Here is a 144,179-nt window from a genome sequence, read left to right as displayed (position 1 = left end):
TCTCATTGGGAAGAGTGGTTCCAGTAGCTTCAGTGGCCACAGTGGCTCCAGCAGCTCCAGCAGTTCCATTTCCGGTTCCAGTGGCTCCAGTGGCAGCTCTGGTGGTGGCCCCAGTGGTTCTGGTGTCTCCAGTGGTGGCTCCAGCGGATCCAGTGTCGCCCAGGGTGGTTCTTCAGGATCTTCGTTATTTAAGCCAGGAACAGGGTATTCCCAGATCAGCTACTCCTCAGAATCCAGCTCCTCCCAGTTGGGAAGCAGCTCCTCCCAATCAGGAAGCAGCAGCAGCTCCTCCCAGTCGGGACGCGGCAGTTCCCAGCCAGGGTCTGGCTCAGCTCTACCAATCAGTGGTGATTCTTCCCGCTTACTAATAAGCTCTTCCCAGTCTGGAGAAGGCTCAAGCTCATCTGTTTCCCAAACTTCCTGGATATCCAGCAGCGGTGGCCAAAGAGTCAACTCTAACTTACGCCCTTGTAGTTCAGATGTCTCCGACTCTCCCTGCAGTGGGGGGCCCATCGTCTCACACTCAGGCTCCTACATCTCCAGCTCCCACTCCGTGTCAGGGGGTCAAAGGCCAGTGGTGGTGGTGGTGGAGCAGCATGGCTCTGGTGGCCCTGGATTGGCTCAAGGTTCCCCCTGTAGCAGTGGTGGCCTTCCAGGCAAGCCCTGCCCCCCTATCACCTCTGTAGACAAATCCTATGGCAGCTATGAGGTGGTGGGTGGCTCCTCTGACAGTTATCTGGTCCCAGGCATGACGTACAGTGGGGGCAAAATCTACCCTGTGGGCTACTTCACCAAAGATAATCCTGTCAAAGGCTCTCCAGGGGTCCCCTCCTTTGCAGCTGGGCCCCCCATCTCTGAGGGCAAATACTTCTCCAGCAATCCCATCATCTCCAGCCACAGCTCTTCTAGTTCCAACATCTACCCATCAGGAGCTTCCTCGGCTATTGTGTTCCAGCCAGTGGGCTCTGGTGGGGTTCAGCCTTGTGGTGTTGGCTCTAAGGGGCCCTGCTCCCTCTCCAGTTCTGGAGTCCACAGCAGTTCTAGCGTTTCCAGCAGTTCATCCTTCCATCCCTGTGGCAGTGTTTCACAGGGGCCCTGCTCCCCACCAGGCACTGGCTCCTTTAGTGGCAGCTCCAGCTCCCAATCCAGTGGAAAAATCATCCTTCAGCCCTGCGGCAGCAAGTCCAGCTCTTCTGGTCACCCTTGCATTTCTGTCTCCTCCTCAACATTGAGTGGGGGTCCCGATGGTTCTCCCCAACCTGATCCTTCAGCTGGTGCCAAGCCCTGTGGCTCCGGCAGCTCTGGAAAGATCCCCTGCCGATCCATCCGGGACATCCTGGCCCAAGTGAAGCCTTTGGGACCCCAGCTAGCTGACCCTGAAGTTTTCTTACCCCAAGGAGAGGTACTTGACAGTCCATAAGTCGTCCTTTGCATATGTGCATGTGTGGGCATACACGTATATACATAAACACCATCTCTCAGTTGGGAGAAGTCCAGGGGCCCAGGCATTGGGTTAGCTCAGTTTCCCTCCTCCTTCCCAAAGAGCTGTTCTATTTCCTCCATTGCTCCAATATGATAGAGGCCCCTTATCACCTCTTTTTTCTTCATCTTCCCAAATTGTAGACTCCAAATCCATTTCCTCATTCTCTCCTACTGTTTAGATTCCCCTTGTACTATAGTGCCCTCCCTGCCAGATAACCACTCCCTAAAATTTCCTCTGTCATTTCTTTCAGATAATACAATCCATTAGCTAATCCTACCATTCAGATTTTTGCCTGGGAAACCCCTGAAATGTCTCAGAGTAACTCTGGTTCCTGAATAAGTCATGCCCACTCTCCTTATTTGCCAAATAAAGCATAGTAAGTACAAACTGTTACCTGAAAGCAATGAGCACTTTTCACTGACCTCCCTTTGCCATCTGGTCAACCAACATGCCATGTCATGGGGTTCTCACACTCCCAATTCCACTGTCACCCTCCGCTATAGAGCTCATCACACCTTCTGTGAGTTCCCAATGCTCCTTGACTCTCTAGATCTCCGTCTTAGACCCCCTTCCTGCCTGTAATTTCCCTCAATGCTCAGATGCTTTCCTGTGTGAGGGAGACACGAGGACATGCTCGGAGACTGAAGTAGGCGTCCTGCTCTCTCTGGACCCTGGACAGATGGCTCAATAAACTGTGTGAACTAGATGCAGACTTTTGCCTTTTTGGAGTCCTTTAGGCCCTCATAGGGCCTGAGGAATGCACTCCTATGCTTCTAGAGATCCCCGTGTCCCCTATTTTCACTCATAAGTTAGACCAGTATTTCTCTTATACTTTATAGCTCCTCCCACAAAGGAGGAAAACAATAAAATTTGTTGAACTGAAAGCAGAGGGTGGTCTCCAAAGTCCTTCCTCCCTTTTCTTTCCTCTCTCACTGCTCCAGGAAATCCATTCTCTTTCCACTCCCCATTCACCCTGGGGTCTTCCCCTCTCCCTATATGGGGCCCTAATTATTCTCCATCCCCCCTCCATGTAGACTCCTTCTGTCCACCATTATTTTGCCTCACTTACTAGATGTCATCCTCTCTGGGAGTCTGAGCATTGGTTTCGGGGTTTCTAGGGGCACTTGGGACCTTGGGAAGGCTGGAATACAACAACAAGACCAGATTCCTGGTGACTGAGTGTGAGCCCAGGTGGGCGTTATTCTGGGAGCTGGAGGTGGAGAGAGTAAAAGACAGAGAGGAGGGGAGCATGACAGGGAGCACAGCCAAGCATGATGACTCACTAGCCTACATAAAAATGCCCCAGCCCATGGTAGAACAGAGTCAAGTGTCCTCTCCACCTCCACACTCTTGCTGCCTCTGCTGCAGTTCTAGAGTAAGACCTATGGGAGGTGAGAAGGCAGAGAACTATAGTGGAAAATGGGAGTGGCCTCTTTGGGAGAAAAGAGAGAAAGCAGAGGGTGGTGAGGGCCAGACAACTGTGTTTTGGAGACTGGGGCAGCAGGTGAGGGTTGGGGTGGGGGGAAGAGGGAGGAGGCTGAGGCCAAGGAAGTTCTTATAACCCAAGGAGGGGAGAGTAGGCTATGCTTGTCCCTTTAGGAAGGGCCTCACCACAAAGCACAAGCCACCTCTTGGAACCTCTGACTACAAAGGAATTTTTCCCAACCCTAGGATCTAATTCATTCCCTCCTATTGGATAGTGTTAGCTGGTCCCAAATTTAGGACTATTATTGAAATTCCAAGTCCCAATCAGCAGAAATGTGTTGCGTTGATTAGAAATGACCTGGGGCAGCTGAGCCACCTGCAGGGTTGGCTGAAGACAGAGAAGTGCTGCAGAATAGTCCTGTTTCTTTCATCACTGGTGAGTCACACTTGGCCTGGCATCTAGCCCTGGACTGCAGCCAATGAAATGCATCAAGGCCCTTAGAGGCTCCATGCACCACAATTGAAGGATGGGTACAGACTCTGATGTGAGGATTCCTCTAGTCTCTGGTGTGATCAAGGTCAAGAGCTTTTGCAAATCTGCTGGATGTCACTCAAAAAGGACACTGCCCCCCACTGGCCAGTTCTGAGGAGGAGCTCCCATTCATCAGGGGCGGGGGATGAGGATGGAAAAGGAAAATCTAACAGCTTATTTTAGACTTCATGTAACCAGGGAAGTCTAGTCTAGGTGCTCCTGGAAGCAACAGAGAAAATGAAGGCATTTAAACACTTCTAATTGTAAAATTTTCAACATATTTAAGAGTAGACAAAAGAATTAATGAAACCCTATGCTTGTCCCACCCAACTTCAGTTATCAATTCATGGCCATTTGACAACATTTAAACATCCTCCTGTACTGTTAGTTGGGAATATCTACTCCCTTTCAGTATTTCTTATATTCTGTGGACCCATTTGACCATCTGTGGTAGGCAGAATGGTGTCCTTCCCAGCACCACCAAAGATACCCACATCATCTCCAGAACCTGTGAGTATATATGTTAGGTTACATAGTGAAGAGAAATTAAGGTTGCAGACATAATTAAGGTTTTTAGCTGACCTTAGAGAGATTATCCTGGATTATTTGGGTGGGTCAATGTGTAATCATAAGCGTCCTTAAATGTGGAAGGGGGAAGAAGAAAAGGTCAGAGTGATGCAATGTAAGAAGATCCTGTTGTTTTTGGCTTTGAACATGGAGGAAGGGGACCATAATCCAAGGAATGCAGGTGGCCTCTAGAAGCTGGAAAATGCAAAGAAATGGATTCTCCCCTAGAACCTCTAGAAAGGAACACAGCCCTGGTGACTCCTTGATTTTAACCCAGTGTGAACTATGTCAGCCTTCTGATTTTCAAAATTGTAAGATAATAAATTTGTATTGTTGTAAAGCTGTTAAGTTTGTGGTTGTTACAGCAGTGGTAGGAAATTAATATACCATCATCTCTCTTTTTTAAAAATTTATTTATTTTATATTATTTTATTTTGTTATTTTTTATGTTTATTTATTTTTTGAGAGATAGAGCCCAAGCAAGCAGGGGAGGGGCAGAGAGAGAGGAAGACACAGAGTCTGAAGCAAGCTCCAGGCTCTGAGCTGTCAGCATGGAGCTCGATGTGGGGCTCAAACCCATGATCTGTGAGATCATGACCTGAGCCAAAGTTGGACACTTAACCGACTGAGACACCCAGGTGCCCCCATTCATTTTATTTTTGAGAGAGATCACAGGCAGCAGAGGGGCAGAGAGAGAGAGGGACAGAGGATCTGAAGTGGGCTGGGTGCTGACAGCAGAGAGCCCAATGTGGGGCTCAAACTCACGAATGGTGAGATCGTGACCTGAGTCAAAGTTGGACCCTCAAAAGCTTAACCGACTGAGCCATTCAGGTGTTCCCAATACACCATCATCTCTTAAGGATGGAAACCAGATCTATTTCCTTAGATACAAGGTGTCATCTAGGAGTAGCCTCTCTGATGGGGGGCATTTCTGCACTGCACAACTCCTGTTGGTTGGGGTCAAGGTAAAGGAGCTATAGGGATGCATGAGAAAGGGGTGCTGGAAGAGAATGAGCTGGATCCCAAAGAGAAAGTGAAGAGAATCAAGTGTTTCTATTACTGAGAAGGCAATGAAGATACTGCGACCCCAATGGCAAAGATCCTCCTATGCTTGGTGTAGGGAGCCAGGGCAGGGTAGGACTGGCAATCAGTGATAAGCTGTGAACCAGGACACTTGGGTCAGGAAGAGGTGGGGAACTTGAGGAAAGGATCTGGGAGTGGAAACACCCAGCTTCCCTGGGACATTCAAGTGGCACCTGTTGCCACAGACTGCATTAGGAATGAGAGTGGAATGTAAAGACTTATTATTTGCACAACCACTGGCTCAGCTTGTTTCTGCCCCACTGAGAGCATAAAGGGCTGGTTGTCTTGGTGCAGAGGGAAATATTAGAGCTGAACAAGATGCAGGGCTGCATGGTGGGGAGCAGGGCTCTTCTGGGCCTCCTTCTTCTGATCTGTCTTCATTTCCCAGGTATGGAGGCTGTGCCCAACCCTTGCACCAGAGAAGACTGGGGACCCCAGCAGAGCTGGAATTGAGGGAAGGGGTAAAGGCAGGAGGGTCCCTTGGGTCCCTGGGGAAAATGAAGGGGCTTGGAGCAAAGAGAACCAGGGAATTATGGAAGGCATTGGAACCAAACATCCAGTCCATTGGCTGTCTCCTCTTCCCTTTTCCTCAGGCTTCTTTGCCCGAAGCATTGGTGCAGTGGAGAAGAAAGTTCTCCAAGACTTGGGAACCAGCTTACCTCTGCTTGAGCAACCTTCCTTGACCAGCCACTCCAACTCTGAACTTCCTCAGCCAAAGCCAGACCCTGGGCTAAATGATTTAACAAGTGTTCCTCTGAAGCCCAATGCTTCTCCATCAGATGGCTCCCAATCTGCAAGAGGTTCTGGGGTTCAGAGGTGGCCCCCAACTGAGGAGCTGCCCTCCATGGATCCCTGGCCCTCTGAGGATCGTTGGCAGATGAGGGCTGCTGCCACTGAGGATTACGTGGGGGAAGTGCTGCCTGAAAAACTGTCTTTCCTTCCTGGTGCTGTTGCCCTCCCTCTGGGCAGAAGTCTTTTGCCTGCAGGGTCCTCTGCACGCTCCACAGGCCCAGTACCTGAGGCTCTACACCTCCACCAGGACTCTGAGTCTAGATGGCCACTCCATTCTTTTTTTTTTTTTTTTTTTATGAAATTTATTGACAAATTGGTTTCCATACAACACCCAGTGCTCATCCCAAAAGGTGCCCTCCTCAATACCCATCACCCACCCTCCCCTCCCTCCCACCCCCCATCAACCCTCAGTTTGTTCTCAGTTTTTAACAGTCTCTTATGCTTTGGCTCTCTCCCACTCTAACCTCTTTTTTTTTTTTTTTCCTTCCCCTCCCCCATGGGTTCCTGTTAAGTTTCTCAGGATCCACATAAGAGTGAAACCATATGGTATCTGTCTTTCTCTGTATGGCTTATTTCACTTAGCACTCCATTCTAATGTGCTGGGAGCCCAGAGAGAAATCCTTGCCCAACGCCCACCTTCTCTTATTAACAGGATTCAACAGCCACTGCTGCCTGGGCATCCCTGGGGAACCCTAAATCCAGGTGTGTCCTGGGGAGGTGGAGGTCCTGGAACTGGATGGGGAACAAGGCCCATGCCACACCTTGTAGGAATCTGGGGTATCAATAGTCAATACCCAAGTACTAGCTGGGGGAATCTTAACCGGTATCCAGGTACTAGCTGGGGAAATCTTAACTGGTATCCAGGAGGCAGCTGGGGGAATATTCATCTACGCCCAGTTATTAATAATCAGTTTCCTCCCAGAGTTCTCCATCCTACTGGATTTTCTTGGAACATCCCAGCTGGCTTCCCCAGGCCTCAAAACCCTGGGTCACAGTGGGGTTAAGAGAAAATCCTAAGTTGGAAATCAGAGAATGGAGTCCTGCTCCCTCCCCTTGCAGTATGAGCTAAATCAAGATTCAACCAGTGTGTTTTCTAGCACCATCTCAACTTTTCACTGCCTCCCCTGTTCCCCAAATGCTGATCTCCAATAAAACACAAGCAATTACTAAATTTGCTCATTCACTGTGTCTTTGTTTCTGGATGCAAAGTAAAGTGAGTTTTGTCCATTCCCACTTTCTAGCCATGCCCATGTCTCTCTAGGATCTGCAGACACTCTCTTGCTGTCCCCTATTCTTTGCAAAAGATCAAAGTCTGGATGTTTGAGGGTGGAGCTTCATGGTCTCACCCTGGTGAGGTGAGAGAGCTGGTTCCAGAATTGTCCTGAAATCTGAAGAGGGGAGAAGGGGCAGCAGGACTAATTGAGATGGCACCTGTGACAGGAGGGAAGGGTGAGGTCCAAGAAGTTAGTACTACAGCCAAGTGGGAAATGAATACCCTTTGATTCAGAGAATAGGAGTCAGAGAAATTCATTTTTTGTCTCTGCTTATCTATTCTTCCCCAGAAACACAAGCTTCTTGGAAACAGAGGATGCATTGATGTCTTCCCTTACATGCATCACTTGGCACATTGTGCCCTAGAGAACCAAGACTTTGAACATTTGCTGAATTAAAAGTACACCTCAATAAAGGAAGAAAGTAAAGGGAGAAGGGAAAGGGAAAGAAAAACCTTGGAGTCAACAATCCTACCTGCAGCTGTGTTTGCAGCTTTTATTCCCAGTTGATGACACAGTCTCTTCTGGTCACACAGTTTTCTCTCTGCCTGCCCATTGGTTTCCCTGGAGCTCAGCACCCTGTACAGGAGTTGGAGTGAGGCAGGGAGGGGCAAGAAGTGCAGATGGAGGTTAGCAGGAGCTGGCTAGGTGTGATGGGGTTTCCAGAAGGGCACACTCCTGGTGGCCATGCCATGTCTTTCCCTGTGCCATGCATGTACTTCACCAGAGTGATCCAGGCAGATAGTGTGGGGATCACCCCAGGTCCCAGAATTGGTTAGGCTGTGGGTAGGAAGTAGGAGAAGAACAAACACCAGAATTGGAGAGATGGGGAGATGTGTGCCTGACTGTGAGATGGGTGTTCTTAGAGAGAGTTCTCGGATCCCAGTGTCTGCCACAATACTCCATCTTGTTCCAAGAACTCCTTCTCAGGGCACCTTCCATTACCAACCATACTCCCTTTTGTATCACTTAAACCTTGCTCCCCCAATTCTTTCCCACCTTGGACTCTTGGTTTCTTCCTGTTCTGGGGCAGGTGGTTCTGTTTTCAGCATCTCTCCCTCTCTCCCACAAGGCCAAGCTCATTCTCTCAGGCTTGGGGTCTCAGTTCTCTCTGTCCTTCTTTCTGGTTAATGATCTGCACTTTTAAATTCCAAGTCAGAGGGGTGGCTGGCTGTCTCAATTGGTGGAGGATGCAACTCTTGATTTTGGGGTTGTGAGTTCAAGCTCCACATTGGATGTAAAGATTACTTTAAAAAACCAAATTCCAAGTCAGCACCCCCCTCTTCTGTTCCCCATACTTCCTAGAGTGTAGGCACCATGTGTCTATTTTGTTCACTTCTACACCCGTAGCACCACAGAGTCTGGACCAAGGGCCGATCAGTGTATTCCTCCCCACCCCGACTGCCCATTTTGTCTCTTCTTATACCTTATCCTGAGCTACAGAGCTGCACACCAAGTCTAATCTGTCCTCCTGTCTGGCCTTCCCAGAGCCTCACTGACATTTCCTTACAAACCCCACATAGCACTTCTCAGCTCATAAAATGCTCTGTACACTCCATCATTTAACCCTCATTACTCTCTGTGAGGAAGGTATCACAAGATGAAGAAACTGAGGCCCAGAGAGCGTAAGCAATTTGTACACGTTTACATAGCTAACAAATGACGTAGTCAGTGACTCAAACCAAATTTTTAACATGATCTGTCCAGGGAGTGTTCAAGTACAATATGCAATTAACAAAAACCCATGTAACTTTTATTGAGTACTTACTATGTGTCAGACCCTGGATAGGGTGCTCTCACACACACCCTTCCAGCTAATCTGCACAGTTCCATCAGGTAAACACTGCTGGGCCCACTGTACAAGTGGAGAGAGAGGGAAGAGAACCAAGGCTTGCACAGAGGTAACACTGAGCCAAGGGAGTGGTACTTGCTGCTGTTGGAGGGTCCTGGGTAGCTGTGGCCAGCCCTGCCAGAGTGGTCTTTGCCTTAAGGTCAGTTGTTGCTTAAAAAACAAAAACTAAAAACTAAACAGGGATAGGTCAGTAATTGCTGACATGATAAAGGTCCCAAGGTTTTCAGTGGGAGTTGCTGCTAGTGCACTGATTTTTCCGTGTTTATTAGTAGTTCATTGTTGGAAGTGGCAGCTGGAGCAGCAGGAGTCATTTCTCTTCTAGGAGGGAAGGTGCCGAGGTATGAAGAGCACTCATCTAGAAGTCAGAAGACCGAGATTTCCTTCTGTGTGTTCACCCAGCCTTCTCTGCCATGTCAATGTGAGGTAGTCACTTACCTCTGTGGACCTTAGTTCTCTCATCTGTAAAGGGCAATGAAAGCAGATATCCTGTCTGTCTCATAGAGTTGTCATGGAGTTTAATTAAGATCATGACAAAGTGCATTGGAGACTGAAAACTCCAAGCACAGCAAGGGATTGATTATAACACAGTACTTGGTCCCACTGAGGCAGTCCCAGTGGGACCATGCAGAAGGATAGTTCTGACCCCACTGTAGGAGGCTTGTCTGGTGAAGTGGCCATAGCTGACTTTGCAGTTGATTGTTGAGGCTGGTGTGATGGTTCCCAATGGGAGTTACACTTAAGAGAATTTTCCAAGATCCAGGAAGGAGAGTTGGCTTCTCATTTAAGCACCTCATTCCCCAGAGAAACTGTGTTCAGTCAGATGTCCTTTTTTTTTTAAGATTTTATTTTTAAATTACCTCTACACCTCAACATTGGGCTCAACCTCACAACTCCTAGATCAAGAGTCTCATGCCCTACTGACTGAGCCAGCCAAGAGCCCCCAGATGTTCCTTGCTTACACACATACTCTTGGCTAATAGTAATAGCTCCTTTATCATATATTTATCACATACAAAATGTGTTACAGGGTTATTTCCATTCCAACAATTCTAGGATGTAGATAAATAAGTAAATAAAAAAATAAAATTTTGTTGTTTCTGTCTTATAGGTGAAGAACCTGAGGCTCACAGGTCACACGGCCAGTAAGAGGTGGATCTTGGTTATGGTGCCATTTAGAAACTGCAAACATGGGTGGGCAGACTGCACAGACCAGGTCAAAGCAAAGCTCTCCAGCCCACACAGCTTCATGGCCACCTTCAGTTCTTTCTCCAACAAATCCACTCTCACCCATCTTTTCATGTCACCTGAAGGCCAGCAATCAGGGTTGGGTTTTCTTTCTCTAAGACCAAATGCTTACCTCTTGTGTTCCTCTTATTGGAAAGACATCCCCTATTGTCTTCTTCCTGTCTCTTCCTAGGTCAACATTTTCTTTTTGCTCTCAGAAAACTGGTGAACATACCCTGGAGACACCTTTACTAACCCATACTGCTGCGTGTGAGAGTAAGCACACAAGCCCTCAGGAATATTGATCACACATCAGGGTTTCCACATAAAGAGCAGCCTGGTCATGGATGCCTCTACAGTCCAGGGAAGTAGGAGCAGAGTACGCACTTCAGGTCTCAGAGAAGTGGTTGTGACCAGCGTAGGAATGGCCACTTTCATGCTTTCAGCAGCAATGGCTCTTCTACAGGTTGTTTAGGCCCCGTGTAGACAGAGATCAAGGGGGTGGATACGGTTTAACCCAATCTGGTAGTTAAGCTGGTGCTATAGGTGTTATTTGTTCTAAAGGAGCAGACTAGACTGGTATGAAAAGATTTCTGATCCCAGATGGTGCCCACCTTGGCAAGCTCTACTGTGGAAATGTGGGAGAAACAAATTGTGAAATAGTTTTAAGGCCATTTAGTCCTTCTTGCCTCAGCATGGCGGTCATAACCGATGGAGTGGAAGCTGTCCCTCCATCTCCTTTTCTGTGCTCAAACTGCCCCTGGCTACCCAGGGCCATCCATCAGTATTCCTCTCTGGCTGGGTCTGACTGTCCATCCCATGTGAGGCACTTTCTCTGTTGCCTTAACCCATCAAAACCCACTGCTCCTATACCTGTTCCTTTGGGGGCTTTCTGTTCACTGTGACACTGTAATATGCTGAATTCAGAAGAATTAACCATGTTAGTGATCAACAGGGGCAAAGGTGATGAATCTAGAAAAACAGTCTATGTTAGTGGACCCTTAGCTGTGTGTCTCCCAGCCTGCAAACTCAGGACCCCTCTCCTCCTGCCATTGTCTAAAGGACTTCAAGGCACTTTAATGTAAAATTTGTTACCCTTGTGAATTTATTAAACAATTAACGGCATTAAATAACATTGCTCAGTTTATGTACTACTTACACAACTCCTACATAAAAACTTACTCATTTAATAAACCAAATTTATGCAAACATTAATACTGGTTCACATTTACACTAACTCATGCATTTAATGAAAATTTCAAGTCTGATATGTAAGATGCTCTTAAATGTCTTAAACCCCCAATGAAACAAACAAATGCAAAAGTTATAAAGTTGATAACACTGATAACTTCACTTCCACTAAAAATCAGAAAGCTAGGGGTGCCTGAGTGTCTCAATTGGTTGAACATCTGACTCAGGTCATGATCTCATGGTCTATGGCTTCAAGCCCCACATTGGGATCTGCACTGAAAGTGAGGGACCTGCTTGGGATCCTCTCTCTCCCTCTCTCTCTGCCCCTCCCCCACTTGCACTCTGTCTCTCTCTGTGTCTTAAAAATAAATAAACTTAAAAATTTTTAAAAATCAGAAAGCTAGCTCTATGGACTTAAACTCATTTCTTCATTTTTCTTCTTCTTTTTAAAGTTTATTTATTTATTTAGAGAGATAGCACAAGCAAGGGAGGGGCAGATAGAGAGAATCCCAAGCAGACTCCATGCTATCATTGCAGAGCCCAATGTGGGACTTGATCCCAGGAACCATGAGATCATGACCTGAGCCAAAATCAAGAGTCAGATGCTTAACTGACTGAGCCACCCAGCGTGCCTTCATTCTTCTTCTTCTCTTTCCTCTTCCATTCTTGGACTACCTTTCTAGGATGTCAGTATTTTTTTTATTTTTATGCCATTCTGAGGTTCCAATAATCTTGGGATCTGCATTTTGACCACCTGAGTTTTGGCCAGAACTGAGGCTGGTTGGTTACATGGCTTACAATTCAAATCTGGGCTGCTAGTAACCAGTATGAACTGCTATTCTTTCTGCTCACTCTCCTTCCCCTTTTGAAGAACTCTATGACTACATTGCAAAGCCTTTGCAGCATCTCACATTCCCCTCAGCTGTGTATGAAGCTTCCAAGTTTTTCATATTCTTGTCAGCACTTGTTATTACATTTTGTTATCGCTGGGCTTATGGATGTGAAATTGTATCTCACTGGAGAACAAACCTTTTAAAGTGAATCGATTTTAGAAATTTGCAACCTATTTTCTTGCCTTAATATAACATAGTTAAATCCCTCTTGGGGCACATAGGTGGCTTAGTCGGTTGAGTGTCGGACTCTTGGTTTTGGCTCAGGTAGTGATCTCACAGTTCATGGGATCAAGACCCAAGTGGGGCTCTTCACTGACAGTGGGGAGCCTGCTTGGAATTCTCTCTCTTCCTCTCTGTCTGCCCTTCCCTGCACATGCATGCTCTCTCTCCCTCTCAAAATAAATAGGTAAACATTAAAAAAATCCCTTTTGACCAGTTTTCTCTCATTATGATATACTCACTAGATCTATTAGCATTATTAAATCTTATGTATTTCTTACTTATACTTTATTGTAATTAGTAAGGCAATCTAGAATCTTCTAGGAGGTGAGGAGTTGGGTTGACTTTATTAGCTCTCTTTTAGCTCTCTTTTTTAGTGATGTTTTGGTTAATTTATTGTCTTGGTATCTACTGTTGAAACCACCATCTCTTTCATTGTTGCCTCTGACCTCACCCTTTGTCAGACATTCTCATTTCTGTTAAAGTTCCTATTTACTGTGGGGCTTCTTGGCTTCCTCAGAATTCTTTTCTACTTACATAGATGAAAGTGCATCTCTCTCTGCTTCATAAAGAGAACAGAGACATAATTGATAGAAGAAACAAAATGAACAATTCCCTTTTTATTAATATCAATTTTAAGAACACCATTCTACTCTATTACAAGCTTTCTTTTGTGCACTTTATATTAACTTTTATCTTTTGGATATTGTAATGATCTCATGGCATTCTACAGCATCAATTTACTTCAATAAACCCTAATTATCATGTTTCCCCTCATTCTCTTCTCATGTTTAACTGTCTTCAGGTGAACAATGGGAGCTCCTTTAAGTTGTCTCCTTTGTCTTTTTATTTTATTTATTGATTTAACCTTTAAAGAATTTCAAGTATAATTAACGTTGTGTTATATTAGTTTCAGGTGTACAATATACTGATTCAACACCTGGTGTTCATCACAAGTGCACTCCTTAATCCCTATCACCTGTTTCACCCAACCACACCACCCCCACCCCACCCCTGTAGCCATTAGGTTGTTCTCTACAGCTAAGAGTCTGCAGGCACCCTACTGGTTCAGTCAGTTAAGCATCCAACTCTTAATTTAGACTCCAGTCATGAATCACGGTATGTGGATTTGAGCCCTGCATCAGGTTCTGCACTGACAGTGCAGATCCTGCCTGAGATTCTCTCTCTGCCCCTCCCTGACTCATGCATGCATGTTCTCTCTCTCAAGATAAAGAAAGAAATGTAAGAGGGGAAAAAGCCTGTCTCTTGGTTTGTCTCTTTTTTCCCCTTTATTCATTTGTTTCTTAGACTCCACACAAATGAAACTATATGGTATTTGTCTCTCTTTGACTTATTTTATTTAGCATTATACCTTTTAGATCCATCCACCTTATTGCAAATGGCAAGACTTTATTATTTTTTTTATAGCTGAGTAATATACCATTCCCTGTGTGTGTGTGTGTGTGTACCACATCTTCTTTATCCATTCATCTACTGCTGGACACTTAAGTTGCTTCCATATCTTGGCTGTTGTAAATAATTCTGTAGTAAACATAGGGGCACACGTATCTTATTGAGTTAGAGGTTTTGTTTCCTTTGAGTTATTGCCTATGATTTCTTCTAAGGATTTTACTGTTCCATTTTGAATTTATTTTTGTGTATGGTACAAGAAAGTGGTCTAGTTTCTTTCTTTTGCATATTGCTGTCCAGTTTTCCTAACACTGTCTATTGAAGAGTTCCATCCCTTCACTTTCCTTTGTCCTTTTTAGCACGTTCTTTGCTATGCTTGAGGCATTCTTGATTCCTGGTAACAACAGAACTTTCAAGTACTGTCCTGATTCTTCTCTTCCCTGAGACATGGACCAGGTATCAACCAAGCCTTGCATTCAAAGGTGTCCTAGTTTCTTTCAGGAAAGAACAGTCTTTGAAATCAAAGGCAAGGTGTTGGATGTCCATATGAGAGTCGATTAAAAATGCTACCTTCTTGGGGTGCCTGGGTGGCTAAGCGGGTTGAGCGTCTGACTCTTGATTTCTCCTCAGATCATGATCCCAGGCTCGTGGGCTAAAGCCCCTTGTTGGGCTCTGTGGTAGGCATGGAGCCTGCTTAAGATTCTTTCCTTCTCTCTCTGCCCCTTCCCTGCATGCACTCTTTCTCTGACTCTTCTCCCCGCCCCCAAAATACTAAGGTATGGGGCACCTTGATGGTTCAGTCAGTTAAGCATCTGACTCTTGATTTCAGCTCAGGTCATGATTTCATGGTTTGTGAGATCAAGACCCACATCAGGCTCCTCACTGACAGCATGGAGCCTGCTTGGGATTCTCTCCCTCTCTCTTCCCTTCCCTACCCCAAAATAAATAAAAAAAAAAACATTAAAAAATGCTATGTCCTCTGTTGGCCACTTTTAAGATACACAGTTTACATTGAGTTTGCTAACTTAACATGATATGTCAATTGTTTTCTACTTTTATCTGATCTGTGTGTCATTAAACCATGAAGATTTTGACATCACCAAGAGACTAAAGGAGGAGAACATACTCTGGACCAGGCACCAGGCACTTCACTTCATGTGAAGTGAAGGCACATGTGGAGGCTAATGTAGGTGTGGGGAAGGTTGGAGGATGTGAATTAGGCACACTCAGGTAAACTAAGGTTAGTATTGGGAACCAGTTCACTGCAGAGATTTTGAAGTGATCATATTGGGACAGGGTGAAGTGCTCAGTGATATTTCCACTCGGTAGGGCCTGTTTGAGCTGTACTCATTTGGGATGAGACCATATTAAACCCTGTTATGGGTTGAAATATGTCCCAGATATGTGGAAGTCCTAACTGCCAGTACCTAAGAATATGATCTTATTTGGAAAGAGGGTCTTTATAGAAGTAATCAAGGTAAAATGAGGTAATTAGGATGGGTCTTAATCCAATAGGACTGGTGCCTTTATAAAAAGGGGAAAGGGCACGTGGCTGGTTCAGTCAGTAGAGCACGTGACTCTGGGTTTGGGGTTGCGAGTTGGGCCCCTACATTGGGTGTGGAGATTACTTAAATCTTTTTGGGGTGTGCCTGGGTGGCTCAGTCGGTTAAGCATCTGACTTCAACTCAGGTCATGATCTCACAGTTGGTGAGTTTGAGCCCTGTGTTAGGCTCTGTGCTGAGAGCTCAGAGCCTGGAGCCTGCTTCAGATTCTGTGTTTCCCTCTCTCTCTGCCCCTCCCCAACTTGCACTCTGTCTCTCAAAAATAAATAATAATAATAAAATGTCATCTATAAAATATTTTTTAAGGTGGGGGAGGGGCGACTGGGTAGCTCAGTTGGTTAAGCGTCCGATTCTTTGTTTCAACTCAGGTCATGATCTCACAGTCATGATCTCATAGTCATGAAATTGAGTGCCATGTTGGGTTCTGCTCTGAGCATTGAGCCTGCTTAAGATTCTCTCTCTCTCTCTCTCTCTCTCTCTCTCTCTCTCTCTCCCTCTGCCCCTCCCCTACTCTCTCTTTCTCAAAAAAATGAAAAATAGAAATAAAGATGGGGGGAATTTGGACACAGACACACACAGATGGAAGACAATGTGAAGACACAAGGATAATGTCATCTAGAAACCAATGAACGCCTAAGGCCACCAGAAGCCAGGAGACAGGCATGGAACAGATTCTCCTTCACAGCCCTCAGAAGGAACCAAACCTTGCTGATACTTTGAGTTCAGCCTTCTAACTCCAGAATGCAGAGACAACAAATTTCTGTTGTTTCAGCCACCCAGTTTGTAGTACTTTGTTATGGCAGCCTGAGAAAGTTAATTACAAACACTTTAACATACACCTCTCTGGCCTTCTCTCCAGGATCATCACCGAAGTTGTCATGAGTCACCTGCAACTAAGTGTAACTGGCTTTAAGATACGTTTTTGAGAGCAGGAGAGAGTTACATTATTCACTCATTTCACTGTTTGTTTTTTACTTTTAAAAAATATTTATTTATTTTGAAGGAGAGAGAGAGAGAGAGAGAAAACAGGGGAGGAGCAGAGAGAGAGAGGGAGACACAGAATCCAAAGCAGGCTCCAGGTTCCGAGCTGTCAGCACAGAGCCTGACATGGGGCTTGAACTCACAAGCTGTGAGATCATGACCTGAGCTGAAGTTGGACACTTAACCGACTGAGCCACCCAGGAGCCCCTCATTTCACTGTTAATATTGGGCACTTACTATGTGCAGGTACTGTGACTGCAGTAGGGAACACGATTCACATGGTCCTTACCTCCTGGAAGTTACAGGCTAATGGAGGAGAAGAAAATGATCTCATAGTTAAAGAATACTGAATCTAAAATATTCTTCAGAATATTTTATTTAGAATAGATGCGCCATTGTGTGTGTGTGTGTGTGTGTGTATGTATGTGTGTGTAAAAGGGTTTGGGTAATGGCAGCTGTGGTGAGACACCTTCCCAGTAGAAGGAACATCGAAATCAAACCCTGTGGGTGGACCCTGGAGCATCTGCACAACTTAAGGAAGCCTGAGGGCCACAGAGGGAGGCTAAGAGGAGGGGAGGGGCAGAAGCAGATCCTGTGGGGAGCCTTGTAGCACCTCTTAAAGATTTTGGGTTTTATCTGTATCTGAAGAACCACAGGAATTCACAGCCTGAAGTGGGGGGGGAGAATAATGGGATCATATTTGCCTTTTAAAATGATTTCTCTGGATGGAGAAGGAATTGAAGGGGAATGGCAATAGATGAGCTAATAAGGGATAGATTTTGACCATCTGGGGACTTTCAATAATATGAGAAATGAGTGCAGGAAAGGGCTGTTTAGAGCACTGACAGCAAGATAAGATGCTCTGTATTTGCCAGGGGCTGATGCCAGCAGGGCAAGTCACCCTGACAGGAAATGACTCCTCCACATGGCTGAATGGTGCTGTGCATGCTTCGCGTACAAGGAGGTGCTTCTGTTTAATTATTAAATTTGTTTCCTGTTTCTGTCCCTCTTTCTCACATGGCCTCTTGGCCTCCTGCCTGGGTTGTTACAGCAACTCCTAATTGGCCTTAAAGCCATAAGCTTCACCTTCTCCATCCCATCCTAAATTCAGCTCAAGCTGGGGGTGGGGGGGAGTCATAGTTACTGTTTAACAGACTTTCACATTTACAAGATGAAAAGAGTTATGGGGATGGATGGTGGTGAGGGCTGCCCAACAGTGTGAATGGATTTACTATTACTGAACTGTACACTTAATAATGGTCAAGAGGGTAAATTTTATGTTATGTGTATTTTAATACACATACACAAATTTGGTTTCTGTCAGACCACTCCCCTGCTCAATTATCAGCTGTTGTAGAGCCTGGAACTTGCACTGAAGGTCATTCCTGTGTGGCCAACTGCCCCTCTGGATTTTGGCTTCCTCTTCTCCTCAGCCTCATCCATGGGTCCTGCTCTGTGCTGTCTGAGACATCACCAGTGGAACTCAGAGAGGGTCTGCAGAAGCAATGAATTCATATACTCATGCACCAAACCCCTGCCCAGCCCATCTACGGGTCCCCAGCCCTCAAGCCCTTGGCCACTCTAAGGCCTTGCTCCCGCTTCACATCCACCTCTTCCTTCTCTGCCTGCTAAATGGTCCTTTCAAGCATAGGAGAGTCCAGTTCCAAAAGATTTTAACAAAACCTGGGGAATCCTGGGAGGTTACAGTGGGGGAATAGGAGGGGAAAGACTCAATGTACTGATTATATCTTTGATGTTAAATGAAAATATAACTTTAAATAGCTTTGTTAAAAATTTAAGAGTAACCACACATTGCACTAGAACTTAAAGGTCCATGTTTAAACCAATGGATGATCTGAAATGACAACACAGAAAGCAATCCTTTTAGTGAAAATCAGGAAAGAAAAAAAACATAAAAAGAAATAATATAGATACACAGCTCGGTCTCCTTTTTTGGTCTCTGAGCTAAGGTTGTTGATATGACTCAATCAAATAATTGCATGTTTAGTGCTGAGCATTGAGTCCAGTACAATAAGAACTCAACAAATTGCTGTTACATTATTACAATTCACTCTAATTCCAAACAACCTCCCAAGATAGGCATTATCAATATTAGAAATGAGGAAAATATGGCCCAGAGAGGTTTAGTAGTTTGCCTAAAGTCACACAGCTAGTAAAGGGCTTCCTAGGAAGTTAGCTGGAAGTTCATCACCCAATGAGTGAAAGTTGTGGCAAATGTGCACACCATGAATGAGAGGAACCATCTAGGTTGGGTGACGCTAAGGAAATTTGGGAATAATCAAGTCCAATCAAAGGGTAACCCGGGAAAGTATGCCTGGATGGATACCATGACTCAGGAAGAGAAAACGGAATCCATGGTTCTGGGCCCCATCTGAAGAAAGAATGTAGCTGCAGAAGAGGGTGGCCTCTATGGGATCTAGGAAAGGAAAGTTCTGAATATGTGGACCTCTTCCCAGCATGTTTGTACTCTTCATTTTATCTGATTTTTCTAACTTTTCATTTTCCCTAGTAATTCTTTTGTAAGATTTTTATTTTTTTTAAATTTTTTAAAATGCAAAGACAAGTGTCTTTTTTTAATGTTTATTTAGAGAGAGAGAGAACAAGCAGGGAAGGAGCAGAGAGAGAGAGAGAGAGAGAGAATCTCAAGCAGGCTCCATGCCCAACATGGAGCAGAACGTGGGGCTCAGTGTCACCACCATGAGATTCACAACATGAGCCAATGCCAACAGTCAGATGCTTAACTGATTGAGACACCCAGGTACCCCATAACACATGGGGCTCAGACTTACAATCCCAAGATCAAAAGTCACATGCTCTTACTGGCTGAGCCAGCCAAGCACCCCCTTAGTTGTATTTTTAAAATTTTATTTATTTTTTTTTTAATTTTTTTTCAATGTTTATTTATTTTTGGGACAGAGAGAGACAGAGCATGAATGGGGGAGGGGCAGAGAGAGAGGGAGACACAGAATCGGAAACAGGCTCCAGGCTCTGAGCCATCAGCCCAGAGCCCGACGCGGGGCTCGAACTCACGGACCGTGAGATCGTGACCTGGCTGAAGTCGGACGCTTAACCGACTGCGCCACCCAGGCGCCCCTATTTATTTTTAATAAAAAAAATATATATACATACTTTTTTAAGGAATAGAATTTAGTAATTCATCACTTACATATAACACCCAGTGCTCATCCCAACCAGTGTCCCCCTTAATGTCCCTCACCCTCTTAGCCCTTCTTTCCCCCAACCTAACACCCTGGCAGCCACCCTCAGTTTGTTCTCTGTATTTAAGGGTCTCTTATGATCCCTTTCTATTTTTATATTATTTTTGCTTCCCTTCCCTTATGTTAACCTGTTTTGTATCTTAAATTCCACACAGGAGTGAAATCATATATTTGTCTTTCTCCAACTGACTTACTTCACTTAACTGTCATTTTTGTTTAATCTATTTTCTTTTTATTATTATTTTTTATTTTGTTATATATTTTATTTACTTTTATTTTTTAATATAGTTTATTGTCAAATCGGTTTCCGTTTTTTAAATTTTATTTTTTAAAATTTACTTCCAAATTAGTTAGTGTATAGTGCAACAATGATTTCAATGATTCCTTAATACCCCTCACCCATTTAGCCCATCCCCCCTCCTTACCCCCTCCAGTGACCCTCTGTTTGTTCTCCATATTTATGAGGTCTTATGCTTTTCTCCCTCCCTGTTTTTATATTATTTTTGTTTCCCTTCCCTTATGTTCATCTGTTTTGTCTTTTAATGTTTATTTATTTTTGAGACAGAGAGAGACAGAACATGAACAGGGGAGGGGCAGAGAGAGAGGGAGACACAGAATCCGAAACAGGCTCCAGGCTCCGAGCTGTCAGCACAGAGCCCGACGCGGGGCTGGAACTCATGGACCGTGAGATCATGACCTGAGCCGAAGTCGGACGCTTAACCGACCAAGCCACCCAGGCACCCCTGTTTTGTCTTTTAAAGTCCTCATATGAGTGAAGTCATATGATATTTGTCTTTCTCTGACTGACTAATTTCACTGAGCATAATACCCTCCAGTTCCATCCATATAGTTGCAAATGGCAAGATTTCATTCTTTTGGATTGCCAAGTAATACGCCATTGTGTGTGTGTGTGTGTGTGTGTGTACACCACTTCCTTTTTATTTTATTTTATTTTTTAATTTTTAAAAATTTACATCCAAATTAGTTAGCATATAGTGCAACAATGATTTCAGGAGTAGATTCCTTAGTGCCCTTACCCATTTAGCCCATCCCCCCTCCCACAACCCCTCCAGTAACCCTCAGTTTGTTCTCCATATTTATGAGTCTCTTCTGTTTTGTCCCCCTCCCTGTTTTATATTATTTTTGTTTCCCTTCCCTTATGTTCATCTGTTTTGTCTCTTAAAGTCCTCATTTGAGTGAAGTCATACAATTTTTGTCTTTCTCTGCCTAATTTCACTTAGCATACTACCCTCCAGTTCCATCCACGTAGTTGCAAATGCAAGATTTCATTCTTTTTGATTGCCAAGTAATACTCCATTGTGTGTATATATATATATACATATATATATATATATATACATATATATATGTATATATATACCATATTTTCTTTATCCATTCATCCATTGATGGACATTTGGGCTCTTTCCATACTTTGGCTATTGTTGATAGCACTACTATAAACATTGGGGTGCATGTGTCCCTTCGAAACAGCACACCTTGGATAAATACCTAGTAGTACAATTACTGGAGTGTAGGGTAGTTCTATTTTTAATATTTTGAGGAACCTCCATACTGTTTTCCAGAGTGGCTGCACCAGCTTGCATTCCCACCAACAATGCAAAAAAGATCCTCTTTCTCCTCATCCTTGCCAACATCTGTTGTTGCCTGAGTTGTTAATGTTAGTCATTCTGACTGGTGTAAGGTGGTATCTCATGGTGGTTTTGATTTGTATTTCCTTGATGATGAGTGATGTTGAGCATGTTTTCATGTGTCAGTTGGCCATCTGGATGTCTTCTTTGGAGAAGTGTCTATTCATGTCTTTTGCCCATTTCTTCCCTGGATTATTTGTTTTTTGGGTGTTGAGTTGGATAAGTTCTTTATAGATTTTGGATACCAACCCTTTATCTGATATGTCGTTTGCAAATATCTTCCCCTATTCTTTCAGTTGCCTTTTAGTTTTGCTGATTGTTTCCTTCACTGTGCAGAAGCTTTTTATTTTGATGAGGTCCCAGTAGTTCATTTTTGCTTTTGTTTCCCTTGCCTCTGGAGACGTGTTGAGTAAGAAGTTGCTGCGGCCAAGATCAAAGAGGATTTGCCCACTTTCTCCTTGAGGATTTTCATGGCTTCCTGTCTTACATTGAGGTCTTTCATCCATTTGAGTTTTGTGTGTGTGTGTGTAGGGTGTAAGAAAGTGGTCCATGTTCATTCTTCTGCATGTCGCTGCCCAGTTTTCCCAGCACAACTTGCTGAAGAGACTGTCTTTATTCCATTGGATATTCTTGCCTGCTTTGTCAAAGATTAGTTGGCCATATGTTTGTGAGTCCATTTCTAGGTTTTCTCTTCTGTTCCATTGATCTGAGTGTCAGTTTTTGTGCCAGTACCATGCTGTTTTGATGATTACAGCTTTGTAATATAGCTTGAGCTCCAGGATTGTGATGCCTCCAGCTTTGGTTTTCTTTTTCAAAATTGCTTTGGCTATTCAGGGCCTTTTCTGGTTCCATACAAATTTTAAGATTGTTCTAGCTCTGCGAAAAATGCTGGTTTTATTTTGATAGGGATTGCATTGATTATGTAGGTTTCTTTGGATAGTATCGACACTTTAACAATATTTGTTCTTCCTATCAAGGAGCATGGAATCTTTCCCATTTTTTGTGTCTTCTTCAATTTCTTTCATAAGCTTTCCATAGTTTTCAGCGCATAGATTTTTTCACCTCTTTGGTTAGATTTATTCCTAGGTATTTTATGGTTTGTGGTGCAACTGTAAATGGGATCAATTCCTTGATTTCTCTTTCTGATGCTTCATTGTTGGTGTATAGGAATGCAATCGATTTCTGTGCATTGATTTTATATCCTGCAACTTTGCTGAATTCATGAATCAGTTCTAGCAGTTTTTGGTGGAATCTTTTGGGTTTTCCATATACAGTATCATGTCATCTGAGAAGAGTCAAAGTTTGACTTCCTCCCGGCCAATTTGGATGCCTTTTATTTCTTTGTGTTGTCTGATTGTAGAGGCTAAGACTTCCAATACTATGTTGAATAACAGTGGTGAGAGTGGACATCCCTGTCTTGTTCATGACCTTAAGGGGAAAGCTCTCAGTTTTCCCCCATTGAGAATGATATTAGCATTGGGTCATTCATATATGGCTTTTATGATCTCGAGTTATGCTCCTCCTATTCCTACTTTCTTGAGGGTTTTTATCAAGAAAGGATGCTGTATTTTGTCAAATGCTTTCTCTGCATCTATTGAGAAGATCATATGGTTCTTGTCCTTTCTTTTATTGATGTGATGAATCACGTTAATTGTTTTGTGGATATTGAACCAGCCCTGCATCCCAGATATAAATCCCTCTTGGTGTGGTGAATAATTTTTTTAATGTATTGTTGGAGCTGGCTGGCTAATATCTTGTTGAGGATTTTTGTATCCATGTTCATCAGGGAAATTAGTCTATAGTTCTCCTTTTTAGTGGGGTCTCTGTCTGGTTTTGGAATCAAGGTAATGTTGGCTTCATAGAGTGAGTTTGGAAGTTTTCCTTCCATTTCTATTTTTTGGATCAGCTTCAAGAGAATAGGTGTTAACTCTCCCTTAAATGTTTGGTAGAATTCCCCTGGAAAGCCATCTGGCCCTGGACTCTTGTTTTTTGGCAGATTTTTGGTTACTGACTCTACTTCCTTACTGGCTATGAGCCTGTTAAAATTTTCTATTTCTTCCTGTTTCAGTTTTGGTAGTGTATATGTGTCTAGGAATTTGTCCATTTCTTCCATATTGCCCATTGTATTGGCATATAATTGCTCATGATATTCTCTTAATATTGTTTTTATTTCTGCTGTGTTGGTTGTGATCTCTCCTGTTTCATTCTTGATTTTATTTATTTGGTTCCTTTCCTTTTTCTTTTTGATCAGACTGGCTAGTGGTTTATCAATTTTGCTAATTCTTTCAAAAAACCAGCTTCTGTTTTCATTGATCTGTTCTACTGTTTGTTTGTTTTTGGTTTTTGGTTTTGATAGCATTAATTTCTGCTCTAATCTATTATTTCCTGTCTTCTGCTGGTTTGGGGCATTATTTGCTGTTCTTTTTCCAGCTCCATAAGGCATAAGGTTAGGTTGTGTATCTGGGATCTTTCTTCCTCTTATGACCGCCTTCACTGTGTCCCATCATAATTGTGTTTTTATTATAAGCTATTTTATTTTTTGTTTGTTTGTTTCTTTTGGTTTTTTTTCAATATATGAAATTTATTGTCAAATTGGTTTCCACAAAACACCCAGTGGTCATCCCAAAAGGTGCCCTCCTTAGTACCCATCACCCACCCTCCCCTCCCTCCCAGCCCCCATCAACCCTCAGTTTGTTCTCAGTTTTTATTTATTTATTTTTTTTTAATTTTTTTTTAACGTTTATTTATTTTTGAGACAGAGAGAGACAGAGCATGAACGGGGGAGGGGCAGAGAGAGAGGGAGACACAGAATCGCAAGTAGGCTCCAGGCTCTGAGCCATCAGCCCAGAGCCCGACGCGGGGCTCGAACTCACGGACCGCGAGATCGTGACCTGAGCTGAAGTCGGACGCTTAACCGACTGAGCCACCCAGGCGTCCCTGTTCTCAGTTTTTAAGAGTCTCTTATGCTTTGGTTCTCTCCCACTCTAACTTCTTTTTTTTTCCTTCCCCTTACCCATGGGTTTCTGTTAAGTTTCTCAGGATCCACATAAGAGTGAAAACATATGGTATCTGTCTTTCTCTGTATGGCTTATTTCACTTAGCATAACAGTCTCCAGTTCCATCCACGTTGCTACAAAGGGCCATATTTCATTCTTTCTCATTGCCACGTAGTACTCCATTGTGTATATAAACCACAATTTCTTTATCCATTCATCAGTTGATGGATATTTAGGCTCTTTCCATAATTTGGCTATTGTTGAAAGTGCTGTTATAAACATTGGGGTACAAGTGCCCCTATGCATCAGTACTCCTGTATCCCTTGGGTAAATTCCTAGCAGTGCTATTGCTGAGTCATAGGGTAGGTCTATTTTTAATTTTTTGAGGAACCTCCACACTGTTTTCCAGAGTGGCTGCACCAATTTGCATTCCTACCAACAGTGCAAGAGGGTTCCCATTTCTCCACATCCTCTCCAGCATCAATAGTCTCCTGATTTGTTCATTTTGGCCACTCTGACTGGTGTGAGGTGATATCTGAGTGTGGTTTTGATTTGTATTTCCCTGATGAGGAGCGACGTTGAGCATCTTTTCATGTGCCTGTTGGCCCTCTGGATGTCTTCTTTAGAGAAGTGTCTATTCGTGTTTTCTGCCCATTTCTTCACTGGGTTATTTGTTTTTCAGGTGTGGAGTTTGATGGGCTCTTTCTAGATTTTGGATACTAGCCTTTTGTCCGATATGTCATTTGCAAATATCTTTTCCCATTCTGTTGGTTGCCTTTTAATTTTGTTGGTTGTTTCCTTTGCTGTGCAGAAGCTTTTTATCTTCATAAGGTCCCAGTAGTTCATTTTTGCTTTTAATTCCCTTGCCAAAATTGTAGTTCTTTATAGACATATGCTGTGCCTCAGTGCTCAGCAAGAGTTGCAAGCCAACTTCCCCTGAGACATTCAGAACAGGCAATTTCCAAGAGGTGCTCATCTCTTAGAGGGATACTACCCAGCCATTGCCACTAGAGGGCTCATGAAGATATTTCATTCTGCAGAACAAATGAAACCATCAAGTAAATGAAAAGGCAACCTACTGAATGGGAGCAAATATTGACAAACCATATATCTGGTAAGGGGTTAATATACAAAATGTATAAATAACTCATACAACTCAATATAAAAAACCAAACAATCCAATTAAAAAATGGGCAGAGGATCTGAATAGACATTTTTCCAGGGAAGACATACAGATGGCCAATTTGTACATGAAAAGGTGCTCATCAGGGAAATGCAAATCAAAACCACAACAAGACATCACTTCACATCTGTGAATAACTAAAAAGGCAATAAATAACAAGTGTTGCCAACAAGGGGACCCTTGTTTCATTGTTGGTTGGAAGATAAATTGGTGCATCCAGTAGGGAGTTTTCTCGAAAAATTAAAAATAGAGCTATCATATGATCCAGCAATTCCACTTCTGGGTACTTATCCAAAAGAAATGAAAACACTAAATTGAAAAGATATTGCACCCTTTTATTTATTGCATCATTATTTATAATAGCCAAGATATGGAAACAACCTAAGTGTCCATCAACAGATGAATGGATAAAGAAGCTATGCTATATAAGACAATGGAATATTATTCATCTGTAAAAAGAAGGAAATCCTGCCATTGTGACAATAATGGATGGACCTCGAGGGCTAAGTCAAGTAAGCCAGATAGAGAAAGACAAACACCATATGATCTCACTTGTATGTGAAATCTAAAAAAAACAATAAAACAAAAAACAAAACAAAAAAAAAAATTAAACTCATAGACACAGGGAATAGATTGGTGGTTGCTAGAGGCAGGGGGTGGGTGGTGGGTGAAATGGATGAAGATGGCCAAAAGGTACCAACTTTCAGTGATAAAATGAGTAAGTCCTGGGGATGTAATGTACAGCATGATGACTATAGTTAATAATACTGTATTACATATTTGAAAGTTGCTAAGAGAGTAGATCTTAAAAGTTCTCAACACACAAAAAAATTTGTAACTGTGTGTGGTGATGGAGGTTAACCAGACTTATTGTGGTGATCATTTCACAATATATACAAATATAGAATTCTTATGTTGTATACTTGAAACTAATATAATGCTATATGTCAATTATATCTTAATTTTAAAAAAACCATCAGGAAGATACAGGTAGTCTAGGAGTCTTTCTTCTGTCCTGGCCATTTGTTGCCATGGATACCATTTCTGCAGTTGCTTCGACCTTTAGACTGTCATTGCATTCCTCCCTATTATCTCTTCTCCCATGCTGAATATATAGTCTAATTAAATCCTCATCCATGTCAGTTTAACAATTTAACAATATCCAAAGTTTTCTGACAGTCATTTTTCATCAACTGTGATATTTATGGTATTTATTTGACTTTATTAGTGAGTTCTGTTTTTTTTAAAGCAATCTTGGGGTGCCTGCATGGCTCAGTTGGTGAAGCGTCTGACTTCAGCTCAGGTCATGATCTCACAGTCTGTGAGTTCGAGCCCTGCGTCGGGCTCTGTGCCAACAGCTCAGAGCCTGGTGCCTGCTTCAGATTCTGTGTCTCCCTCTCTCTGACCCTCCCCTGCTCATGCTCTGTCTCTCTCTGTCTCAAAAATAAATAAAAATATTTTTAAAAAGTTTTTAAAGCAATCTCTATGCCCAACGTGGGACTCAAACCCAGAGCCCCAAGATCAAGAGTTGCATGCTTTACCAACTGAACCACCTAGGCCTCCCCATGAGTTCTGCTTTTTAAAATAGTTGCAGCTAGGGGCGCCTAGATGACTCAGTTGGATGAGCATCTGACTCTTGATTTTGGCTTAGGCGGTGATCCCAGGGTCTCTCTCCCTTTGCTGCTTAAGATTCTCTCTCTTTGCCCCTCCCCCTCACTCATGCTCTATCTCTCTCTCTCTAAAATAAAAAATAAAAAAATAAAATAGTTGCAGCCTCTGATCCAGTATCTAACACTGCATTCCACTTACAAATCAGGTATCAACTACAAGCAGCTAGATACAGCAGTGAATACTAATCAAAATGAGAAAGGATGGGTCTGCTGTGGTCTCAGCATGAATGCCTCTGCTCAGGGGTGTATCTGTAGTTCACCTTGCTTGATGCACCATATGATTACATTGCTGATGATAAATGTCACTCCTTAAAGTCTTGAATTTTTTAAAGGTTCCCAAAGAGGGTGTGGAACACTGAGTTATTTCACAACTTTTGCATTTACATGACAGAAATGTTCATTAGCTTCCACCAGACACCTTGATGGTAGATCTTTCTATGGTTTTCCACTATGTCCTCAGAGCCACACACAGTAACTTGCATATGTATACTCAGTAAAGACCTGATGGATGGTTAAATAAATCATCGCATTCCACAATGTGTAGAGTATACAAACTAAAAAACACTCCTGTGTAGAAAAATTCACAAATACCTTAAAGCGCCTTGATTCAGGGCTGCTGCCTCAAAAACTTTAAGTGGACTATGTAATTCACATATGTTAGTCTGCCATCTTTGTTCTCAAAAGAATTCCCAGCACATACTAGACACTCATTAAAGGAGTTTTAACTTCTTTGTTTCCAAACAAGATGAAAACCAAAGGGATAGCATCAAAATAAATTATGCATTCATTTATTCCAAAAATATTTAATCAAATCTAAGATGATACTGAGCTCAATATGTACCATATTATGTCCCACTAAGAAAGAAAAAGTGCTGCCAACTATGACACGCCATCAGTGGTAAGACACATTTCCATGTTAGACTCCATATTAAACTATATGCAATGGGGAAGAATGTGCATTTTAGGATTAATGAAGTACAGTGATTACTGAATGCCTATTCTTTCTCAAGGAACTGAGATTCTAGTGGAAGAAGACAGAGAACAAATAAATCAAAACATAAAGATAAGCTCAGCTTGTTATCACTCCATAAGGGAAGTAAATATGGTGATATATATAGACTACAGAGAAAAGTTGTAAATAAATCACAGAAATGGTCATGGCTAGATTTGAGAAATAATTATGTGTTTACTAAGGTATCACACAACACTTCTGTAGGGAGAATGCTGAATCAATATTGCTGGATAACTTCACAAACATTCTTGTTTGTAAAGACAGGTTACTGGACCAGAATGTACATTCACAGACATTTTTGTGAGGGGAGGCATGCCCAAACAGGCATAAATCCTGTTCAGGCACAATTCTGTAAGGTGTGTGCTTGCCTGGTCACTTGGGGTCATCTGGATTTGACACCACTCCTAAACAATACCTAAAGAATTCCTCTCAATACTGGACTTTATAAAGAAAATAGGAGGATTAGCTGAGGGGGGCTGGACTCACATGATGGGATGAGCTGTATACATTCACTAAAGAGAGGGCATGCATAGATACATGCAACAAATCATAAGTGGGTATACAATGAGTATAATATGGATTAGCATTTAGCACTAGAAGGACCTAACACAGTTTTTCCTTAAATGGTGTCTATGGTAGTCCACATGTTCTCCATGATAATTTAAAAGCATGTCATATCAGTTAGGATCCCATTGGGCTGGAATTACAGAATGTCACCTAACTGAGCTGCAGCACATTACTCGTCTCATATACAGAAGGTCTGGGAGCAGCAGCCAGGCCACAGAAGCACCATAGGAGCCCAAGTGATTTCTTTCCTCTACTCCACTCTCAGCATGGTGCCCTTCACCTTCCTGCTTGTCGCCACTTGGTCTCAGCATGTTTGCTGCATCTCCAGTTCTCATACTTGTACTCCAGGCGGGAATAACAGTGAAGGCTGAAGGGTGAAGTGCTTTCTCCTGGTCTCTCTCTGCCTTTTCATTTCAGAAGGAACACTGTCCCCAGAGGCTCTGCCTGCATCTCATTGGTCAGAACTGTATCTCATCACCATTATTGGCTGCAAGGGAGATTGGGAAATGGGGTATTTTCAGCTGGGTACATTGCCACCCCACACAAACTTGGGTTCCCTAAGTGTGAAACAAAGGGAGAATGGAATTTGGATAGCAAATAGGTGTTTATGCCAATGTGTCTTATTTTTTAAATTATATTTTTAAGTAGGCTCCACAACCAATGTGGAGCTTGAACTCATGACCCTGAGATCAAGAGTCACATGCTCTATTGACTGAGCCAGCCAAGTGCCCCACATGTGTTTTCTTTAGATGGTAATCTTTAAAATCCCCATAATGTAAACATTTTCTGGATCCTATTATGACCAATATAAAACCAACATAAAGTTAATAGAAATTGTTAGATGTTACAATTTTCACAGGCTAACAAGAATAGAACAAGGACTGACTTAACATTTAAATGATGCCTTTGCCTTAAGTGAATGCCAGACAATCTGATAACTCATTGAGAGACTGAAGGTTTTGAGATAGTTTGCACAGGAAAACCCATAGAAGAACAGAGACATCACATGGCAAAGGAGATTTGCTTTGCTTTCTAAATCTTGGAAACATACTTAAAATGGAGTCTAATATTTTAATTATTATTCTGTGTTTCTGATTATATACCATAATGCCATCATTCCATTATTTAAAAAAAATGTTTATTTATTTATTTTGAGAAAGAGAGAGAGAGTGAGAGAGAGGATGTGCAAGCAGGGGACGGCAGAGACAGAGAGAGAGAGAGAGAGAGAGAGAGAGAGAGAAAGAATCCAAGTAGACTTCAGTACACTGTCAGTGCAGAGCCTAAAGCAGGGCTCAATCTCATGAATTGTGAGATCTGAGTGAAAACCAAGAGTTGGATGCTTAACCGACTGAGCCACCAAGGAATTCCATACCACAATTCCATTATTAAACGGTGGTGGTGATGCTGATAATAGTGGCTGGGTGGGAAACCAACAATCAGCTATCTTCAAATATTTTTCTCTTGGCTTTTTGTCCTAAACTCCTCATGGAGCTGTTATGTTTGATACTTTGGCCTTGTTTGTGGTCTTAGCCATCTTACATATCATTTGTAGGCTTTTCCATGAATTTCTCTCTGTGTGACCCATATAGGTACAGCTATTCTCCTGTGAGAGGTCAGATCAAGACTTTGTCGCTCATTTCGCACCATGACTGAAATGAAACTCAGTTATTTGCTATGGTGGCCCATCCCTACAGTAGGTGCTCACTTGATACTTGCTGAGTGACCAGTTAGCTACATCCTGTAAACATAATCCTTTGGCCTGGGTGTGCACAGGACTTGGGTGTAGTGCTCTTGAGAGACCAGAAAGCTGTATCCTTCAGTACACAGATTCAAATTGGACCGACAGAAAGGCATAGAGTGGCTTCTGCCTGGTACTTCACCATTTTGTTAAATTTAGATATGAGACCCGAACAGAAATAGATGAACATTTGCTTTATTCGTTTGGTGAGAATTAATGAATATCTCTTCTAGCTGAGTTTTGTCTGTCTCCTTCAAATAGCTTTCATGACTAAACCTGGTAGACAGGGAAAGGCAATTTTCCTGAGGAAGCAACTATGGCCAGTCAGAATTAGGGGATACTCAGAGCAGACAGACATCCTTCTGGGTGCCTCTGATGTGCTTATTCCCAGGGCCAGCTGCCTTCCTCATCTGGTGGTCCCAGGGCTTTGGAATGGGGTAGAAAAGTAGAAGTCTGAGGATCCACTTCATGGTCCTGCAGAGACTGACCAGGGTCTAAATTGATTTGCTCTAGAACCCATTATAGTTATTGCTGTTATCCTTTTCATGGTGCACTCCAATCCATGGCATGGGGAAAATAAATAAACCTGGTGGATGGATTTAATGACTCCAGGAATCAATTCTTATAGAGGAGAAGGAAGTGGTTTGGTTTTAAGACAGTTTCTTTCTTAACTGATGTGTGAGTTATCAAGATCAATCCACCTCCTCTTCTCAGCTCTATGACTCCTACCTGTATCACCATTTTCTTTAGATCTTGACACTTACCCCTAGAGATACATAATTTCCAAAAAGAAGTCATGTAGGGAAAATAAAACTGTTTTGATAAATAGAATTAGGGGGAGAGATGAAAATATAGATAATTCTTATCTTTTAAGCATTAAAAAGATTTTTTTAATGTTTATTCATTTTTTGAGGGACAGAGGATGAGTGGGGGAGGGGAAGAGAGCTGTCAGCATAGGGCCCAACCCAGGGCTAGAACTCATGGACTGTGAAATCATGACCTGAGCTGAAGTCCGATGCTTAACCGACTGAGTTACCCAGCTGCCCCATAAACATTTTTGGTTAAATGTTTAAAAGTTAAAATTTTAGGGGTGCCTGGGTGGCTCAGTCAGTTAAGTGTCAGACTTCGGCTCAGGTCATGATCTCACAGTCTGCGAGTTCGAGCCCCACGTCGGGCTCTGTGCTGATAGCTCAGAGCCTGGAGCCTGCTTTGGATTCTGTGTGTGTCTCTCTCTGCCCCTCCCCTGCTCATGCTCTGTCTCTGTCTCAAAAATAAATAAAAATATTTTTAAAAATTTTAAAGTTAAAATTTTAGCAAGTTTGGGAACACAGAATTTCCTCTTTCTGTACTCTGAGCCTTTTTAGCCATCTCATTTTTAGTCTCTACAAGAGGTTAAGAAGGTGCCATTGTTAGTGATTACTCTGTATCAGCACTTAGAGGTCTGGTTTGGAGGGAGGAGAGTATCCACCAACCTGGAGCAAGAGTGTCTGGCTTTTCATCCTGATCCACGTAATTAAAAATCCACTTGTTTGTGTAACAGTGAAGTCAAGGAGGTCCTCCCTCTACTGGTGAATACTGAATGTGACTCATGTGTGTGTCAAGTACATATGGAGGCTATTATTCCCCTTTTCCTCTTGTCAGCCATCCATCAGAATGTTCAAATTTCATAGTGTTTTTGGTGGAATTAAACATGAACACCTCAACTGAATAATGCATTATTTTTTACTTAAATCACACTTCCAAACTGATCCCAAGCTGTGGGTTTGCCTCTTGGGGTCAATGCACAGTGGCATCAATGAATTAATGGGGCTTTAATGACCTGCATGAGCTGGCTAGTCATGTAAGCCACCACTTGTTAAAGATTTCAACAGGAACTTAATCCTTAGGTCAGTATGGCCAAAAAGGACCAGCCCTTTCCCATTCAGCAGAAGTCAAACATTGAAGGCTTAGGTTTTTAACCAAAAGTCAGTAAGAGCAAACCACAAGGCTGGTGTGGAGTCTTCTTATCTTCCCTGTAGAAGCAATGGCAGAGGCATAAAAATACATAGAGACCCCATTTTGAGAGCTCTTATCAATTGTCTCTCTGATATTTTGTAGCCCATGTTCATAAAACCTACCCAAACCTGGTTTTAAAAAATCTTTTGCAGAATTTCAGAGTGGGTAGCAATCAACACAAAATAATATCATTTTTGAGATGAGTGGGCCATTCAGAATGTTTCTATTTCCTTCTCTCCTCTTACCACCAATTTCTTGTCTTTTTATGAAAATTTCCAAATTTTTACATCTATCTTTACTTAATGGTTTATACCTTGCTCTAGCTCTCACCATACCTTACTATATTTGTATTTTTATGTTCTTCCTTCTGTCTGCTTTATTTTCCTCCATACTCTTTTCTCCTACCCTCTTTCTCTCCTTCTCCCTCTGTCTCTAACAACTTCCTCTCTCCCTTAGTTCTGTCCTTATTTTTTATGTTACCTGCTCCTCTCCTTTCTCTCCATCTCTGTCTCTCTCTGTATCTTTCCAAAGCTCTATGTAGGTTTCCTCACCTCTGACAATTTATCATGCCTCAACTCATGCCCACATCCTCCTCCTTAATACCCTCGTTCCCATGTCTTTCACATTCCTGGGCGGATAGTCACCACAAAGAAGTTGAGTCCAACAAAGAATGCAACTGCCACTGTGGTGGCAGCCAGGGAAATAAGGATGATTCTGATAGGTGTCAGCAATCCAGTGGGGTTCACTGAGGTTACTGAATCTGTTCCCTCAGGATGAGTGTCTGGATGTTTAGTGGTGTAGAGCTTGCTGCTCCCAGGCCTGAAGAAATGTAGTCCTCAGGTATATCCAGGTGTTTAGTGGTGTAGTCTTCGGTGATGCCCGGGCCCTCAATGACATGATCCTCACAGGTCACCAGGTCATCAGTGATATATTCCTCTGTGGTCCCTGGGTCTGCAGTGAAGTACTCCTTGGTGGACCCCAGGTCTGTAGTGAAATAGCACTTGGTGGCCCTCAGGTCTTTATTGAAATAGTCATCTGTGGTCCGCAGATCTACAGTGCTATAGTCCTTGGTGGTCCTCGGGTCTGCAGTCAGTGGTCCCTGGACCTGTAGTGGTGTAGTTCTCTGTGGTCTCTGGATCTACAGTGCCATAGTTCTCAGTGGTCCCTGGATCTATAGTGGTATAGTCCTCAGTGGTCCCTAGGTCTAATGGTAGAGTCCTCGGTGGTCTCTGAATCTACACTAGTCGAGTCCTGGGTGGCCCTCAGATCTACAGTGGTATAGCCCTTGGTGGTCTTTGGATCTACAATGGTATAGTCCTCAGTGGTCCCCAGGTCTAATGGTAGAGTCCTCGGTGTTCCCTGGGTCTACAGTGGGAGGGTCCTTGGTGATCCCCAGATCTACAGTGGTAGAGTCCTGGGTGGCCCCTGCATCTACAGAGGTGTAGTCCTCAGGGGTCACCACGTGTTCAGTAGTGTAGTCCTCAATGGTCCTCAGGTCATCACTGGTATATTTTTCTTTTGTCTGTGAGTCATCAGGGCTACCCACTGGGTCCTTAGTAGAAACATTTTGGCTTGTTCCTACTAAAAAATAATCTCTTTTAAGTGAATCTTTGATGGCCTGTCATCATCTGCTCAGCTTAATGTTTTTAATAGTTATCCTCCCATTTATATAACTGGTCCCCCCATATAATGTGGTTGGACTTATTCGAGTTAAGGATCATTTGGTATTTTGGATTTAATTCTGATAAAACATATTCCACAAGGCTTCCTCTTGTTTTATAATATGGAGTATCCAGAGCTAAGTCATAACCTTACAAGGTCTGCTCACCAGCTTTTGATTTTACTTTTTGCAGTTCTGGTCTCTTTCTGTGGAATAGTAAACCCGATTCTGCCTTAAGGTCACTCTTCCCTTGCACTCTTGCCCCCGGGGATAGTAGTTCAGCAAATTAGGTATTCTTACTCTGTGTTTGTATGTGTATGTGTATGTGTATGTGTATGTGTATGTGTATGTGAACTCTCATTCAGTTCTGTCTGGGGCTCTGGTAAACAAATGAGGCGGGACCTGTGATTCATACTAGAGATTAAATTCAGGTCATGGCTTGGTGTGTGATTTCTAAATCAGTTCCTGGTTCTGTTCTGATGCTGAAGTGGAAAGATTGGAGGCAGGTAAGATTCAAGGTTGCTTGGGTTGCATGAATCATGAGGGATGTGTGAGCTGATTGAGGTTGACAGCTGCACTGAGCTGGGTATAAGTAGAAGGAAGACATGAAGCATCTGCACCTCCCACTGCCCCCACCTGCAGGGAATCAGAACTGGGAGTATTTATTCTTATGAATAAATGCAGCCTACATGGCATTACTTTTGGAGTTTTGGGTCTTTCTGTCCAAAAGAATTCCTCCCTATCTGCTGCTGATTCCCCAAATTCCTCTAATAAGGCTCAAATCCTTTATTTCTAAGGAGAATTGAAACAGAGAAACTTAAATAAAGTGTAAGTAATCAAAAGTAGACCATTTCCTTGAAAGAGGATGTGAGAAAGAGAATTAACAGGTCCCTGGGAGCCCTGCTTACCTGTGACAGGAGGTTGGGGGCAGATAGCAGGGTCCAGAACTTCCCAAGGTTCATTTACTTATTCCATAGCTTTGCTCACGACTGGCCCTGCCTGAGTCCCAGGATCTTTCTTCTCCATGGATCCCAACCCTTGTTTCTGCAGGCCCTGAGGAGCCTTTGCATCTTCTTCAAAGTTAATTCACTCACCCAATTCTGAAACCCCAAGTAGAAGCAGGAGTAGCAGGAGAAGGGATGTGGCAGAGCAGTTTCTTCTTTTCATCTCGAGAGAAACCACAAGGGCTGGAAGCATTTTTTCCTCCCTCCTTCCTTCTACTCTCTCTCTCTCTCTTTCCTTCTCCTTAAGCCCACAGTGGCTGTGGAATTTAAATGTGCTGCTGCCAAGGGAATCCAGTACTCCTCTGTCTTCTTGCAGGGAGGAGCAGCCTGCTCCATTACTCTCTGTCAGTCAAGCTCTGATATTCTGAAGTGGCAGGGAAGAAGAGAGATGTCGCTGGTGCAAAGGGGCTCTTGGCTCTGGCCCAGAGCCCAGAGTTCAACAGTAATGATATCAAGCTTATCAGCATGGGTGGCATCACTTTCTGATGTAGAGCCCTGGATGAAAGCTGTTCTCCACACAGTGTCTCAGCCCTCAGAGAGGGGTGAGGATTTCCCTTCCACAGGTGGGAGTGGTAAGGTCAAGGTGGACAAGGAAAGTATAAGCTAGGCCTCTCTTGGGGGGATAGTGCATGGTACGAGAAGAACTAGATGTCAGAGGGTGTAGAGCACCTTGGTCCTTAACAGAAAGGAGTGACATTGATGAGGGGGATGTAAACACCTGATCTCACTGTCTTAAAACCACTCTCTTCTCTCAGTCATCACACAGATCCTTTTCACTGGCTTGTCTGCAGCCCACAGATGCTGGGCTCCTGGTTCCTACTGCTTCAGTGCCCTCATGCTATCAAGAGATTGCCTCAATTACTAGATGAAATTAGCTCACCTCCAAAGGTTCCTTCGGGCCTGGAATGAGAATGCTCATATTCCTTCCTTCTCTGACCTGTATCCAAGATTCCACGTGGTACTCACTCATCACCTTTCCTTAGGCTCCTTCCTACAATCTGTGATAGTTTCTCTCTTTCTTTGTTTTTCATGCAGAGCAATGGTCGCACATTTTATAGAATGCCCCATGATTCTGGTTTGTCTGATTTTTTTTTTAATGTTTATTTATTTTTGAGGAAAAGAGAGCACAAGTGGGGGAGGGGCAGAGTAAGGGGGTACAGAGGATCGTAAGTGGGCTCTGTGCTGAGAGCAGACAACCCAATGCAGGGCTCAAACCCAGAACCATGAGATCATGACCTGAACTAAAGTTGGATGCTTGACTGACTAACCCAGATGCCTCAGTTTGTCTGATTTCTTATCATTTATTTGATATCCTATGATTAAATTGGTGTTATGAATTATTGGGAGGTATACCACAAAGGTGCTGTGCCCTTCTTGGTGCCTTGTATCAGGGAGATCATGATATCAATGTGACTTATTACTGGTGATGTTAACATTGAACACTGTTAAGGTGGTGCCTGACAGGATCCCCACTGTAAATTTACTATTTTTCCCTTTGTAATCACTAAATATTTGGGGGGAGATGTTTTGAGACTATGCAAATATTCTTTTTTTTTTTTTTTTAATTTTTTTTAACGTTTATTTATTTTTGAGACAGAGAGAGACAGAGCATGAACAGGGGAGGGTCAGAAAGACAGGGAGGCACAGAATCCGAAGCAGGCTCCAGGCTCTGAGCAGTCAGCCCAGAGCCCGACGCGGGGCTGGAACTCACGGACCGTGAGATCGTGACCTGAGCCGAAGTCGGACGCTTAACCGACTGAGCCACCCAGGCGCCCCTCTTTTTTTTTTTTTAAGTAGGCTCTATGCCCAACGTGGGGCTCAAACTCATGACCCTGAGGTCAAGAGTTGCATATTCTACTGACTGAGCTAACCAGCGCCCTCTTTTAAAGTATTTTCTTACATCCTGTCATCACAAAATGCTCCATGATTATTTTGAATTTTTTTTAACGTTTATTTATTTTGAGACAGAGAGAGACAGAGCATGAGCGGGGGAGGGTCAGAGAGAGGGAGACACAGAATCTGAAACAGGCTCCAGGCTCTGAGCTGTCAGCACAGAGCCCGACGACGCGGGGCTCGAACTCACGAACTGCGAGATCATGAACTCACGAACTGCGAGATCATGACCTGAGCCGAAGTCCGCGGCTTAACCGACTGAGCCACCCAGGCGCCCCAACTCCATGCTTATTTTGTATATTCTCTGCCCAGGCCCTGGAATCAGCCATTTCTCCATGCAACTCTGGTTCTGTTTATTAGGGAAAAATATTTAGAAACCAAGATCTGGGCACTAGGTGTGTCCATTGTTAATTAGGAATTGCTGCTTCTTGTCTGTCACAGTAGAGCCAGGAAATAAATAAATAAATAAACAAATAAATAAATGCTAACTCATACGCAAACACATACCTGTATTTATTTCTGTATTATCTATCTGCAAATATATTAAACACAAACATGAGTCCAGTTTGATACCTTTAGCTCCAGGGCGCCTGGGTGGCTCAGTCAATTAAGATACATCTAGCTCCAGTCTAGTAACACACAGTTCATTCTACCCTCTCCCCTTCCGCTATTTGTAATTTCTTTCTCTGACATTGCTTGCAATATTTACAATATTTATTGTAAATAAATACAATATTTATTGTAAAAAAATATGTATTTTTTTTTAATATTTTATTTTTAGGGGTGCCTGGGTGGCTCAGTCGGATGAGCATCTGACTTTGGCTCAGGTCATGATCTCATCGTTTGTGGGTTCAAGCCCTGTGTCGGGCTTTGTCTCCCTGTCTCTCTGCCCCTCCCCCGTCTCTGTTTCTCTAACTCTCTCAAGAATAAACAATAAACGTTAAAATTTTTTTAAATATTTTATTTTTAAATAATGTATACACCCGACATGGTGCTCAAACTCACAACCTCAAACTCACAACTCACAATGCTTTACTGACTGAGCCAGCCAGGTGTCCCTACAATATTTCTAGTACTTATTTATTCATCCCTATTAAACAGATAGTAGTTTTGGAATTGCTAATCCACACCCATGTGAGAAGACAAATTTGTCAACTAGAGTACTGTATTTGTGCACAATTCTTTGTGTCTTTAGTCTAACAGTCAAAACACTGTTTTTCAAAGTTACTGAGGTCAGCTCCTTCCCTATCTCATTCGATACGGTTATGTGGTTCATTTGTCAGAGTCTGCATTCCACCTCTCCCCCTCCACCCTGCTTGATTTGCTAAATTTCCACACAGTAAAATTTACTCTTTGTAGGGTACAATTATATGGATTTTGATAAATTATAGAGTCATGTCTTCACCACTCTGAAATATTTCCTCACCCCACCGCCCAAACCCTTCCTATGCTGTTCCTTAACAGTCAACCCTACCTCAATTACCTTGACTCCCAGATTTTGGCAAAACAGACCTGGTTTCTGTCCCTATAATTTTGCTATTTCCAGAAAGTTGTATGAATGAAATTATATAGTCTGTAGCCTTATTGGTTTTACCATAATCTATATATTATACATGGAAATAATGTTTGCAATTATTCATTAGTCAAGAATAAACTATTTTGTTTTTTTTAATGTTCATTCATTTTTGAGAGACAGAGAGAGACAGAGGATGAGCAGGGAAGGGGCAGAGAGAGGGAGACACAGAATCTGAAGCAGGCTCCAGACTCTGAGCTGTCAGCACAGAGCCTGACTCCAGGCTTGAACTCCTAAACCGTGAGATCATGACCTGAGCTGAAGTCAGATGCTCAACTGACGGAGCCACCCAGGCACCCCAAGAATAAACTATTTTCTTGCATATGTTCTTGAATATAGTGTTTTATATGAAGATTTTTATAAATAAATATATCTTCTTGAGTATATAGTAAAACCTTGGATTGCAAGTAATTTGTTCTGTGAGTGTTCCACAAGATGAGCAAATATTTCTAATAAATTTTAACTTGATAAACAAGTGACATCTTGCAATATGAGTAGTATGTAACACTGAATGTTACATGAAAACAACTGAGTCAATGATTCTTGAAATTTGCTTTGATATACAAGATACAGATGCTTTGGATTACAAGCATGTTTCCAGAACAAATTATGCTCACAAACCAAGGTTTTATTGTATTCTTGTCTATAAAACATGTCATAAGCAATAAGATATTCTTCAGTCTCCCCTCTGCCTGTCCCCTAGTCCAGGCTCTAGCTACAGCAGGTGGGAGACATGTTGATTTTTGTTTAAAGACAATTAAAAAATTCAAAGAATTAATCATTTGATAAATTAATTTTAAGAAAATTGCCTACAGCTGTTAGAAGAGGACCTCCCTGAAACAGGACTTCTAAAAAAAAGTCACTATGGGCTCTGGAGAAGGGGATTTTTAAAAAACTGCTAGGCAGAAACCTCTTGAAATCCACTTTTCTTCTTGATTCCTATTTCCAGTTGTGCTCTTGGATTTGTTTGTTTCTTTGCTGGGACATTACAAGAGCTTTTGAATTTCAGTCCCTACTGGATTCCAGCCTCTATTTTCTACTCACTCAGGCAGAATGTTCTTGTTTGGAAAAAATATTTAATCCCACACCTTAAAACAATCTGTTGGCTTCCTGGTGTTACAGAAGGAAATCTCACTACCTTGGTGTGGCATCCAAAACCACATAGTTAATTCTCTGGCCTCATTTCCCTGTGCTGTCCTACCTAGTCCCACAGTTCTTTTGACCATTCACTAGCAGTGCCACACCTCGTCTTGCACAAGGTGATTGCTTGATATTTCTCCTTTTCCTCCTTATAAATGCCTGCCAGCTCTTTATGATCTGAATCAAAGTCATTTATGTGAGTCAGTCCCTCTTCCCTTGGTCAAGTTCCATGTTTTTTCTTGGAGTACCTTAATTAATAGTACTTGATGCATTGGCCTAAACTTATGTCTACAAGTGTGTCCTCTTTATCAAATTGTGACCTACACATTCATCCTTGTCTCCCCAACTTCTCTAGACCTGGCACTCAGCACATGCTGAGTAAATATGGTGAATGAATGAATGAATGAAGAAATGAATGAGAAATGTGATAATTACTTTAAGACAAAGGACTGGGGACTATTAAAACTGAAGAGATAACTAGTTAGAAACTTCGGGTATAAGACCACTACATAGTAAAATTATATAGTATAATTTATTTTAAGAATTGTGTAGCATTAAACTGTTATGTGGTAAAAAACACAACCCTAACTACCATATAGTTTTGTTTAGGTAAAATTTACAGACCGTGAAATGCACATATCTTAAGTACTCAGATGAGTTTTGATAGATATATTTACATGTGTAACCAAAAGACCAACCAAGATATAAAACATTTCTATCACCCAGAAATTTTCCCTTTATAAAAATTCTCACCTCCATGGGAAATCAGTGATCTAATCTCTGTCACTATAGGTTAGTTCTGTTTATTCTTGAAATTGAAAGAAATGTAATCAAACAATAGGTATTCTTTTGCATTTGGCTTCTATACAGCATTTTAAAACTATTTTGTTAATAGTGTTATAAAATGTACATAAACAGCTTTGGTCCTGTTAAAAAGGCTCTGGCAAAGATCCAGACTTTGAGAATGATAGAGGCTGAAGAGACTTAGGGTTAAGACATAAGGTTAAGTTAAGGTGAGTGATTCATTTGCTGCCAGGAAGGTTAGTGGAATGTGTGTGAGGAGCAAGTTGCACCAGAAGCCTTAACAAGGCGGTGGCCTTCAGCAAGAGCATGGTGTTAATACACAAGCTTTGTGTCTCTGCTTTGAGGCCTGGTTTTGCAGGAGATGCTGCAGGGGATGGTTTGCAGGGGAGGCTGGTTTTGCAGCTCCTGGCAGGGCAGGCTGGGCCCATCCTTGCAGAAACTGGGAGCATGGTCTCCTTGTCTGGTAGCCCTCTTGAGGCTGGCAGCTCATAGGAGAGAAAGGTGGCCACTCAAACCTGTCTTTTCAGTAAAGAGTCCAAGCCCATAGCATATATGAACAGTCAATGTGGCCATTCCTGGGATTAGCCCCATTAACTGTTAAGTCTTTATCTCACAGCAACCCCAACACTTCACACTCTAGGCTCACACAGAGACCATCTCTTCATTGTGCAACATAAATCTGTGAAGTCCAACACTTGCCTTCCCTCATTTTTCCTGATTCAATTCTTCCATCAACCTAGAGGCCTTAAAGGAATGCGGACAAGACAGGGAAGAAAATGGGGCAGCTATAAGGTCTCTGGATTTCACTCTAGGGATTTAAAAGCTGAGAGGATACAGGAAAGAGTGGTCTTTGGGATACAGGGAACTTCTACTCACAGCAATATATAAACACTAACACATACTGTTTGGCTATCACATGTATTTGACACATTAATTTAATAATTCAGTTACAACTACAGCCTCATTTTCATGGTCTGGAAAAAGTGAGAGGGAGGAGTGTTAGAGCTGGGAGGAGCAGCCATGGGGGCATATAGGACATAAGTCAGACCCTCCAGTCATCCAGGTCAGCTCTCTCTCTCTCCCGCTGAGGTGATGCTTCTGCCTTCAGCGCTATTCAGGGCCACTTGTGTCTCTCAGTCAGTCAGCTACATGGCTGCAGGGGGAGACTGGTCTCCACTGGACTCAATCACAGACCCATGATGGACTCCATAAAAGCTGTAAGATGTGGACCAAGGTTGGAACCATAGGAGTAGTAGAGATCTGTGTTGAAAAGGTTTCTTAGGCGTAGAAAGTTTCTCCAGAAAACAAAAGGATGAATCATTTCTGAGTTATGCCCCCTCTTCCAGTGTTCTCCAGTCCCAAGCATCCTCCTCCCTGCCAGCACTACTCCCCATTGCTCTTTTTGACTCCACCTTTCTCTCATCTCCTCTGAATATGTCTTAGCTTTTCTAACCATCTGTCTTGCTGGTTCTAACCTGCTGTTTCTAAGTCTTGTTTTCTATCTACTGATTTCCCACTCCCTAATATCCCTACAGTGACCCTGCTCTCTTTACTATATTTCCTTCCTCACTTTCCTGCTCTCTTTTTCTCAGAAAAAGAGGTTCCTGTACTTCAGGCACTCACAAAGCAGAAGAGGAGCCCAGTGAAGAGGATCACAGCCATTCCAATGGAGGCCAGGGTGATTAGGGAAATTTCCCATGGCCTGAAGTATCTGTTAGGATTTTCCTCATTCTCTGGAGTGGCAGTGCTTGTGCTGGTGACATTAGAGGCCATAGGTATTATTTTAGTTCCACTGGATAGTGTGGTTGTTCCAAGGTGGGTAGTTATGATGATCCCACTGGGTGGTGTGGTTGTTCCAGGGTAGGTGGTTGTGATGGTCCCGCTCGATGGTGTGGTTGTTCCAGGGTGAGTGGTTGTGATGGTCCCTCTGGGTGGTGCAGTTGTTCCGGGGTGGGTGGTTGTGATGGTCCTGCTGGATGGTGTGGTTGATACAGGGTAGGTCGTTGTAGCATTAACATTGAAAGTTACAGCTTATTAAGAAAGGATGGCATGTTAATTCCTTTGGAAACCTTGGTTCTTCAACTACTACTACTACTGATAATTATAATAACTATCATTATTGAGTGGTCACTATGTTTCAGGCATTGTTTTAGGTGCCATGTATGAATTAGTATTTCAAATCCTCACACTACGACCATGATATAGAGACTGTTATTACTCACATTTTATGGCTAGGGAAATTGAGGTTTAGAGAAGTTAAGCAATTGGTCCCAGGTTATGTAGCTAGCAGATCATGGAACTGGGATTTATTTATGCATAAATGCCCAACGTGCATGCCCAATGTGGGACTTGAACTCACAATCCTGAGATCAAGAGTTGCATGCTCCACTGACTGAGCCAGCCAGCCACCCTAGACAGGGATTTAAACCACAGCAGTCTGACACAGAGCCAGTTCTTAGCCCATATACTATTCCACATCCTAGGTAGGACTGTGTATACATATTAAGTCTCCAAATAGAATTATACCTTTTTTCTATGGGAAAGGTAATCAACGGGAATCAGTTTGGGAAAGGACAGTGATGGACATTTTACTACTATCAGGTAATTTTTATGCACACAAAATTTTGGGACCACCAGTTAAGGGATCCAAATGGCCTTGGTACTTAGTCTATCAAAGAACTAGCCACATGTAGCTCAAATAGATAATCTGTGATTCAAGGAAGGGACTAAACCTTCTTGGTTAGTGAGTTAGAGTTAATGTGAAGCCATACTTTTTCCCTTTATCTCATGACTACCTTCTACCCCCTGATTTTCCATCCCAATAACAACTTGACCTCCCATATGTCTATATATCCATGGTTCATTAATGGCCCTGTTCTTCCACTGGGATTTAGATTTTCTTCCCCTCACCCTACCCGTGTGTGTGTGTGTGTGTGTGTGTGTTGTCTGGACTAATGTAAGGATTGCAAATTTAGATTTGGGGGAAGAATCCAAAAGCCTGTGTTAATGCCTCTAAGTGGGTTAGGGTTAGAGTTCATGGAGAAACTGAGAAATTGAGATGAATAGCTGGTTTCTGAGAGGGAGTAGATTTATTTTGTGTTATTCAGGGGCATAAAACAAATGAGTCAAAGACAGGATGGAGGAAACTCTAGAAAAAGTTAAAGCCATGCAAGTGTGGAACAGCATTGCTCCTGACATATTCAACTAGAGGCTTGGTGACTAGTGTCAGAGATATTGGAGATGGATCCCTGCCTACTGTAGGTGGTCAGAGAGTAACTTTAAGATCTCTGCCAACTCTAATATGTCTCCATTTGATATTGATTTAGGAAAGGGGAAATAGGCCAGATTTCTGGGCAGAAGAGCTGCTACTGGAAACAGAATGGAGAATAAATGCTGGGGTGAATTGGAGAGAATAGAGCAAGATAATGGCCCTAATCCTTTTTTGGAAAGTGGGAACTAACAGGACAGAGTGTGCATCCCAGGGGTTGTCAAAAATTTCCTTAAACTGTACTTAAACTCCAAGAACATCCTTTTTTAAACAAAATAACTCACCATTTCCTATAAGTAGAAGAAGGTGAAACAATGGCCAACGTGCAAAGGAAAATGTTTTTCTCTTCATCTTGAGATAATCTGCCTGTGAAGCTTAGAAGGGGGACTCCTGAGTCCCAGATATGACTAAAGCCTAGAAGGGAAAGAAAAAAAACACAACAGAGGGTCTTGAGAGAGAACAGGTAGAGATCTGAGGCTGGAGTGCTGGCAGTTTGAGTCTTCAAAGAATGGGTCCTTAACCTAAAGAAAACCACCAGGAAAGAGCACTTAGGGCTGCAGAGTGGGGATGCTGGTGCCTGGTGCCTTGGGTTTCCTCCATAGAATGTCACCTCTTTCTTTATCTTTCAAAGAAAGTCTTTATAGTATCATCTGGGCTGGGCAGGAGCAGGATATGTGGCTTGTTGTTTTTCTAGATGTAAGCAGGTGACAGTATACTTAAACTCAGAGAGGAAGGGTACAGAGGTCAGGAGGTACATGAGAATGGAGAATGACATGATCCCATTAGGCAGGGCCTGGGGAGGAGCAGGAAGTAGGATAGTTCAAGAGGATCAAGTTGTCAAAGTGGAGGGGACCCACCCTCTGAGGCAGAGATGGGGCTGAAAACCTATTCTGACTCAGCACCTTGTTTCCTGGATGTGAAGTCCTGAGTGCCTGGGTGTTAGAAGTAGGCCCTCATGAACCGAATTTAGTAGGAAGGGCATATCAAGTGAGATTCAATGTGAATTGGAACTGGGGACTGGACCTCTGGGAGCTGCTGAGCATACATAGGCATGTAAGACACATCTTGAATGAGGCAGGAGAGAGACTCAAGGACAGACGTTAGAATCTCTGGGGCATGGGAGGTGGGGGTGGAAGGAGTGGGGCTGTGGACTATTGTGGAGATGAGACCTGTGGTATCCTGGTGTCAGTGCATACCTGTTTTCAAGGTCCCTAAATTGTTGCATTTTCAGGATTTTTTGCAACACAGCCACTTAAACATTTAGCTTACTGTGAACTAAATTATATTTAAAACAATGGTAAAAATACTCAAAACTCATTAATTCCTAATTATTTTGCTACATTTTACTATTATCTATGCTCATGAAGTTATGTACATCTATTGTATCTGGTGGAAATAGTGTATAATGGTGTGTGTACATCTCTTCTCAATCTCCTTTTCATTGTCACATTGGTAACCTAAAATGAGCTATGGTGGGAGCATTTGCACCACAGAAAACTGGTTGTTAAACATTTACCAGTACACACACTGGATGAGACCTACAGAGAGTAACGACAACTGGAGAAGAATGTTTCTGCTTTCAAACCCCCTTCATAGGGATATTCTTCTCTCTTTTTTAAAAAATATTTTTTGACGGAACTGGAGAGTGTTATGCTAAGTGAAATAAGCCATACAGAGAAAGACAGATACCATATGTTTTCACTCTTATGTGGATCCTGAGAAACTTAACAGGAACCCATGGGGGAGGGGAAGGAAAAAAAGAGAGAGAGAGGTTAGAGTGGGAGAGAGCCAAAGCATAAGAGACTCTTAAAAAATGAGAACAGAGAGCTGATGGGGGGTGGGAGGGAGGGGAGGGTGGGTGATAGGTATTGAAGAGGGCATCTTTTGGGATGAGCACTGGGTGTTGTATGGAAACCAATTTGACAATAAATTTCATATATTTAATATATATATATATATATATATATATATATACACACATATTCTTTGATTCTCAGATTAGTCCCAAAATCAGCACTGAGTCAAGCTAAACTTTGCATGTTCAGTATTAAAGTACGAGAGTAGCTGTATGCTTTTGAGATATATTTTCATCAAAGATTGAGAAAAAATGAGTTTCTATTTGATCTTCATTTTACAAAAAAAATTAATTTAACTGTGCATCCCCATTCAGCCATGCTCCTTTTATTAAAATAGACTTCTTCCTTCCTCCCTTCTTTCTTTCTTTCTTTCCTTCTTTCTTCTTTCTTTCTTTCCTGTTCCCTGCTAGAAGGGACAGGCATATTTGTTGGATCACAGTGGAGATGGTGGTGGTGAAGATTAAGGAATGCATGTAGAGCACACAATTGACCAGGGGCATTGCTTAACTAAAAGGAAGTTTGAGTTCACCTATAGTCAGTATGAGTATCTGGCAGATTTGAACTTTTGCACTGACTCTTCTCAGATGTAAATTTTTGAAAACACTTGAATAAGGCTAATTATAAGAAAAAATAGGATTGTTTACTTCAATTTTGTTGCAATATAATTTAAAGATTACCAAAACTCATACTGTAAGAGGACTGAGAGACCTTGTAAACAATCTATACAAAACTAGTTCTATCCACTGTGTGTCAATTATGTGCGAATAAAATATTAAAATAAAAATAAAAGAAATAAAAAGAAATAAAAAATAAAAATAAAAAATATATTTTGATTAGTTGACCACACATTTCTGGGTTCTGTATTCTGTTCCATTGATCTGAGTGTCTGTTCTTGTGCCAGTACCATACTGTCTTGATGACTACAACCTTGTAGTATAGCTTGAAGTCTGGGATTGTGATGCCTCCTGCTTTGGTTTTATTTTTCAAAATTGCTTTGGCTTTTCAGGGTCTTTTCTGGTTCCATACAAATTTTAGGATTATTCTAGCTCTGTGAAGAATGCTGGTGTTATTTTTAAAGGGATTGCTTTGAATATGTAGATTGCTTGGGATAGTATCGACATTTTAACAACATTTGTTCTTCCTGCCCAGGAGCATGGAATCTTTCCCCATTTTTTTGTGTCTTCTTCAATTTCTTTCATAGACTTTCTATAGTTCTCAGTGTATAGATTTTTCACGTCTAATTAGATTTATTCCTAGGTATTTTACGGGTTTTGGTGCAACTGTAAATGGGATCAATTCCTTGATTTCTCTTTCCGTTGCTTCATTGTTGGTGTATTGGAATGTATTGATTTCTGTGCATTGGTGTATGGCCAACTAATCTTTGACAAAGCAGGAAAGAATATCCAAAGGAATAAAGACACTCTCTTCAGCAAGTGTTGCTGGGAACACTGGACAGCGACATGCAGAACAATGAACATGGACCACTTTCTTACACCATACCCAAAAATAAACTCAAAATGGATGAAAGACTTAAACATAGACAGGAAGCCATCAAAATCCTCGAAGAGAAAGCAGGCAAAAACCCCTTTGACCTCGGCTGCATCAACTTCTAACTCAACACGTCTCCAGAGGCAAAGGAAACAAAAGCAAAAGTGAACTATTGGGACCTCATCAAAACAAAAATCTTCTGTACAGTGAAGGAAACAATCAACAAAACTAAAAGGCAACTGACAGAATGGGAGAAGATATTTGCAAATGACATATCAGATAAAGGGTTGGTATCCAAAATCTATAAAGAACTTACCCACTCAACACCTAAAAAACAAATAATCCAGGGAAGAAATGGGCAAAAGACATGAATAGACACTTCTCCAAAGAAGACATCCAGATGGCCAACTGACACACAAAAAAATGCTCAAATCACTCATCATCAGGGAAATATAAATCAAAACCACAATGAGATTCCACCTTACACCTGTCAGAATGGCTAACATTAATAACTCAGGCAACAGCTCATGTTGGCGAGGATGCAAAGAGGATCTCTTTTGCATTGTTGGTGGGAATGCAAGCTGGTGCAGCCACTCTGGAAAACAGTATAGAGGTTCCTCAAAAAACTAAAAATAGAACTACCCTACAACCCAGCAATTGCACTACCAGGCATTTATCCAAGGGATACAGGTGTGCTGTTTCAGAGGGACACATGCACCCCCATTTTTATAGCAGCACTATCAATAATAGCCAAAGTATGGAAAGAGCCCAAATGTCCATCGATGGATGAATGGATAAAGAAAATGTGGTATATATATATACAATGGAGTATTACTCAGCAATCAAAAAGAATGAAATCTTGCCATTTGCAACAACGTGGATGGAACTGGAATGTATTATGCTCAGTGAAATTAGTCAGTCAGAGAAAGACAAATATCATATGACTTCACTCATATGAGGACTTCAAGAGACAAAACAGATGAATATAAGGGAAGGGAAACAAAAATAATATAAAAACAGGGAGGGGGACAAAACAGAAGAGACTCATAAATATGGAGAACAAACTGAGGGTTGCTGGAGGGGTTATGGGAGGGGGAATGGGCTAAATGGGTAAGGGCCATTAAGGAATCTACTCCTGAAATCATTGTTGCAGTATATGCTAACTCATTTGGATGTAAATTTTAAAAAATAAAAAATTAAATTAAAAAAATAAAAATTAAAAATTAAATTAAAAATATATATATATATATTGAGAGACAGACAGAGAGAGAGCGGGGGAGGGGCTGAGAGAGAGAGGGAGAATCTAGTGCCCAATGCAGGGCTTGAACTCACTATCTGTGAATTTGTGGCCTGCACAAAATGAAGAGTCAGATGCTTAACCGACTGAGCCACCCAGGCACCCCTCTCTTATTTTTGAAGAATTCATAGGAATTTTCACATTCTGGGGAACTTCAGCTGCTTTTCTCATCAGTTCTATATGCTAGGTAAGCTGAATCATCAAGAAAAACACTGACAGTCTGCTGGGGAACTGAGGGCTTGAAGTACATTTTGTTTAGACACTTAGATGGAGCCAACAGAAATGATGCATAGACAGCTGAACAAGGAAAACAAAACAAAGATAGTAATGAGCTAATGGGATTCACAGTTCCTTCGTCTACAGTTCATGGCAAGAAAATTAGGAATAGACCCTGTGAAAGTTTTAATTTTATGCTATATGTAGTCTAAACAAGCTGTTTCCACTCCCTCCAAAAATCTAGCAAGGTTTCCTGGCAGAGGAGCCATTTCAGATCATTTAGACATTTGGGTGGAAGAATATTCGTGACATATGAAGCCTGATGGAAATGACCTAACAAGAGATAGTTGGGGATTCATCCCACAAATACTTAGTTGTTGCCCGCTATGTGCTAGACATTTTACTCCAAAAAAACAAAACATAAACTTATGTTTTGGGGGAGTTTTTATCTTAAGATATGAAAGAACTGTGAATGACTGAGTCCTAGAAGCTATAAGAGAATGAGCTGTGGTAGAAAATGAGGTGTTGAAAGGGGAGAGGTCAGGACTCTGGATTCTAGGATGCCCTGGGCTTGGCAGTTGATCTGACTATTGTCTGTAGTGGGAAGTTCCATGAGGGGGATGGATGAGTGGTGTGGTCAGTCACAAGTTGGTACTAGGATCTCAGTACTCTGCTCTAAGGGTAAAAATCCCTATAATACTTCTAAATAGAAAAATATCCCCTCCCCACCACAGAACCAGTTGGAGTTGGAGTTAGAGAACTTGTCTTACAGTGTAATTTTATTCACTTATTAACTTTTTTTCTGAGTTACAGTTTTCTCCTCTGCTTAGTGGGGATTGTAATCTGGACTTCATAGGATTGTTGTGAGGGCCAGATGATGGTACATGTAAAAGCTCTTAGCACACTGAGTGGCACAGGCAGTCACTCAGAAACAAAGGACAAGGCCAAACCAATAAAATTTAAAAGATAAGCATTTAATCTGGATACCACATATGTTAATGAATTTTTATTCCTTAGAGTATCTAGTAATTCTCTTCTTAGTCATACAACATCTGAAGAAGACACAAAAGAAGAGAAGAAGACTTCTCAAACACAAAGTCAAGCTATGGAGGGTACTGGAATGCTGTGTTGAGTGCAGTCACAGTACCCGTCCCCACTCCTATCAAGGGCCAGCAAACTCCTTGATCTTGAGATTCTGATTTATGGGGAGAGTCCAGGAAATACATTTACTTGAGGTCATTTCTAAGCCTGAAAAACTGTGGCTGTCTTTTAAAACCACACTCTGCTTGAGCTTTGTTGGTCAGATATTGAGAGACTTTCCTTGGTTCTGTTCTTGAGCTATGCCATAACCTATGGCCTTTCCCTGGGAACATTCTGGTCCCCCATCTTTACTCACTCCCCCATTATGGAGCTTTGTCTTCTCCTCCATGACCCCCTCCTTCCATAAGGTGTCCCTTAGAATGTCTCCCATTTTCCAGTGGCTATAGCCATGCCCTCTTCAATGACTTCCTCTGAGGCCTGCCCTGGGGTTGTTTCTATCATTTCTATCATGGTCCCATATCTGGCTTCCACTTGGCCTCCTCTGTGGATACTTCATGACTCATTCGATGATCACCGTCATGACTGTGGTTCCATTCATGGCCTGCATTCATGGTTCCTCATGGCCAAGACCAAGGACCCCTCCATAGCTCATTTTATTGTTGAAGCTGCAGGAAAATGGACCCAGGCCTAGGTCATAGATGTAATATGTGCTAATATTTCTCAGGGGCAGAAGTATCACTCTAAAAGGAAAAAATATATAAATATTTTAAGAAATTAATCCTTCTCTTCCATTTAATAGCCCACCTTGTTGACTAAAGTCACAAACTTTCACTTTTTAGGAAAACCCATTACAAAAATCTCATCTCAACCTCATTACTTCCTTTGTGTTTCTCTTTGTATCACTGTATTGTAACCTTTGTAACATTGTAATAACTGTGTATTATTTCTGTCTCTGAGAAGATAGCAAAACAAGCAAAATAAAATAAAATGACCTTTCTGTGCCTATGAATTCTCATTTATTATGCTGTGCCAATATGGTAGAATTTGCAAAGCAAAACAATCAGTCTCCCAATGTTCGGAGGATGGACCCCACCAAAGTGCAGGAATCAGTCATTGTATTAACTAAAGAAGTGTGTGTTTAGAAGACTAAGAGTAACTGATCTGGAAAAGCCACAGTCTTGAAATCTATCGTATAACCTTGCAGTTAAGACTGTGGATTCCTGAATTTTTAAAATCCTGAGTTGAGTTCTAGCTGTTGTGTGCCCCTAAGTAAATTACTTAACCAATCTATGTCTTCTTGTCTATGAAATGGAGATAATAGCACATTTTCCTACAGGGTTGTTCAGAGGATACAATGAAATAGCACATTTAAAGTACTCACATAGTCCCTGGAACAAAGTAAGTGCTTTATAAACATTACCCGCCATTATTATTGCTATTATGCCTTGGTTTTAAATAAGAGAGTGCCAGCACAATTGGGAGAAGACTAGTAGATATGAGTCTATATGCAATGTTATCCAGATGGAAGAGTTTAAATTTTTTTTTTTTTCAACGTTTATTTATTTTTGGGACAGAGAGAGACAGAGCATGAACGGGCGAGGGGCAGAGAGAGAGGGAGACACAGAATCAGAAACAGGCTCCAGGCTCTGAGCCATCAGCCCAGAGCCCGACGCGGGGCTCGAACTCCCGGACCGCGAGATCGTGACCTGGCTGAAGTCGGACGCTCAACCGACTGCGCCACCCAGGCGCCCCGAGATGGAAGAGTTTAAAAGTGAAGAAACCATTTATGGCTGGAGTTGTCTTCATCATTTATACCCTGCCATTTTCCACATGTTGTGTAAGGTAACCTCTCTATAACAAAAAATAGAAAACAAAATTCATAACAAGAGGAAAACACACTGGATATGATAGAAAGTCCTGGTGAATATTGAATGCAGAATATAGTCTGGGACTGAATGCTGCTCTCTCAGTCCCAAGGAGGAATGATGGAGAACCAGGGGAGCTCTGGCTGAGCTCTGCAAATCTCAGCACTTGATCAAGCTGACCATTTTGTCTCCCATTCTCTCTGCTTTGCCCCTGTTATTCTGTCTTGATATGGCCACAGGCTTTTGTGTGCCAACCTATTCAGCTCTGCTAAGAAGATACGAACACAGTTTTCACTCCCAGTGGGATGGAAACATTAAAGGGCAAGGACTGTGCTCTTGGAGAACACAACTGGATTGAAGGGTAGAACCCAAAAGGAAACCAGTGTAGAACACTTGATTCTCCCCTCCTTTGCATCTAAAAAGGTTCACTTTGGTGCTAAATTTTGGGAATCTTAGAGTTTTGTTTCCCTATTCCCTTGCCTCTCTATTCTCCTAGATGCCAACCCTTCCTCAGCTCTCATTTTTATCTCCTTTATCCATCTCTCTTTTGTTTTCTGCTTTACCCTTTCTACCTTTTCTCTATAAGATGCAATGCTTTCTGTCTCTGAGTGTCCTTTTTGTTTTGTTATGACAATCTTTACCATTTATTATCTCTAACTATGAACACTTTAAATGATACTTTTTCCATGAATTCCACATATACCTCAAAACTGTGATCTGTTGTCACCAACAGCCTCCTCATTAACCAGTTACAAATACTTGCCAGACAAAATCCAAAGTTCTGCCAACAGAATGACAGCAGCTGCAGTTGAAGCCAGAGAAATGAGGATGTGCCCCAAGCCATAAATATCTTGATTTTACCACAGTCACTGGAGTGTGGCTCACACTGTGTGTGCACTGGAAAGGAACTGGTCTGCTTCATAGGTACCTTCAATGAGTCCGATGGTATTGATTATTTCAAGGGTAGATCCTGTTCCATGACTGTGGTGACTGAGGTAGAGGCGGGTCACTGGGCTGTGGTGCCTGAAGTAGGAATGGTTGTGCTTATCTCAGTGGGGGGGTTGTGCCCAGGGCAGAGTGTAATGTTCCAGCCACAGGAATACAGTTGGTGCCTAAGACATAAGTGGCAGTCTCTGTTGTAGTGCAGGGTGTCCTTAAGAAGCAGTATTCACGCTATTCCCATGAAGGCTGTTGCCTTGGCCAGAAAAACTTTCATCTTCCAGAAAAAAAAAAAATGGTATTACCTGAGACAGAGCTTGTGGTGATGGAGATGGAGAGGGCTGTCTTTTCTCATGATGGTTTGGACCTGGGCTTAGGGATGTGCTTGATCCAATTGTTTTCAGGCTCAATCAGAAGCTCCTTTTTCAGTACTGGGTGATCCTCAGGCAAAGACTGTGATTCCTGTTCTGATCATAGTGGTGTCTGGGGTAAGGAGAGATGTGCCCAATCCAGGATGGTTGTGTCCTGGGCAAAAATGGATGTGCTTCTTCCCACAATGGCTAGGTCAAGGACTAGGGTGGTTATGCCTACTTTGGTAATGGTTAGACTTTGGACTGGAGAGACTGATACTATTTCAGCAGTGGCTGATTCTTGGGAAGAGGTAATGGTACCTGTTTTGAAAACAATGTGTATGGGATGGTAGTATATGGGATAAGGATGATGTGCCTGATGGATGGGTGAGTGTGCCTTGGGTGAAACTTGTGCCAGCTCCCATGGTGTTTGTGCTTATGACTGTGTTAACATAGTTTGTACTATTCCAAGGTTGACTGTGCCTTGAGCAGATTTGCTATGCTTGTTTCCATGGTTGCTGATCCTTAAGCAGAGATGGTTGTTCCTTTTCCAATGAAGATGGTACCTGGGTTGAGGGTGGATGCATTTGACTCTTGAGTGCTTATGCCTTGGGCAAAAGTTGTACCTGTTCTTGTGGAAATTGTGCCTTGGTCAGAGGTGGTAATTTTTGTCCTAGTGCTGGCCCTATCTGAAACAGGAGTGGCTGATTCTGTTCTAGGTTGATGGTGACTGAGATGGAGATGAGGATAGTATTTCAGTGGGCGGGGGGGATGAGTCTGAGCTGTTGTGGTTGTGCCTATTTCCTTAGTAGATGGTTGGAGTTGTCTTACTCCTTAGAGAATAAGTTTATTCCAGTGATAAGTGGTACCTGAGACGAGAATAGGTGTATCTGTTCCAGAAGTGCTTATACCTCGGGCAGAAGTGCTAATGCCCACTTTAGTGGCAGTGATGTCTAGGTCAGTCAAGGTTGTTTCTATTCCAGTGTTGATTTTTCTCTGAAACAGGAGTGCTAGATTTTGTTATAGGGTTGGTGGTAATCAAGATGGAGGTAGTCATATATGTCAGTGGTGCCTATGCCTTGAGCAGAAGCAGTTGTTTCCACTTCAGTGGCAGCTCCTACTTTAACAGTTGAATGTGAGAGGGGAAAGAAGTGCCTGCCATAGTTGCAGACAATGTTGGGGTCGGTCTTGGTGCTGGTGTGGGAAGAGGAATAGACTCCAGTTAAGGAAACCAGGAACAGTGCAAGATTGGGGGGGGGTGGAGGCGGGGGAAACACCTAAAATCCTCATCTTCATTCAACCTAAACCCTTTCTTTAAATTTCCCCTATCTTTTTTTAAAAAAATTTCATTTGACAATGGAGATAAAAAGGCTATATGTGAGCTAAAGTAGTCTATAATTATTGAGACCTGAAAATCATTGAATTCCAAGAGGGATATGAGTCAGCCAAACCTGCAGGCCCATCAGCTGGACTCACACAGGAGGCCAGTTTGTTTCCCCCATGGACTAACTGCGCTCATGCCACCCGGGCACAGGTGGACATCCTCAGAGATTATTAAGGTTAACAATTTGATATTGGACAACATTTGTGGAGGAAATATTATCACCTGCATTGCCCTTAGATGCGGGCCTTGTACTGATTTTGACTTGAGGATAAATCAAAACTAGTATCTCCTGGTTCAGTATAAAGCATCCATCAGTTATCTCCTGCAATCCAGTCTACCCAGAGAAATGAGACTCAGTCCCTGCCTCCTGACCAGGCACATGGCTGGGGGAGATGAAAATGGATTTGCTTCAAGAGAACTGTGGGATCAGCATTGTGGTCTGAGGAGTGGAATCAGTAATGAATTTCATAGAAATGGGCAAAAATGTAATCATCATTGCTTCTGGAAAAAGAATAAGAATTTGAGGCTATGATGCCTGATACAGGGGACCCCATCTCCTTTAGACTTTTTGTGGTCTGCATGTTGTTCTTTTTGGTAATCCTGTAATTCACCTACCAGGTCCCAGAAGGTCAAAGCAAAGCAACACAGGAACCAGAAGGCAGAAGAGAACTTTCTTCTTTTTACCTTGAAAAAATCACCTGTGTTCCAAAGCAAAAATGGGCTACAGAGGGGGACAGTCAAAGATCATGTGCTTGGGAAGTGAAGTTTCTGGATTAGAGGTGAAGACTGGCTGGGAGCTAGTCCTGGGAGCTGGGAGAGCTGGACCCCTGGGAACCACAAGGCACTCCATATTCTCTCTTTCCTATTTTTCTTCCTTTTCTCACCTGAGCATAGCTGTGGCATTTATGGCTGTTACTAGGTAAAGGAAGCCAGTGTTTCTGGGCTTCCCCTCCCTTTGGAGGAGCAACTTTTGGCTGGTCAATGTGGTTATTTAGGACTGAGGGAGATGGGAGGGTGCGTTTTTGTTTGGAGAAAGGCGTGTCTGGTGGTGTTATGGGGAGAAAGAGGACAGTTGGCCCTCTTCCTTCTGGGAGGAAACAAGGAGGGAAGCAGAACAGGGACAGCATAATTTTCAGATATGAGGAGATCCATCCCTTGAGCCAGAGATAATCAGAATCCTGGTTTTCTTGAGTAAGTTTCATTTCTAGAGCAGTAGAAAGGAAGAAGAAAATTAACTTTTCTAAAACTCAGCGGGTCTCTGTTCCATGAAAGCTGGGGATTTGGAAGGCATAAAAGTGCCTTTACCCTCAAGATGAGATTTTGTTCATAATACTGGTTTCCAAAATCCATGTAGCAGACGTCATGGTGATCATTTCAGTAGCTTTTCCGGGTGTGGGGTAAATGACAGTGAGTCCTGGAGCTGGCTCATACTGGCTTGCGTGAGCTGATTGCTATAGTTTCAGGAAATTTGTGAGCTGTTCTTAAATGCAGCCATTGTTAAAAATTAAGTTATAGGAAGTTGTGCGTGTTGGGGGGTAAGGGGCACATGGGAACTCTGTACTTTCTGCTCAACTTTGCTGTGAACCTGAAGCCAATCTAAAAAATTAAACTACATAAACCTGCAGTTTAAATAAATTAAAAATAAGGTAATAAATAATCAAAATTCTTCACTTTCTAATTTTTTTACTGTTACTATATATTGGTTTGCTATTGTGAATCTCTTAAAAATACCTGTTCAATGACATCATGTTGGTAACTTGAAATGGGCCATGCAGGGAATCAGCAAATGCTATATACCAGGGCTTTTCCCCATGGAGAGTTGTTTGTTAAACATTTACCAACACACAACCACTGAGTGAAGTTTTCAATACTGTAGCTGGGAGTTACTACTGGTCTCCCTAGCCACACTTCTAGTGGAGGCTTTTTGAGCAGAGAGCAAAAGTCCCAGCTGAAGGTCTAAGCCCTACATATGTCAGAGTAGTAAAAAGTTACATGGTAACAACCTGCACGTAAAGAAAAATATGTCACATTATTTGACATAACTGGTATCACCTGAGTTTGGAACCCCATTCCTAAGAGTAAAAAGTTATAAGGAAGAGATGTGTGGAGAAAGACCAAAGTCTGTTGATTATTTTACTCCAGAGTGACATCACCAAGATGGCAACATAGGAGGCTTTTGACTTTCCCTCCTCCTGTAGATGCACTAATATACATGGATCAATTTACTCTGAAAGGTATCCAGAAGCTAGTTGAGTGACTCCTACACATTGGGCAACTAAGAAAGTACCCACGTCAAAATGGGTAGGAAAAGCTGACATAGTTTCATCATAAACCCAACCCCTGGCATAGCACCTTACAATCAGAGGGAGCCCCCAACTCCCAGCTAGTCCCTGAGAAGCAAAGAGTTTGGACCACACATGTAGTGCCCCAACTTTTAAGGCTGTCACAAGAGGAATGGGCTCCCAAATTACCTAGCTCTGTGAGTCAATGGGGTTTGCATTCATGAGTGCCTATAGCAAACAGAGAAGCAGTTGTTAAAGGAGAATGCAATCACTTCACTCCACTATTCCCCCCTAGGCTCAATGCAGAACGAGAAAGCAAAAATGACCATCTCTGTTTTCCCTGGAACATATTTGACTGCATACTTGAACAGCTGCTGTTTAGGAGTCTGTCTTCTATTTAGCCCACATCTAGATGCTAACTGGGATACTTCCTGGAGCCCAAACAAACTAGTGGGTTCTTCCTGCAGTCTTCTCCCTCCTGCTGACTCCAACAATAAAACCAAGTCACTAGCTACTTGCCACACCAACTTTTATGGCTGTCACCCAGGGGAGAAACCCCTACATCATCTAGCTCTGATAGCCAATAAGGCTTGGCATTCACAAATCCCACAAGACTATTCAAGAAGCAGTTGTTAAATGGGCACAAGAGCACTCCCTGTGACTATTCCCACTAGGGTCAGCACAGAGGGAGCAGGCAAAACTACTCATCCCCAGTTTTTTTCCTGGGAGAGGTTTGACTAGTACTCCAGCTGCTTCCTGAGAGTCTAGCTCTTAACCAGCTCGCATTTTAGTGTTGACTGGCATCTTCCCAGGAGCCTGAAAGAGTTGGTGCACATGTCCTTGTCATCTCCTTCCTGGCTCACTCCAATGGTAAAATCAAGTCTCCAGCTTCTCCCTGGAAGAAGCTTGTTTATACATCTAGCATCCCAACTGTTACATCTGCTATCTGAGGGACTGGATCTTAAACCACGCAGTTGTGGGAGCTGATAAGGCTTGGCATTCACAAGTTCTCTGGGACCATACAAAACAAGGAGGTGATTCTATTTAGGCACACAAGAACTCCCAGAAACTATTTGCACTGGCTCAACTTTCTTTTGTTGTGTGTATGAGAGAGAATGCTTACATTCTATTCTCTTTGCAAATTTCAGTTATACGATACAGTACTGTCAGCTACAGTCACTATGCTGTACATTAGCTCTTCAGACCATATTCATCTTATAACTGAAATTTTAAACCCTGTGATCAAAATCTTCCCATTTCTCCCACCGCTTAGCCCATGGCAGCCACCATTCTATTCTCCAGTTCTAGGAGTTTGGCTTTTTTAGATTCTACACATAACTGAGATCATACAGTATTTCTTTCTGTGTCTAGCTTATTTCACTTAGCAGAGATCAATGTTAATCCACTGTATGGCATCATTGTCCAGAGAACCTGGTGTCAGGTTGATTACATTGAACCTCCTCCAACCTGGAAGAAGTGGTGATCTGTCCTCATTGAAATAGATATTTGCCATCCCTGCACAGAAATCTTCCAACAGCACCACTGTCACTGGGCTTACAGAATACCTTATTTATCATTGTGTGTCCCAGCCACATCCTCTGCCCAAGGAAATCATAACATTGCCTGAAAAAGGTCCCAGAGGATACCTTTCTCATTTTTAAATTGAGGTACAACTTACACACAGTAAAGTGCACAAATCTTATGTGCACATTTCAATAACTTTTACATATGTATGCACTCATGTAATCGCCGCTCAGACAAAATGTACAACAGCATCATATCCCTCTCTCAAAAGATTCACTCATGCCTTCTGCCAGACATGTACTTGAACTGCATATGAATGGAATGACATAGTACGTACTTTTTGTTTTTTGACTTATTTTATTCAACATTATGTCTATGAGATTCATTAATGTAATTGCATGATTCAGTGATTCATTCTTTCTTCACTATTGCATAGCATTCCATGTACAAACATGTCACAATGTGTTTACCCAATCTAATGTCAATAGACTTTTGAGTAATTTCCAACTCAGCACTGTTTTGAGTAAAGATGCTATGGGACATGTCTTTTGGTGGACATAGGTGTTCATTTCTGTTGGATATATTTACTCAGGAGTGGGATTTCTGGGACATAGGATACATGTGTGTTTAATTTTAGTGTGGCCATTTTCCCAAAATAATTGTGTCAATTTACATTCCCACTAACAACATATAAGAATTCCAGTTGTTCAACATCCTTGACAATATTTCGTATTATCAGTCATTTAAATCCTAGTTATTTTGATATATATGTGGCAGTATCTCATTGTGGTCTTGATTTTCATTTCCCTGATAAAAAATAATATTGAGCACCTTTTCAAATGTTCATTAAGTATTTGATATACTCTTTTGTTAAATATTTATCTAATCTTCTTCCAACTTTTAATTACACTGTTTTTTTTCTTATTGACTTATAGTACTTTTTATATTATGGATATGAGTCTTTTGTCAGATATATGTATTATAATATATGATCCCATCTTTGGCTTTCCTTTTTATTGTCTTACCGGTATATACTTTAAAATTTTTTTTAATTTAATTTATTTATTTATTTTGGAAGGGGAGAGAGAGCACAAACAGGGGAGGTGGCAGAGGGAGAGGGGGAGACAGAATCCAAAGCAGGCTCCAGGCTCTGAGCCTTCATCACAGAGTAGGTGCACAGTTCCCCAACATGGGAATCAAACTCACCAACTGTGATATCATGACCTGAGCTGACATCAGATGCTTAACCAAGTGAACCACCCAGGTACCCCAGGTATATTCTGATACAGGACTTTAGTGAAGTCCAAACCATCAAACTTTTCTTTACAGTTAGTGCTTTTTGTGTCTTATTTAAATACCTTTGCCTACCTCAAAATATCCTCAAGAACTTTTTAAGGATTAATGTAGTTTCCTCTCAGGACTGCCTTCGCTGCATCCCAAAGCGTTTGGATTGTTGTATTTTCATTTTCGTTTGTTTCCATATATTTTTTAATTTCTTCTCTAATTGCCTGGTGACCCACTCATTCTTTAGTAGGGTGTTCTTTAACCTCCATGCTTTTGGAAGTTTTCCAGACTTTTTCCTGTGGTTGATTTCAAGCTTCATAGCATTGTGGTCTGAAAGTATGCATGATATGATTTCAATTCTTGTATACTTATGAAGGGCTGTCTTGTGACCCAGTATGTGATCTATCTTGGAGAATGTTCCATGTGCACTCGTGAAGAAAGTATATTCTGTTGCTTTGGGATGCAGAGTTCTAAATATATCTGTCAAGTCCATCTGATCCAATGTAGCATTCAGGGCCCTTGTTTCTTTATTGACCGTGTGTCTAGATGATCTATCCATTTCTGTAAGTGGAGTGTTAAAGTCCCCTGCGATTACCACATTCTTGTCAATAAGGTTGCTTATGTTTGTGAGTAATTGTTTTATATATTTAGGGGCTCCTGTATTTGGCGCATAGACATTTATAATTGTTAGCTCTTCCTAATGGATAGACCCTGTAATTATTATATAATGCCCTTCTTCATCTCTTGTTACAGCCTTTAATTTAAAGTCTAGTTTGTCTGATAGAAGTATGGCTACTCCAGCTTTCTTTTCACTTCCAGTAGCATGATAAATAGTTCTCCATTCCCTCACTTTCAATCTGACGGTGTCCTCAGGTCTAAAATGAGTCTCTTGTAGACAGCAAATAGATGGGTCTTTTTTTTTTTTAATTTTTTTTTCAACGTTTATTTATTTTTGGGACAGAGAGAGACAGAGCATGAATGGGGGAGGGGCAGAGAGAGAGGGAGACACAGAATCGGAAACAGGCTCCAGGCTCTGAGCCATCAGCCCAGAGCCCGATGCGGGGCTCGAACTCACGGACCACGAGATCGTGACCTGGCTGAAGTCGGACGCTTAACCAACTGCGCCACCCAGGCGCCCCGGGTCTTGTTTTTTTATCCATTCTGATACCCTATGTCTTTTGGTTGGCACATTTAGTCCATTTACATTCAGTGTTAGTATAGAAAGATATGGGTTTAGAGTCATTGTGATGTCTGTAGGTTTCATGCTTGTAGTGATGTCTCTGGTACTTTGTCTCACAGGATCCCCCTTAGGATCTCTTGTAGGGCTGGTTTAGTGGTGACGAATTCCTTCAGTTTTTGTTTGGGAAGACCTTTATTCTCCTTCTATTCTAAATGACAGACTTGCTAGATAAAGGATTCTCAGCTGCATATTTTTTCTGTTCATCACATTGAAGATCTCCTGCCATTCCTTTCTGGCCTGCCAAGTTTCAGTAGAGAGATCAGTCACGAGTCTTATGGGTCTCCCTTTATAAGTTAGAGCACGTTTATCCCTAGCTGCTCTCAGAATTTTCTCTTTATCCTTGTATTTTGCCAGTTTCACTATGATACGTCATGCAGAAGATCGATTCAAGTTACATTTGAAGGGAGTTCTCTGTGCCTCTTGGATTTCAATGCCTTTTTCCTTCCCCAGGTCAGGGAAGTTCTCAGCTATGATTTCTTCAAGTACCCCTTCAGCACCTTTCCCTCTCTTTTCCTCCTCTGGCATACCAATTATGCATAGATTATTTCTCTTTAGTGCATCACTTAGTTCTCTAATTTTCCCCTCATACTCCTGGATTTTTTTCTCTCTTTTTTTCAGCTTCCTCTTTTTCCATAATTTTATCTTCCAGTTCACCTATTCTCTCCTCTGCCTCTTCAATCCGAGCCGTGGTTGTCTCCATTTTATTTTGCAGTTCATTTATAGCATTTTTTAGCTCCTCCTGACTATTCCTTAGTCTCTTGATCTCTGTAGCAATAGATTCTCTGCTGTCCTCTATACTGTTTTCAAGCCCAGCGATTAATTTTATGACTATTATTCTAAATTCATTTTCTGTTATATTGTTTAAATCCTTTTTGATCAGTTCGTTAGCTGTTGTTATTTCCTGGAGATTCTTTTGAGGGGAATTCTTCCATTTCATCATTTTGGATAGTCCCTGGAGTGGTGCAGAACTGCGGGGCACTTCCCCTGTGCTGTCTTGAATAACTTGCGTTGGTGGGCAGGGCAGCAGTCAAACCTGATGTCTGCCCCCAGCCCACCACTGAGGCCACAGTCAGACTGGTGTGTACCTTCTCTTCCCCTCTCCTAGGGGCAGGATTCACTGTGGGGTGGCGTGGCCTGTCTGGACTACTTACACACTGCCAGGTTTGTGGTGCTGGGGATCTGGTGGATCGGCGAGGTGCACGGAGGTGGGAGAGGTAGGCTCTGCTCGCTTATCCTTCAGTGATCCACTTTGGGAGGGGCCCTGCAGCACCAGGAGGGAGTCAGACCTGCCGCCAGAGGGATGGATCCGCAGAAGCACAGCGTTGGGTGATTGAGCAATGCAAGCAAGTTCCCTGGCAGGAACTGGTTCCCTTTGGGATTTCAGCTGGGGGATGGGCGAGGGAGATGGCGCTGGCAAGCGCCTTTGTTCCCTGCCAAGCTGAGCTCTGTCATACGGGGCTCAACAACTCTCCCTCCCGTTGTCCTCCAGCCTTCTCGCTCTCCGAGCAGAGCTGTTAACTTATAACCTCCCAGATGTTAAGTCCTGCTTGCTGTCAATACACACTCCATCCAGCCTCTCCACTTTTGCAAGCCAGACTTGGGGCCTCTGCTTGGCCGGCAGGCTGCCCCTCTGCCCTGGGTCCCTCCCGCCAGTCCGTGTAGCGTGCACCACCCCACCGCCCTTCCTACCCTCTTCCGTGGGTCTCTTGTCTGCACTTGGCTCCAGAGAATCCATTCTACTAGTCTTCTGGTGGTTTTCTGGGTTATTTAGGCAGGTGTAGGTGGAATCTGAGTGATCAGCAGGACGCGGTGGTGGACGCCCAGCATCCTCCTACACCGCCATCTTCCCTCATCCTCGAACTTTTTAAGGATTAAATGATGATGTATTTATTTATTTTTTTTTAATGATTAAACCTGTTTATTGAAAATAGGTAAATACAATAACATTGTTGAGAGTTACTGATATATGTGGTGAAATTAACTTAAAAAACAAAGGAAGGGCACCTGGCTGGCTCAGTTGGAAGAGTGTGTGACTCTTGATCTTAGGGTCCTCAGTTCAAGCTCAATGTTGGGTGTAGAGATTACTTAAATAAAAGTTTTTTTTCAATATATGAAATTTATTGTCAAATTGGTTTCCATACAACACCCAGTGCTCATCCCAAAAGGTGCCCTCCTCAATACCCATCACCCCCCCTCCCCTCCCTCCCACCCCCCATCAACCCTCAGTTTGTTCTCAGTTTTTAAGAGTCTCTTATGCTTTGGCTCTTTCACACTCTAACCTTTTTTTTTTTTTCCCCTTCCCCTCCTCCATGGGTTTCTGTTAAGTTTCTCAAGATCCACATAAGAGTGAAAACATATGGTATCTGTCTTTCTCTGTATGGCTTATTTCACGCAGCATCACACTCTCCAGTTCTATCCACGTTGCTACAAAAGGCCATATTTCATTCTTTCTCATTGCCATGTAGTACTCCATTGTGTATATAAACCACAATTTCTTTATCCATTCATCAGTTGATGGACATTTAGGCTCTTTCCATAATTTGGCTATTGTTGAGAGTGCTGCTATAAACATTGGGGTACAAGTGCCCCTATGCATCAGTACTCCTGTATCCCTTGGGTAAATTCCTAGCAGTGCTATTGCTGGGTCATAGGGGAGGTCTATTTTTAATTTTCTGAGGAACCTCCACACTGTTTTCCAGAGTGGCTGCACCAATTTGCATTCCCACCAACAGTGCAAGAGGGTTCCCGTTTCTCCACATCCTCGCCAGCATCGATAGTCTCCTGATTTGTTCATTTTGGCCACTCTGACTGGTGTGAGGTGATATCTGAGTGTGGTTTTGATTTGTATTTCCCTGATAAGGAGCGACGTTGAGCATCTTTTCATGTGCCTGTTGGCCATCCAGATGTCTTCTTTAGAGAAGTGTCTATTCATGTTTTCTGCCCATTTCTTCACTGGGTTATTTGTTTTTCGGGTGTGGAGTTTGGTGAGCTCTTTATAGATCTTGGATACTAGCCTTTTGTCCGATATGTCATTTGCAAATATCTTTTCCCATTCCGTTGGTTGCCTTTTGGTTTTGTTGGTTGTTTCCTTTGCCGTGCAGAAGCTTTTTATCTTCATAAGGTCCCAGTAATTCTAAATGATGATGTATTTAAAGGCTCCTGGGATAGCTCCTGGAACATAGCAATCACAAAAAAAAAAAAAAAATCAGTGAATACTAAGAGAACAAACAGGAAAACCAGGAAACCAAATAAGCCTGTAGTCCTGATAATATACTTACTTTGTGCTTTTGCTTCTTAGAACGATGTGGTAACATTTATAGCACCCTGAGGAAACATAAGGATGAGAAACACTGGCCATGACTTGGTGGTGGGAGATAGAGAAAAAGTGCTGCGGATGATCACTATGACTCCCTACAATACAGTCTGAGAGTCAGGTAGAACTCAAGAAAGCTTTGACTTGAAGTCATCTCCAAGCCTGGTAAAGCTGTGCATCTACTCTAAACCTAGTCTTTGCTTGATTTTTCCCAATGTTGGTCAAGGTCTCTGAGATCTTTTTGCTCATTCTTTTTTGACCTTGACCTTGTTCCTTGCTCCTTGAGAACCTTTTTATACTCCATTTTAACTTTTTTTTTAGGTAGACTCTTTGCCCAATGTGGGACTTGAATTCATGCTCTGCTGACTGAGCCATCCAAGTGCCCCTATAACTTCATTTTAATCATTTCATGATCATTTTTCCCCCCATGACACCCTCTCAACTTTTCGTTTTCCATATTTTCCTATATTATCCAGTTTATGGCCATGATCATCTTGTCCTGCTATGGCTTCCATGGTATCTTCCTTTGTGGCCCACTTCATGGCTTCCTCAGTGGCCTCCTCTGTGGTAATGGCTATTGTAATGGCTTCTTTGTGTCCATAACTTCTGTCATGATTCATGCCATAACCACTCTGACAGCTATGGCTCCATTTATGGTTGATACCATGGCCCACTCTGTGTCCAAAGCCATGTGCTCCTCCATGGACCAATTCATTTTCCAGGCTGTGGAACATGCCAGAGCCCAGTTCTGAATAATCCAGGTCCAGACCAAGGTCAAGGCTGTAGTCATGAAGGTAGTAAGTACCACTATTTATCAGGGGGAAGTAAAAGTCCCTCTAAAAAAGAAAAAATATAATATTATAAAATTAATTTATGTTTTCTCTTATCACCAACCTTATCTCTTCTCCCTTATCTCCCTTATCATCTCTTTCACTGTCAGATTTTTACTTTTCAGAGCCACCTATTTTCTCTTGTTACCATCCTTATTGTGTCTTTGTCTCTCCCATCTTTCTATCTGAGTAAACAACTTTCCTTGTCACTTTATTAATACATCCTTTCCAGCATGGTAAGCTTACGTGCTATTGGACTATCAAGACAAAAGTGAATCCACATCTATATGTGAAATTGTGGACACTCACTTAAGATAGCCTTTCAATTTGTTAGTCAGCTAAGGAAGCTGAAGACAGGTGCATGGAATTGAGAGACCTTAGAATATATTCATGTAGAGCTTTGAGATTATATGTGCTGGAGCAAATAACTAAGATCATGGAGCTCCAGGCTCCTAGTCTATCAGGTGGCTATAATATCCCCTTAGGACTGTAGAGCAAATGAAATGAAATGATGCATTTTAAGCACTCAGACCTGAGCCTAACGCTTAGTAAAAACTCAATTAATTGAGTTCTCATTATATGTTAACTTTGCACATAAAATAATAATTTAGGAAGTCATTCCTGGATGATGGGACTTTATTTTTTAGCCTACGTATGGAGGCAGACTGAAAATTCTGAACTAAGGAATGCTAGTAAATTGACTATATTATGCCAGCTTTTGGCTGCAGAATGTGTTGCATTTGTTTTTACTGGTGATTGTTTAACAACTGGCTCTCCAGAGGTTAAAAGACATTATGTAGAATTTTCTGGTTTCTAGACTATAAATACTTCCACCACAGCATATTTTAAACTACCAATGTGACATTCCTGAACCCAGAGTTGGGGAGAGATGCACAGTCTCTTGTGGGGCAGTGTGACACACTTCTGCACACCACCTATTTTTCTCTGAATCATTCCTCAGATATGACCTTAGTAACAGAAACTACAGAAAACAGGAAAAACATAAATAAATTTCAAAATCAGAATAGTACAAATGTGTATTTACAGAAAGATCAAGACCAGAAAGCAGAGATGCTGTGGGAAGTCAGAGATTGACTAGCCCAGATAGAACTAGGAACTGCAGAGTGCTTGTTAGTATATAACATTGGAAAACTGCACTATGGGCGGCTGAACATCCCCATGTTTCCTGTTTTCTTTATGTTTATTTCTTTCCTGTTCTCTCTCAGATTTAGTGAAATGTTTTGACATTGCCACTCTAAAAGCTGAGCTAAGGAAAGCCAAGGTAGATTATCTCTGCCTGGATAACCAGTACTAACATTTGCAGTGGAAATTTGTAAACAAGGTGAGGGCCTAACCATCCCTTACTTCCTGGAGATTCTTCTTCCAGTGCTAAAACAGCTTTACTTCCAGCTTTTGTTTCATTAAGAGACATGATTTCTGAAAAAATACCTTCTGTTTTCGCCCCTTTCACAAAATATACTTTCACATTAGTCCTAATTTTATATTTTTTTCTTGTTTTTCTACCTTAAATTTATCACTTTCCCTTATTTAATCATTCTCTCTAATCTTTATAGTTGTACTAGGTGATTCTTTTCCTCGTAGCATACCAATTTATTCTTCTCTCTCATTCTGGATATCTTAATGGAACTATCTACATGAATTCTTCTCCCATTCATACTCTGCCTTCTTAGCAGGCTCCTCTATTAACTCAACCTTGATACTCACCAGCCCAAAACTCAGTCCCACTAACAGTCCAATAGCCGCTAAGACTCCAGACAGAGAGATGAGGATGATGCCCCAGGGGTGCAAATATCCACTTGTTTACTATCATTTGTTGGCATTTGACTCTTGGTAACTGTGTTTGTGCCTGTGGTGACTGGGCCTATTTGGGGGGAGGTAATGCTTCTTCCAGGAGTGGAGATTGACTCCTGGGTGGATCTCATCCTGGTGTTCCTGGTACCTGGAACAGAGGTGGTAGATGGTGCTCCAACAGTGGATGTGCCCAGGTAAGAGCATTTGGGGCTCTCTCAGGGACAATATTCCTGGTGGCAGGGGGTGTAGAGTCCATTGCAAGGGCCATGGTGACGGGGTGGGGGGAGGTAGTTTTCCTGACTCCAGAGTCCTGGTGCCTAGGAAACAGGTAATCAAAAGGGAGGCGGGTGTACTTAGAGAAGAAAGGTTGATATAACCCACTAATGGGAGTGGTGGTTTGAGAAGAGCTGTTGTGGTGAGAGGAGAGATGTTAGAAAGTGATTCACCTGAGGCCATGGTCCCCAGAGTAGAGGTGAGTGTCTTAGAGAAGAGGACGTAGACTATGTCCACTGGTGATGGTGAAGGTTAAGACTGAGGAAATGTGACTGTGATTGATGTAGGAGAAGATTTATTCAATTTTAGAAGTGATCACCCAAATAGAGAAGGTGGGCCGGGATAAAAGGGGCAGAGTCTGATATTCTTGTGATGTACTCAACTGGGCATAAGGACATTGCTGGAAGACGGGATGATGGACTCAGATTTACTCAGGGGTGAGACAGTGGCCATGGCTGGGAGCACAGGTTACATAATCTAACACAATCGTGGTGGTCAACAAAGGTGAGGTGAGTGTGCTCAGAACTTGTGTGGAAGAACCTGACCCACAGGGAGGAGGCTGGCCCTAGGGACAGGAGAGGCTGGCTCAGAATAAGGCGGGGGGAACTAATACCTACAGCAGGTGGCATTGGCAGCAAGGATTGTGCTTAGACTGGAAGTGGTTACCCTGATACAAGAGCAGTGTCAGTCACTGGAATAGCAGTGAGTGGCTCAGAACAAAATGGGTTGAATCACATTCTCCATGAGTGCTGATGGCAAGTGCAGAGGTGATTTTATTCAGAGCAAGTGGAAGAATATGAAAAAAAGTCACTTTGGTCTTAATCAACCTTGGAGCAAGGGTTGGCAAACTTCTTCTTGTAAAGCGTCGTCAGGTGGCATATGTTTAAGCTATTTGAGTCCCAAAGTCTCTCTCACAAGTATGCAAAGTAGCTGGAAAGCAGCTATAGACATAAAGGACTACGTGCACCTGTGCTCCAATAATACCTCATTTGAGAAAGCAGGTAACAGGCCAGATTTGGTCCATGAAGTGTAGTTAGCAGCCCCTGGGCCAGCGCTCAATACATTGAAGATGAGGTGGCAATGTCACAGGCGGTGGGTGGGACAGAGCTGATTGGGCTTGGCACAGAAGTGATAGCATCTAACAAACTGAGATGTTTGTCGCAGTTGAGGCGAGTTCCCTCTAGGCAGAAGTGATGGAATATAATTAATGTGTGTGTGTTGGGGTGGGGGGGGCGGTTATTTGCAAAGAATCTGATTGGGATGGAAATGAGGAACACTGAACAAAAGAGAGACCAGAACAGAAATAAGTAAGATTCAAAAAGAGGGAACAGAATTATATCTAATAGGAGTGGTGGCTTGACTAGAGTCTAGAGCAGAAATGACAGAAACAGGCAAAATGTGATGGTTGTCACTGGAGGTAAATGTGTGTGCTTAGAGAAGGCATGGTGGTCAGTACCCGATAAAGCTGTGTTGGTGATGGTCTGAGTAGAAAAGTCAGTGACCTTGGTGGGCACCAAGGTGATAGAAGAGACCATGAAAGGTCCAGAGACACTAGTGGAGACTGTGGGGACCTCAGAGGCAGAGGTAAAGGCCAAGGTAGGTGATAAGGCCAAAATAAAAGGTGTGGTGACCTCTGAGGCTGTGGTAGGTCCAAAAGGTGAGGTGGAAGCTTCGGTGTTGCCAGAATCTGTTGAAGAATGTATGATGGACCCGGATTCTGAGAAAGAAACTGTGGTGCCCATAGAAGCTGTCATTGAGGGGCGCCTGAGTAGCTCAGTTGGTTAGGTGCAGGCTCTTGATTTCTGCTCAGGTCGTGATCTCACAGTTTGTGGGTTTGAGCCCCACATCAGGCTCCATGCTGACAGCACATAGCCTGCTTGGGATTCTCTCCCTCTCTGCCTGTCCCATCCCTACTTAAACACTTTCTCTCTCTTTCCTTTTCACTCTCAAAATAAATAAATAAATTTTTTTTTTAAATAAAGGGGTGAGTTAAAGAAAAAAGAAGAAGCTGTAGGTGAGACAGTTAGGGTCTCTCCAGACATTGGAATAGCTGCGGAGGGCACAGATTCTTCTGGTGTCAGAGACTTTAGTGGATACTGTCATTGCCTCAGAGGTCAAGGTAGACACCACACTGCTGTCAGAGAGATCAGTGGTGGCCTTAGTGGTATCAGCAGGGGTGGTAGATGCCATGGTGGTCTCAGAAGTGGTGGGGGAGGCCATGGTAGTCCCAAAAGCTGTGTTCTTAGAGTCTGTGGTGGGCAGAGATGTAATTGTGGAGGCTGTGGTGGTCTCAGAGACCTTGGTAGAGGCCCCAGAAGCCTCAAAGTCTGGGATAGAGGGTATCATTGACACAGATGCTGCAATGGTGGACCTGAGGGCCTCAGAAGTTATTTGAGAGACTAGGGTAGTTGAAGAACTTATGGTGACTTCAGAGGCTATGCTGAGGGCTGTGGTGGGCACAGATATTGTAGTGGAAGGTGTGATGATCTCAGGAGCTATAGTAGAAGCTATGGTGGTGTCCACGCTTATGGAGATTTCAGAGGCAAGGGAAGAGGCCTCTGTGGACATGGTGATCTCAGAGCCTGTGGTGGACACAGACTCTACAGTGGTGTTTGAGCTGCGGTGAAATCTATGGTGGCTCTGGGGCCTGTGATGATTTCAGAGGTTGTAGTGAAGACTGTGGTGGGCACAGATGTCATCACGGTGGGAGCAGTGCTCTCAGAGGCTGTGAAGGACAGAGATGCTGTGGTGTCAGCAGTTATTGGGGTGACTGCAGAAGGCATAGACTTCAAAATTGTCACAAGGGCTTTGGTGGAAACTGTACTGATACCAGAGGCTGTGTTGGCAGGTATTGTAGTCTCAGAGGTGGTGGTAGAGGCCATGATGGTCTCAGAGGCTGTTGTAATCTTTGAGCCTGAGTTGTAGTCCATGGTAGGCACAGAGGTTATTATGGAGGACACGGTAGTCTCAGAGGCTGGGGTACAGGCCATCATTGGCACAGACAGTGTAGTGAAGGACTTCATGGTTTCAGAAACTGTATGGAAGACTGAGGTAGTCTCAGAGCCTGTGGTGGTTTCAGAGGCTGTGGGAGAGGTCATGGTGGATACAGATGCTGTGGTGGAGGGTGTGGTGCCTCAGAGGCTGTGGTGATGGTTGTGTGGTCTCAGAAGCTGTGGTGGAGACCTTGATGGCCTGAGAGGTTGAGTTGCTCTGAGGACCTGTGGGAGGAGCCCATTGTGGACACACACACTGTGGTGTCTCCTGAGGCCGTGGTTGTCTTGGTAGTGTGCCTGGAAGCTGTGATCAAGGGTATGGAGGGCTCAGAGGCTATGGTGGACCCAGGAGTTGTAGTCCTCCCTAAAATACATTAATTTATATTTAGGAATAACCCTAATTTTTGCATTTTTTTGTATTTAATTAAGAATATTGTGCAAATTTGTCATTCTTGTTTCCTTTAAGTCAGCAGAACTACTGGTATCTAGACTGCAGTTAATCTCCCCCCCCCCCCAATGTGGATGCTGTGGGCGCGCCTGCTGAGTCACTTGTGCTTCTGTGTTGAATGAATCGTTTGATCAGTCACCTCTACACTCTTCTTTCCTCAAGAATTTTGCTAATCAGGGTCCTCAGTCTTTTGGTTTCTGTGGGGTTTTTGTTGCTGTTCGCCTAGGTGAATCTTAAAATCTAACAGATGTTAAGGAGGCAACACAAACAGAAACTGCATATCATTTCTCTAACACGAAGGATTGTTGGAGCTCAGATGAAGGAGAAAATGTGTTGTTTGAAAACATAGAGGTCATCTGGACAGATATCCCCAGAAGCATTCCCTCAGCTGGGTGAAAGTAAAGGGGAGGTCACACCAAAATGGTAGGACACTTGAGCTGAGACCCTCAAGTGCAAATCCCCCCTTGATTCTTTGCAACCTTCAGCATACTGTCCCTGCCTGAGCGGAACCCACAGATTATTATGCATGAAATGAAGGCAGTCAGGTTGTAGCTTTTAGATGAGGCTAAATGCTGCATGGCCACTACTGGATATTTATGCAAAGAAAATGAAAACACTAGTTTGAAAAGATACATGCACCACTACGTTCATTGCAGCATTATTTAAAAGAGCCAAGATATGGAAGCAACTCAATAGTTTATTTTTGCTTTTGTTTCTCTTGCCTGAGAAACATAAATATGTTGCTAAGGGCAATATCCAATACTTTTTATGTTTTCTTAGAGGAATTTTATGGTTTCAGTTCTCAAATTTAGATCTTTAGTCTATTTTTGAGTTTATTTTTGTGTATGGTGTAAGAAAGTGGTCCATTTTCATTCTATTGCATGTTACTATCCAGTTTTCCCAACACCATTTATTGAAAAAACTGTCTTTTTCCATTGTATATCCTTGCCTCCTGTGTTATAGAATGTAAACACACACACACACACACACTCACAAACACACATAGTATATGGATATATATGTAGGGAATATTACTTAGTTATAATAAGCAATGAGATCTTGGCATTTGTTACAACATGGATGGACTTAGAGGGCATTATGTTAAGTAAAATAAGCCAGAGAAAGACAAATGCCATACTTATAAATGGAATATTAAAAAGGCAACAACAATGGACAATCGAAAAACATTTTTTAAAGCGTATCTACTTTTGAGAGAAAGAGAGAGAGAGACTGTGTGTGTGAGCAACAGAGAGAGAGAGAGAAACCCAAGCAGGCTCTACCGGCAGCACAGAGCCCAACGTGAACTCACAAACCATGAGGTAAAACCAAGAGTCAGATGCTCAACCAATTGAGCCACTCAGGTGCCCCCAAACAAAAACATTCTTAAATACAGAGAATAAACTGATGGTGCTAGAGAGGAGGTGGGTGGGGATATGGGTAAAATAGATAAAGGAGATTCAGAGATACAAATTTCCAGTAATAAAATAAATGATAGAGATGAAGGTACAGCATAGTAAATATGTCAATAATATTATAAGATGTTGTATGCTGACAGATGGGGACTACATTTAGCAATGATGGGAATGCTTCACAGTAGGGTCTGAATGGAGGATATAAAGGTCTAAGAATAGGTTAAAATTCAACAACTTGAACACTTATGATGTGTCCACTTTATTTTAGCCTCATATATGTTAGTCTCAATTTAAAAATTAAAAAAAAGAAAAACTTAAAGGACTCTTTTAGGTAAATTTCCAGCCCATATTAATTCCATTGCCCCCTCTCTGTTTTTCTAGTTTCAAGTGGAGTCTCCCCTCCACTTCTTTTCCACATGTCCTCTGAGGGGAATTTATATTTCCTAATGGTAGTATGGAGAAAAGACTTGGGTCCTTCAAGCAGGTCTCTCTTGAGCTTGCTCTTATCTGATCTGGCCAGTTGGAACCTGTGCTGGCATCCAACAACCCTAAGACACAGTGCTACTGTTGTCTCCATTTTATAGATGGGAAACTAAGTCACAGAGAAAGCAAGTAACTTGGCCAAACTCACAAAGCTAATAAGTGCCCCAAGCAGGAAGTAAACTAAGAAGCCAGCTTCAGACTATGTGCTTTTAGCCATTAGTGTGTCATGCACAAACAAGGCCTTAAGTCTGGCTGGTTCTATACCTATCTTCTTGCAGCCAGGTTGCCTATTCACAACCTCACCCTATGTAGAAATTCGGGAGCTGTGACTCTTGGAAAGCTAAAATATATGACCACAGAAGCTGGAGAGGCCCAGCCATGTGGTCTATTAAAAAATAGATGAAATAGTCATGAGAAGGCACAGGTCAGAAAAGTTAATGTGTTAAGAGTAGGTTGCCTGAGTAAATGTGTTAGGACCAGCTACCTGGTCAGAGGTCATTTTTTGAGTGCCTGTTTGGAGAGTCAGTTCTGATGACTATTAAGGAAAGAAAATGTAGAGGCTGAAGTTTTAGAACTTTTGTTTGTTTTGCAGAGGAAGAGATTAGTTTATCACAGCTTAAGGAATTTCTGGAACCAAGTACTTATGTAAAGTGAGGATTTGTAAACACCTAGTGCAGATGTGAAATTCCTCCTTCTCTCTCTTGTGCTGAGCATTTTATTTAGGAAATTCCTGAGTTCCAGCTTCTCACTGCCTGTCTTCCAACCTCAACATGTCCTTCTCCAAACTGACTGGATAAGAGTCTCCTTTCTTTTTCTGAATCCTCAATTCCAGCAGAATTCTTGTCAGTATAAGGAGTCACAAAACTGTCTTTCCATATGATATATGGTTTATCAGAAAATAACATAAAAAGAAACACAGTCTTCTATGAAATACAGACCTAGATGATTTATGTCTGTGACCCATCGTTCTACAAGCTGGCCCCCTGATGGAAGCTGTCATCCTTGGATTTAGGAGTGAAGCTCTCTCATGAGTTTGTTAAGACTTCATCAAATACCTTGAACCACTGTATGGAAATGTCTTTGTGTGCTTGAGCAACAGTCTTCAACTTTTCCACTCATATATTCTCAATAAGCATTTTGAAAACTGTATATTCCCTCATCTGTTTCTGTTTAATCTAGTGTTTAAATAATAAGTTTAGTAATTGCAAATAATGTAATTTCTACCATATTGTAAATATAAACATTGAAACAATAAAAGTTTCACTACTTTTTAAAATGTTTCAGACTCTGAATACTGTAGCATCTTAATAGTCACCAATATCCTTTTTAATAGCACATAAGCAAGTTTATCTTCAACAATAAAAATTTCACATAATTCCTTCTGTGCCATGAATATTTTCCTTGTTCCACCTTATTCCACTCTAATATGTTTTGTTTGAAGGAGTTTTATTGTCTGTGATATCATGCTTCCATGCACCAAAAGATATGTTTTGGGGCACCTGGGTAGCTCAGTCGGTTGAGCGTCCTACTTCAGCTCAGGTCATGATCTCGCGGTCCATGAGTTCGAGCCCCGCCTCCGGCTCTGTGCTGACAGCTCAGAGCCTGGAGCCTGTTTAAGATTCTGTGTCTCCCTCTCTCTCTGATCCTCCCCCATTCATGCTCGTCTCTCTCTGTCTCAAAAATAAATAAACGTTAAAAAAATTTTTTTAAAGATATGTTTTGTGTGGTTTTTTCACCATGTTGCCCTTTTTGTTTTCTATCCTCAGTTTATGCTCTCTGTCATCCATTTAAAAAGGAAACGGGGAGGAATTAAGATGATGGAGAAGTAGGGGGACCCCCTGCTTTCCTTGACCCTCAAACACAGCTGTATTGAGGTCAGATCACTTGGAAAACCCAGGAAATCTATCTGAGGACTGGCAGAAGGATCTCCACCGTTGGAGGGAGACAGCTTGGCAGGTGTGAGATGCATGGATGTGAATTGGGGGAGAGAAAAGTGGTGGTGCTGTAGAAGAGAGGCAACCCTTTCTGTGGAGAGAAAAGGAAGAGAATGAGGGGTTGGAAAAGTGTGGCATTGGGTCACACAAGACAAAAACCTCTCTGGACCACAGACCAGGGAGCAAGGGATACTGAGTATCATGTCAGGTTTTTTGCAAACAGTGTGGAACTCAAACTCTTAGGTTGGAAGTGCACAGCTTTGTCTGGAGCGGAGCCGTGGAGTGGGCTCGAGAGAAGGAGGGCTCTGGCCCCACAGTGCATAGCATGGCGTAGAGATCTCCAGGACGCACTGGGAAAGAACATTCCCCTTCCTGTAGAACATTTGGAAGAGGGCATATTGCCTTTCATAGGACAAAAAACCCAGCAGGTGCCAGCAAATGGCCTTTTATCAGCAGGGGACTGAGGCATGTGCAGAGGGCAGATAACCTGGTCGCTGCTTTTCACAGTGCTACACCATAAATTCCATACACCATACAGATGTGGGACTATTTTGCTGGGAAAAAAGACATCAGACAGAGCCTGGAGAGACTCTACTCTGGGGTGGGGGGAAGGGGGGGAGGGACGGAGGTCTACCCCGTGCTGGGTCCTTTAAGATTTGGAGTGTTGAATCCTAGCTATGTGTCAAAGATAAAACGCAGGAGAGCTTTGGCACAGGGTGCACTGATGACCTCGCTATTCTGTGAGCGCTCCCTGAACAGCAAGGAGTGTGAGATCCCCTGTCCAGGGATGAGAGAGTGGAGTGGCACCATTTTTCCCCTTGTCACCAACATGGTGGGATTTCAAAGAGCAACAAAGTGGCCCCCAGTTGAGGCTGCACTCTGCTTACACCAAATCCAGTCTTGCTGTGCCTGGCATCTGAGGGCAAGACTGACTCCGAGACAGTGCAGGGAGCCTGTCCTCCAGACCAACACAACCAACACCCTACAATACACCAAGTGTACTGAACATCAAGTGCTTCAAAATGGCACCTGAAGTTTTGGTGGAAATAGGACCAGGCTTACTTTTTTTTTTTTTCTTTTTTCTTCTGTTTTTTTTTTTTTCCTTTAGAATCAGGCTTATAGTTTTTTGTTTATTTGTTAGCTTCGTTTCCTTTTCTCCTTTTTGAATCAGGCTTCTTTTATTCTTTTCTTTTTCTTTCTTTTTCTTTTTGTTTGGAATCAGGTTTATAGCTTTTTGTTTGGTTGTTTTTTTGTTACTTTTCCTTTTCTCTGTTTTTGGATCAGGATTTTTTTCTTTTTTTTTTTTTTTCTTTTTTTCCAGGCTTATTTAACAAACAAATCAAGCGACTACAGGTCCAAACACTCCCCACTGCAAGCAAAGAGGAGCTCTTCAGAGGACTGACCAGTGGGAAAGAGCAGCCAAAATGCAACAGCAGAGTGCACACAGCATACACCAGAAACACTTCCTGAATGCCAGGTCCTGGGCAATGTATGACTGCACTCTAAGGTACAGGAAACATAACAAGCTTTCGAAACATGCAAGAGACAGAAACTTAGCCAAAATGACAAGACAGAGGAATTCTCCCCAAAAGTAAGCTCAAGAAGAAATCATAGCCAGGGACTTGCTCAAAACAGATATAAGCAATATATCTGAAAAAGAATTTAGAGCAACTGTCATAAGACAAACTAGCTGGGTTTGAAAAAATCATAGCAGACACCAGAGAAACCATTGCTGCAGAGATAAAAGATCTAAAAACTAGTCAGGCTGAAATAAAAAATGCTTTAACTGAGAGGCAAAATGTACTGAATATAATCACAATGAAGATTGAAGGAGCAGCGGAGAGAATAGGTGATAGAGAAAACAAAATTATGTACTGTAATGAAGCTGAAAAGAGAGGGAAATAAAACTATTAAATCATGAAGGTAGACTTAGGGAACTCAGCCATTCCATAAAGTGAAATAATATGCTTATTATATGAGTCAGAAGGAGAAGAGTGGGGGAAAGAGGGGTGGAAGGTTATTTGAACAAATTGTAGTTGAGAACTTCCCTAATCTGGGGAAGGAAACAGGCATTCAAGTCCAAGAGGTACCGAGAACTCCCCTCAAAATAAAAAATAAAATAAAATAAAACAGGTCAACACAATAGCATATCATAACGAAACTTGCAAAATACAAAGATAAAGAGAGAATTCTGAAAGCAGCTAGGGACAAAAGCTCCTTGACCTACAAGAGTAGACAAATAAGGTTAGCAGCAGACTGAAACTTGGCAGGCCAGAAGGGAGTGGCAGGAAATATTCAATGTGCTAAGTGGGAAAAATATGCAGCCAAGAATATTTTATCCAGCAAGGCTATCATTCAGAATAGAGATAAAGTTTCCAAGACAAGTGAAAACTAAAGGGGTTTGTGAACACTAAACCAGCTCTGTAAAAAATACTAAAGGAGACACTTTGAGTGGGAAAGAAGGACCAAAAGCAAAAAGACTAGAAAGGAACAGAGACAGTCTACAGGAATAGCAATTTTACAGTTAATACAATGGTACTAAATTCATATCTATCAATAATTATTCTGAATGTAAATGGACTAAATGCCCCTATCAAAAGGCATAGGGTATCAGAATGGATAAAAACACAAGATGCACTGATACACTGCTAAATGAGGAGACTCATTTTAGACCCAAAGTCACCTCCAGATTGAAAGTGTAGGGGTGGCAGGGGCGCCTGGGTGGCGCAGTCGGTTGGGCGTCCGACTTCAGCCAGGTCACGATCTCGCGGTCTGTGAGTTCGAGCCCCGCGTCGGGCTCTGGGCTGATGGCTCAGAGCCTGGAGCCTGTTTCCGATTCTGTGTCTCCCTCTCTCTCTGCCCCTCCCCCGTTCATGCTCTGTCTCTCTCTGTCCCAAAAATAAATAAACGTTGAAAAAAAATTTTTTTTTAAAATAAAAAAAATAAAAAAAAATAAAAAAAAAAGAAAGTGTAGGGGTGGCAATTATTTATCATGCTAATGGACATCAAAAGAAAGCTGGAGTAGCCACACTTATATCAGACAAGTTAGATTTTAAACCAAAGACTGTAATAGGAGATGAAGAAAGGCACTATATCATAATAAAGGGGTTTATATAACAAGAAGATCTAACAATTATAAATATTTATGCTCCTAACTTGAGAGAAGCCAAATATATAAATCAATTAACAACAAACTTAAAGAAATTCTTTGATAATAATACAATAATGTAGAGGACTTTAACACAACTCTCACAACAATGTTCAGATCATCTAAGCAGAACAACAAGGAAAAAAATGGTTTTGAATGACGTACTGGACCAGATGGACTTAACAAACAAATTCAGAGCAATTTATCTTAAAGCAGAAGAATCCATATTATTTTCAAGTGCACATGGAACATTCTGCAGAATAGATCATATACTGGGTCACAAATCAACCCTCAATAATTACAAAAAGATTGAGACCATACCATGCATATTTCCAGACCACAATGCTATGAAACTTGAAGTCAACCACAACAAAAGAATTGGAAAGACCACAAATACATGGGGGGTAAAGAACATCCTACTAAAGAATGAATGGATTAACTAGGAAATTAAAGGAGAATTTAAAAAAAATTTTTTTACATTTACTTATTTTTGATAGAGAAAGAGCACAAGTGGGGGAAGGGGGCAGAGAGAGAAGGGGACACAGAATCCAAAGCAGGCTCCAGGCTCTGAGCTGCATCAGCACAGAGCCATATGCGAGGCTCACACTCACAGACCACGAGATCATGACCTGAGCTGAAGTCAGACGCTTAACCGACTGAGCCACCCATGAGCCCAAAGGAGAATTTTAAAAATACATGGAAGCAAATGAAAATGAAAACACAACAATCCAAAACCTTTGGGATTCAGAAAAGGCTGTCCTAGGAGTGAACTTTAGCAATACAGGTCTTCCTCAACAAGCAAGAAAAGTCTCAAATATGCAACCTAACCTTACACCTAAAGGAGGTGGATAAAGAACAGCAAATAAAAGCTAAATCCAGCAGGAGGCAAATAAAAACTAAATCTAACAGAAGGGAAATAATAAAGATTAGAGCAGAAATAAATGACATAGAAAAAAACCCAGTAGAACAGATCAATGAAAGTAGGAGATGGTTCTTTGAAAGAATTAACAAAATTGATAACCCCCTAGCCAGACTTATCAAAATGAAAATAGAGGGGTATCTGGGTGGCTCGGTTGAGCATCTGATTCTTGATTTCAGCTCTGGTCGTGATCTCACAGTTTGAGGGATTAAGCTCTGTGTCCCAGGCTCTGGGCTGACAACATGGAGCCTGCTTGAGCTTCTCTCTCTCCTTCTCTCTCTGCACCTCCCATGAATGAAAGAGGAGAGATCACAACCAACACCATAGAAATGCAGACAATTACAAGATAATATTATGAGCAATTATATGTCCAAATTAGGCAATCTGAAAGAAATGGATAAACTCCTAGAAACATATAAACTACCCAAACTGAAACAGGAAGAAATAGAAAATCTGAGCAGACCCATAATCAGCAAATAAATTGAATCAGTAATCAAAAATCTCCCAACAAACAAGAGTCCAGATGGCTTACCAGGGGAATTCTACCAAACATTTTAAAAAGAATCAATACCTATTCTTCTGAAATCATTGCAAAGAATAGAAATGGAAGGAAAACTTCCAAACTCATTCTATGATGTCAGCATTACTTTGATACCAAAACCTAACAAAGACCCCACTAAAAAGGAGAATTGCAGACCAATTTCCCTGATGAACATGGATGCAAAAATTCTCAACAAGATACTAGCTCTAATAGGATCCAACAGGACATTAAAAGGGTTATTCACCACAATCAAGTGGGATTTACTCCTGGGCTGCTGGGGTGGTTCAATATCCACAAATCAATCACTGTGATACACCACAGTAATAAAAGAAAGAATAAGAACCATATGATCCTCTCAATAGATGCAGAAAAAGCATTTGACAAAATACAGCATCCTTTCTTGATAAAAACCCTCAATAAAGTAGGAATAGAAGGAACGTACATCAATATCATAAAGGCCATATATGAAAGACCCACAGTTAATATAATCCTCAATGGGGAAAAACTGAGAGCTTTTCACCTAAGGTCAGGAACACAACAGGGATGTCCACTCCCACTGCTGTTGTTCAACATAGTACTGGAAGTCCTAACCTCAGAATTCAGACAACAAAAAGAAATAAAAGACATCCAAATTGGCAAGGAAGAAGTCAAACTTTCACTCTTCACACACAACATGATACTCCAAATGGAAAACCTGCAACACTTCACAAAAAAATTGCTAGAACTGATACATGAACTCATAAAAGCTGCAGGACATAAAATCAATGCACAGAAGTCTGTTGTATTTCTAAACACCAACAATGAAGCAACAGAAAGATAAATCAAGAAATCAATCCCATTTACAATTACATGAAAAACCATAAGATACCTAGGAATAAACCTAACCAAAGAAGTAAAAGATCTGTATGGTGAAAACTATAGAGCACTTATAAATGAAATTGAAGAAGACACAAAAAAATGCTAAAGCATTCCATGTTCATGGATTGCAAGAACAAATATTGTAAAAATGTCTATACTACCCAAAGCAATCTACACATCCAATGCAATCCCTATCAAAATAACATCAGTAATGTTCACAGAGCTAGAGCAAACATTCTAAAATTTGTATGGAGGGAACTGGAAGGTATTATGCTGAGTGAAATAAGTCAGTCAGAGAAGGACAGATAGCATATATTTTCACTCATAGGTGGATCTTGAGAAACTTAACAGAAGACCATGGGAGAAGGGAAGGGGAAAAAATAGTTACAAACAGAGAGGGAGGGAGACAAACCATAAAAGACTCTTAAATACAGAGAACAAACTGAGGGTGAATGGATGGTGGGAGAGAGGGGAAAATGGGTGATGGGCATTGAGGAGGGCACTTGTTGGGATGAGCACTGGGTGTTGTATGTAAGCGATGAACCACAGGAATCTACCCCAAAAACCAGGAGCACACTTTACACACTGTATGTTAGCCAATTTGACAATAAATTATATTAAAAAATTTCTTTGTATGGAACCAGAAAAGACCTCAAATAGCTAATGTAATGTTAAAAAAGAAAATCAAAGCTGGAGGCATCACAATTCTGGACTTCAAGCTGTATTGCAAAGCTGTAATCATCAAGATAGTATAGCACTGGCACAAAAACAGGCACATAGATCAACAGAACAGAATAGAGAACCCAGAAATGGACCAACAATTATATGGTCAGCTAATCTTCAACAAACAAGAAAGAATATCCAATGGAAAAAAGACAGTCTCTTCAGCAAATGGTGTTGGCAAAACTGGACAGTGACATGCAGAAGAATGAACCTGGACCACTTTCTTACACCACACACAAAAAATAAGTTCACAATGGATGAAAGGCCTAAGTGTGAGACAGGAAACCATCAAAATAGAGGAGAACACAGGCAACAACCTCTTTGACCTTGGCCGCAGCAACTTCTTAGTAGATATGTGCCAGAGACAAGGGAAACAAAAGCAAAAATAAACTCTTGGGACTTCATCAAGATAAAAAAAAAAATCTGCACAGCAAGGAAAACAATCAACAAAACTAAAAGGCAACCAACCAAATGGGAGATATTTTCTTTTTCTTTTTCTTTTTTTGCGGGGGGAGGGGATGGAGAGAAAATATTTTCAAATGACATGTCAGATAAAGGGTTAGTATCCAAAATCTATAAAGAACTTACCAAATTCAACACCCAAAAATAAAAAATCCAGTGAAGAAACGGGCAGAAGACATGAATAGACACTTTTCCAAAGAAGACATCCAGATGGCTAATACACACATGAAAAGATACACAATATCGCTCATCATCAAATCAAAATACAAACACAAAATACAAATCAAAACCATGATGAGATATCACCTCACATCTGTCAGAATGGCTAAAATGAACAACTCAGGGAACAACAGATGTTGGTGAGGATGCAGAGGAAGGAAGGGGAATCTATTGCACTGTTGGTGGGAATGCAAACTGGTGCAGCCAGTTTACTCTGGAAAACAGTATGGTGGTTCTTCAAAAAGTTAAAAATAGGACCACCATATGACCCAGCAATTACACTGCTAGGTATTTATCCAAAGGATAAAAAAAATAGTGATTCAAGGGGGCACATGCACCCCAATGTTTATAGCAGCACTATCCACAGTAGCCAAAATATGGGAAGAAAATAGGGAAAGAGCCTATATGCATTGACTGACATAATGGATAAAGAAGATGTGAGATATATATGCGATGGAATACTACTCAACCATCAAAAAGAATGACATCTTGCCATTTGCAATGACATGGATGGTACTATGCTAAGTGAAATAAGTCTGTCAGAGAAAGACAAATACCATAAGATTTCACTCATATGTGAAATTTAAGAAACAAAACAGATAAACATAGGGGAAGGGGATAAAAAGTAAAATAACATAAAAACAGGGAAGCAAACCATAAGACACTAATAACTATAGGGAACAAACTGAGGGTTGCTGGAGGGGAGGTGGATGGGGTGATAGGGTAAATGTGTGATGGGCATTAAGGAAGGCACTTGTTGTAATGAACACTGGGTATTATATGCAAGTGATGAATCACTAAATTCTACCCCTGAAACTAATACTGTAGTATATGTTAAGTAACTTGAAATTTTTAATATAAAATTTATTGTCAAATTGGTTTCCATACAACACCCCATGCTCATCCTAACAGGTGCCCTCCTCAATACCCATCACCCACTTTCCCCTCCCTCCCACCCCCCATCAACCCTGTTTATTCTCAGTTTTTAAGAGTCTTTTATGGTTTGCCTCCTTCCCTCTCTGTAACTTTTTCCCCCCTCCCCTCCACCATGGTCTTCTGTTAAGTTTCTCAGGATCCACGTAAGAGTGAAAATATATGGTATCTGTCTTTCTCTCTATGACTTATTTCACTTAGCATAACACTCTCCAGTTCCATCCACATTGCTACAAAAGGCCATATTTCATTCTTTCTCATTGCCAAGGTAACTTGAATTTAAATAGAATCATGAAAGACAAAACAAGATTTTAATGTTCCCTTTCTGTAAAGAAAACAAGACTTAAAAAATAAATATATTGGCTAAGATCATGTAGTCAATCAGCAACTAAATCTGTTCATATCCAAGACTTAATTCTTGTAACCATCCTACTTATACAGCAGCCCACATAACCAATGAACTTGAACTTTTGACGTACAAGGAAATTATGGAGGAAAATATTTTTTATTTAAAAAATAATTTTGGGGGTGCTTGGGTGGTTCAGTTGGTTAAGCATCTGACTTTGGCTCAGGTCATGCTCTTGCTGTTCATGAGTTTGAGTCCCATGTTGGGCTCTGTGCTGACCACTCAGAGCCTGGAGCCTACTTTGCATTCTGTGTCTCCCTCTCTCTCTCTGCCCCTCCCCTGCTCATGCTCTGTCTCTCTCTCTGTCAAAAATAAATAAACATTTAAAAAAATCTGGAGGAGGGGCGCCTGAATGGCTCAGCTGGTTAAGCATCCGACTTTGGCTCAGGTCATGCTCTTGCTGTTCATGAGTTTGAGTCCCATGTTGGGCTCTGTGCTGACCACTCGGAGCCTGGAGCCTACTTTGCATTCTGTGTCTCCCTCTCTCTCTACCCCTCTCTGCTCATACTCTGTCTCTCTCTGGATTGGCTTTTGGGTTGACTTTGAAATCTTTGAATTGTTGAAGTAAAACATGTACCTCTAGCTATTACTTCATTACAATTTTAAATAAGAAATCAAGTGAAAGGAAAACAAAGACAGTAAAAAAACGAAGCGTTATTTAATTTGTCAATGTACAAATATTTTCACTAACATGCTTGAAACGTAGTTATACAGTATCGAATCTTCTATCAGAATAAAATAAGGATTTGACTGACAAACCAAAAATAAAAATAAATAAAAAGGAAACACACTAAAAGGTCCCATTACTAATAAATGTAGACATCTGAACTTGTGAATTTAAACTACTAAACTTGAATTTACCTGTAACTTTTTGGTAATATATGTTTTATTGAACAAATTACAATTTGCAACCTCAGTGGAAAAAGCAGTGATACTAAATTTATAAGATTTGTTTTACGATTAGGAAATGCTATGCCTTCAGGAGAACCTAGGTGGTTCTTGATTTTGGCTCAGGTCATGATATCACAGTTTGAGGGATTGAGCTCCTCACCAGGCTCCCCACTGACAGTGCAGAGCCTGCTTGGGATTCTCTCTCCTCCGTCTCTCTGTTCCTCTCCTGGTCACTCTCTGTTTCAAAAGAAAAAAGAAAGAAAAAAAAGAAAATGCTATGCAAAATGCTATGCCTTGATAATTTTCAAACTATCATTGTATTATTTCAAAATAACAACATACAAATATGCATAGCATTTTTTATATTGTTTTAATTCTAATCCCTGTATAGTTAACATACATTGTTACATTACTTTCAGCTGTACAATATAGTGATCCAACACTTCCACACATCACAGGCTGCTTATCACGACAAGCACACTGCTTAATCCCCATCACCTATTTCACCCATCCCCCTGCCTACCTCCCCTCTATTTGTTCTCTGTAGTTAAGAGTTTGTCTCTTGGTTTATCTCTCTCTCTTTTTTTCCCTTTACTTTTTTGTTTTATTTTTTAAATTCCACGTATGAGTGAAATCATACTGCATTCGTCTCTCTCTGTCTGACATTTCACTTACCATTATGTTCTCTAGCTCCATGCATGTCATTGTAAATGGCAAGATTTCTTTCTTTTTGATGGCTGAGTAATATTCCATTGTATAAATATATCACCTCTTCTTTATCCATTCATCTCTTGATGGACACTTGGGCCACTTCCATAATTTGGCTATTGTAAATAATGCTGCAATAGAGATAGGGGTGTATTTATCCCTTTGATTTTGTGTTTTTGTATTTTTTGGATAAATACCCAGTAGTGAAATTACTGGATCCTAGCTCTATTTTTAACTTTTGAGGAAACACCACACTGTTTTCCAGCATGGCTTCACCAGTCTGCATTCCCACAAACAGTGCATAAGTTTTCTTTTTTCTTCACCTCTTCACCACACCTGTTGGTTTTTTTGTGTGTATTTTTTATTTTAGCCATTCTCCTAAGTATGAAGTGATATCTCATTGTAGTATGGATTTGCATTTCCTTGATGATGAGTGATGTTGAGCATGTTTTCATGCGTCTGTTAGCCATATATATATCTTCTTTGGAGAAATGTTGATTCATGTCTTCTGCCCATTTTTAAATTGGATTCTTTGTTTTTTGGGTGATGAGTTGTATGAGTTCTTTATATATTTTGGATATGTTATTTGCAAATATCTTCTCTCATTCACTAGTTGCCTTTTACTTTTGTTAATTGTTTAATTTGCTGTGCAAAAGCTTTTTATTTTGATGGAGTCCCAAGAGTTCATTTTGCTTTTGTTTTCCTTGCCTCAGTAGACATATCTAGAAAAATGTTGCTATGGCTGATATCAAAGAAATTACTGCCTGTGTTCTCTTCTAGAAATTTTATGGTTTTAGGCCTCACATTGAGGTATTTAATTCATTTTTAATTTATTTTTGTGTGTAGTGTAATAAAGTGGTCCAGTTTTCCTAAGTTGAAGAGACCCTTTTTCCCATTGGATATCCATTCCTCTTTTGTCGAAGATAATTGACCATATAATTGTAGGTTTGTTTCTGGATTTTCTATTCTGCTCCATTGATCTATGTGTCTATTTTTGTGCTAGTACCATACTGATTTGATTACTACAGGTTTGTAGTATAACTTGAAGTCTGGAATTGTGATACCTCCAGCTTTGTTTTTCTTTTTCAAGATTGCTTTGGCTAGTTGAGGCCTTTTGTGGTCCCATACAAATTTTAACATTGTTCTAGTTCTGTGAAAAATCCTACTGTTTTTTTGTGTGTGTTGTGTGTTTTTTCTTTGTTTTTTTTTTTAATTTTTTTATGTTTATTTATTTTTGAGAGAGAGAGAGAGGCAGACTACAAGTGGGAGAGGGGCAGAGCGAGAGGGAGACACAGGATCTGAAGCAGGCTCCAGGCTCTGAGCTGTCAGCACAGAGCCTGACACAGGCTCTCATGAACCTGTGACTCATGAACCATGAGACACTCAACCCATTGAGCTGCCCAGATGCCCCTGTTTGTTTTTAGAGAGAGAGAAAGAATGGGGGAGAGGGAGAGAGAGAGAGAGAGAGAGAGAGAATTTTAAGCATGTTCCATGCTCAGTGCAGAGCATAATGTGGGGCTCTATTCCATAATTCTGGGATCATGACCTGAGCCTAAATCAAGAATCAGACACTCAATCAACTGAGCCACCCAGGTGCCCTGCTACTGGTATTTTGATAGGGACTGCATTAAATATGTAAATTGCTTTGGGTGGCATAGACATTTTAACAATGTTTGTTATTCCAATCTATAAGCATAGAATGTCTTTCCATTTCTTTTTGTTATCTTCCATTTCATCAGTTCTTTAGTATTCAGAGTACAGGTCTTTGGTTAAGTTCATTCCTAGATACTTTATTATTTTTGGTGCAATTGTAAATGGGATTGTTTTCTTAATTTCTCTTTCTGCTGCTTCATTGTTAATGTATAGAAATGCAATAGGTTTCTGCATGCTGATTTTTTATACTGTGACTTTACTAAATTCATTTGTCAGTTCTAGTAGTTTCTTGGTGGAGTCTTTAGGGTTTTCTATATATAGTATCATGTTATCTGTCATAGTGAAAGTTTTGCTTCTTCTTTACCAATTGGGATGCCTTTCATTTCTTTTTGTTGTCCAATTGCTGTGGCTAGGACTTCCAGCACTATGTTTTTATTTTTTTTAATTAAAAAAAAATTTTAACATTTATTTATTTTTGAGACAGAGAGAGACAGAGCATGAGCAGGGGAGGGTCAGAGAGAGAGGGAGACACAGAATCCGAAACAGGCTCCAGGCTCTGAGCTGTCAGCCCAGAGCCCGATGCAGAGCTCAAACTCACGGACTGCGAGATCCTGACCTGAGCCAAGTCGGACGCCCAACCCACTGAGCCACCCAGGGGCCCCACACTATGTTGAATAAAAGTGGTGACAATGGACATCCTTGTCTTGTTCCTGATCCTAGGGGAAAGGCTTTCAGTTTTTCAACACTGAGTATGATGTTTGCTGTGGGTTTTTCATATATTTCATTATTACGTTGAGGTATGTTCCCTCCAAACCTACTTTGTTGAGGGGTTTTATCATGAATGGATGGATGTTGTATTTTATCAAATGTTTTTTCTGCATCTATTGAAGTGATCATATAGTTTTTTATCCTTTCTCTTATTGATGTGATGTATAATGTTGATTGATTTTCAAATATTGAATCACACTTGCATTCTGGAACTAAATCCCGCTCGATTATGGTGAATGTTTTTGTTTTGTTTTGTTTTTTTAGAAACTAATGAATTTTATTTATTTATTTATTTATTTATTTATTTATTTAATATATATGAAATTTATTGACAAATTGGTTTCCATACAACACCCAGTGCTCATCCCAAAAGGTGCCCTCCTCAATACCCATCACCCACCCTCCCCTCCCTCCCACCCCCCATCAACCCTCAGTTTGTTCTCAGTTTTTAACAGTCTCTTATGCTTTGGCTCTCTCCCACTCTAACCTCTTTTTTTTTTTTTTTCCTTCGCCTCCCCCATGGGTTCCTGTTGAGTTTCTCAGGATCCACATAAGAGTGAAACCATATGGTATCTGTCTTTCTCTGTATGGCTTATTTCACTTAGCATCACACTCTCCAGTTCCATCCACGTTGCTACAAAAGGCCATATTTCATTTTTTCTCATTGCCACGTAGTATTCCATTGTGTATATAAACCACAATTTCTTTATCCATTCATCAGTTGATGGACATTTAGGCTCTTTCCATAATTTGGCTATTGTTGAGAGTGCTGCTATGAACATTGGGGTACAAGTGCCCCTATGCATCAGTACTCCTGTATCCCTTGGATAAATTCCTAGCAGTGCTATTGCTGGGTCATAGGGTAGGTCTATTCTTAATTTTCTGAGGAACCTCCACACTGCTTTCCAGAGCGGCTGCACCAATTTGCATTCCCATATGGTGAATGGTTTTTTAAATGTATTGTTGGATTTAGTTTGCTAGTATTTTGTTCTATGTATCTATGTTCATCAGAGATATTGGCCTGTAGTCCTCTCTTTTTGTGGTGTCTTTGTGTGGTTTTGGTATCAGGGTAACGATGGCTTCATAGAATGAATTTGGAAGTTTTCTTTCCTTTTCTATTTTTTTGGAAATAGTTTGAGATGAATAGGAATTAACTCTTATTTATTTACTTACTTATTTAAAGAATTGATGTTTATTTTTGAGGGAAAGAGAGAGAGACCGAGACAGAGGGGACAGAGGAGCTGAAGCAGGCTCTGGGCTGACAGCAGAAAGACCCATGCGGGGCTTGAATTCACAAATCATGAGCTTATGTCAGACTCACCAACTAAGCCACCCAGGTGCCCCAGAATTAACTCTTTTTTAAATATTGCTAGAATCTGCCTGTGAAACCTTCTGCTCCTGGACTTTTATTTGTTGGGAGTTTTTTGATTACTAATTCAACTATTGCTGGTAAATGGTCTGTTTAAATTTTCTATTTCTTCTTGCTTCAGTTTTGTAGTGCTACCAATACACTTATGAAGTGCATGCAACCTCATGGAATGGGTACTGTTATCACACTCATTTTTACAGATGAGGAAACTGAGACCCAAAAGAGTTAAGGAACTTGTGCAAGGTCACTCTGAGCTCAAACCAGAAACCAAAAATACTAGTTTCACAATCCGTGTTCTTAGATGACATGCTGTAAGGCCTCTCTATGTTCCTTTCATCCTCAGATGTAACATGAATCATTTGGAAGTAAATGTGGAGTTTGTAACATCCTTTTCTTTGAAATAATATAAAATATACAACTGTGACCTAAGCAAGAAACTGGTGAATGGGGCACTTTTTCTCCTGAAAGAAAATGGTGTACAAACCTGGGAAGTATGCTTCACATATAAGTTGCTGTTTCCAAGCAAATTTTTGTCAACCTGGAATATTCTAAAATAAGCAGGTGCACAGATAAGGTGGGTTAACTTTCCATAGGGTTTTCCCTAGGTTAAAGAAGGCACTTCCACCTTTATTATTTCATACTGATGCTGTCTTTGCTGTACTTTCACGAGATGCTCCGTCAAGAACGATGCATTCTTTGACAGGGGATGGAAGAGAAAAGACTATTAAAACAGAAATTCTTATTACTCCTGCTACCTCACTCTACAGTGTATCTATATGAATATAGATATATTGTATATTTAGTATATGTAACATCTTAACATATACTAAAATTGTCAGTTTGTTATACTCCATTTAGCCCATAAAAGGATTTTATATGAAGCAAGGGGCCCTACTCTGTGTATATGATCCTAAATTAGAAAAAAATTTGAGATATCCCTTTATTTGCACCCTAGAACTTTCTACACCCCAGAAAAATACACCATAATAATATGGGGGCTAGGAAAAAGAGGTGGTTAGTCATTAAGGGGGAGTTAGAAAAGTCTAACTAGCCTGATGCTCTGACCACAAAGGTCTTCTCAGACAAATCAATTTAGGCAAAAGATGATATGATAAATGATCCCTGTACAATATCCCATGCCTGCATAATATTCTTTAGAAAGTCTTTATGTACTTCCAGGGGTATGGAAGTACTCCATTTAAAGATCATTGTACTTGGGGCACATGGGTGGCTCAGTCGGTTAAGCATCTGACTCTTGATTTTGACTCATGAAATTCGTGAAATTGAGCCCTGCCTCAGGCTCCACGCTGTCAATGCAGAGCCTGCTTGGGATTCTCTCTCTCCCTCTTTCTGTACCTTCCCCCCACACACACCACTACTTCAAAATAAATAAATAAACTTTAAAATTTAAAAAAAAATAAAGATCTTTGTAACAGACCAACAGTACGAAAGCATGATATCTAGAAGGGGCAGCACTAATTCTGTCCACTTCCTAGACTCATCTTGGGTCAAACATGCTTGGTGAGCTGTGGCTTTGTCAAGTTAAAACATGTGTAGTCCATGTAAGTGTATTCCATGATGAAAGCTGCCTGATGATGCTTCCAAACTCTACATACACACCCTATCCAGTTGCTGAGAGTAGTAAGATATTCACAGCATAACCATGTGAATTAATCACAAGCTAAATTGCTTACCACGTTTTTTTGCCTTTCCATCTTTCTCCATGTTGAAGTGTCCATCACTGAGTCATTTGTTGTCTATCTTTGGAAATCAAAATTTTTATTTCAACTATATGCCTGGTAATATTTTAATAGCTTTATTGAGATAGAACATACATACCATATAGTTCACTTGTTTAAAATAGGTAAGTCAATGATTTTTATTATATTTACAGAGCTGTAATTGGTGAGCCCTTACATCTGCAGATTCAAATCTTTCTTCTCTTTCTTCTCTGTTCATTTCCTTCTCAACCATTTATTTGTTTCTTTTTCCTTTGTTTTGAACCTTATTACTTGCATGTTAGTCTTCCTAAATCTATTCTCTAAGTGTCTTCTATTGTCTGGATGGTTTTCATTTCTTTATTGTTGTGTATAATTGAGTTATTTTTCCCACTTGTTCTTCCAGGTTACTGATTTTATTCCCAACAGTGGTCAGTCTCTTTCCATTTGTCCATTACAATTTTAAACTTGAAAATCCATGTTTAGAACTTTTAATTATATAAATGGATTCCCTTGCCTGGTCTCATTTCTTTTTTCTTTCTTTCTTTCTTTCTTTTTCTTTTATTTCTCTCTCTCTTTCTTTCTTTCTTAGTTCTTTTTTTTTTTTTTTTTTTTTTTGCTTCAGAGGTAGAATTTAGTGATTCATCACTTACACATAACACCCAGTGCTCATCCCAAAAAGTTCCCTCTTTAATGCCCATCACCCATTTAACCAATCCCCCAGCATTACTTCCCTCCATCAACCCTCACTTTACTTTCTACATCCAAGAGTCTCTTATGGTTTGTCTCCTCTGTTTTTATCTTATTTTATTTTTCCTTCCTTTCCCCTATGTTCATCTGTTTTTCTTAATTCCACATATGAGTGAAATCATATGACATTTGTATTTCTCTGATTGCCTTATTTCACTTAGTGTTATCATTTATTTTCTATTCACAGTATGCTTTCCACAGTTCACACCAGTGGGAGGCACCTTTTCAGGGTCCTCAACCCTCACTTCTCCTTCTGGTGCTGGATCCCTTTACATGAGATGATGATATGATGACGACGACGACAACGATGATGATGGGCCTGCATAGGGCTTAGTGTGGCCTCATTGATTAGGATGAGCTGGTTTGCTGACACTAAAGAAATCCAGTAAGTATTAGAAGGCAGAGCGGTTTCCATTACTATAAGTAGGGGTGAATCTCCCAACAAACTGCTCATTCTCTCTGAGGGCTCTGTCCCAGGTGGGAGTTCTCTCAATGCCTTGTGGATTTGGAGAGACTCAACCTTCCAAAGTAGCTCCCCTCTGTCCTCCAAGACCTGTAGAAACAGGTAGGCTTCTTCCTTGCACCCATGAAAGAGATATGTGCCGCCCTTCTGGGAGAAGACTCATGAGAATATCAGGCCTTACCCCAGGTTACTCTGCCATGAGCCTCTAGAAAGGTTAGACTTTAGCCAGAAAGGATAAATCTAGAAAGTCTTTCACTTTTCTGCTTCTGAAAAGAACACTGTGAAAGAGAAAAGTGTCAACTCGTACCTTCATTCTGAAAAGTAACCCTGGTCTAGGGCAAATTTAAATGCCGTGGAAACTATGACTTTGAGTGAACATGCCCTGCCCCACAGCACATGTAATTGCATCTCTCCACCTCATCATGCTTTGGGTTCTCTATGTGCCATGACATAATCTCTGTGTACCAGAGACTTAATACAGTGAGTCCTTAGAATCCTGGCACCTGCCCTCCCTTCTCATCTCTCCCAATTCAATTCTCCTGTCAATCTGGGTGAGGCTCAGAAACACAGGGGTCCTGCTTGGGGCAATAAAGATTAGAGAAAGGGGACAGGTAGGAATGAGGTCACTGGATTTTGTTGTGGAGATTTTGAATGCCAGGTGGGTTCTGGCATGGGAGCTTTCTCACAGAACTGGGAAATTCAATTCAGCACTGTAGACATCCACTCATGTGCACACAGATTCTCTCTGTCATATATTTTTGATGTGTTTATTTCTTAGCTAAATGACAACAGAATCTCCTCCTTCCACAGTCTGTTAAAATCAAGAGAGAGGGAATGTCTTCCTCAAGGCTGTCAGAGACCCAAACAAAGCTGGGAGGGGACTCCTGGGGACAAATGAAAGGACACTGAAGTCTCTGGTCTCCCAGGTCAACTTTCTCCTTGAAAAAAGTGGCACTATGGCTTCAGGGGCCACTCAGGGCCCATTGTATCTCCTTCTCATCTCCATGGCTATTGAGGATACTGGTCTCCTCCAGAACCAGTTAGGCCTCCAACTAGAGCTGTAGTGGACTCCGTGATACCCTTCAGGGTCCATGCCAAGGTTGGGGCCATGGGGACGGTAGACAGCTGTGTCAAAGACGTTTCTCAGAGACAGGGAATATCTCTAGAAAAAGAAGGATGAATCATTTCAGAATTGTATCCCCCTGTTCCAAGCTTTAACCATGGACTCCTTCTGTAATCATCTTCCCCTACATATCATCTCTCTCACCTAGTATTCCTTCCTCTAGACTTTATTCCTTCTTTCAGCCTTCTTTTTCCACAAGTCAGTAGTTTCCCATTGCACTTTGATTGGCTCTTCCAGTTCTAACTTCTTGCCTTTTTTTTAATTTTTTAAATGTTTATTTATTTTTTTTAGAAAAAGAGAGACAGAGTGTGAGTGGGGGGCGAGGCAGAGAGAGAGAGAGAGGGAGACACAGAATCTGAAACAGGCCCTAGGCTCTGAGCTGTCAGCACAGACCCTGATGCAGAGCTCGAACTCAAGAACCATGAGATCATGACCTGAGCTGAGTCAGTTGCTTAACGGACTGAGCCACCCAGGCACCCCTAACTTCCTACTTTTCTTTAGTAACACTCTCCTGATATTTCTTTCCTTCTTACCCACCCCCCAACTTGGTGACCCTACTCTTCATATCCCACTCCCTTATGTTCCTGCTACTCCTTCCCCCAGGCACTTTCCTACATATTAGGCACTCACCACACAGAGGAAGAGCCCAGCAAAGAATCCCACAGCCACTACAACAGAGACCAGAGTAATGAGGAAGATTTCCCATGGTTTCAGGGACCCACTGGGTGTCACTTCATTCACTGGAGTTGTAGCACTCGTGCCATTGGAAGTTGTATGTGTTCCAGTTGGAGAATGTGTGCCAGAGCTTCCTGTGGTTGCACTGGATACAATGTTGGCAGCTGTGCTGGTCCCACTGGAAGTCACACTAGATCCAGTGTTGGAGGCTACACTGGTCCTGCTGGAGATCTCACCGGATCCAGGACTGGCAGCTGTGCTTATCCCACTGGAGGTTGTACTGGATCCAGTATTGGCAGGCATGCTGGTCCCACCAGAAGTTGTGCTGGATCCAGTGTTGGAGGCTATATTGGTCCCACCTGAGGCTTCACTGGATCCACTGTTAACAGGTGTACTACTCCCTCTGGAGGTTGTGCTAGATTCAGTATTGGAGTTTATGCCAGACCCACTGGAAGTCACACTGGGTCTAGTTTGGGAGGTTGTACTAGTTCTGCCAGAGGTTGTGCTGGATCCAGTGTTGACAGGTATGCTGGTCCCTACAGAGGGTGTGCTAGTTTCGGTATTGGAGGTTGTGCTGGAACTACTGTAGGTCACACTGGACTCAGTGCTGGAGGCTGTACTGGTCCCACCAGATGTTGTGATGGATCCAGTGTTGACAGGTGTGCTGGTCCCTCCAGAGGTTGTGCTAGATTCAGTATTGGAGGTTGTGCTGGAACCACTGGAGGTCACACTGGATTCAGTGTTGGAAGCTGTACTGGTCCCATCAGATGTTGTGCTGGATCCAGTATTGACAGCTATGCTGGTCCCTCCAGAGGTTGTGCTGGATCTAGTACTGGAGGCTATACTGGTTCCACTAGAAGTCACACTAGATCCAGTGTTGAAGACCATACTGGTCCCACCAGATGTTGTGCTCGATCCAGTATTAGCGACTGTGCTGTTCCCTCCAGAGGTTGTGCTGGATACAGTACTAGAGGCTATACTTGTTCCACTAGAAATCACACTAGATCCAGTGTTGGAGATTGTACTGGTTCCACCAGAGGCTGTGCTGGATTTAGTGCCGGAGGTTATACTGGTCCCACCAGAAGTTGTGCCTGATGTGCTAAACGCACTGGGTGTTACACCTGCTGATAATAATAAATGATGACAAACATATACATTGAGCATAAATACTTTCTGCTCAATGCTTGGTTAAATTCATTACATGGATAATTCTCTTTGATGCTCACTAACAGCCCTATGAACTAGATACTATTGTTATCAACAGCTAAGAAGAAGAAATTGAGGCTTAGAAATGTTGACATTTGATCATGTTTATACAGAGTAGTAGAGCAGGAATTTGTACCCAGGCTATTGGATCTGCATTTTCAGCCACAATGCTAAATTGCCCTCCCCACCCATCCCCAACACCAAGATTACATAACCTAGTTTCACTGGCAGTAAGCTTATTCCATATGCTGCTATATAAGATCCAATACAGATAAGAAGTATTATAAAGGAATTGCAAAAGCCAGGTGAAACTAGTATATATTAATTCATTTAAAATAGTATTGCTCCTTTCCTAGAAAATATTTTTTAGTGTTATTCAGAAAATATCTACATCAAAATAGTCTGAGTAGCTTGTTAATAATAAAGATTCCTAGGCATACCACTCCAGATTAAATGAATCAGAGTTTGAGATGGGACCTTTCAATGAGGGGCTGGGTGATTCCATATGCATTAAATTTCCAGGGATTCCTGATCTCTATACCAGAGGCTGAAGAAGAATATATGTAGTTTAAACATATAAGATCTCCCAGGATTAATGGCTATAATGTATAGCACATCTTTTCAACCTTGGGTAAACCGACTGAGTTAAAGTTGTGTCTATTTATTTCCACTCACAACACTGAAGGACAAAGATACACAACCTCTTCCAGATAACCAAAATTAATCTGTGACTCATTTACCACTAACTGGAACATGGGTACCTATCACCTCATTCCACACATGTGTATTTTTTCTCAGGTTTATTTGAACTAACATAGGATTAGACTTTTATGGGGGGAAGCCCCTCCCCCATATCAGCAATATGGTACAAATTGGGGTTAAGATCAGAATCTTGAGTAAAACTTAAAAGAAACTGAGATGACCAAGACTAGGAATGACACAACAGTTAACTCTTCCTGTTCTTAGTATTTAACACCCCAGCCACCCACAGATTATTACCATTTTATAAATGCAGAAGTGGAGGCACAGAGAAGTTGAATGACTCACCCAAAGTACACAGGTAACATTGGAGCCATGATCTACACACAGGTAATCTGAGACCAGAGTCTACAGTTTTAATCCCTGGGTTCTAACTGCCTCCTGGGTGATACCTAATTATATTGAAGTGATTGGGGTAAAACAATTGATCCTCATTCTATGGAAGAGAACCAGAGCTAGTCCTAGCAGTGGTCAGCATCTCCCAAAACACCTAAAAGGTTCTCAGATCACCCACTTTTAAAAGAAATCACTTACCAGTTTCTAAAAGTAGGAGATGCAATAGTAGCCAACACTTAAGGATAATGTGTCCTTTGTACATCTTGATCTGTCTTGTTGTGGTTGGAAGGTAAGATACCCAAATCCCAGTTGTGGCCAAGATCTAGAAGGCAAAGAACAGGATTCTTGAGAAAGGAGAGTTCAAGGTGAAGAGGTAAAAGCTAGAGTTTCCAGAAACTTGGGTCTCTTAAGTACTTGTTCTTTGGAAGAACTTTGAGCCTAGTGGGCAGAAGACTGGATGCTTGTGTTCCTTAAGCTTCTTCCATGCAATGTTCTTGCCTCTTTCTTTATTGTGGATGAGCTTCAAGGACCTTTATAGTTTCATATGTGTTGGGGAGGAGTAGGGAAGATGACTTATTCCTCTGCCAACTGTGAGAAATTAAACAATACTGAGCCTGGGAAGGAATAGACTAGGGGTCAAGAGGAAGGTGAGAAAGGAGAATGACATGATCACACTAGGCAGGGCACTGGACTGGCTGGGTCATAGCAGGAAGTAGACTAATATAAAGTGATTAAGTTTGTCAGAGTGGAAGGGACCTACCCTCTAAGGCAGAGATGGGGCCAGAAACCTGTTCTACTGCAAGACTTTGTTTCCTGGCCAAGAAGTTCTGTGTGTCTGCTTTGGCAAGGAAATAGCCCTAATGAAGTGAGCTAAGGGGGTGGTACCCCAAATTTCTGAATCAAATGGAAATATGAGACTCAAATATGAGACCTAGCAGGAACTAGGTATCTGGGCTTCTGGGTTACAGACAGAAGACAGATGGAGCATTACTGGGTATGCAGTAAGCACTCAACTGTGCACACTGAATGAACAGGGAAAGAGAGATCCAGGGGCTGATGAAGCCATCTTTGGGGTCTCTGGAGCATTAAGGCTGAGGGCATGAAGAGTGTAAAATGTGCAGAACAAGCCCCTTATCAGGCTCATAGCAGGTGAAGGGGTGGTATAATTTCCCTCTCTGATCCTCCACCATAGAAGTTCCCCTCTTGTTTGTTTTCAGAGGAATCTGTAGGATTTTCTCTGCCCTGGAATCCTTCAGATGTTCCTTCTCCTTAGCCTAATGAAAGTATCTCTCAGTAGGATATACCACAAACACCAATTAGGAGACTTCAAGTCTGTTGAGGGAGTGAGATATATAGTCCAAATTCTCTAGAAACTTCATATTGGTCTGAACACAGATGTAACAGCAAAGGACACACAGTCCCCTAAATGAATAGGACTGAACAGACCCAAATAAGCAGAGAGTTTTGGGGGTTCATGGGAAAGGCATCTTGTGGCCAAAGTGAAGGAGATGGATTGATGGGAGTTTCAGCGCACAGTCTGTGTGACCAAGTCAGCTGTCTTCATTCCCATTTTATTTTATTTTTATTTTTAAAAATAAAGAGAATGAGCAGGGGAGGGGCAAATAAAGAGGGAGATGCAGAACCCGAAGCAGGCTCCAGGCTCTGAGCTGTCATCACAGAGTACGTTGTGGGGCTCAAACCCACGAACCATGAGATCATGACGTAAGCCAAATTTGGACGCTTAACTGACTGAGCCACCCAGGCACCCCTCTTCACTCCCATTAATGAGAAACTTTGTGGAAGAAGCAACATCTCAGATAGTTTATTTGTAGGTGAACAAATATCCCTGACACATAAGACCTGTTTGAAAGAAGCAGGAGGTGGCTGAAGATGTGAAGGAGTGAGTCAAGAGGGGACAAAGTGGGCTGGAAAAGGCTGATGCAGATCAACCTAGCAGCTGGGATGGGCAGTTCCTGAGGCTGAAGTGTGAGGAATTGCTCAATAACAGGGAAGGCTCTAGACACCTAGCAATCCCATAATCCCATTCTATGGCTGAGAGGCCAATAGCACTCTAAGAATTCCTTTTCTTTCCCCTCTAGACTTATTTGGAGGCAAAGGTCCTGAATTCAAGTCCAGATTCCACCCCTTAGACATAATCCTAAAATTTTTTTTGCATGCATACTTATCAGAATATATATATAATTAGTGTCTTTAGTCTCTTTCAAAACAATAGAAGAATCTTGGAATTCTATTACCCAGTTCCCAACTCATATCCTAATGTTACCAAGTCTTTTAGTTCTGTCTTAATTTTTAACTTCATCAGAGATTATTGTTGTTTACACACCTCCAGCCAAACATAGTCATACATCTAAAGTAAGCTGAAAGAGAGACTGGAGAATATAGTGACTAGCAGAGTGGGCTTGTGATCAACTAAAACTTGAGATTATCATTAAAGATGGAGAATGAATATTAGTGGACAACCATAAAGCCATGACACACATTTAAACCTACCTACTTTATTTTTATTTATTTATTTTATATAGTTTCTGTATTCCTGGAGCTTTCGTTCTGTTTTGTTTGTTTTGTTTTTTTTAATATAATTTATTGTCAAATTGGCTTGCATTCAACACCCAGTGCTCATCCCAACAAGTGCCCTCCTCAATGCCCATCACCCACTTTCCCTTCTCCCCACTCCCCCATCAACCTTCAGTTTGTTCTCTGTATTTAAGAGTCTCTTATGGTTTGCCTCTCTCCCTGTTTGTAACTATTTTCTCCCCCTTTCTTCCCCCATGGTCTTCTGTTAAGTTTCTCAAGATCCACATATGAGTGAAAACATATGATATCTGTCTTTCTCTGACTGACTTATTGTACTTAGCATAATACCCTCCAGTTTCATCCATGTTGCTGCAAATGGCATGATTTCATTCTTTTTCATTGCCAGGTAATATTTCATTTATATATAAACCACATCTTCTTTATTCATTCATCAGTTGATGGACATTTAGGCTCTTTCCACAACTTGGCTATTGTTGAAAGTGCTGCTATAAACATTGGGGTACACGTGCCCCTGTGCATCAGCATTCCTGTATCCCTTGGGTAAATTCCTAGCAGTGCTATTGCTGGGTCATAGGGCAGCTCTATTTTTAATTTTTTGAGGAACCTCCACACCGTTTTCCAGAGTGACTGCACCAGTTTGCGTTCCCACCAACAGTGCAAGAGGGTTCCCATTTGTCCACATCCTTGCCAGCATCTATAGTTTCCTGATTTGTTCATTTTAGCCATTCTGACCAGTGTGAATAAACCTACTAGCTTTATATTCTGTATTTATGAATTCTAATACCTTTAGTTTTTGTGGATCTGATCTTGCTGTCTATTTTGTGTTTTGTTTCTTGCTGGCTTTCACTGATGGTTTCTGACTGAGATTGTTGTACTTGAGATTTATGACTGAATTTGTTTTTCTTGCAAAGGTATCTGTAGAAGTACTTTGAAGCCTAAGATGAGGGCTTGACCTTCCATAGAGAATTTGCATGTTTTGGCCAAATTAAATTATAGGCTTCAAGTCTTTTGAATAACCCATGATTTGGAACTACAAGCCATGTAAAGTATGTGGTTACAAGTTATTTCTCCAGAGATACTTCCCCCATGCCAAGTTTAGAGATAGGCAATTTTGTTTGCATTTCCTGAGAGGAAGAGTGGGTTTATTTTTAGCTTACACTCCCTGAAGGTTGCAGGCTTATGTGAGGGTCTACTGTGAGAGTCCTCACCTGGGCTAGTCAGTCGGACTGAGGCTGTGCTACCAGAAAAGTTCACTGGGTTTGGCTAACGTTGGCTTCAGTGCTCCTCTTACCTTCTTGGGTTCCTACCTTAGCTTAGCCTTTAATTCTAGCATTCCTTACTTTCCCGCCAACTCACTGATTCATTTAAGACGATTTTTAGTCCACCATTTTAAGTTCTTCAAGGTATTTTAAGTCAACACACTTAGTCCATTACAGAAACAGAAATTTAAGTTCTCACTGGATTTTTTTTGAGAAATAAATGATAGTGTATTTAAAGGCACTAGGATGGTGTTTGGCACATAGTAAGCATGAAATTATAAAGGACAGAGGAAAAACAAAAAGGAAAACATAAAAACATATATATGTGGTAGCCAGCGTATTTTAGGATTTTAATTTGTAGCACATCCCAGTGATTTTCTCCTTACTTGTCACATGGCATTTGGAAGAGACAAAGAAGTAGAGAAGAAGAATCTTCCCAAAGATGAAGGAGACCTGGAAAATAATAGGTGGCTCTAAGATGGTTTCCTGTCACCTAGTTTTCATGATGTTGAAGCTACAAATCTAGACAGATATTAACTACACTTATTGTGGTGATCATCTCTCAACGTATACAAATATCGGATCATTATTTTGTACACCTGAAACCACTATCATGTTCTATGTCAATTATACCTCAACTAAGAAAGAAAGAAAAAGAAAGATAGAGGGAAGAAAGAAAGTAAGAAAGAGGGAAGGAGGGAGGAAAGAAGGAAGGAAGGTAGGGAGGGAGAAAGAGAGAGAGTTGGGGGGCCTGCGTGCCTCAGTTAAGTGTCTGACTTGATTTTGGCTCAGGTCATGATCTCAAAGTGGATAGATCAAGCCTGGAGTTAGGCTTTGCACTGGGCCTGGAGCCTGCTTAAGAGTCTCTCTCCCTCTCCCTCTCTCTCTACCCCTCCTCTGACTCACACTCACTCTCTCTGTCTCTAAAATAAAATTAAAAAGGAAGGAAGGAAGGACATCAGTTCAGTGAAGATCAGGCTGCTAGCAGGTGCTTGCAGAATGCCTCTTGTGCCATGAGGGAGGGGGAAAAAAAGGTTAGAGAGGGAGGGAGCCAAAACATAAGAGACTCTTAAAAACCGAGAACAAACTGAGGGTTGATGGGGGATGGGAGGGAGGGGAGGGTGGGTGATGGGCATTGAGGAGGGCACCTGTTGGGATGAGCACTGGGTGTTATATGGAAAACAATTTGCCAATAAATTTCATGTTAAAAAAAAAAGAATGCCTCTTGTGTACCTTTCACCAGTCAACTCCATGGTCGGGATTCAACCCTGATATAGAGAGTGACTTCCCACTGCTTTTGGAATCTGCCTCTGCAACCAGCCACAAAAACCATTTCCACAGCTGGAGTCAATCACATAAGATCAACTGACATAGTTTTGCCAAGATATCCTCGATATGATCTCATTTTTCAATGAAGGAGAGGTCTCTGGTGTGAAAACCTTGCTTTCAGCATCTAGTATGATAGGTGTTTTTATTTTTATTTTTTTCTTTTTTTTTTTTTTGGTGGAAGTCTTAGAAATTAACTCAACAGTAGGTTTTAACCTGTGTTGTTTCTGTCCTCTTAGGCTGCTGGTTTAAGCATACAATGAAAGGACTGCCATTTTCCTCTGAGACATATTGCTATTAGTGTTTTTTAAATTTTTGCTTTTATTACAAAATGATTCAATAGATTTACCTTCCTCCGACTTAGAAAAAACAAAAACAAAAACAAATGAAGAATGCCATGCGATTACAAATCCTCTGGGGAGATTTTTCACCCCTGCCCCTCTACTCAATGTTTAATTTCAAGGTAGACATTCTTCTCAGTCCCCAGTGTGCACCATGGGCAAGGTCCTTTTATTCTAGTTTAACCATATTCTAGGCTTTAACCATTAATATCTCAGCTTTATTTAGGGTCTCCTATTAGACTCCACTCTTTGTTCAGGCCTTGGACTTTGTCTCCTGTACCCTACCTGCTAAGAAGCTGTGAGAAGATAAATTTATGTTAACCAGATTTGGCAGATACCCTCGATGCAAAGGCTGGTTCAGAGCTCTCTTTGAGCCTCTGTCAGTCTCTGCTTTCTCTCCATTGTTGATCTAAATACTACCTACCATCTACCTAATTGATAGAGCTACAAATATTTTTTTCTATATTAACTGGCAATTTTGCTTTTGTTAAGAGGAGTGGTTAACATACTTTATTCACTATATTCCCAGAAAAGTGGAAGTTTTCAAAAGATTGTTTTGAGATTACAAATTTCACAATCATATATGATAATGCATTTATTTTTTTTTCAACAGGTAAATATGGAATAGGTTTATTTTTTTTATTTATTTTTTTTATATATGAAATTTATTGTCAAATTGGTTTCCATACAACACCCAGTGCTCATCCCAAAAGGTGCCCTCCTCAATACCCATCACCCACCCTCTCCTCCCTCCCACCCCCCATCAACCCTCAGTTTGTTCTCAGTTTTTAAGAGTCTCTTATGCTTTGGTTCTCTCCCACTCTACCCTCTTTTTTTTTTTTCCTTCCCCTCCCCCATGGGTTCCTGTTAAGTTTCTCAGGATCCACATAAGAGTGAAACCATATGGTATCTGTCTTTCTCTGTATGGCTTATTTCACTTAGCATCACACTCTCCAGTTCCATCCACGTTGCTACAAAAGGCCATATTTCATTTTTTCTCATTGCCACGTAGTATTCCGTTGTGTATATAAACCACAATTTCTTTATCCATTCATCAGTTGATGGACATTTAGGCTCTTTCCATAATTTGGCTATTGTTGAGAGTGCTGCTATGAACATTGGGGTACAAGTGCCCCTATGCATCAGTACTCCTGTATCCCTTGGATAAATTCCTAGCAGTGCTATTGCTGGGTCATAGGGTAGGTCTATTTTTAATTTTCTGAGGAACCTCCACACTGCTTTCCAGAGTGGCTGCACCAATTTGCATTCCCACCAACAGTGCAAGAGGGTTCCCGTTTCTCCACATCCTCTCCAGCATCTATAGTCTCCTGATTTGTTCATTTTGGCCACTCTGACTGGCGTGAGGTGATACCTGAGTGTGGTTTTGATTTGTATTTCCCTGATAAGGAGCGACGCTGAACATATTTTCATGTGCCTGTTGGCCATCCAGATGTCTTCTTTAGAGAAGTGTCTATTATGATAATGCATTTAAAGTCAGTACAATGCTTAGCACGTAGTAAGCACTCAGTAACAAAGGAGAAAGGGGGAAAGAATGTCCAAACAGCAAACAACTGATCTGGCTACCACAAATATTATGAGGTATTTTTTTTAATGTTTGTTTTTGAGAGAGCATGAGTGGGGAGGGGCAGAGAGAGATGTAGGGGAGAAAGAGACTCCCAAGCAGGCTTCATGCTGTCATCATGGTGCCCGAAATGGGACTCAATCCCAGGAACTGTGAGATCATGACCTGAGCTGAAGTAGACACTTTCATTTAGCATAATACCCTCCAGTTCCATCCACGTAGTTATGCTAAGTGAAATTAGTCAGTCAGAGAGAGACAAAAATAAAATGACTTCACTCATATGAGGACTTTAAGACACAAAACAGATGAACATAAGTGAAGGAAAACAAAAATAATATAAAAACAGGGAGGGGGACAAAACAGAAGAGACTCATAAATATGAGAACAAACTGAGGGTTACTGGAGGGGTTGTGGGTGGGGGGTTGGGCTAAATGGGTAAGGGGCATTAAGGAATCTATTCCTGAAATCATTGTTGCACTATATGCTAATTTGGATGTAAATTTTAAAAAATAAAAAATAAAATTTAAAAGAGAGACGTTTAACCAACTGAGCCACGCAGGTGCCTCGAGGTTTTGTTTTGTTTTGTTTTGTTTTTTTAAGCCGTAATAATACTATTCTTTCTCTTACTGGTTGCATTGTATCCCAAGGAAACTAAAAAGTAGAAATCCAAAGCTGAAAGCACATAGATTATTATCACTTGCTCATCAGGAGATCAAAGAGAAATTGTTCTGAGATTGTGACCTCCTAAGAGTTTCTGAACTATGGTTAAGCCCAGGGAATATTTTCACTTGAGCTCACATGTAAACTTGAGAAAGCTGCAGGTCTCCTCTAGAATCTTTCTCCATTTTTCTGGCTGGCCTGTTGGTTAAGCTCTTTGTGATCTTTTCGCTGGTTCTTTTTCTTGACCTTGATCACGACCATCTCAAAGGCCAATTTCCTGAAGACTTTTTGGAAATATGTCCTGACCCATTTTATCGTCACTGCCTTCTTTTTCATGATTGCTTTTTTCCCCAATATTTTCTTTCCTAGAATATCTTCCAGTGTTCAGTCTTTGTCCATACTCCCCTTGTCATCCATGGCTTCCTTGTCTTCCTCCTCTGTGATCCATTTCATGGCTCTTGTTATGGCCTCCTCCATGTCCATGACTTCTGCCGTGATTCATGACATAACCACTGTCATAGGTGTGGCTCAATTCATGGTCCACATCATGGCCCCCTCCATGTCCAAATCCATGTGCTCCCCCATGAACCAGTTTATTTTCCCAATTATGGAACATCCCAGAGCTCAGTCCTGAGTCCAGGTCTGGACCAAGACCAATTCTGTAATTATGGAGGTATTAAATGCCTCTCTTTATCAGAGGAAAAGAAAAGTCCTTCTAAAAGAGAAAAAACATATATTACTAGAATTAAATCTTTTCCTTTGATATCACTAAACCTTCTTAGATTGTAAAAAAAATCACAAATTTTAACTTTCTGTCTGTTTTCTCTCTTATGCTTTTTTTTGTAGGTGTGATATTGCTGGTTCTCTTCTTATTGTTTATTTACTCACTCTTCTGAGAAAACAGCCTTCCAATTATTGCACTTACATAGTCTGTATGTAAATGTTATGATCTTGCCCTGTACTTTGGTAGTTATATGCCACTAAATTCTCAAGACAAGGGTAAATCCACATCCTGTACCTAGGCAGTAGAGTCTCCCAGAAATAGGAAGTCTTTTGTTGTGCTAATCAACAAAGAAATTTGCATGTCTATGAGGACAGGAAAAGAAGAAATGAAAGTTCATAAAATAAGGATTAGAATAGTATTTACTTTGGGTTGGGCAGGTACTGGGTTGACTGGCAGGACACACACAGAAAACTATTCAAATGATAGAAATGTTCTATATTTTGAACTTTATAAGGGTGTGTGCACATGTTTAAATTAATCAGATCGTACATTTGAAATGTGTGGACTTCTTGTAAATAATACTTCAGTTTTAAAAAAAGATAAGGGAGGGAGGAGCCAAGATGGCAGAACAGCATGGAAGTTTTTTGTATGTCTTGCGTCCTTGAAATACAGCCAGAAAACATTAAACCATCCTGCACATCTAGAAAACTGATCTGAGGATTAACACAACAATCTGCACAACCTGAACCACAGAATTCAGCAGGTACAAGGCATGGAGAGGTGAACATGGGGAGAGAGACGCCACGGAGGGCAGGGAGCCACTTTTGCATGCAGAGAGAAGACGGAGAGGGGGGAGAATATGGGAAAAGCACCCCTCCCCAAAAGCAGCTGGAGAGAAAGTGGAAACAGTGACAAGGAATGAACTAAAAAGGGGGAAAGGAGAAAGGACCAAGAAGAAAGGAGAGGGTTTAAATTCCATTAAGACTATAAAAGGGAGAGCGCAGAGTCTCAAACTCCACAGCTCGATACCTGCTGGTGCTCTGGTGGGAAGGGCGAATCCCCAGGAGCAGAGTGGGGCCCAGGAGATTCTTTGGCCCCACGGGGAGAAGCAGTTCCACTGTTGGAAAGATGTTTGGTAGAAGTTATGAGGCCACCTGGTCCCAGCAGACCCCAGAGAACAACCACATTCGTTGGTGCTGGAACAAGGTCATTAAGGGTGAAGTCTAGTGCCAGATGTGTGTTGTGATTTTCCATAATCCCTGAAATGCTGCTGCTACACTATCTCGCAAACTTTTTCTGGGGCGGGTTGGCACCTGGCTGCAGTCTCTGGGCATCGGCAGCAGCAGTCCTGTTGCAGCCAGCACCCAGCCATTGCTCAGGGATACCCTCCACAGAGGGGCAGAATGGCTCAAAGTTGCAGTCCCTCAGAAGTAAGGGGTCAGGAAAAACAGCCACATCTGAGACAAAACTCAGGAGGGATGTGCTGCCTGGGGCTTGGTCATGGACTGTGTAAAAGCGGGGAGTGGACAGAAGCTGAAGACAAAGGATAAGTGCACAATTGCTGATCAGGGAGAACAGATTTCCAATACTAGAGACTGAGTAGCTGGGTGACGCCATTTTCACCACTCCTGCACATGTGCATACACACCCACAAGCACCACAACAATCCACCCCAGTAAGCTAAGAAGCACCATCTAGTGAGGAACGGAGACATTACACTAAGCCCCGCCCAAGTGGGCCATCCTCCCTCTTCAAGAACAGAAGTCTCACCGCCTGCTTAGTTTATGGACTATAAAGCACCTCATAGTTTGAATTCTAGAGGAAAACAAAGTAATTTGTATTTCAGTTGTATTTCAGTCTGTTAGCTGGTCCATCTATTCAATTTTCTTTCATTTTTCTTCTTTTTTCTCTTTTTCATTTATTTTTCTTGAATACAGAAAGAGGAAAAAATTCATTTTTATTAAAAGTATTTTTCTTTAATGTTTTTTACTATATTTGTTGCTTTTGTGTAAATTTTTTCAAATACTATTTTATTTCCATCATTTTATTTTAGTCTACTTCAGTGTATTCATTTTTTCAAATTTTCAAATGATTTCTCTCCCCCGCCCCCCTTTTTTCTCTAATCTATCAAGCCCCTTTCACACCCAGACCAAACACACCTAGGATCTAGCATCATTTATTCAATTTTGTGTGTGTATGTTTGTTTTTAATTTTTTAATTTTAATATTTTTAAATTTTAATATTTTTAAATTTTAATATTTTTTATTTTAATTTTTTCTACCTCATTAATTCCTTTTCTCCCTTCAAAATGACAAAATGAAGGAATTCACCCCAAAAGAAAGAGCAGGAAGAAACGACAGTGAGGGACATAACCAACACAGATACAAGCAAGATGTCTGAACGAGAATTTAGAATCACGATATTAAGAATACTAGCTGGAGTCGGAAATAGATTAGAATCCCTTTCTGCGGAGATAACAGAAGTAAAGCTAGTCAGGATGAAATAAAAAATGCTATAACTGAGCTGCAATCTCAAATGGAGGCCACAGCGGCAAGGATGGATGAGGCAGAACAGAGAATCAGCAATATAAAGGACAAACTTATGGAGAATAATGAAGCAGATAAAAAGAGGGAGATTAAGGCAAAAGAGCACAATTTAAGAATTAGAGAAACCAGTGACTCATTAAAAAGGAACATCAGAATCATAGGGGTCCCAGAAGAGGAAGAGAGAGAAATAGGAGTACAAGGGTTATGTCAGCAAATCATAGCAGAAAACTTTTCTAACATGGGGAAAAACACAGACATCAAAATACAGGAAGCACAGAGGACTCCCATTAGATTCAACAAAAACCGACCATCAACAAGGCATATCATAGTCAAATTCACAAAATACTCAGACAAGGAGAGAATCATGAAAGCAGCAAGGGGAAAAAAGTCCTTAACATACAAGGGAAGAAAGGTCAGGTTTGTAGCAGACCTATCCACAGAAACTTGGCAGGCCAGAAAAGAGTGGCAGGGTATATTCAATGTGCTGAATCAGAAAAATATGCAGCCAAGAATTCTCTACCCAGAGAAGCTCTTATTCAAAATAGAAGGAGAGATAAAAAGTTTCCCAGAAAAACAAAAATTAAAGGAGTTTGTGACCACTAATCCAGCCCTGCAAGAAATTTTAAGGGGGACTCTCTGAGGGGAGAAAAGATGAATAAATAAATAAATAAATACCCAAAGCAACAAAGATTAGAAAGGACCAGAGAATACCACCAGAAACTCCAGCTCTACAAGCAACATAATGGCAATAAATTCATATCTTTCAGTACTCACTCTAAACGTCAATGGACTCAATGCTCCAATCAAAAGACATAGAGTAAAAGACTAGATAAGAAAACAAGAGGGGCGCCTGGGTGGCGCAGTTGGTTAAGCATCCGACTTCAGCCAGGTCACGATCTCGCGGTCCGTGAGTTCGAGCCCCACGTCAGGCTCTGGGCTGATGGCTCAGAGCCTGGAACCTGTTTCTGATTCTGTGTCTCCCTCTCTCTCTGCCCCTCCCCCCGTTCATGCTCTGTCTCTCTCTGTCTCAAAAATAAATAAACGTTAAAAAAAAATTAAAAAAAAAAAAAAAGAAAACAAGATCCATCTATATTCTGTTTACAAGAGACCCACTTTAAACCTAAGGACACCTTCAGATTGAAAGTAAGGGGATGGAGAACCATCTGTCATGTTAATGGTCAATAAAAGAAAGCCAGAGTAGCCATACTTATATCAGACAATCTAGACTTTAAAATAAAGACTGTATCAAGAGATGAAGAAGGGCATTATATCATAATTAAGGGGTCTATCCACCAAGAAGACCTAACACTTGTAAATACTTATGTGCCAAATGTGGAGACACCGAAATATATAAATTAATTAATCACAAACATAAAGAAAGCCATTGATAGTAACACCATAATAGTAGGAGACTTCAACTCCCCACTCACAGCAAGGGAAAGATCATCTAATCAAAAAATCAACAAGGAAACAATGGTATTGAAGGACACACTGGACCAGGTGGACTTAACAGATATATTCAGAACATTTCATCCTAAAGCAGCAGAATACTCATTCTTCTCCAGTGCACATGGAGTGCACTATTCTCCAGAATAGACCACATACTGGGACACAAATAAGCCCTCAGCAAGTACAAAAAAATCAAGATCATACCATGCATATTTTCAAACCACAACGCTATGAAACTCGAAATCAACCACAAGAAAAAATTTGGAAAGGTAACAAATACTTGGAGACTGAAGAACATTCTTTAGCAAAAGAATGAATGGGTTAACCAAGAAGTTAAAGAGAAAATTTAAAAGTTCATGGAAGCCAATGAAAATGGTAACACTACAGCCCAGAACCTCTGGGATGCAGGAAAGGCGGCCATAAGAGGAAAGTATATAGCAATCCAGGCCTTCCTAAAGAAGGAAGAAAGATATCAGATACACAACCTAACCTTATGCCTTAAGGAGCTGGAAAAAGAACAGCAAATAAACCCCAAAACCAGCAGAAGACAGGAAATAATAAAGATTAGAGCAGAAATTAATGCTATCAAGACCAAAAACCCAAAAACCAAAAAACAGTAGAACAGATTAATGAAACCAGAAGCTGGTTATTCGAAATAATTAACAAAATTGATAAACCTCTAGCCAATTTGATCAAAAAGAAAAGGAAGGACCCAAATAAATTAAATCAAGAATGAAAGAGGAGAGATCACAACCAACACTGCAGAAATAAAAACCATAATAAGAGAAGATTATGATCAATTATATGCCAATAAAATGGGCGATCTGAAAGAAATGGACAAATTCCTAGAAACATATACACTACCAAAACTGAAACAGGAAGAAATAAAAAATTTGAACAGACCCATAACCAGTAAAGAAATTGAATTAGCAATCAAAAATCTCCCAAAAAACAAGAGTCCAGGGCAGATGGCTTTCCTGGGGAATTCTACCAAACATTTAAGGAAGAGTTAACACCTATTCTCTTGAAGCTGTTCCAAAAAATAGAAATGGAAGGAAAACTGGAAACTTTCTTCTTTTTATGAAGCCAGCATTACCTTGATTCCAAAACCAGAGACCCCACTAAAAAGGAGAACTATAGACCAATTTCCCTGAAAACATGGATACAAAAATCCTCAACAAGATATTAGCCAACCGGATCCAACAATACTTTTAAAAAGTTATTCACCACGGCCAAGTGAGATTTAGACCTGGGATTCAGGGCTGGTTTAATATCTGAAAAACAATTAACGTGATTCATCACATCAATAAAAGAAAGAACAAGAACCATACGATCCTCTCAATAGATGCAGAGAAAGCATTTGACAAAATACAGCATCCTTTCTTGATAAAAACCCTCAAGAAAGTAGGGATAGAAGGAGCATACCTCAAGATCATAAAAGCCATATATGAATGACCCAACGCTAATATCACCTTCAATGGAGAAAAACTGAGAGCTTTCCCCTTAAGGTCAGGAACAAGAAAGGGATGTCCACTCTCACCACTGTTATTCAACATGGTATTAAAAGTCTTAGCCTCCGCAATCAGACAACACAAAGAAATAAATGGCATCCAAATCGTCCAGGAGGAAGTCAAACTTTCACTCTTTGCAGGTGACGTGATACTCTATATGGAAAACCCAAAAGATTCCACCACAAAACTGCTAGAATTGATTCATGAATTCAGCAAAGTTTCAGGATATAAAATCAATGCACAGAAATCGGTTGCATTCCTATACACCAACATTGATGCAACAGAAAGAGAAATCAAGGAATCGATCCCATTTACAGTTGCACCACAAACCATAAAATACCTAGGAATAAATCTAACCAAAGAGGTAAAAAAAAAAATCTATACACTGAAAAATATAGAAAGCTTATGAAAGAAATTGAAGAAGACACAAAAAAATGGAACAATATTCCATGCACCTGGATAGGAAGAACAAATATTGTTGAAATGTTGATACTACCCAAAGCAATCTACATATTCAATGCAATTCCTATCAAAATAAAACCAGCATTCTTCACAGAGCTAGAACAAATAATCCTAAAATTTGTATGGAACCAGAAAAGACCCCGAATAGCCAAAGCAATCTTGAAAAAGAAAACCAAAGCAGGAGGCATCACAATCCCAGACTTCAAGCTATACTACAAAGCTGTAATCATCAAGACAGTATAGTATTGGCACAAGAACAGACACTCAGATCAATGGAACAGAATAGAGAACCCAGAAATGGACCCACAAATGTATGGCCAACTAATCTTTGACAAAACAGTGAAGAATATCTAATGGAATAAAGACAGTCTCTTCAGCAAGTGGTGCTGGGAAAACTGGACAGCGACATGCAGAAGAATGAACCTCGACCTCTTTCTTACACCATACAGAAAAATAAATTCAAAATGGATGAAAGACCTAAACATAGACAGGAAGCCATCAAAAACCTCGAAGAGAAAGCAGGCAAGACCTCTTTGACCTCGGCTGCAGCAACTTCTTACTCAACACGGAAACAAAAGCAAAAATGAACTACTTGGATCTTATCAAAATAAAAAGATTCTGTACAGTGAAGGAAACAATCAACAAAACTGAAAGGCAACCGACAGAATGGGAGAAGATATTTGCAAATGGCATATCAGATAAAGGGTTAGTATCCAAAATCTATAAAGAACTTATCAAATTCGGGGCGCCTGGGTGGCGCAGTCGGTTGAGCGTCTGACTTCAGCCAGGTCACGATCTCGCGGTCCGTGAGTTCGAGCCCCGCGTCGGGCTCTGGGCTGATGGCTCAGAGCCTGGAGCCTGTTTCCGATTCTGTGTCTCCCTCTCACTCTGCCCCTCCCCCATTCATGCTCTGTCTCTCTCTGTCCCAAAAATAAATAAACGTTGAAAAAAAAATTAAAAAAAAAAGAACTTATCAAATTCAACACCCAAAAAACAAATAATTCAGCGAAGAAATGGGCAAAAGACATAAATAGTCACTTCTCCAAAGAAGACATCCAGATGGCCAACCGACACATGAAAAAAATGCTCAGCATAACTCATCACCAGGGAAATACAAATCAAACCCACAATGAGATACCACCTGATACCTGTCAAAATGGCTAACATTAACAACTCAGGCAACAACAGATGTTGGCAAGGATGAGGAGAAAGAGGATCTCTTTTGCATTGCTGATGGGAATGCAAGCTGCTGTAGCCACTCTGGAAAACGGTATAGAGGCTCCTCAAAAAATTAAAAATAGAACCACCCTAAGTGGTGCAATTGCACTACTAGGTCATTATCCAAGGGATACAGGTATGCTGGTTCGAAAGGACACATGCACCCCCATGTTTATAGCAGTACTATCAAAAATAGCCAAAGTATGGAAAAAGCCCAAATGTCCATCGATGGATGAATGAATAAAGAAGTTGTGGTATATATATACAATGGAGTATTACTCAGCAATCAAAAAGAATGAAATCTTGCCATTTGCAGCTACATGAATGGAACTAGACGGTATTATGCTAAGCAAAATTAGTCAGAGAAAGATAAATATCATATGATTTCACTCATATGAGGACTTTAAGATACAAAACAGATGAACATAAGGGAAGGGAAGCAAAAATAATATAAAAACAGGGAGGGGGACAAAACATAAGGGAGTCTTAAATATGGAGAACAAACAGAGGGATACTGGAGGGGTTGTGGGAGCAGGGATGGGCTAAATGGGTAAGGGGCATTGAGGAATCTACTCCTGAAATCATTGTTACACTATATGCTAACTAATTTAGATGTAAATTTTAAAAATAAAATTAAAAAATAAAAATAATAAAATAAAATAACAAAATAAAATAAATTTTAAAAGATAAGGGAAGGCCCATGAAGAGCCAAAAGTTGAAGAACTGGCTTTAAACTGTAGCTAAGAGCATGGGCTCTTCAGTCAAGCCGACTTGGATTGAAGCCTTGCCCTGTGACCTTTAGCAAGTTACCTTAGTCTCTGACTCTAGTGTCCTAGTCTGTGAAATGGAATAATAAAAGTATGTTCCCCCAAGGTGGTTATACAGAGTAAAAGAAGGACACGGCTATTTTGCACTCTCAGCTCTGGACCTTGCACCTAGTAAATAGTTAATAAAGTGCTAGTTATTATTGTTACATCTTTATCTTTTTTTGAGAGAGAGAGAGGGAGAGAGAGGAGCTGAGGGGGAGAGAGAGGGAGAGAAAGAGAGAGAAGAAGGAGAGAGAATGAATCTTAACCAGGCTCCATGCTGAGTGAGCCTCAATGCTAGGCTCTATTCCACGACCCTAAGATCATGACCTGAGCCAAAATCAAGAGTCAGACGCTCAACGACTAAGCCACCCAGGTGCTCCTATTACATCTTTATTTTAAACATTTGAAGAATTGCTCATGGCTGGAAAGTTGTATTTTGTTGTCACCATGGTGAACAATCAAGATTCTGAGGTAAGAAACTCAAGTAAACCGATTGGAAATTATGCCAGCCATTTGTGGCTAGTGTGTAAATTTCTCATTTATTTTTGTGGGTCACTCTAGAAATGCTGAAGACTACTTCAAGGAATACATAAAACCAAAAGAGGAAATTATAAATATATTTTTAAATATAAAACAAGAAAAATACATTAAAATAGAAGATTAAGACCAGGATAGAGAATAGAATGCAGGGATGCAGTCTGCTGCTAGTATGTGGGCATCACACCACAGAGAAATGCAGGGGGCTCTGGGCCTCAGAACATGTCACTTCTCAGAGCATCAGAAGCCCCCCTTACAAGACAGTGGGTGTTTCTGTGGTTTCTGTCCTTGAGAAGGGTATTTCCTTCTTATCTGCCCTTTTAGTATTTAGTGAAGTATTTTGAAATGTCCAGCCTGTTTGAGCTGTGCTAAGAGGTACCTAGAAAAGTGAATTTCCTTTCACTTGGGTAAAATCACAAAAGGAGGGGGAAAGAACACATCTTCACCCCCTCACCTTCAGAAGCAACATCTGCCATGGAAATGAAAAACCTGTTGGAAGTTCAAATGTTCATCACTTTCTAAAGATCCTTTTTCCAGTGCTATTGTTTTCAGCAACCTTATAAAATATAAGCTTGCCCTTGTATTCTTGACTGTCTTCCATTCACAGCACATAGACTCATACACTTACCTCTCCCATAGACTCCACTTCACCTTTCTTCTTCCTTTTACTGCTTCTCACTACATCTGTAATTCACATTTTCTGTCTTTCCCTCTCTCATGGTCTTTACATCATGCTATTTGGGAAAATGAAAAACACACTGAGAAAGTAACAGTCTGTCCTGCCATTCCTCAGGCTGGAATGACAACATGGATAAAGCCAGCTGCAAGGTTCACAGGAAAGAATATTTTCCCCAAAGACACATTGCAGCTGTAAGCCTTCATAACAGCCCCCATCTTTCAGTGACTTACTTTCAGTGACTTTGTCAATGAAAAATTTGATTCTCTAAACACATAGACTATCACAAATTTCCTGTTTGAAATTATATTAGTAAGAAGTAAATCCTATTCTTGTCTGGAGAATCTAAGTTACTTTAACACAGAGAAATAGTTTCGATTTCCAACCAAGGGGCAGATAAGAGTTTCTGAATACATTTGACCCTTGAACAGCATGGGTTTGAACAGTGCTGGTCCACTTATATGAAGAATTTTTCAATAAATATAGTACAATACTGTAAATCTATTTTCTCATCCTTAGAATTTTCTTAACATTTTCTTTTCTGTAGCTTATTTTATTTTTAGAATAGAGTATATAATACATATAACATACAAAATATGTGTTAATTATTTATGTTATGGGTATGACTTCCAGTCAACAGTAGGCTGTTAGTAGTTAAGTTTTGGGGGAGACTAAAGTTATGCAGATTATTTACTGTGAGGGGTCAACTATACAGCATTTCCCATCTATTGTAACTTTGTCTTCCCCAAGGAAACCAAGTCCAGTTCACAGTCTGGAGCAGTTGTTGACCCTGTACTCATCCTGCATAGTTGTGGCTTAAGAACACTCTGCTTCATTTAACTTTGACCCAAACTCCACACTCCCCCAATACTATAATGACTCTTTTCCTTAGTTTGGTACAAAGCTCCTTAGTCTCTCTGGTGTACAGTTTCTCTTACTGCAATGACCTTACAAAGCTGACTTTGTGAGATTACAGGTGTGCTCCTGCTGCTCTTGTGTTGACTGGGCTAGGGTGTATGTGATCTCCACAAACTGCTTTCCTGTCCTGAACATCCTAGCAGTTCTATTCTCATTATCCTATTCCCACTCATGATCCATCATGTAGGTGGTTCCTGCATCTCTACTCACAGTAACTCACCATACAGAAACTCAGTCCCACTAACAGTCCAATAGTCACTACGACTCTAGACAGATGAGAATGATGCCCCAAGGGTGCAAATATCCACTTGTTTACCCTCATTTGTTGGCATTTGACTCTTGGTAACTGTGTTTGTGCCTGTGGTGACTGGGCCTATTTGGGGGGAGGTAATGCTTCTTCCAGGAGTGGAGATTGACTCCTGGGTGGATCTCATCCTGGTGTTCCTGGTACCTGGAACAGAGGTAGTAGATGGTGCTCCAACAGTGGATGTGCCCAGGTAAGAGCATTTGGGGCTCTCTCAGGGACAATATTCCTGGTGGCAGGGGGTGTAGAGTCCATTGCAAGGGCCATGGTGACGGGGTGGGGGGAGGTAGTTTTCCTGACTCCAGAGTCCTGGTGCCTAGGAAACAGGTAATCAAAAGGGAGGCGGGTGTACTTAGAGAAGAAAGGTTGATATAATCCACTAATGGGAGTGGTGGTTTGAGAAGAGCTGTTGTGGTGAGAGGAGAGATGTTAGAAAGTGATTCACCTGAGGCCATGGTCCCCAGAGTAGAGGTGAGTGTCTTAGAGAAGAGGACGTAGACTATGTCCACTGGTGATGGTGAAGGTTAAGACTGAGGAAATGTGACTGTGATTGATGTAGGAGAAGATTTATTCAATTTTAGAAGTGATCACCCAAATAGAGAAGGTGGGCCGGGATAAAAGGGGCAGAGTCTGATATTCTTGTGATGTACTCAACTGGGCATAAGGACATTGCTGGAAGACGGGATGATGGACTCAGATTTACTCAGGGGTGAGACAGTGGCCATGGCTGGGAGCACAGGTTACATAATCTAACACAATCGTGGTGGTCAACAAAGGTGAGGTGAGTGTGCTCAGAACTTGTGTGGAAGAACCTGACCCACAGGGAGGAGGCTGGCCCTAGGGACAGGAGAGGCTGGCTCAGAATAAGGCGGGGGGAACTAATACCTACAGCAGGTGGCATTGGCAGCAAGGATTGTGCTTAGACTGGAAGTGGTTACCCTGATACAAGAGCAGTGTCAGTCACTGGAATAGCAGTGAGTGGCTCAGAACAAAATGGGTTGAATCACATTCTCCATGAGTGCTGATGGCAAGTGCAGAGGTGATTTTATTCAGAGCAAGTGGAAGAATATGAAAAAAAATCACTTTGGTCTTAATCAACCTTGGAGCAAGGGTTGGCAAACTTCTTCTTGTAAAGCGTCGTCAGGTGGCATATGTTTAAGCTATTTGAGTCCCAAAGTCTCTCTCACAAGTATGCAAAGTAGCTGGAAAGCAGCTATAGACATAAAGGACTACGTGCACCTGTGCTCCAATAATACCTCATTTGAGAAAGCAGGTAACAGGCCAGATTTGGTCCATGAAGTGTAGTTAGCAGCCCCTGGGCCAGCGCTCAATACATTGAAGATGAGGTGGCAATGTCACAGGCGGTGGGTGGGACAGAGCTGATTGGGCTTGGCACAGAAGTGATAGCATCTAACAAACTGAGATGTTTGTCGCAGTTGAGGCGAGTTCCCTCTAGGCAGAAGTGATGGAATATAATTAATGTGTGTGTGTTGGGGTTGGGGGGGGGGGCGGTTATTTGCAAAGAATCTGATTGGGATGGAAATGAGGAACACTGAACAAAAGAAAGTGAGACCAGAACAGAAATAAGTAAGATTCAAAAAGAGGGAACAGAATTATATCTAATAGGAGTGGTGGCTTGACTAGAGTCTAGAGCAGAAATGACAGAAACAGGCAAAATGTGATGGTTGTCACTGGAGGTAAATGTGTGTGCTTAGAGAAGACATGGTGGTCAGTACCCGATAAAGCTGTGTTGGTGATGGTCTGAGTAGAAAAGTCAGTGACCTTGGTGGGCACCAAGGTGATAGAAGAGACCATGAAAGGTCCAGAGACACTAGTGGAGACTGTGGGGACCTCAGAGGCAGAGGTAAAGGCCAAGGTAGGTGATAAGGCCAAAGTAAAAGGTGTGGTGACCTCTGAGGCTGTGGTAGGTCCAAAAGGTGAGGTGGAAGCTTCGGTGTTGCCAGAATCTGTTGAAGAATATATGATGGACCCGGATTCTGAGAAAGAAACTGTGGTGCCCATAGAAGCTGTCGTTGAGGGGCGCCTGAGTAGCTCAGTTGGTTAGGTGCAGGCTCTTGATTTCTGCTCAGGTCGTGATCTCACAGTTTGTGAGTTTGAGCCCCACATCAGGCTGCATGCCGACAGCACATAGCCTGCTTGGGATTCTCTCCCTCTCTGTCTGTCCCAGCCCTACTTAAACACTTTCTCTCTCTTTCCTTTTCACTCTCAAAATAAATAATTTTTTTTTAAATAAAGGGGTGAGTTAAAGAAAAAAGAAGAAGCTGTAGGTGAGACAGTTAGGGTCTCTCCAGACATTGGAATAGCTGCGGAGGGCACAGATTCTTCTGGTGTCGGAGACTTTAGTGGATACTGTCATTGTCTCAGAGGCCAAGGTAGACACCACACTGCTGTCAGAGATCAGTGGTGGCCTTAGTGGTATCAGCAGTGGTGGTAGATGCCATGGTGGTCTCAGAAGTGGTGGGGGAGGCCATGGTAGTCCCAAAAGCTGTATTCTTAGAGCCTGTGGTGGGCAGAGATGTAATTGTGGAGGCTGTGGTGGTCTCAGAGACCTTGGTAGAGGCCCCAGAAGCCTCAAAGTCTGGGATAGAGGGTATCATTGACACAGATGCTGCAATGGTGGACCTGAGGGCCTCAGAAGTTATTTGAGAGACTAGGGTAGTTGAAGAACTTATGGTGACTTCAGAGGCTATGCTGAGGGCTGTGGTGGGCACAGATATTGCAGTGGAAGGTGTGATGATCTCAGGAGCTATAGTAGAAGCTATGGTGGTGTCCATGCTTATGGAGATTTCAGAGGCAAGGGAAGAGGCCTCTGTGGACATGGTGATCTCAGAGCCTGTGGTGGACACAGACTCTGCAGTGGTGTTTGAGCTGCGGTGAAGTCTATGGTGGCTCTAGGACCTGTGATGATTTCAGAGGTTGTAGTGAAGACTGTGGTGGGCACAGATGTCATCACGGTGGGAGCAGTGCTCTCAGAGGCTGTGAAGGACAGAGATGCTGTGGTGTCAGCAGTTATTGGGGTGACTGCAGAAGGCACAGACTTCAAAATTGTCACAAGGGCTTTGGTGGAAACTGTACTGATATCAGAGGCTGTGTTGGCAGGTATTGTAGTCTCAGAGGTGGTGGTAGAGGCCATGATGGTCTCAGAGGGTGTTGTAATCTTTGAGCCTGAGTTGTAGACCATGGTAGGCACAGAGGTTATTATGGAGGACACGGTAGTCTCAGAGGCTGGGGTGCAGGCCATCATTGGCACAGACAGTGTAGTGAAGGACTTCATGGTTTCAGAAACTGTACAGGAGACTGAGGTAGTCTCAGAGCCTGTGGTAGTTTCAGAGGCTGTGGGAGAGGTCATGGTGAATACAGATGCTGTGGTGGAGGGTGTGGTGCCTCAGAGGCTGTGGTGATGGTTGTGTGGTCTCAGAAGCTGTGGTGGAGACCTTGATGGCCTGAGAGGTTGAGTTGCTCTGAGGACCTGTGGGAGGAGCCCATTGTGGACACACACACTGTGGTGTCTCCTGAGGCCGTGGTTGTCTTGGTAGTGTGCCTGGAAGCTGTGATCAAGGGTATGGAGGGCTCAGAGGCTATGGTGGACCCAGGAGTTGTAGTCCTCCCTAAAATACATTAATTTATATTTAGGAATAACCCTAATTTTTGCATTTTTTTGTATTTAATTAAGAATATTGTGCAAATTTGTCATTCTTGTTTCCTTTAAGTCAGCAGAACTACTGGTATCTAGACTGCAGTTAATCTCCCCCCCCCCCCCAATGTGGATGCTGTGGGCGCGCCTGCTGAGTCACTTGTGCTTCTGTGTTGAATGAATCGTTTGATCAGTCACCTCTACACTCTTCTTTCCTCAAGAATTTTGCTAATCAGGGTCCTCAGTCTTTTGGTTTCTGTGGGGTTTTTGTTGCTGTTCGCCTAGGTGAATCTTAAAATCTAACAGATGTTAAGGAGGCAACACAAACAGAAACTGCATATCATTTCTCTAACACGAAGGATTGTTGGAGCTCAGATGAAGGAGAAAATGTGTTGTTTGAAAACATAGAGGTCATCTGGACAGATATCCCCAGAAGCATTCCCTCAGCTGGGTGAAAGTAAAGGGGAGGTCACACCAAAACGGTAGGACACTTGAGCTGAGACCCTCAAGTGCAAATCTCCCCTTGATTCTTTGCAACCTTCAGCATACTGTCCCTGCCTGAGCGGAACCCACAGATTATTATGCATGAAATGAAGGCAGTCAGGTTGTAGCTTTTAGATGAGGCTAAATGCTGCATGGCCACTACTGGATATTTATGCAAAGAAAATGAAAACACTAGCTTTTAGATGAGGCCAAATGCTTCATCACCTCTTAGACAGTGAAGGTCAGAACTGATGTGTTAGGCAGTTTGTATCAGTTCTCTCAGTAAAAAGACACAAGGAAATGGTAAGGGAAAATCTTTGGAATAATTTCTTTCTTTTATTTAGTTACTTTTTAGTATAAATTGCTAGACCAAGTAGTAGCGGGGGGAATGGGTTAGAGAAGAATCTGGGAGATTGATCTAAATTTCTCTCTGATAGGTGCTCTCTGTCCCAGTACTTCATTTTCATCATTCAAAAATATTCCTCAAGAAACATCTGTAAAGGAGCGCCTGGGTGGCTCAGTTGGTTGAGCATCCGGCTTTGGCTCAGGTCATGATCTCGCAGTTAGTGAGTTCGAGCCCCGCGTCAGGCTCTTTGCTGACAGCTCAGAGCCTGGAGCCTGTTTCGGATTCTGTGTCTCCCTCTCTCTCTGCTTCTCCCCCACTCATGTTCTGTCTCTGTCTCTCTCTCAAAAATAGATAAACATTACAAAAATAATTTAAAAAAAAGAAACTTCTATAAAGCATATAGGATTCCAGGCATGGGACACAGTGTTAAAAAATAGGTATGAAGCTTATATTCAAGTAAGGGAGAAAGACGATGAATAAATACACAGATAATATATGAAACAAAATAACCTATGAATCTCTGTCTAGGACTCTTTCAGGGCCCAAAAGGAAGACGCTGTCTTGCCCTTCAGACAGACTGTGGAAATAGTCGCTCAAAAGAAAGATGAAGGGTTGGAACATCTTATCAAAGCAGATAAATACTTGAAAACTGCTTTTTTTTTAATGGCAACTAGATACTGATGGTAACACTTCTGAATCTGGAGACATAAAGCTTCTGAGCAAGCAGGCATGATGTTGAAGGAGATGCAGGAACTACCAACTGATGGAGAAAGCCAGCACAATATTTCTAGAAAATAGCACTCCCAACAGAGCAACCTTGAAGGAACTGAAACACAGCAGGCACTGGAACTAGCTGGAAAGCTCATAGAAAATGTCAATCTGGAAAACTCTGGACAATTTTATCAACAGACAGCCCACATGTTTGAAAATGAGAAACACTTCAACAGGAAGTTGAATGCTTAGGGAAAGCCTTGAGACTGCTGGCACAAGAATTGATCGGGCAGCACTCTATTCAGAAAGAAAAAATATTAATAAGGACAATAAGAATTATTCAATGGAGTATAAGAAAACAATTGCTCAAGTCTTAGTTTACCTATTCAGAAATGACTACATGGCTACAGAAAGCTATGTCAAGGAGAGTCTAGCACATAGGGTCCATGGAGGTAACAGCTGTGCTACCTTAGATCAGCTTCTGGAAGGGTATGAACAGCAAGACCAAGCTGCAGCATCAGAGGTCTGCCCCTCACCATTCACCATGTTTCAAGTACTTGGACAGAGACAACACTAAGCCAGGCCTGAGTGTGATGGTTCTGGGAGGCAGAATCAGAAATCAGAAACAAGTCACCAGCAATGGTACACAACCATATGAATGTAGTTAATGCCACTGAACTGTTCACTTAAAATTGGTTAAAATGGTAAACTTTCTGTTATGTATGTTCTACCACAATAAAAATTTTGAGGAAAAAAGGAGGAAGAGGAGGAGGAGAATGAGAAGAATTAGACTGAAGAGGAAGAGGAGGAGGAGGAAAAGGACGAAGAAGAGGGAGAAGGAGAAGGAGAAGGAAGAAAGAAGAAGAAGAAGAAGAAGAAATCAGTGACACCATGGGCCAAGCCTGATGGTGTCCCTACCACAGAACTGATGAAGCGGAAGGTGCATATGCAGAAAACTCTGCTAGCATTCTGCTTTGCAAAAAAAGAAAAGGAAAACTTCTGGTATACCATTTCATGGACTTGGAGCTTGTTGGAGAGCATTCCATACCTCACTACAACTAAGAAAGATTGCCATTTTTCGTTACCAATTCCCCAAATCACCTGTTTGTGCCCACTACCTGTGAAACATTTTTTTTCTTTCCATAAGTGCTTTCTTAAGACACAAGCAAGAGTTAACAGCCAATGTGCTGTCATGTTTTAACACAGTTGATTTTAAAATTTGTGAGCCAGATGTTAGATAAATTATTTTCTGAGAAAGTAGGATAATAGGTGTGGATATTCTCTCTTGGGCCTGTGTAATTTACTATGAGAGAATTTCTTTTTCACTTTATTTAATAATTGTTGCTAAAAATGAAGTTAACTGATAAGAAAATTAATTAGAATTTTAAAAACATGTTTTGTTTTGAAAAGGATATTTATTCCCCATGATATTGGATATATATAAATTATTAAATCTTTTCCGGGGGAAAAATTGGGATAAGAAGTTTTTGAGTCTTACAATATTATTTAGCCTAATTAAAAATGCATTCAAGATCTTTGTTAAAAATCCAGGAATAGCAATATAATATGAATGTGTTGTTTATTTTTCTAAAATTTTTTAATGTCTATTTATTTTTGAGAGAGAGACAGAGTGCAAGCAGGGAAGGAGCAGAGAGAGGGGAGACACAGAATCTGAAGCAGGCTCCAGGCCCTGAGCTGTCAGCACAGAGCCGGATGAACGGCTCGAACTCACAAACCATGAGATCATGACCTGAACTGAAGTTGGACGCTTAACTGACTAAGCCACGCCGGTGCCCCTAAATATGTTGTTTAAATCTGTAGGTGCAAATACCAAGAGAAAAAGCTAAAAGTTGGAAGTTGCTGCCTCTGGACAGCAGGCATCAGGTGTGAAAAGGAGGGGTGCATCAGAGGTGGCTATTTTCTGTAATGAGCCTGTAGGACTACTGGACTTCAAAAACTACATGAATTACTCTGATAAAATCTGCAAAGGAAATATATACACAGTGAGTAGGAGATGAGAAAATGAATATTGTGTTTATAGGGAATTATTTCAAGAAACTTGGCAATGACAGAGGGTAGAGCTGGGAAAGATATGGGCTTATTAAGGATGGATACTGGAAGAACAGAGTTTTCAAAGTGTGGTCACTAGACCACAGGCTTCAAGGTTGGTTAAGAGCTTGTTAAAATGCAGATCCCAGCCCCTATCCCAGATTTACTGATTCAGGAACCCTAAGGGACAGGGACCAAAACCTGCATTTTAGAAATGATCTCATATATATAGAATGAAATATTATTCAGCCATAAAAAAGAAGGAAATCCTGCCATTTGTGACAACATGGATGGACCTTGAAGACATTATGCTAAGTGAAGTAAATCAAACAAAGACAAATGTTGTATGATCTCATATGTGGAAGCTAAAACAAAATAAGCTTATGGCTACAGAGAACAGATTGGTGGTCACCAGAGGCAGGGGTTAGGAGTGAGCAAAATGCATGAACGGGATCAGAAGGTACAAACTTCCAATTATAAGATAAATAAGTCCTGGGGCGCCTGGGTGGCTCAGCTGGTTGAGTGTCTGACTTCAGCCCAAGTCATGATCTCACGGTTACTGAGTTCTAGCTCCACATTGGGCTTTGCACTGGCAACGCAGACCCTGCTTTTGATTCTCTGTCTCCATCTCTCTCTGCCCCTCGCCCCCCAAAAATAAAGAAATGTTAAAAAAAATTTTTTTAAATATAAGTCCTGGGGGTGTAATGTACAGTATGGTGACTATAGTTAATAATACTGTATCACATATTTCAAAGTTGCAAAGAGCATAGATATTAAAAGTTCTCAACACACACATACACACAAATTGTAACTATATGTGGTGATGGATGTTAACTAGACTTATCGTGGTGATCATGTCACAATATATACAAATATCCAATCATCCGGTTGCACACCTGAAACTAATATAATATTGTATATTAACTATACCTCAATTATAAATAAATGGTTTTTAATAAATAAATAAGTAAACAAGTAGAATCTCTTCCAGGTGATTCTTGTGTACACTTTTCTAGAGCTTGTTTGGATGCTGATGGACGGACCCCAGAGAAAGAGAAGTAGACAGTGTGGGAGGGGGAGGAGAAGCCTACTGAGAGGCAGGAAGTGTGGGATGGGAACCAGAACCCAGGTTGGAGAGACACTCCTCCAATGTAAAGGGGGAGCAGGGAGGAAGAGAATGAATGCCAATGAGGGAAACTATGAAGACCTGATAGTGGGAAGATGAGGTGGTGCTTGCCGGTATTTTTGCATACTTAAAAGAGTTATAAGTATTTGTGTGTCATTCCTTGTGTGATATCTGCCTTTCCTGGTGGATTGTGAGATCTTTACCTAAAGGCAGGACCTGTTGCTTGCTTTATTCACTGATGTTATCTTCAGATCTAGCACGGAGGAAATGCTCCAAAAATGTTTGCTGGACGAATACATGAGCCTCATGTTTGATATGATGTGACATCCAAGTGAAGATGTTATGGGAAAAATAAGCCTGGAAATACAGGACTGGATTTCAGAGCAAAGAGAGGCTAATGATGAGTCTGGAAGTCCTCTGCAGTAATAATGGTTCCAATCAAAGGGGTTCACAGAGAGGCAAGAAGGAGAAAGAGAACAGAATGTGCAAGACAGCTGTCTCCAGGAGACAGTCATTGGGAGGGAGCAGATGGAGGATGCAAGAAATAAATATCAAAAGAAAAAGAAAAACACCACCCAAAGTCCTTTTGCTAATCCAACCCAGGCCTACTTCTGTCAACTCCACACTTACCCTGCTACTCCCTTTTTAGGCATTCCATCCTACAGTGGAAATAAAGAGTTATCTGGCATTGTTTTTAATACTTAAAAAGAGAAACTTGAAAGTCTGGAGGAGTCTAAGAGAGAAGTCAGGTGAAATGGCTAGGAACATAGGAGCCCAGACTTTACTTCTCCTCTGGCTAATTTCATCCACAGTTCCCACTGCCCTGGGGTTTCTGTGGTCCCTCTGCATGTGTCTCTATCCAGGGAGAGCTGACCAAGGATTCACATTTAGGTAGCATTTCTGGTAGGGATATTTTCATTTCCCTTGGCTTTATTCAGACTTGGAGGCTAACTCTAATAAGGAATTAAGGATGACATAGAAACTAGGATTTTCATGTTAGATACAAAACATTTATCAAGCAGCTATTACACTCCAGGATTCTAAGGGAAAAATCAAAATAAAGTTGCTATTTGTGTTCCTGCTTATAGTTGAAGGTTGGAGGGAGAGGAGAAAGGTGGATTTGCTGCAAGGTGAAGGTGAGGGCCACAATTGTGGTCAATGGGGGCTAGGGTCAGTACTGACTTTCACAGAAATAGGAGAAAAGAAGTTTATCATCTTTGCTTCCAGAAAAAGAATGAGAATATGCAAGCAGAGTGCCTCGGACAGAGACCTTTGTCTCCTGACTTTCTGTGGCTTCCATATCCTCTGTGATTGATGGATAATTCATGTACCAGGTCCCAGGATTCCAAAGAGAAGCTGCATTAGGATGCAGGAGGCAGGCGATAATTTTCCTCTCTTCATCTTGAAATAATCCACATTGGAAGTTGTTATCTAGCATGGTGGGTTCTACAGCAGAAATGTACTACATAGGATGAGTTGATGCCTGGAGTCTCACTAGGACATGAAGTTTCAGGAAGAATTAAAAGCTTGCCAGGGCCAGGGTTGTGGGAGGAGGAAGATCAACTGGGATGAGTTCCGTGGTAGTAGGGAGCCAGGGACTTGAACAGCTGGATTCTTGGATTCTAACACTTGCTCCACAATATGCCCAGCTTACTTTCTTGTCTCACTTGGCCATTGCTATGGGCTTTGTAGTTGCTGCTAAGCAGGGGAAGCCATAACTTTTGGCCCTCCCTCTACAGAGAGGGGTGCTTCTGGCAATTTAGGGGGGTAGGAACAGGGAGAGAGAGAGAGAACAAGGGGATCAAATGTGTCAGAAGAAAAGGAGACCCACCCTTGGGGCCAGAGATCAGCAAAAACCTGTTTTCTCTGGGGATGTCTCATTTCTGGAGCAGAGGTCTTTGTAGCAGGCAGAAGGGAGAAAAATGAGGGTGACTGGGTCCCAAATCATTCGATATTCTTACTGTGCCAGCATTCACTGTCCAGGAGCAGGTGGACAGAGAGTGCTAGCACAGTCAGCTGTAAGGGGGTCTGGGTGCTGGGAGGGAGGGCAAAGTGCTTCTGCCCTGTGGGGCCAGAAGAACAAAACTCTGGAAGTCCAAGGGGCTGAAAGGGGAACCTGGACTCCAGAAGAAGGAGCTGGACCTTTTCTTGCACAAACCTCAATTATACTTTTTTCCTTAGGTGGTCCCTATAAACATCCCACCCATCTAGATCATGCTGCCAAGTTACAGGGATCCTGGCTCCACTAAGGGACAAAGTAAAGTTGTGTTGGGAGAAAAACTCTGCTCCCAGGAGCTGTGTGGGTTTGAACAAGGTTCTTCGCTGAGCCTCGGTTTTGTCTTCTGTCAAACAAGCTTAGTAAGAAAGAACTCGCAGAGTTAACAGAAGATTGAAGCACGTGATGTGGTGAAAGAAAGCACAGCGAAAACTTTAGTTTTATTATGGATGGTGCGCAGATGGAAGGAAGCCGAGGCCTGTCAATCTGGCTCTCAGGGCAGGAAGCCAGGGCTAGGAACTGCACCCCAACTCCGAGGGTGGCTGGCGGTGCGGGGCGTGATCCAAGGGCGTGCTCATGGTGGCCAAGTAGAGGGGGCGCCTGGGTGTGGCTGGCCTTGAACCACCAATCCACTCAGTTACCCAGCGAGATCCAGGAGCCTCCAGCCAAGTGGAACCTAGAGCGAAGGAAGGAGGCTGCTCTGGTCCCCTGTCCCTCACCCCCGATCCTGGCCCGCCCTGCCCGGGCTCACCCCTCTGCCCTTGCACCTGTTGCCCACTTCAGCCCTAGAGGTCTTGGGCACTGATCTATCCTGGGGATGTGGGGATTAAGCTTGTGAGGAGGGAACCATTCCCTCCTTGCCACTCATTATGTAATTTTCTCTAATGAGAGCCCAACCCGAGAGCTTGTCAGAGGATTTCCCCCCGTAGATTTCCAAGTAAGCATTGTAGCGGGAGAGGGAAATGGGAAGGGAGACAATCAGCAGCTGTGGTGGGGCCCACAGTCCCTGCAGCACTTGTGAGATGGAGAACCTCCTATACACCCCCAAATACACACCCTTTGACCCCAGAGCTCCATTTGGGTCCTTTTGCAGGGAGGCCTCCGTGGGATTCAATGTTTGGCACTCTAGGGGCAAAGGTGCTCTTGCTTGGTTTTGTTTTAGTTTTTAAATTGGGGTCCGTGCTGGAGAAATTCAATGGTTATAGGCTAGGTATAGAGGGTATCTACTTTCCTCCCAGAAAGAGTGACACTCCTGTCCTGGCAGCTGCCGCATGCTGACACCATCTGCCCGGATGACTACAAGCCTGGTATCCTTTTCTTTTTTTCCCAGGCACTCCAGCCCTTTCCAGAAACCAGGTGTTCTGAAGAGAGGGCTCTCTCCAGGGACCCAAGTCTGGGGTTCCTGTGGCACCTTTCTGGGATCCAAGCTACAATCCTGCCTTTAGCAGAGTAGAGCTCTGGTGGGAGATTCAGAGAGTTCCTGAGCCTGCAGTGTGCCCTGGCAGATAACTCAGTGGCATGAGTGTCAAGATTAAGACCACTGTCTGTGGTAGACTTCCAGATTCCTGAAAATGGGAATGCCAAAAGTAGCAGAGAGGGTTGCTATTTGATTCTCAATGAAGTTAAACTTGGAAGGCCTGTGCCTTTCTGGTCAGGGAAATTGCTGATCCTCCTTTGGTAAGAGTGAGCCAAGGCCATGTGGGTGATGGGCAGTTGGTCTGCTGGGAGTGATGTTTGGGCATGGAATGGCTTTGGAGCAGGGCTAGTATCCTAACATAAATTTGGGATGTAGTAGTTGCCCATGAATATTGGGTTTAATTCATTAGAGTCATGCTTTATTCTATGTAGTACTGCCTTGTGAGAACTCTTACTGAATTATGTATTTAATTTCCCTATATTTGTGTCTCAGGTGGTAACTATATCTTATATTTATAATGCTCAACAGATTTTATAATAGGTACATGGAAATACTGGCTTATTAATGAATACATTTTCTCCTGCTTTTGCACCATGCAGATGGGCCCAGCAGGAACTCAGGCTGGCTCCTATCTAAATCCAGGAGTGACTCATTTTAGGAGCAGTAGAAATTCAGCCCAATTTTCCATGACACTCTAAAGAATTCCTGTTCTTTAGCCACTGCTGCTCAAGGTCATATGTAAGGTCACAGCAGCCAGAGTCAGGAACACTAGTCAAGGCTTCTCCCAACTGACAGTTCAATAATTATGGTGTACTTACTTTACAAATATTTTCTACTTTATTATAAAAAGACCAATAGATAGGAAGCTATCTATTATCTGTTCATTCTTTCCACTATGCCAAATCAGTAATAGGTGAAAGGGCTTTAATAAGTTGGAGAGAAAATCCAGATGATATGCCTAAAAGGGGGAATATCAAAATCTGGGGTGAAAGTGTGAGTAGAGAGAGAATGGGGGCAGTGGAGAAGGCAAGTGGCTCTTCCAGGAAAAAGCCTGGACTGGCTTTTGGTAGAACTGACAGGAAAATAAATAATGAGTGGGGAACACCATCAGGGACAGTCTGGAATGGGGATAAATGGATAAGACTGCAGACCACACAAAAATCCCTCCCTCTGTGCCACCCACAACCCAGAAAGCCAGACCAGCAGGATGTCTACTGTAGACATTTAGAAAAAACTAAAGGATTCAGAAGGAAGAGGGAAGAACCATCTGGATGAGAGACATTTATGATCTTTTCTGGAATTTTCCTTTCTCCTTGGTATAGAGAGGGTGAAGGAAATAAGTTCTCTTTTCTTCTCAGATTCTACTTTTTTCATTTTAAAAAGGAGGTAGGCAAGTGTCCTGGGAAGTCAAAGACGAGTCTGCTTATACACAAAATCTAAGTAATAGTACATGGAAATATTATAGATTGGTCCTGACACCCAGGAACTCTGTCCTCAATCTCCAACTCACAGTCAGATATGGGGCATTGCCTTCTAAGGCCCCCAAACTTCCTTTAGTCATGCTGCTCCTCCCAAGACTCAGTGTCCTATGTTGGTGTCTACCCCATGTGTCCATCAAACATGTTTTCATTCCAAGACCACCATCTTCTGCAGAGAACACTTGCATTATTCATTCTTTCTTCTTTATCTCCCTTCTTGCTTCTCCTTCTTGCTTATCACCTCATCCCTTGACCAGTTTCAATAAGAACACAGCTGATGAAGAGTTAATGCTGTTAACTGCCAGTACTCTGCCCTTCCTGGTGTCCAGGAAATAGGAACGGTGAGTCTAATTCCTCATCTTAGGAAGGGCATGGAAGAGCTGGGACCTTTCTGAAGGATCACCGTGGGGAAGGGATCTGGCCCTTGCCAAGAGTCTGCTGCTCCATCAGGTAGACTGGGTAGGAATTAGGGCCCCCATCATCCTCTGGGTCATTGTCCTCTGTGTTTTGGACCAGTGCACGGTGTGTTTTCATCGTACAGGCAATCTGTGATTAGGAGAAAGGAGTAATGAGTTTCATCTGCCATGCCACTTGCTTTCCTCAATACCCATAACCCTTCAATTCTATTCTCCCTGATCCTAGCCATTTAGCTTCCTTCTTTCCCAAGATTCCATCCAAACCTTGATCCTTATTACAGCCCCAGATCCCATGCACTAAGTCCCAGACTTCATCTCCAATTCCCTCCTCTGTCCAATTTTCCCTCTCCTGATATTCCCTGTTCTCATATCCCAGATTATATCTCCAGCCCCCAGTTTTTCCCTATTCTATTTCCTTTTCTCTCAGCCACAGACTTTTCTTCAATGCCACTGTTCATGCCTCATGCATCTATTGTCCTTCCCCAAAGTTTTCACCGCCACTACCCCTTTATTACCATCCTCCCACCATGCCTCTTTTCCTGGGCTAATTACTGCCTCTTGTTCAGATCCATAACCTCTCATCAACTCCCTGTCTCATGGGTTCACTCCCCTGTAGCATCCCTGCCCCTTACCAAGAAGATAAGGCCAAGGAACACCAGGAAGAGAATCACAGCCACCAGGACCACAATAACTATGGCCCATGCAGGGAATGAATCATTCTCCCTCATTCCTCCAGCACGAAGACCTCCCTGTGAGCCATCTTTGTTCTGATATGGATGGTTTTGGTTGCCTGGGGCTTCTGACATGATGGAACTCAGCTCTATGTGAGATGTGGTGAGTGTAAAAGAACCAATGGGTACCCCATGGGTAACATCAGTTTTATTTGAACCAGGAGAGGTATTAGTGACAGATTTGTCTCCTGTGACATTGAATGGAGGTCTTATAGTCTCTGTGGAAGCTGTGTTTTTTCCTACACTTTCTTTAGGTTTTCTTGGGGGTTTTGTGGTCTCAGTGACCAATGTGGCCTTTACTCCATGTTTTATAGATTTGGCTTGAGTTCTTGTTGTCTTCTTATCGGCTGGAGTGGCATTTTCTCCATGTTCTTTGGGCCTCTCTGGGGCTCTTGTGGTATTGCTGTTGGCCGAGATGATCTTCTGCCCATGGTCTGTGGGAATTCCTGGGGCTCTTGTGGTCTTCCCATTGACCGTTGTGTTCTTCTCCCCATGGTTCTTGGGCTCTTCTAGGGCTCTAGTGGTCTTCCCCTCATGGTCCTTGGGGCCTTCTGGGGCTCTCGTGGTCATCCTATTGGCCAGTGTTGTTTTCTCCCCATTGTCCTTGGGCCCTTCTGGGGCTCTTGTGGTCTCCCTGTTGGTTGGGGTGGTTTTCTCCCCATGGTCTGTAGGAACTTCTGGGGCTCTCGTGGTCATCCCATTGGCCAGTGTAGTCTTCTCCCTGTGGTTCCTGGGCCCTTCTGGAGCTCTTGTGGTCTTCCCGTTGGCTGGGGTGGTCTTCTCCCTCTGGTCCTTGGGCCCTTTTAGGGCTCTGGTGGTCTTCTCCCCATGGTCCTTGGGGCCTTCTGGGGCTCTCGTGGTCATCCCATTGACTGTTGTGTTCTTCTCCCCATGGTCCTTGGACCCTTGTAGGGCTCTGGTGGTCTTACCCCCATCATCCTTGGACCCTTCTGGGACTCTTGTGGTCTTACCATTGGCCAGGGTGGTCTTCTCCTTATGGTCGTTGGGCCCCCCTAGGGCTCTAGTGGTCTTCCTGTTGACTGTGGTGGTCTTCTCCCCATGATGCTTGGGACCTTCCAGGGCTCTTGTGGTCTCCCTGTTGGCTGGGGTGGTCTTCCCATGGTCCGTGGGCCCTTCTGGGGCTCTTGTCGTCTTCCCATTGGCCAGGGTATTTTTCTCCCTGTGGTCCTTGGTCCTTTCTAGGGCTCTAGTGGTCTTCCCCACATGGTTCTCAGGCCCTTCTGGGGCTCCTGTGGTCTTCCCATTAGCTGGCGTTGTCTTCTCACCAGAGCCCTTGGGCCCTTCTAGGGTTCTTGTGGTTTTCTTCCCATATTCCTTGGGGCCTTCTGGGGCTCTCGTGATCATCCCATTGGCAGATGTAGTCCTTTCCTCATGGTTCTTGGACCTTTCTGGGGCACTTGTGATCTTCCTGACTGTGGTGGTCTTCTCCCTGTGGTCCTTGGGCCCTTCTGGAGTTCTTGTGGTCTTTTCCTCATGTTCCTTGGGCCCTTCTGGGACACTTGTGGTCACCCCATTGGCTGATGTAGTCTTCTCATCATGTCCCTTGGGGCCTTCTGGGGCACTTGTGATCTTCCTGTTGACTGTAGTGGTCTTCTTCTCATGATCCTTAGGCCCTTCCGGGGATCTTGTGATTTCCTTGTTGGCTGGGGTGATCTTCTCATGGTCCTTGGGCCCTGCTGGGGCTCTCATGGTCTTCCCATTGGCTGGGGTGGTCTTCTCCCCATAGTCCTTGGGCCCTTCTAGGGTTCTTGTGATCATCCCGTTGGCTGATGTAGTCTTCTCCCCATGACCCTTGGGGCTTTCTGGGGCATTTGTGGTCTTCCCGTTGACTGTAGTGGTCTTCTTCTCATGATTCTTAGGCCCTTCCACGGGTCTTGTGACCTCCCTGTTGGCTGGGGTGGTCTTCTCATGGTCCTTGGGCCCTGCTGGGGCTCTCATGGTCTTCCCATTGGCGGGGGTTGTCTTCTCACCATAGTCAGTGGGCCCTTCTGGGGCCCTTGTGGTCCTTCTGCTGTCCGGAGTGGTGTTCTGTCCATGTTTCTTGGACTTTTGGGGGGTTAGTGTGGTTTTCTTATTGGTTGATGTAGTCTCTTCTCCATATTTTGTAGATTCTGTTGGGACTCCCGGAGTCTTCTCATAAGGCAATGTGGCAACTTTTCCATGTTCTAGTGAGTTTTCTAGTGATTTTGTGATATTTATATGAGCTGATATGGTGCTGTGTCTATGTTCTCTAAGTGTTGCTGGTATTTGTGTGGTCTTTTCAATGGCTGATGTCCTGTTTATACGTCCTGTAGTCTTCATTATCGTTGTGCCTGAGGCAACTGTAGTTCTGAGATTAGCAGCTATTGTATGATCTCCAGCTCTTTCTGACCTTCGTGGGGTTCTTGTAACCTCATCTGATGGGGCTGTTGTGCTTTTGCCTGAGGAATACATAGGTATTTTTTTGCTCTCCGAATTTCCTGAGTTGTGGACAGGATTTATGGTCTTCTGTGAAGTAGCGCTTTTACTCTCTGAAGTAATGTTTCTCAAAGATGTTACACTTTTATCTGTTCCCGTATCTGATTTGAACTTAAGGCAAGTTGTTTTGATCTTGGGTGCTGACGTTGGATGTTTTACACCAGACAATCCTTTATGTGTGTTAGTAGAGTCAGTAGGATCAATAGACCGTCCATTCCGAACATTTGGGTCTCTTCCTTGATTGCTCGGGGTTTTTTCAGAAGTAGGAAGAACTTCATGATGACTTGTAGAGTTTTGGGAATTACCTATGTGTTTGTAAATCGGCTTGAGATGGTGTGTAGTGTTGCAATTGCGTTTTAGATTATGGGCTTCTGTAGATTTAGTGAGGTCTAGAGGGCTATGGCTTGACTGAAGAGCAGTATGATCAGGGGGTGCACTATAAACAAAGCCTGAAGTAGGAGGGAGCAAATTATCAGATGCTGGGGAATCACCAGTTTTCTGAAGTTCTTGAAATGTGATAGCACCTGTGAAGGAAAAGAGGCAAATAAGAAACTTCCATTATTTTCTTCCTTGTTTCTCTGCCCACCTATCCCTCTAAGGGTCCCTTTATTACCCTAGATATATCTCCCCAGCCAGTATCCTCAAAATACTATGACTTAAAATCCCCATTCTCTCCTCTAGTCTCTGGACCTTTGTTCAGGTTGTGCCTTCAGCAAGAATGCCACTTCACCTCTTCTCCACTTCCACTCCTCAGTTCTGAAATTCAGACCTTTCTGGCTTTATGGCATCTTTCCAGATCCTTCCAAGCATATAAGATCTAGTTTCATCTCAATGCTCAAAAAATTCTTTATTAATACTCTTTCCTGCTACCTTCAACCCAACCTTACAGTTATTTGTGTGCCTATCAACCTCTACTTCCTGCCCTACCTATCAAATCACAAGATTTTGAGATCAGATATTGAGGGTATTTTGTTCCACAAATGCTCCTTTAGAGTTTATATACTTATGAAATGGAGTTCCCTTTCCATGACAGGGCTGAGAGGAAAGGGAACAAATATCAGAATCTCCATCTTTCCATAACATTCCAGCTCCATCTCAAATGTAATTGTGTAACAGACTGAAGTAAGACTTCTGGCAGAACTTGCCATAGGATTAATAAGTAGACGCAGTGATGAATAGGAGGAGGATAAAAAGAGGAATGGAAGATGGATAGAGGAAGGATATGGAAGACTTCATTTTGGTGTTAAAGTTTGGTTTGGATGTAGAGAAGTAGATGAGATGACTCAACCCTATGGTCCCCCACTGGACACCCCTCTCTTCACACGCCTAAAGCTATCTGGGATAGATGAAGTTTGCCCGCTTGAAAGAAAAAGATGTCTGCTTGGGGGTCCTGAGATGAGGCAGCTAAATTGTAGAAGGGACTGACTGTGTTTAAGGACAGGGTGTGAGAGAAAACACCTCTATCAATAAACAGATATGGGCCTTAATTACGTGGGAAAAAAACAACCAACGGGGACAGAGGAGATGTCTCTGATACCTAGTCAGGAGATCGCCAAAGAGTGAGGGAGATAGTGTTGTTACGTAACTGAGATTTCCAGTCTGTTAGCTCAAGGTGGCAACCAGAACCTGGACCCATTCCCAATCACAAAGAAACAAAATCCACCCACCTCCTTGCTGCCAAGAAGAGTAGAGGCCCGGGGAACTCTTTGAAAAAATATGGGTGGGACAAGAAGGGGATGAGGGTCCCAAGTCTCTTATGGGAATCGAGGTTAGGGAGAGAAAGGATGGCTGAATTTTCAGGCCCTCACTTCGCTATGTTAGTTCCACTCCTTGGTTCTCTCAGCAGCAATACCAATGATAGCTACTATTCATTGGGCACCTTTTCTGAGCCAAAAGCTCAGGTGGTTGCCTTACAGACATTCTCTTTCTGGATTCTCTTCTAGGGTCACTGATCTCCCGGCTCCCCAAAAGTAGACACAGATGATGAATGGGAGGAGGATAAGAAGAGGAATGGAAGATGGATAGAGGAAGGAGATGGGAGACTTTCATTTTAGTGTTAAAGTTTGGCCTGGATGCAGAGAAGTAGATGAGATGACTCAACCCTATGGTTCCCCACTGGCCTCCCCTCTTCACACACCTAAAGCTATCTGGATAGATGAAGGTTGCCCTCTTGAAAGAAAAATGTGTCTCTTTAGAAGCGTTACAAGCTATTAACCTCCCTATTTTACAGCCAAAAAACTTAAGTTTCAAGTTTCACCCAAGAGGAATGGTGACTTGCACACAATCCCACAGCAACAGCAATGGCCAACCTTTCTTGCACACTTACTATGAGACAGGCAGGTCTTATGAATGTATTAACTCATTTACTTTTCACAACAGCCCTTTGAAATTGAGAACTATTTGTTATTCTCCCCCTTTTTATAGATGAGGAAACAAGGTTCAGAGAGAATGAGTAATCTCCCCAAGGATACTCTCCAAGTCAAAAGTTGAGCTAGAGTTTGAACACATATTCTGGGTTCCCAGACCCAGGCTCCTACTGGTTAAGACTACACTACACAAACTATAGTTCAGCCCAGCTGTTGGGAAAGGAAGAACACTGGCACTTGTGGAACGCCTAAAGGATGCTGTCTATACATTTGTTTATTTAATCTTCACCACAAACCTGTGAGACAAGCATATGATCTTACTATTTTATAGGTGAGAAAAGGAAGTTCAAAGTGATGAAATAATTGGCAAAGTCAGGCTTCTCACTAAACCCCAGATGCTGTTAAATGTGATAGGGGATGAGTAAATATCCAGAAAGTGAATAAATGAGCAGTAGCAGTACAGTAGCAAATTCCACTGGCTTTAAAGAATCAGAGGACAAGATTCGAGTTCAGGCTCTGTCCCTCACCAGCTTTGCATGCTTGCTTGGGTCACTTAAATATTCAGAATATCCATGTCCTCAACTGTAAATAACAATGATGTCAACTGCACCAGCTTAAGCATAGATTATTTAAAGCATTTGTTGAATCTGAATTATAGTCTTTCAAACAGTCTCATACTTTGCCTTGTTCTCCTGGTAGTAAGGGGAGCCTGAGCCTGTGGCCTTCTACAGCCCCAGGTATCTCTCCTGTCCCATCTGCTTCACATACCTCTGAGGCCTGCCTTGACCACCTCGTCCAAAGGGCAGCCCCATATTCCTGGGCCATTTCCCCTGGCTGTGTTTTATCAACATGACACTCATCATTTTCTATTTATAATAAATACTTCCCACAATGGCAAGGATTTTTAATTGTTTCATTCATCGCTATGTCTCCAGCTTAGAACAATGTCTGGCCCACAGGAAGCACTTCATACATATTTGTTGAATGGGTGATTAACAGTATCTTAAGACTGATGAAAACTCTTCAGAAGCAGTGCCAACAACCTCTCATTATACACACTAAGTAAAAAAGCATATATAACTGTGACCTCCATAAGTTGGAAAACCAAAGGGTAATTTCTGCCACATGAAGTAATTGAGCCCCTGAGATGTTAAAAGAAGACCTACAGCCCACCAGTTCTGGGATACTGGTTGTCACTTAACCCCAGGGCCTATATAGTCAATAAAGAGATTCAGATAACTAGATCTTAGAATTCCAGATCTACATCACACAATTGTGGAACCATTGGTTATTAAGTCTTGAGTTGAAGCTCAAAGGATTCCTTGGTTCTGAGCTCAGCCATGGAGGAAATCAGTGACTAACTGCACTGCCCACCCACCCCACCCCACCCCACCCCCCGCCCCAAGATGAGATGACCATCTCTTCTCCCCAGTAGCAATTTTAGTTCCCTAGGAAGTTTTTACCGTGAGATATTCATTTCGCCAACTACAATAATGGCCCCAAAATAACTTTTTTGGTCACTGATACATAGGCGGAGAGGAAACTCTGGCTTTAGCACAAGACACTGAAGATGGATGCTCAGCCTGGATTAAAGAATGAAAAATATCCCACATCAAAACTACGTGTAATTCCAAAGGTCTGTTCAACCTGTTTCATTCTCACTTATCATGCTAAGTGATTCATGATGCAGGGTCTCCATCAGAGCAGCTTCACCCAGAAGAGTGTATCTGGTGTTTCTTGGTGTCCTGCCCCTAGAAAATGGCTTACTCCATTTGCAATAATACGGGTAAATGCTTTAAATGTCTATAGAACACAAGCTCAGTACATGGCCTAAAACTCAGAGTAAAACAGACTAAAGAGAAATATACTCAAATGGTTGCCTGCGTGGGTAACTGGGGACTATTATATTTTATTTTTCTTTCTCATTTTTTTTCCAGTTTTCCAGTTTCTATAATGAGCATATTTCTGTCAGATAAGTTACATCAAATAACATTTATTAGAGGAAAAACAAGACATCCTTTTTAGACTTGCTCCAAGACCCCATTTGTGCTCCCCTCAGAGATGATTTAATCTACTTTCTGCACCTCTGGTTCTACAACTGCATGCCACAGACTCTGGGGTTCTAAGACCCAGTTATCTGAATCTGGGTATTGACTAATCCTGTGCATAAATGATGGGGAGGGGTCAGAACTGTGTACTAAAGGTATTCATCCACCTCAGTCATCACACTTTCCCTCTCTACCTTGGCCTCACTGCCTGCTGGACATAGTCATGTGCCCCATCAGCCCCACATTCCAGTTCCACCCTCACCCCACCCCAACCTTATCCCAGTCTCACACCCTCCCTACCTATCACCCACTTGCTCTTCTCTACAGGATCTGAGTGTCCACTGCCCTGGCCCTCCCCCCAGCCCTCTCCTCCGTTCCACCCAGGCAAACTCTAGCAGCCATCTCCCCAGACAAAAGCCACAGAGCCCAGAGTGTCCTATTCTGGAATTCAGATCTCAAGTCTGCCCTACATCTGCCTGTGCCCTAGAGCAAATCTTCTAACAAAAGTTAATGTGTATGGAGTTGTCTCATGTTTCATTCCCTTCTGCTTTGTACCTATAGATCCTTCTTCCTGGGCAGCAGCACAACAGAAGGTGGCAGAGAGCAGCAGGTGGGATAGCAGCATGACAGGAAGGAGGAGAGAAGAGACCCAGGATTGGGAGGCTGAGGACGGCTCTGGTGCCTCTGTCCCCAGACCATTGAGATAGGGAGAGAGGTACAAGTCAGAGCACAAACAGAATGCACTGCTGAGGCCTAGCAGAGGCAGCTCAAAGATTCCTCAGCCCCTGCCCCTGCCAGCCACCATCCACTTGTTCCCCTCGCTCCCATCCCCACTGGCCCCAACATGACCTGAGCTCAAGGAAGGAGAAATTTCCTCCAATATCACCCTCTGTCAAATACTATTAGAAGAAGAAGCTGCTGCCTGCCCTACCCTAAATACTGTCTGCAGCATCCAGATTCACAACTTTCTGGGTCCTGGCTTGCAATCATCAACATCGTTGCCATGGACGACCCTATCCAGCACATTGCGTCTCTCTGAATTTATTTGTGTGTGTCTACCTTGTGAAGACCCTCCTTTGAATCACCCAGGTCCCCTCTAGACTTCTCCTGTGTTTCACCTCTCCGCTCCCTGGGGTCAGTCACAGAACTATTTCTTAACTAAGTGAACTAATTTGGTGATTTCACTTGAACTTGTAGGTTCTGTTGTGCTCATTAAACTTTTCCACATACTTTTTCTCACTGAAGCTCTGGAATGTTTCCCAACTGTAGAATGGGGACAAAATCATGCACACCTTATCGAGTTGCTATGAGGATCAAATAAGTAAATGTGAACAAAGTGCCTAGAACAATGCCTAGCACATAGTAAATGCCTGGTACGCATCATCTACTGGTATTGGCCAGATGGCATTCTTCTAAGCTTATAAATGTAGGAAAGCCCTGACTAACTAAATGGGCCAGAGTCCAGAATAGAACCAAGATTGGCATAGAACAGAGCTCTTGGGAGAGAAATGCACCTCGGGCCCATGAGGGCAGCAGGCAATGTGGAATGGCAGATTTCCTGCTTGCCACCCTCTAACTTCATGACTTTGGACAAGTCCCTTCACTTCCTCTGCATCATGCTCTCCTCTCTATAAAGTGCAATATGAACCATCTCAGGAGATTTGAGGAGATGAAATGAGATGAAGTACTGTGAGCACATGTGAGTTCCTTGAACATAACAGATGCTCAGCGAATGTCAGGCCCCATTGCTGTCTACCCAAGACTGCTGGCCTGTACAGTGTCTTTATGTAAACTGGAAACAGCCCCTCTGTGCGTGGGTGCAGCTTTGCAGGCTATGTCTTGAGAAGCAGAGCACAGGCTGGATTTCATCTCCTACCTGCTCCTTAGACAGTAACCTTAAGCAGTGAACACCCTAGGCAACTGTATGCAACAACCCTATACCCACATCCCTTCCCACCACACACTCACCTGCTATTCATTTCTATGATTGGTCATTCAACCCTACAAATGCTAAGAAACAATTCCTCTTTGTCTTCTGTCTCCTTGTGTTATGGTAACCCCTTTGCCTCTGAAGGCATCTTACCTGCCTCCTGAGAAGCTAAAAGGAAGATGAGGCAGCAGTGGAGGCCAAAGGTGGAGCGGATGCAGTGGGCTGGCTGGGCCATGTTGGAGTTGGACAGCTGCTTGGGACCATGGGCTGAGGTCCTCTCAGCTTAAATGGGTCCATGTTTGACGTCATGAGGGCTGGGGCCCCCAGGTCTCAACCTTAAGCAAATGGAACCGCCCCACCCCACAAGGGTGCCCTGATAAGAGGAGACCGCAACTGCTGTGTCACAGAGCCAAGCACCTGGGTGCCTGCTGAATGGGTGGGATCTGGGAAAAGGAACACAGAGTAGGCAGACTCCTGACCCAGCCCCAGCAGAGGGAGAGGGGACTGGGTGGGGGCAGCCTCCAGGGCTCTGAGGAGATAGGGAGCATATTACTGGGTTCTAAAAGGACTGGGCTCTGATGGGTGAGGCAGATGGGGGGCGGTGATTGGGTGCTCAGGTTCTGGGAGGAGATTCACATTCTGGTTCTCCAGCTTCACATTTGCCCTTCCACTTCTCTCGCGTCAGCCCTGTTTTCCACACCCCTTATTCACACATGGTCACTCTTTTTGCCATGGGTGGAGTCATCCATGAGTATCAGGTGAAAGAGCAAAGAAGCGGAAAGACCTCACATGGTCCACTACTGCAGAGACAGGTGCTTCCAGATGTCCAGAGATGACACAAGATGTGGATACAGTGGGGACAGTGACAGAGACAAGCTACAAGACTGATACAGAAGCCCAGGACCCAACATCACACACCTCACCAGGGACGCAGATGGGAATGGAGGCTGAGTTCTTTGGTAGAGATGCTTGGTGTACAGGGGCTCTGCCTTCAGCCCACCCCTTCCCTCCTCTCCCACATCAGCCCAGCAGCCATCACTTTGCCTCCAAGCCCCTATCACCCCTATATAGAAATGCAGACATCTCACTTCTAGAATCTCCTGGAGTCTTCTTCTTTCCCTCCTCCTGATTCCTTGCCTAGAGCAAGCGTTAGTTCAGAAGACTGTCAAAATTAATTCACTGGACTTCCAAGTGGCAGTACCTGGGGCTGGAGTTGTGGGGGACAGACTACTGGGGCCAAGGAGAAAGTCATGCATCCAGGTGTCCAAGTCACCACCTCTTTATGGCTCACTTGATTTGTTCACAGTGTGTCTCCTCTCATGGAAAGTAAGCACCCTGCAGGCAAGGTCTTTGTCTTGACCACTGCTGCTTTCCCTGTCACCTGAGATAGTGTCTGGCACACAGTAGACAATCAGTAAGCACTTACTACTCGGCTATACAGAGTGGGTGTCTGGACCGTCTGCTGCCTTTCTGGGGGAAGTGGAGCAGGCAGAAGGAGTAGAGGGGGTCAAGATCTAAAGGTTAAGAAGCCAGGGGCTCAGGGCAGTGGGGCTCATGGGAGGACCAGAGAGACACTTTGGGAGAACATATGAATTGTTCTCATTACTTGGTGTGACTTGTCCCTAAGCCCTAGGCAGGGCTGGAATGAGTGAGAAGAGAACAGGCCAACTTCTCATTAATGTAATTAATGGGAAATTAATGAGTCTCCATGGAGTCAGGCCAAAGACTGATTACTCAGAACTGGGTGGCCTGCCTCCCTGGCAATGCACCCTGAAAGATGGAGGAACTAAGGCAGCAGCAGGCCTTCCCCTGTAGCTCCATCTGGACCCAGAGTGACTAACAACTCCCTTTTCCATTAGTCCCCAGCCCCACCCTTTCCCCCAGGAACCTAGGCCTCTAGGAGAGTGGTTCTCAACAGAGAGGGACAGTTTCGCTCCCCCAGCAAACATTTGGGAAAGTCCGAAGATATTCTTTTTTTTTTTTAATTTTATTTTAGAGAGAGAGTGGGAGTGAGAGGGACCAAGTGAAAGAGAGAGAGAGAGAGAGAGAGAGAGAGAGAGAATATCTCAAGAAGGCTCCATGCTAAGCGTGGAGCCTGACATGGGGCTTGATCCCACAACCCTGGGATCATGACCTGAGCCAAAATCAAGAGTCGGACGCTCAGCCAACTGAGCCACCCAGGTGTCCCTAGAGATATTCTTGTCACAACTTGGAGGGGGTGTCACTAGCCTCTAGTGGATAGAGGCCAGAGGTACTATTCAACATAATACATAATGCACAGGACAGCCCCCAACCCGCAACAAAGAACTCTCCAGCCCAACATTTCAGTGGTGCTGAGATTCACAATCTCTGCTTTAGTTGCATAAATAAACATCCGCCCTTCTCTTTTAGCCACAACTTCCTCCAGAGGACCCATGCATCTGGGTTAGAGAAACTAGGGGGTAAGTAGAGGCTCAGGTTGATCTCTTAGTGTGAGTAGAGGTTGTTGTGTCTGAGTTAGAGGCTGAGGGGTTAGTCACAAAATAATCCTACTAATTTCTAACGTTTGAGCATTTCTATGTGCCAAAGAATATGCTAAACACCTTACCTTCTTATAACCTATGAGATTAGCAATGTTAGCTTCATTTTACCGATGAGAATAAACAGTCTCAGATTAGGGAAGTGACTTGCCCAAGGTCACACACCTGGTAAGCAGGAGACCAGACTTGGTCGGTACCTGCATAATGGCAAAGCACATGTGCTTTGACAAATACACAATGACTAGGAGACAAGTGGAGGGGGTGGTGTTTTATTTAGCAAGAATTGTGTCCTTCATCCACTCAGAGTGGTCTAAGGAGGCATCACAGAGCAAGACTCCTCGCCTGTCTCAAAGTGAGAGGACTGGAGGTGTTGGGAGGGCCAGGAGCCAGCCCAAAGGGGCTCCATATGGAAGGAGCTGTGAAGGGAGAGCTTCCCCATCCTGCACATGGGATGTCCAAAGTATCCCTAGCTAATGAGGCTCTCTAAGGAAGAGGGTGGGAATGGGAAGAAAGGGTGAAGGACAAAGGTTCCAACTGCCCAGACCTAGACTTCATGAAGGCTAGAAGACTCCTGGAGACCAGCTAGCCCTGGTCCTTCCTTCTGCAGCTGAGAAAACTGCTTCAGAGAAGTTAGGTCCAAATGGCAGGCTGGTGGCAGGACCCAGACCAGAACCTCAGCCTTCTACTTGGTGACTGATCCCCTTATACTGTTGGTGAAGGAGACCTGGATGGGCTGGTGGCCCCAGGAATCCACCCGCAGGAAATGGTCCCAGCTAACTGAATGGGAAGGCTGAGTCTGAGAATGAGTCTGTTTTGGAGAGAAAGAAGGAAGGTTGAAGGGAGAGGGATACTCTACCATCCCGGCCCCACCCCTTCATTTGACAGGGTAGTGGCTGGTGTCCCTATGGTGGCAGTCATAAGGGGTCACAGAGCCACTACCACACCCCACACTCATCTCCTTCCAGAACTGGCAGGCCTGAGAGACCATGGAGAGGGTGGGTCAACTGAGGGCCCCAGGAATGTGCTTCCCAGCCCTCAGCTCTCCCCATGGGCTGCTCCCTCTCCTTGACAACTCAGGTTCTCAGCATCCCTCTTCAAGTGAAATGATAGTAACGATGAATAAGGGGAATATTGAGCATTAATGCCAAGCAGCTAAGGGCTTTAAATGTATAGCTCATTTCATTCTCCAACAGCCTTTTGACCTATCATTCTCATTTTATCCAGCACTCATCTATAAAATGAGAGGTAATAATATTATCTATATCACAGGTACATAGGTATGTATGTACAGCCCCTGGCACATAATAAGTGCTATTTAAGTATTAGTTATTATTAATGAGAAATCTGGACATAGAGAGGTTAAGTAATTTGCACAAGATCACACAGCTATATTGGTGGAGCTAGGATTCAACACCCAGGCTAATGTGACTCCACACAGTCTTCACTGCCTGGATAGAGCTGAATTTAGTGTCTCCCTGAGCTGGTCAGCCTCCAGGACTCCCCATTCTCTCTTTTGGTGGCCCCAACTCCCCATCCCTACTTGGTCACTGACAGGTACTGACATCCACATCACTGACATCCACATCTTTCCATCTTTCTGAACCTTCCTCCATATCTCCAGCTCTGTTGTCATATATATCTCACTCTGCAATGTCTCTACTATGAGGATGCCCAGGTGGGCCTCTCTCCTTCTTCTGAACCCCAGTCTTTCCCACTGGGAAAGTGGCCTGAGCCTGCTCCCCTGTCTTTCCTCCCTTAATTTCCTGCCTTTAGCTACTGGGGAGTGTGGGGTGGTGGGGGGGAAGCTGCCCATGCCATCCCTGCTGGGAATGGAAGGGAGAGGAGAAGGAAAAAGAGGGAGGAAGGGGAACAGGATCCTTGGAGGGGATGTTTCTTACACCAGAAAGATCAAAGCCATGAGAAAGGAAGTTGAAAACTTTTCAAGGAAGCAATCAGGTAACAGACATCTGGCTATTGGTGTGACCAGAAGCTCAAGGGAGCACCGAAACCCCATTAAGAACTGGAAACATCATCAGACATACTCAAAACACAGTTGAAATCAGGCACTAATGAATGCCTGTACTCCCCTCCAGGAGCCAGAGCTGGCTGCAGAAGAGTAAGAGAGAATGGGCCCAACCATCATCTTTACTGGTAAATGGCCCAATGCAAATAAGAGCACCTTACTGGTCAGGATTCTGAGCTCGGGGCATGTGGTGACCACTCCAGCCATTATGGGAGTGGAGCCTCCTGAGACAGCCGTGCTAGCTATGTGGAAGGCCAGACCCAATGGGAGCCGTTCCAGGGGCTGTTGTGAGGGATGCAGATCCTAGAAGGGAAGAGAGAAAAAATGGCCAGAAGAGATCAGAAGTGAGAGCAGAAGCAGAAATTACATTCAGTGTTCCCTCAATCAAAATCCTAGCGACTTATAGGGGCATCTGGGTGGCTCTGTTTGTTCAGCGTCTAAAATTTGGTCAGGTCATGATCTCGTTGTTCCTGAGTTTGAGTCCTGCATTTCTCTCTGTGCTGACAGCTCAGAGCCTAGAGCCTGCTTCAGATTCTGTTTCTCCCTCTCTCTCTCTGCCCTTCCCCTGCTCACGCTCTGTCTCTCTCTCTCTCAAAAATAAATAAACATTAAAAATAAAATAAAATAAAAATCCTAGCGAGTTGTTGGTATAAATCGATGAGCTAATTCTATGAAAATGAAGACTGAGAATGGCTGAGAAATCTCAAAACAAAACAAAAGTAGAAGACTTAAACTACCAGATCTTGAAACTTGCTACAAAGCTGAGGTCATTAAGTACTGTGGCACTGACCTAAAAATAGACACAGAAGAACAGAATAGGGGCGCCTGGGTGGCTCAGTTGGTTAAGTGTCCAACTCTTGGTTTCAGCACAGGTCATCTCACAGTTTGTGGGTTTGAACCCCACATCAGGCTCTGCACTGACAGCAAAGAGCCTTCTTGGGATTCTCTCTCTCTCTCTCTCTCTCTCTCTCTCTCTCTCTGCCCCTCCCCCACTCATGTGCACATGTAAACTCCCACACTCTTCCTCTCTCTCAAAAGAAAGAAATAAACTTAAAAAAAAAAAGAGGAACAGAATAGAGTCCAGAAATAGACCCACATGTATATGCTCACCGGCCTTTTGATAAAGATACTCACACAACTCAATGGTGGGCAGAGAGGGAGGGTCTTTGAAATAAATGGCTCTGAGGCAACTGGTTATCCATACAGGGAGAAAATGAACCGACATCTACCTTACTCCATACACAGAAATTAATCGAAGACAAATCATAGGCTTAAATTTCAAAGCCCAAATAAGAAAGCTTCCAGAAGCATGCATAAGAAAATATGTTTATGACTTTAAAGTAGGCAAAAAAAAAAGTCTTAGGTAGGATACAAAAGACACTAACTACAAAAGAAAAAGTTTATGAATTGAAAAGCAGGGGTGGGGTTGGAGGGGGTGCTTTGTATAGCCACCAAGCCCAGGGCACTGCTTCAATGAGATTTTGGGGAACTGTTGACTTACACGTGGCTGAGCACAGGAAGCCCCCGCCCAGAGCCACAGGCCAAGCTAAAAAGCCCTCTAGAGATAGATTGAGAAATAGAAATATCACCTAACAACACCGAGAACGTTACTGTAGTGCTCCCAGAAATGGTTGTAGCTGAAATCTGAGAACTACTTGGAAAACTCCCAGAAGGTGAAGAAACTGTTGAGAAACTTGCAAAGAACGTGCAGAGATTGGCAGAGTTCTACCCAGAGACAGTGGGGAGACTGGTAGACATGGCGGGGAGACTGACAGAGATCTTCTCAGAGATGGTAGGGAGATTGGCAGAGATGGTAGGGATACCAGCAGAGACAGTGGGGAGACCAACAGAGAGATATCCTCAAAAATAGGAGGCTGGCAGAGACGGTGGGGAGACTGACAGAGGTATCTCCAGAACCTGAGGGACTCTCAGAGGTTGTCAGTATGCCTCCAGATGCTGTTTCCTGATGAGGTCAGCTGAGCTATTGTTGGAAGAAGAAAAATGAAGTGATGGGATTAGAAGCGTTGGCCAACTCCAAAGGCCACCTCTTTACCCCAACAACCCTTTTCAGAGGTTGGTGTTCCTGCAGGCCCAGGAATAGCACCCAGGTGCGTCCATGGTGCCTGATGGTGTGTGCCTTTCCAGATCTATTTCCCCTGCTCTTTAAAGGCTCTGAGGCTTGCATCACCTGAGGTGCTCAGTGAGTTGAGCATCCGACTCTTGATTTTGGCTCAGGTCATGGTTCCAGGATCGTGGGATCGACCTCTCCGCTTAAGTGTGGAGCCTGCTTCAGATTCTCTCTCTGTCTCTCTCTCTGTCTCTCTCTCTGTCTCTCTCTCTCTCTCTCTCTCTCTCTGTCTCTCTCTCTCCCACTGTCCCTCTCCCCTCCTCTCAAATTAAAAAATACAATTAAAATCAAAAAAATAAATAAAGGCTCTGAGGCTGATTATAAGTCTCAGGAGAGCCAGGTATGTTAGTATTTCCACCAACCCCAGGATCTCCATCTCCAGGGAGAGGTCACCAAGCTGTCCCCAAGGGATTGTCCTCTCCCAACCTGATCCCAGGAAACATTGGGGGGTGGGGGAGAGTGAGTGAGAGGCTGAGGATTCCCCTACCTGGCTCTCAGGCTCTTCCCAGACTTGGGACCAATCTTTCAGTCCCAAGTCCATCTCTAGCTCAGACCTTTCGCAAAGGAAGGAGGCCCAGGTGTCCAATCCCAAGGTCCTCTTCCTCCTAGAAGCACAACCATTGGGGGTGA

General features: G+C 42.4%; 5 protein-coding genes across 5 annotated transcripts in view; 2 read left to right on the top strand and 3 right to left on the bottom strand.

Annotated features, from left to right (window-relative positions):
* Window positions 1-1,420, top strand: part of CDSN (corneodesmosin) — a 3,734-nt gene extending 2,314 nt beyond the window's left edge. Inside the window, exon 2 of the mRNA XM_030314541.1 lies at window positions 1-1,420. This exon is cut by the window's left edge and continues 76 nt beyond it. Coding sequence (XP_030170401.1) covers window positions 1-1,420 — 1,420 coding nt within the window.
* Window positions 1,421-5,371: 3,951 nt separating this feature from the next.
* Window positions 5,372-7,038, top strand: CB2H6orf15 (chromosome B2 C6orf15 homolog). Its single transcript, XM_032593304.1, has 3 exons — window positions 5,372-5,478; window positions 5,684-6,159; window positions 6,476-7,038. Exons 1-3 carry the CDS (start codon window positions 5,409-5,411, stop codon window positions 6,884-6,886), a joined length of 957 nt encoding a protein of 318 aa, XP_032449195.1. The 5' UTR covers window positions 5,372-5,408; the 3' UTR covers window positions 6,887-7,038.
* Window positions 7,039-33,288: 26,250 nt separating this feature from the next.
* On the bottom strand, window positions 33,289-35,364 carry LOC115514886 (protein PBMUCL2-like). The gene is given in 5 exon segments (XM_030317053.1): window positions 33,289-33,651; window positions 33,653-33,747; window positions 33,876-34,115; window positions 35,164-35,229; window positions 35,232-35,364. Coding segments are annotated over 5 exon segments (897 nt in total).
* Window positions 35,365-64,371: 29,007 nt separating this feature from the next.
* On the bottom strand, window positions 64,372-123,420 carry MUC22 (mucin 22). The gene is given in 12 exon segments (XM_030317052.1): window positions 64,372-64,794; window positions 66,514-66,608; window positions 66,611-66,670; window positions 68,330-68,560; window positions 69,006-69,455; window positions 69,521-69,955; window positions 91,726-91,834; window positions 92,426-93,591; window positions 115,386-115,500; window positions 116,079-116,503; window positions 116,569-117,003; window positions 123,351-123,420. Coding segments are annotated over 12 exon segments (4,014 nt in total).
* A 1,026-nt stretch (window positions 123,421-124,446) lies between these two features.
* On the bottom strand, window positions 124,447-137,142 carry MUCL3 (mucin like 3). The gene is made up of 3 exons (XM_030315025.1): window positions 137,033-137,142; window positions 127,959-131,059; window positions 124,447-127,456 (listed from the first exon to the last, which is right to left on the bottom strand). The coding sequence occupies exons 1-3, from the start codon at window positions 137,112-137,114 to the stop codon at window positions 127,310-127,312; spliced, it is 3,330 nt and encodes a 1,109-aa protein (XP_030170885.1). The 5' UTR covers window positions 137,115-137,142; the 3' UTR covers window positions 124,447-127,309.
* Between the last annotated feature and the right edge of the window lie 7,037 nt (window positions 137,143-144,179).

Source organism: Lynx canadensis, chromosome B2, assembly GCF_007474595.2.
Source record: "Lynx canadensis isolate LIC74 chromosome B2, mLynCan4.pri.v2, whole genome shotgun sequence".
Taxonomy (NCBI): Eukaryota; Metazoa; Chordata; class Mammalia; order Carnivora; family Felidae; genus Lynx; species Lynx canadensis.
This window is presented reverse-complemented; position numbering and strand designations above follow the sequence as displayed.

Coding starts and splice junctions, on each gene's coding strand:
- CB2H6orf15 (XM_032593304.1), top strand. CDS start 5,409: ATGCAGGGCTGCATGGTGGGGAGCAGGGCTCTTCTGGGCCTCCTTCTT. Junction 5,479..5,683: donor GATCTGTCTTCATTTCCCAG/GTATGGAGGCTG, acceptor CCTTTTCCTCAG/GCTTCTTTGCCCGAAGCATT. Junction 6,160..6,475: donor CTAGATGGCCACTCCATTCT/TTTTTTTTTTTT, acceptor GCACTCCATTCT/AATGTGCTGGGAGCCCAGAG.
- MUCL3 (XM_030315025.1), bottom strand. CDS start 137,114: ATGGCCCAGCCAGCCCACTGCATCCGCTCCACCTTTGGCCTCCACTGC. Junction 131,060..137,032: donor TTTAGCTTCTCAGGAGGCAG/GTAAGATGCCTT, acceptor TTTCCTTCACAG/GTGCTATCACATTTCAAGAA. Junction 127,457..127,958: donor TCCTTGGCCTTATCTTCTTG/GTAAGGGGCAGG, acceptor TCCTAATCACAG/ATTGCCTGTACGATGAAAAC.